This window comes from Triticum urartu, chromosome 5 (assembly GCF_003073215.2).
Source record: "Triticum urartu cultivar G1812 chromosome 5, Tu2.1, whole genome shotgun sequence".
Taxonomy (NCBI): Eukaryota; Viridiplantae; Streptophyta; class Magnoliopsida; order Poales; family Poaceae; genus Triticum; species Triticum urartu.
Window position 1 is genome coordinate 149,124,722 of NC_053026.1, and position 144,179 is coordinate 149,268,900.

Sequence of the window (144,179 nt, forward strand, 5' to 3'; positions counted from 1 at the left end):
ACCGTCCTGCTGGTCTTGGTCTTGTTGCACCGATATGTAAACCTTTGCTTGATGCATCGGCACTCCGCGCCTGCGCTTGCTTCTTTAGGACAAAAGAGGAAACGAGGACACTATGAGCGCTGGCGCCCGTCTGGCCTAGGTCGTCATGGCTTGCGTCACGAGAACCTCGCGAGGTGCCCCTTGCCTTGATCTCTCCGCCCCTTGCGAGCCAGCTTGGTGAGGCCACCCTCGAGGAGGTCTTGCGTCATCCGCCTCGCGAGGGTCTTGAGTGTTTGCTGGTGAAGATGGGTCGTACAGGGCCGCTGGTGGAGCCATGCCGTGGGCCGCAGGCAGGCAAGTTTGGGGACCCCTCTTCCCAGGACGCCAAAAAGGGTGGACGACGTTTGATCTTCTATTTGTGTTTTATCCATAGTCGGATGTTGAACTTATGTACGATGTATTGATGTACTCTTGCGTCATTTGTATGCCTTGTATGTAACCCCATCTATTATGTAATGTTGATGTAATGATATCCATCTTGCAAAAAGCGTGTCAATATGCGGTTCTATCCTTGGTGGGACCTTCGAGTCTCTTTAGGATAGTATCGCATATTGGAGTGACAAGTTGGTATCAGAGCCTCGACCGACCCTAGGAGCCCCCTTGTTTTATTGTATAGTTTGGTCGTTGTTGAGTCTAGAAGAAAACTTTTTCGGAGTCTAGTTATATCGGAGAGTAGGACTTCTCTTTACTACTCAGTCCCCTTTGCCACTCTGGTGAGAAATCTTGTCGTAGGTGTTTTGAACTACTCCTCTTCCCCTTCAAATTTTTATAGGATCTCACAGTTAGTTTTCGTATGTTGCATTGTCAGCTCTTTACATCTGGCGCACTTCTCTTGGAGGCATTCGATCCTCGTCGTCTTTTGTGAGATCAGTCTACAGTTCTTTCTCAACGACGTTGTTCCCCCATGTGAAGTTGTCTTTCTTTTTCCCACCCGCCCATCCTTTTTTCTTCTCAGAGCCGGTGTCCTTAATCGAATATCCATTCTACACATGCAAGTGATTCTTTTTCTCATTCGCCTCTCGCCATTTTATCCTTCCAGAGTGCTCAAGACATCTTAGCAGATTCGTGTTTGCATTCAATAATTTCAAGATTGTCACCTCATTCAAGTCTTTCAGCTGTTCCGGTGCATCATTTCTCATTCAACAATCCTTCCCAACGGTGTTTATTTTCAGTGGGCCATAACCCACAGGTCTTTTGTCAGGATCTTACGTAACTCTTCTAATTTTTCCCGAAGTTGTTCTCAGATTCTTTTCGAAGTTTGACGTAAGTATGAATTCTCATCAGTCAAATGTCGCTTTCAAGCTTGCTTTCAAATTAATTTCATTGTTGGCTCAACCCCTTCTCTTTTCATTCTCCCGGAGTATCTCAACAATTTTGGTGGTGTTTCTCGTTGTCATTTTCAACGGTTGAAGACCGAAGAGGAGTATTTCCTCTAAATCTTGTCCGTTCTCCCAGAGATTTGTGGTGCTGGCTTGAGGTTATCCTCTCAAATTATTTCCCTATCGTGTGATTCCTTTCTTACCCATCCAGAGTACTTCATGAGTAGTTTTTCCGTTTCGTCTATTCGGAGGCCTCCATTTCAGAATATTTCTTTGTTCCAAGTTTTTAGCTTCATTCGTTCCCTTATTTGTACCGGTGGTTCGTCCAAGCATTCTTTTATCAGTTCACGATCACTTCATTTTCTTTCATCTCGATTCACTCAAGTATCTTCGTTTGTTTTCTAATTGTTTCAAGCGATTCATTCTCTTCTCTTCGTTGGTTTTCATTGCCATGGTGGTTCCTTCATGATTCATCATCCTTTTCTATCATATCAATTCATTCGTTCTTTCCAGTCCTACCTGTGGTTCAGGAATACCTTCTCAAGTTTGTGATATATCTCTCTTCAATTATTTTCAAGAAGAATAAGTTGCATGCCAAATCCATTTGTCATCAATTAAATTTGATGAGGATAACCATAACGTAATTCTTATTATCATTTCATCGTGGCCAAGTAATTCCTTGCTTCAGAGATTTTTCATGAGGAATAATTTCTCGGTTCTAAGTTGTTTGTCTTTTTTTCGGAGTTCCAAGTTTTTCTCGCTTATATCGTCGGAAACTCAATCTAAATCATCACAAGGCGTTATCTTATTCTTTTCATCCTTCAATTTTATCTCATCATCCATTTTTATTGGAGTTCTTCACGGTGGTTCACAAGGATTTGATCCATTCTTCTAGTGTTCATCAAGATTCTTGTTGGAAGGGCGCAAGCATATTTTCTTCTTGCGTCTCGAAGTGCAATTAATTCTCCGTATTCTTTTGATGCGGAGTTTTGCATTTCGTCATGCTTCTCGGTTATTCAATCTTTTTCGCTTGTGGTCGGTTGTCACCTCATAATTTTGAGATGTTTTCAATAAGTCCACGACAAGTTCATTCTTTTCGTTGTTGAATTTCCAACAACTTCACTCAATCTTCTTTGTAAAGACTGCTTTCAAACTCATTTGTGATAGAAGATGTCATCTTCTTCTTCGTTCTCGTCATTCAACTCTTTCAATTCTTCTGGTGGCGTTGTGTTGTCCACCTCGTATAGTATCGTTACATCTTGTCATGTTCATGTTCTAATCCATTCCATGTTCAACTGGGATGCTGTCACAATTCTTTTGTTCTTACCCCTTTTCGGTGTTGTTCTAATCGGAGTGGTTTTAGAGTCTATCTTATTCTTTGAGCTTTTGATTCTTGTCAGATTTGTCGTTCCTTTTCTCTACTCGAGTTATCTCGGTCTTGTTGACCTTCTCTTTTGCGTTCTTGCTTCACCGCATCCTCTTTTCTCCTGTCTCGTTCCTAAGATCTCGGGACGAGATATCTTGTTAGTAGAGGAGAGTTGTAACGCCCCGAGTCTGATGTGCCGGGTGTCTTCTAGTTATTCACCGTCGTTGTCATGTCATTTGCTTGTGTGTTGCATCTTTGCCATGTCATCATGTGCATTGCATCATCATGTTTTTTAAAACTTGCATCCGGTCACTTTCTCCATTGCTCGTTTCGGAATCCTACACTCTCACATGCACCCGTTGTACCTCTCAGTTCTCGTTTCGTGAGCGGGAGAAAAACGTTTTCGGAATGGGCCGAGATTTTTCGAGTGGCCTTGGTATATAACCGGTAGACTGCTTGTCAAATTTTGTTCCATTTGGAGGTCGTTTGATGCCCCAACGGTTAACTGGGTAACCATAAAAGCCCTTTCCCTTTGCAGCCAAGCACCCCTTCATAACAGCCTACTAGCCCATCTAAACCCTCTGCATGCTCTCCGTCGTTGAATCACGATCGTGTGGGCGAAAACTGCACATCATTTGTACTCTCCTAGCTCCCACTACCCATACAAACACCTCCCCCTCCATTTTTCGCAGACGAAACCCTAGACCACCACCTCCCTGCGCCGCCAGACACGTCCGCACCGTGCAGGGCATGTTCGCCAGCCACATCACTTTGGCCAATCAGGATCCGCCACGTCAGCACCGCCGTCTCCTCAACCAATCACAGCACGCCTCCCCTCGCCACCGCTGGCCCTACAGGCCCATCCGGGGCCCGCCCGATCCCGCGGGAGCCCGGATCCCCGCCGCCAGTCGCTCTGCGCACCGTCGCATGCTCGCCGCTGATGTTCGCCGGCGCCGCCTCACCGCCGCGACCTCGTCGGAGCGAGGCCCCCCCGCCGAGCCTCGCCGGACCCCCTCGCCTCGTCTCCACCCTGCCGAAAGCATGCCGCCGTCGCCAGACTCCACCCGCAGGCCGGTCCCGTCCTATCCCTTCCCTTTCTCTCCGCTGCTCCCCATCTCCCTCACTCGCTCTCTCTCTCGTAGCAAGCCGTCGCCGCCATGAACGCCGCCTTCAAGCTCGCAGTCCCCATCTTTGGCCGCGTCACCAACCCCTCCTCAGGCCGGATCCGAGATCCCCATCACCAGATCTACCCATCCCCACCGCCTATGGGTCAGCCCCTCCACCAGAGCGCCATTCGGCCACCGGCCGCCGGCGCGTTGACGTTCCGGCCTCGTCATCGTCCGGGCAGAGGACGAGGGCATCCTCCGCACGCTCGTGGGCCGAAGCCCACACCAGAACAGCGTGGCCCAGCAGTGCCCCGGCCCGCTTGCCACTCCTTCCTTCCTGGGCCTTTGCCCCATGGTAAGCCCAGCACAATTCCCTCTCTCCCTAGTCTATCCATCGCCCTGGGTGTAGCTTAATATCTTGTGCTCAATCTGCTTTCCCTAAAAATGGCCAAGTCTGAGGATCATCATATCATGTGTGCATGTTTGAGAGGATGTAACTTTGTGCATGTTTAACCGATTTGAGTGAATGATATGTCAAAATGTTCGTCTCGTGATGCTCTTCGTGATAGTGTCCTTTGCATGCATTTTACGATGCTTTATGCCATGTTAATCCCTGTTGCAAGAGTGCTATATGATGTAAACTGCGGGAACTTGGCATAACTTGCTTATTTGTCTTTTTCGTTGCATTTTGTGTGTGCATCTTTTGTGCATAATGTCTACATGTTATAGGAGCATATTCATTCCATCTATACACTGGTGCAATCCATGTATTTTTATGTGCCTTGTGGTGACAAGCATAAGCTTGTGAAGTGTGCTACTTAATGTTGCTGGTTTCTGAGAGTAATTTTTCAAAGTCTGAAACTGTTACATTGTGATGCTATGTTAAGTTGAAGCTACCATCAATTGCATGCATAATATGGAGATTTTTAGTTCACATGTTTTGATGTCTATGTTATTCTGTATCATGCCATGCCTTTTGATGCCTCATATATGTCCTGTAGCATATGTTTTCATTGCCATGAACATGCCTATATGATGTTCCAGTTTTCTGTTAACTTCATGACGTCATGTTTTGAGCTCGATATTGATTGATCTATGTCTCTTTCAATTCTTCTGGTGGCGTTGTGTTGTCCCACTCGTATAGTATCGTTACATCTTGTCAAGTTCATGTTCTAATCCATTCCATGTTCAACTGGGATGCTGTCACAATTCTTTCGTTCTTACCCCTTTTCGGTGTTGTGCTAATCGGAGTGGTTTTAGAGTCTATCTTATTCTTTGAGCTTTTGATTCTTGTCAGATTTGTCGTTCCTTTTCTCTACTCGAGTTATCTCGGTCTTGTTCACCTTCTCTTTTGCGTTCTTGCTTCACCGCATCCTCTTTTCTCCTGTCTCGTTCCTAAGATCTCGGGACGAGATATCTTGTTAGTAGAGGAGAGTTGTAACGCCCCGAGTCTGATGTGCCAGGTGTCTTCTAGTTATTCACCGTCGTTGTCATGTCATTTGCTTGTGTGTTGCATATTTGCCATGTCATCATGTGCATTGCATCTTCATGTTTTTTAAAACTTGCATCCGGTCACTTTCTCCATTGCTCGTTTCGGAATCCTACACTCTCACATGCACCCGTTGCACCTCTCAGTTCTCGTTTCGTGAGCGGGAGAAAAATGTTTTCGGAATGGGCCGAGATTTTTCGAGTGGCCTTGGTATATAACCGGTAGACTGCTTGTCAAATTTCGTTCCATTTGGAGGTCGTTTGATGCCCCAACGGTTAACTGGGTAACCATAAAAGCCCCTTCCCTTTGCAGCCAAGCACCCCTTCATAACAGCCTACTAGCCCATCTAAACCCTCTGCATGCTCTCCGTCGTTGAATCACGATCGTGTGGGCGAAAACTGCACATCATTTGTACTCTCCTAGCTCCCACTACCTATACAAACACCTCCCCCTCCATTTTTCGCGGACGAAACCCTAGTCCACCACCTCCCTGCGCCGCCAGACACGTCCGCACCGTGCAGGACATGTTCGCCAGCCACATCACTTTGGCCAATCAGGATCCGCCACGTCAGCACCGCCGTCTCCTCAACCAATCACAGCACGCCACCCCCCGCCACCGCTGGCCCTGCAGGCCCATCCGGGGCCCGCCCGATCTCGCGGGAGCCTGGATCCCCGCCGCCAGTCGCTCCGCGCACCGTCGCCTGCTCACCGCCGATGTTCGCCGGCGCCGCCTCACCGCCGCGACCTCGTCGGAGCGAGGCCACCCCGCCGAGCCTCGCCGGACCCCCTCGCCTCGTCTCCACCCTGCCGAAAGCTTGCCGCCGTCGCCGGACTCCACCCGCAGGTCGGTCCCGTCCTATCCCTTCCCTTTCTCTCCGCTGCTCCCCATCTCCCTCACTCGCTCTCTCTCTCGTAGCAAGCCGCCGCCGCCATGAACGCCCCCTTCAAGCTCGCAGTCCCCGTCTTTGGCCGCGTCACCAACCCCTCCTCGGGCCGGATCCAAGATCCCCATCACCAGATCTACCCATCCCCACCGCCTATGGGTCAGCCCCACCACCAGAGCGCCATTCAGCCACCGGCCGCCGGCCCGTTGACGTTCCGGCCTCGTCATCGTCCGGGCAGAGGACGAGGGCATCCTCCTCGTGCTCGTGGGCCGAAGCCCACACCAGAACAGCGTGGCCCAGCAGTGCCCCGGCCCGCTTGCCACTACTTCCTTCCTGGGCCTTTGCCCCATGATAAGCCCAGCACAATTCCCTCTCTCCCCAGTCTATCCATCGCCCTGGTTGTAGCTTAATATCTTGTGCTCAATCTGCTTTCCCTAAAAATGGCCAAGTCTGAGGATCATCATATCATGTGTGCATGTTTGAGAGGATGTAACTTTGTGCATGTTTAACCGATTTGAGTGAATGATATGTCAAAATGTTCGTCTCGTGATGCTCTTCATGATAGTGTCCTTTGCATGCTTTTTACGATGCTTTATGCCATGTTAATCCCTGTTGCAAGAGTGCTATATGATGTAAACTGCTGGAACTTGGCATAACTTGCTTATTTGTCTTTTTCGTTGCATTTTGTGTGTGCATCTTTTGTGCATAATGTCTACATGTTATAGGAGCATATTCATTCCATCTTTACAGTGGTGCAACCCATGTATTTTTATGTGCCTTGTGGTGACAAGCATAAGCTTGTGAAGTGTGCTACTTAATGTTGCTGGTTTCTGAGAGTAATTTTTCAAAGTCTGAAACTGTTACATTGTGATGCTATGTTAAGTTGAAGCTACCATCAATTCCATGCATAATATGGAGATGTTTAGTTCACATGTTTTGATGTCTATGTTATTCTGTATCATGCCATGCCTTTTGATGCCTCATATATGTCCTGTAGCATATGTTTTCATTGCCATGAACATGCCTATATGATGTTCCAGTTTTCTGTTAACTTCATGACGTCATGTTTTGAGCTTGATATTGATTGATCTATGTCTCTTTTGGAGTTGTTCCAGTTACACGATTTGAAGTATGCTATGAGTAATTTGACCACATGCCTAGTTTGATAACTTTGGACTTCATATGACCACTGTTACAAGCTTGAAAACATGCTATGTTGTTGTTGCTGGTTAACACTTGTTGAAACTGCTATAACATTCAATGTTGTCTTGATGGTTCCGAATAGTCTATGAGCCATATGTATATGATTCCTTGAGGTTATTTTCTCCTTTTTATGTGTACTTTCATGCCATGCCCTTGGTTGTCATTATAACTTGCTATAGTTTCACTCTTTCTTGCTCTCAAGTTGCCATCATGATAAATCTGTCATCCTGTTAACAGCATGTTCCATTTTGCAAAGCATGTTTGTGATTGCTCCTTGCTTCATATGAACTTGTGCCCATGGACTAAGTTGAAGTATATCATGTCTACTACATGTACATGCCATTGTTATGTGCCTCCAAAGTCTGAGAATCAGCTTATATCATGTTGCATCTTGTCTTGTTGATTGCCATTGATCTAGGGATCATATGCATATGCTTAGTAATAATACTTTGCCATGTTTAACCTGTACTTTAATGCCATGCTTTTTTTTTTCCATGATATTTCACTATATCATCTTTGTTTCATACCTCCAACATCTCAATATGTTATTCCTGGTCACACGTATACCCTGTTTGTCACAGTCATAATCTGTGTTATTAAGTTGCCTTTTACATTGATCATCTTGGATCAATCTTGATGCATATGAACCTGAACCTTAAAGATGTTTCAAATCATGTTGTCTGTACTTTGAGTGCACATCATCTTTATGCCCATATGATTCCTGTAGAATGTTGTTTCCTTGTTTGCAAACTGCTTACTTGCTGTTTTGGGCAGATTGTGTTTGAAACTTGTTTCGTGTGTATGTGTTGAACCATTGCACCGTTTTGAGCATGCTCTATATGAAACTTGCTTAGTTTTGCATGTAGTTTCATTTTACCTTGTTGCATCCATGTTTTGGAGTGTTTGTGAGGTTGTTTGTATGCATTTCGCATCATTGCCATGTTTAACTTGTTTTGCTCATATCTTCTAGGCCGTAGCTCCGATTTAAACAAACTTTATATGTAACTTGACAAGAAAACTGTGTAGATCATCTTGGTGTATTTTAACTTGATATTTAACAACTACAACAGTGTGTTCTAATCAGATCTGGACCAATTTAGAAATTTGTATATGAGGACTTACCGGAATTGTTGTGTTGTTTCCAGCCTTATTTAAACTTGCTTGAATGTGTTGCTCTCGTATGCATCATATCTTGCCATGAGTAGCATCATGTAGCATTGTCATGCATCATATTTTGTTGAGCATCATGTCTTGTTTATGTGTTGTGTGTTTACCATGTTGTTTTCTTCTTTCTGGTTGTGATGCTTCTTGTTAGTTCCTGTTTTCGTTGCGATTGTGAGGATTCGATCGACTACGCTTGGTTCGTCTATGTGGCTTCGTCTTCTTCATGGACTCGTTCTTCTTCCTAGCGGGATTTCAGGCAAGATGGTCATCACCTTGGATCTCACTACTATCTTTTCTATGCTAGTTGTCTCGATGCTATCGCTATGTCGCCCTACCTACCACTTGTTTATCAAGCCTCCCAAATTGCCACGAAGACCTCTAAACTTTTCACCCTCCCTAGCAAACTGTTGTTTGGCTATGTTACCGCTTTGCGTAGCCCCTCTTATAGCGTTGCTAGTTACAGGTGCAGTTGCCGGTTGTTCCATGTTGGGACATGGATATCACAATATCTCTTATTTAATTAATGCATCTATATACTTGGTAAAAGGTGGAAGGCTCGGCCTTTTACCTAGTGTTTTGTTCCTCTCTTACCGCCCTAGTTTCTGTCATACCGGTGTTATGTTCCTTGATTTTGCGTCCCTAACACGATGAGGGGTATGGGACCCTCTTGACAGTTTGCTTTGAATAAATCTCTTCCAGCAAGGCCCAACATTGGTTTTACCATTTGCCTAACACCACCTAAAACTTGCATAGGGACTTGCCAGCATCCGTGGATTTTTATTAGCCCACCCAGGCCAGTGCTCCTCTGAGTGTTGGACGGAACCGAGTAGACTGCGGGGCCACCTCGGGGAAACATGAGGGTTGGTTTTACTCGTAGGATGTCTCATCCGGTGTGCCCTGAGAACGAGATATGCGCTGTTCCTATCGGGATTTGTCCGCACATTCGGGCGGTCTTGCTGGTTTTGTTTTACCGTTGTCGAAATGTCTTGTGCATTGGGATTCTGGTTCTGATCGGGTGTCCCGCAATGGAGGATTGTCTCCGCAGATCGTGAGCTTGTCATGGGATAAGTTGGGACACCCCTTCAGGGTTTAAACTTTCGAGAGCCGTGCCCGCGGTTATGTGGCAGATGGGAATTTGTTAATTCCAATTGTAGAAGACTTGAAGTAAACTCAATTAAAATACACCAACTGTGTTGCGTAATCGTGATGGTGTCTTTTCGGGGAATTTCGAGAAGAGAACACGGTTGGTTTGTGCTTAAACATAAGTAGTGCAGGACCACTTATTCATCGTTACTAGTTTTGCGACCGTTTGCATAGTTTCTCATCTTACTCTTGTATTCATAAGTTAGCCACCATACATTGCTTGGTCGCTGCAGCAACCTCGCCACTTTACCCCTTCCATACCCTTTAAGCTTTGCTAGTCTTGATACCCATGGTAATGGGATTGCTGAGTCCTTGTGGCTCATAGATTACTACACTAACAATTGCACGTATAGGTAATGCGATGATCATCATGAGAGAGCGATGTTTATTGTTCTTGTTCTGCTTCTTCTTCATTCGAGGGATATGTTCCTCGTCGGCAGCCTGGGCTAGCAGGGTGGATGTCGTTTGAGCTTCTGTTTGTGTTTCATCCATAGTCGGATGTTGATCTTATGTACGAGGTATTGATGTATTCTTGGGGCATTTGTATGCCTTGTATGTATCCCCATCTATTATGTAATGTTGATGTAATGATATCCACCTTGCAAAAAGCATGTCAATATGCGATTCTATCCTTGGTGGGACCTTCGAGTATCCTTAGGATAGTATCGCAATGATTAGTGTCCTAGAGAACCACCTAGTAATCTAGCCATGATTAGTGTTCCCAATGTGACGATTCTGGGCGCCATTCTCGAAAGCATCCCGTGATGCCACTTCGTAGTAGGTATTCTACTCCTGGGTTTTTCAACTCGAGATTCACCTTAATCATTCATGTTGATAGTGTTTGCTAGTTCCTTCAGGTTTTTAGTAACCTTTGCGATAGTCCTCTTGGTTCGTGGTATATCCTTCTTCCAAATACCACGAATTGCTTATGGCAGAAGTTCTTCCTTGAACTGAAATTATCAGAACAAGAGTGCTCTTGATGAGCTATCCATTATGGTCATGACTCTGCCAGTCCGACCTTTCTGCATGGTGATACATCTCCGTTGTATCTACTTTTCCAAACACTTTTGCCCTTGTTTTGGACTCTAACTTGTATGATTTGAATGGAACTAACCCAGACTGACGCTATTTTCAGCAGAATTGCCATGGTGTTGTTTTATGTGCAGAAAACAAAAATTCTCGGAATGACCTAAAACTCCACGGAACATCTTAGAAAAAATAATAAAAAATCCTCGCCAAAGATGAAGACCAGGGGGCCCACACCCTGTCCACAAGGGTGGGGGGCGCCCCCGCTCTAGGGCGTGCCCCCTACCTCGTGGGCCCCCTGGATGCCCTCCGACGCCAACTCCAACTCTATATATTTTCTTTCGGAGAGAAAAAACCAGAGAGAAGAAATCATCACGTTTTACGATACGGAGCCACCTCCAAGCCCTAAAACCTCTCGGGAGGGCCGATCGGGAGTCCGTTCGGGGCTCCGGAGAGGGGGATTCGTCGCCGTCATCATCATCAACCATCCTCCATCACCAATTTCATGATGCTCACTACCGTGCGTGAGTAATTCCATCGTAGGCTTGCTGGCCGGTGATGGGTTGGATGAGATTTATCATGTAATCGTGTTAGTTTTGTTAGGGTTTGATCCCTAGTATCCATTATGTTCTGAGATTGATGTTGATATGACTTTGGTATGCTCAATGCTTGTCACTAGGGCCCGAGTGCCATGATTTCAGATCTGAACCTATTATGTTTTCATGAATATATGTGAGTTCTTGATCCTATCTTGCAAGTCTATAGTCACCTACTATGTGTTGTTATGATCCGGCAACCCCGAAGTGACAATAATCGGGACCACTCTCGGTGATGACCATAGTTTGAGGAGTTCATGTATTCACTATGTGCTAATGCTTTGTTCCGGTTCTCTATTAAAAGGAGGCCTTAATATCCCTTAGTTTCCAATAGGACCCCGCTGCCATGGGAGGGTAGGACAAAAGATGTCATGCAAGTTCTTTTCCATAAGCACGTATGACTATATACGGAACATGCCTACATTACATTGATGAATTGGAGCTAGTTCTGTGTCACCCTATGTTATGACTGTTACATGATGAACCGCATTCGGCATAATTATCCATCACTGATCCGGTGCCTACGAGTTTTCCATATACTGGTTCTCACTTATTTACTTTCCCGCTGCTACTGTTACAATCACTACAAAATACCAAAAACATTACTTTTGATGTCTTTACTTTTGTTTCCGCTACCACCACTATCATATTACTTTGCTACTAAACACTTTGCTGCAGATACTAAGTTTCCAGGTGTGGTTAAATTGACAACTCAGCTGCTAATACTTGAGAATATTCTTTGGCTCCCCTTGTGTCGAATCAATAAATTTGGGTTGAATACTCTACCCTCGAAAGCTGTTGCGATCCCCTATACTTGTGGGTTATCAAGACTAATTTCTGGCGCCGTTGCCGGGGAGCATAGCTCTATTCTTTGAGTCACTTGGGATTTATATTTGCTTATCATTATGAAGAACTTGACATATCCAAAAACCAAGATCTATCCCTCAACTACCAGGGGAGGTAAGGAACTGCCATCTAGCTGTGCACTTGATTCACCTTCTGTTATGAGTAAGCTAGCGACACCTAAACCTGCTTCTACTATTCGTTCTGATATGTCGCATGTTATTGATGATGCCACTTCTGCTATGCATGATACTTATGATGAAACTGCTTCTATGCCTGATACTACTGTGCCCCTTGGTGAATTTCTTGATGAACAAATTGCTAGGGCTAGAGAAAAAGAAATTATTGAATCTGAATACGATGATGAAAGTGATGATAAAAATATGTCTGTTATTCCTGAGGGCTATCTTTTTGATATGGAATCTTCTGCCGCTATTTTAGCTTGCAAAGATAGATATGAGCTCAAGAGGTTATTAGTTAAACGGAACAAAGAATCTCTTAGAGATAAAATGAAACCCGACCCTGCTTTTGCTACTTCACCTATTTGTGTCCCTGATAAGGATTATGAATTCTCTGTTGATCCTGATATAATTACTTTGGTGGAATCTGATCTGTTTTATGGCTATGAATCTGAAACCGTTGTGGCACATCTTACTAAGTTAAATGATATAGCTGCCCTGTTCACTAATGATGAGAGATCGTGTTACCTCTATATACTCAAAATATTTCCGTTCTCATTAAAGGGTGATGCTAAGATATGGTTTAATTCTCTTGATCCTGGTTGTGTGCGTTGTCCCCAGGATATGATTTATTACTTCTCTGCTAAATATTTCCCTGCTCATAAGAAACAAGCTGCTATGAGGGAAATATACAACTTTGTGCAAATTAAAGAAGAGAGTCTCCCACAAGCTTGGGGAAGGCTTGTCAAGTTACTTAATGCTTTGCCTGATCATCCTCTTAACAAACCGAAATACTTGATATCTTTTATAATGGACTAACCGATGCTTCCAGAGATTACCTGGATAGTTGTGCTGGTTCTCTTTTCAGGGAAAGAACACCAGATGAAACCAAAATTCTATTGAATAATATGTTGACAAATGAAAAGAATTGGGCACCTCCGGAGCCAGCTCCTGCTCCAATTACTGAGCCTATTCCTAAACCAACTCCGAAGAAGAGAGGTGTTCTATTTCTCAGTCCCGAAGATATGCAAGAGGCAAAGAATCTATGAAAGAGAAAGAACCTCCTGACCCCGATATCCCGACACAGGTAGTAAAGGTAAATTATCTCTATAGATATGATAAAGTTGAAGTTCCTCCTACTAAAATTGCTAGTCAGTGGTTGGATGAGTTTGATAACTTTATGTTTAAGCAAGACGACTTCAATGCTTATTTTGGTAGATAATTAGAAGAAAATGCTTATATGAATAGATGCTTGGGTGATTATATGGCTAATATTAGAGGTGAACTTAAACTTGTTAGCAAACATGCTTCTATGGTTACCACGCAAGTAGAACAAGTGCTTAAAGCTCAAAAAGAAGTGCTTGATGAAATGAATAGAAAGAAAAATTATTATGCCGTTAGAGTGGCTACTAGAACTGGTAGAATGACTCATGAACCTTTGTATCCTGAAGGCCACCCTAAGAGAATCGAGCAAGATTCTCAGAGAAATAATATTGATGTTCTAGTTCTTCTAAAAAGAAGAAAAAGAAAATTGATAGAACTGTGCAAACTTCTAGTGAACCTATTGCTGAACCACCTGATAATCCAAATGATATATCTATGTCTGATGCTGAAACACAATCTGGTAATGAACATGAACCTAATGAAATATTAATGATGATGTTCATGATGATGCTCAACCTAGTACTGAGAATGATGTAGAAATTGAACCTGCTGTTGATCTTGATAACCCACAATCAAAGAATCAACGTTATGATAAAAGAGTCTTTGTTGCTAGGAAACATGGTAAAGAAAGGGAACCTTGGGTTCAGAAACCCATGCCTTTTCCTCCAAAACCATCCAAGAAAAAGGATGATGAAGATTTTGAGTGCTTTGCTGAAATGATTAGGCCTATCCTTTTGCGTATGTGATTAACTGATGTGCTCAAAACAAATCCTTATGCTAAATATATGACGGATATCATTACTAATAAAAGAAAGATACCGGAATCTAAAATTTCCACCATGCTTGCTAATTATACTTTTAGGGGTGGAATACCCAAGAAACTTGGATACCCCGGAGTACCTACTATACCTTGCTCCATTAAAAGAAATTATATTAAAACTGCTTTATGTGTTCTTAGAGACGGTGTTAGTGTTATGCCTCTCTCTTTCGAAATATCTTTGCAAATGGCTGATAAATCAACTGTTATACCTGTCGGTATTTGTGAGGATGTGCCTGTTGTGGTTGCAAACGTTACTATTTTAACGGACTTTGTTATTCTTGATATTCCCGAGGATGATAGTATGTCTATTATTCTTGGAAGACCTTTTCTTAATACTGCAGGGGCTGTTATTGATTGCAACAAAGGCAATGTCACTTTTCATGTTAATGTTAATGAGCATACGGTACACTTTCCGAGGAAACAACCTCAAGTTCATAGTATCAACTCCATTGGAAAAATTCCATCGATTATAATTGGAGGTTTTGAATTCCCTCTTCCTACTGTCAAAAAGAAATATGATATACTTATTATAGGGGATGTGCATATCCCCGTTGAGGTAACTTAGTGTTATTCGAAATTTCTCCGGTTTCATGATTATCGAAATGAGTTTGTTAACAAGACCTGATCAACCTTGTTAGTGGATTCTTTTTGATGAGCATGAGATGGATGAAACTAGAAGCACAAACTTCTGTACCCTCTCTATATTTTCTGTTAATTAGTAGAAATAAAGTAAAAATAGTATTTTTCTGTCTATTTCCTGACTTACCCGTGCAATATAAAAATATCCCGAAAATAAAAGTCCTCAGAATGACATGCCAAGTTAATATGATTTTTTCGGGAATATTTGAGGATCTACTGTGCAAAAATTACCGCGGGAGGAGCTGCCACCTAGCCACGAGGGTGGTGGGCGCCCCCCCTCTAGGGCGCGCCCCCTGCCTCGTGGGCCCACGGTGGCCCTCCTCCACTTATCCCTACACCCATCCTCTTCTTCTTCCTCGCACAAACACGAAAAACCAACTCAAGCACGGGTTCCAACCCTCCTTGCTGCCATTTTCGATCTCCTTGCTCAAAGCACCTCTCACAAAACTGCTTGGGGAGATTGTTCCTTGGTATGTGACTCCTCCATTGGTCCAATTAGTTTTTGTTCTAGTGCTTTATTCTTTGCAAATTTGTGCTGCATAGGTGACCATGTTCTTGAGCTTGCATGTCAAATTTATATGGTTCTAAGTAGTTCTAATGCTTGATATAGGCTCTAGGCACTTGTAGGAGTAGTTGCTATAAGTTTTATTGAAGTTGGTTCACTTTTGTTTGTAGTTACTAAAAATTTCAGAATTTTTCAGAGAAAACAATATGCTTAGGAAGATGTTCTAAGGTGGTTCCTCTAAGAAGCAAGGACCTAGGATTGCTATGCGCGATGCTAACGAGGATCCACCAAGAGACGCTCTAGTACGACCTTGCGAATGGCCGTTGGAAAATTTTATGGACCATGCGGGAATTAAAAAAGAATTCAAAGCATAATTGCGCAATCCCGGTCTTGAGGATTTTGAGGCTAACAAATGCCCCTAGTATCGTGATCTCACAAGTTCATTTGTGAGGAGGTTTGAGTATTCATCTTCGCGTAATTCTCCTTCAGTCATGTTTGATCTCTATGACAAATCTTATACCATGGACTTAGATGATTTCACTTCTGCTTGCAAACTTCCATCATGGGATAGTGTTAGGGATCCCCCTAAATCTGAATTTAGAAACTTTCTTGCTAGTATAACTATGGGGGAATCTAGAGATATAACGCAGGCTACCATAGGGAGCATTCACTTTCCTGCTATACATTATTTTGCTCTCTTCATCGGTAGATGCATAAATGCTAAGGATGAAGCATGTCACATGTGTGTCCCTGATCTTAGCATTCTTAGGAGTGCTGTGTTAGGAGACCAATCTTATCATATGGGAGCCATTGTAGCTCGTAGGTTGCATCATAATAGACATAATGGAGATTTCTTTCGAGGAATTTATGCAACCCGCTTAGCTCATTTTCTTGAGATAGACATTCGTGAGGGTGATACGGAGTTGCCTCATGCATATTTAGATTATAACTCTATGGCTTCGCACCAGTTTCTCGAGAGGCCTGAATCACCTCTCTTATATCGTTTAATTTTTGATAAACGACGTGTTTTCCGTATTACTCTCCCTGCTCCTGCCTTCTTTGATTCACAGACAAAAAGAAGATATGTTATTACCAGAGAGGAGGCAGAAGAGTACGAGAGGAGAGCGGAGGCAGCTCGACTCCACGCTGCAGCTCAGCAGGCGATAACCGCTGCACATCAGTATGATCCCAACTATTCTCTGTCGCAGTACGACCCCATCTGCACCTATGGGTATCCGCCAGACTATCCCTGGCAATAGACCAACTTAGGCCAAAAGCCTAAGCTTGGGGGAGTATGTATTTCTCAGCGACATTACATTTATGCTCACACACACTCATTACTAGATGTCGGTGCTCATACTCTTTCACTATAATATCCATGCTGGTTTGTTTTCTTTTTCCTGCTTTCTTCTTGTGTGTTTGTTAAACCTTAAGAAAAAACAAAAAAAAATCAGTAGTAGTTTATTTTTCTGCTGTAGTAGTAATAATTAAAAAGAAAACCCAAAAATATTTCCCGTTCTTATTTTGCTTGTTGGGAGCTTTCCCGTGTAAATAGTTTTATCTCTTTTCTTTGGGGGTCAGTAGGAGAACACCACAATTAAATTGTTGAAGTGGCTCTTATATGCATTATTGTTGATTTAACCCAGAGCCCATATTGCCTTGTCTTCTCCTGTTTATGGAGTGCTTGCAGATTCCAGCTTAGTCCAATGCACGTACACCCTTATTATTATTCACACCGTTCGGTCGTGAAAGTGAAAGGCAATTATGATGATATATGATGGACTGACTGAGATGAGAAAAGCTGGTATGAACTTGACCTCTTCTGTTTTTGTAAATATGATGAGTCCCTCGTTCTTGATTCAGCTTATTATGAATAAACATGTTTGCAATGACAATTAGAGATCATAGTTGCTTGTGCCATGCTTGATTAGCTATGAGTTATAATTATTTACCTTGTGTGCCAACATGCTAATGCGATGATTATGATGTGGTATGATGGGGTGGTATCCTCCTTTGAATGATTTAAGTGACTTGACTTGGCACATGTTCACGCGTGTAGTTGAAACAAATCAACATAGCCTTCACGATATTTATGTTCATGGTGGATTATATCCTACTCATGCTTGCATCCAATGTTTATTAATTTTAATGTATGTACATGGCTGTTGTCGCTCTCTAGTTGGTCGCTTCCCAGTCTTTTGCTAGCCTTCACTTGTACTAAGCGGGAATACTGCTTGTGCATCCAATCCCTTAAACCCCAAAGTTATTCCAGATGAGTCCACTATACCTTCCAATATGCGTTATCTACCTGCCGTTCCAAGTAAATTTGTATGTGCCAAACTCTAAACCTTCAAATAAACATTCTGTTTTGTATGCTCGAATAGCTCATGTATCAACCAAGGCTGTCATTATCTTCCGTGTTAGGCAGGATATTCTCAAGAGGAGTGGACTCCGCTCCGCACTCACGAGAAAATGGCTGGTCACCGGGATGCCCACTCCCATTATTTATGCAAACTAAATCAAAATTAATTGCAAACAAAACTCCCCCTGGGACCTGATGTATGTTGGAGACACTCATTGTCGAGCAAGTCATGGATTGGTGCTTGTTGGTGGAGGGGGAGTATAAACTTTACCATTCTGTTTGGGAACCGCCTATAATGTGTTTAGCATGGAAGATATCGCCATCTCTTAGTTGTTATGTTGACAATGAAAGTATACCGCTCAAAATGCAATTTATCTCTATTTCAAAACCGAGCTCTGGCACCTCTACAAATCCTTGCTTCCCTCTGTGAAGGGCCTATCCATTTACTTTTATGTTGAGTCATCACCCTCTTATTAAAAAGCACTAGCTGGAGAGCACAACTGTCATTTGCATTCATCACTATTAATCTATGTTGGGTGTGACTATGATTGGATCTCTTTTACCATGAATTACAATGTCTAGTCAGTCCTTGGTCTTTAAAGGTGCTCTGCCTTTATGTTTTGCGGTCTCAGAAAGGGCTAGCGAGATACCATATTGTTATATCATATTATGATTGTTTTGAGAAAGTGTTGTCATCCGAGATTTATTAGTATGACTTGCTAGTTGATTATGCTATTGATACGAGTAATTATGAGACTTTAGAATTATTGCAAATGTGGTTAGTTATGATATATGCTGAAAACTTGAATGCTGGCTTGACATAGTTACAGCAACAAGAGCAAACAGAGTTTGTAAAAGTTTTTCTTTCTTTCTTTTAGTTTGTCAACTTAATTGCTTGAGGACAAGAAAGGGTTTAAGCTTGGGGGAGTTGATACGTCTCTGTTGTATCTACTTTTCAAACACTTTTGCCCTTGTTTTGGACTCTAACTTGTATGATTTGATTGGAACTAACCCGGACTGATGCTGTTTTCAGCAGAATTGCCATGGTGTTGTTTTATGTGTAGAAAACAAATATTCTCGGAATGACCTAAAACTCCACGGAACATCTTAGAAAAAATAATAAAAAATCCTCGCCCAAGATGAAGACCAGGGGGCCCACACCCTGTCCACGAGGGTGGGCCCCCCCCTTCTAGGGCGCGCCCCCCTACCTTGTGGGACCCCTGGATGCCCTCCGACGCCAACTCCAACTCTATATATTTGCTTTCGGAGAGAAAAAAACCAGAGAGAAGAAATCATCACGTTTTACGATACGGAGCCGCCGCCAAGCCCTAAAACCTCTCGGGAGGGCCGATCTGGAGTCCGTTCGGGGCTCCGGAGAGGGGGATTCGTCGTCGTCGTCGTCATCATCAACCATCCTCCATCACCAATTTCATGATGCTCACTGCCGTGCGTGAGTAATTCCATTGTAGGCTTCCTAGCCGGTGATGGGTTGGATGAGATTTATCATGTAATCGAGTTAGTTTTGTTAGGGCTTGTTCCCTAGTATCCATTATGTTATGAGATTGATGTTGCTATGACTTTGCTATGCTTAATGCTTGTCACTAGGGCCCGAGTGCCATGATTTCAGATCTGAACCTATTATGTTTTCATGAATATATGTGAGTTCTTGATCCTATCTTGCAAGTCTATAGTCACCTACTATGTGTTATGATCCGGCAACCCCAAAGTGACAATAATCGGGACCACTCCCGTTGATGACCATAGTTTGAGGAGTTCATGTATTCACTATGTGCTAATGCTTTGTTCTGGTTCTCTATTAAAAGGAGGCCTTAATATCCCTTAGTTTCCAATAGGACCCCGCTGCCACGGGAGGGTAGGACAAAAGATGTCATGCAAGTTCTTTTCCATAAGCACGTATGACTATATATGGAATACATGCCTACATTACATTGATGAACTGGAGCTAGTTCTGTGTCACCCTATGTTATGACTGTTACATGATGAACCGCATCCGTCATAATTATCCATCACTGATCCGGTGCCTACGAGTTTTCCATATACTGGTTCTCGCTTATTTACTTTCCCGCTGCTACTGTTACAATCACTACGAAATAACAAAAACATTACTTTTGCTGTCTTTACTTTTGTTGCCGCTACCACCACTATCATATTACTTTGCTACTAAACACTTTGCTGTAGATACTAAGTTTCCAGGTGTGGTTGAATTGACAGCTCAGCTGCTAATACTTGAGAATATTCTTTGGCTCCCCTTGTGTCGAATCAATAAATTTGGGTTGAATACTCTACCCTCGAAAGCTGTTGCGATCCCCTATACTTGTGGGTTATCACATGGGTTATCCAGAAGAAATATGTTGAGCTTTGTTGGACATACTAATCTATGCATCCACAACTTAGAGAGTTATAAGTTCTTTTGAGTTGTTTCTCTTCGGTAGTATTCCGACCTTAGTCCATCAGTTGATAGTCAAGAGTATGTGTGCATTCATTCATTGATGCCTGTTATTCTTTTGGTTCGTCAAGCCGTCCTATTTCAGAATGTTTAGGAGAAACAAACTCCAGTACCTTATCCATTTCTAGGATTTGGTCAAATTAATCGTAGTCCTTAGATGAAAATGCCAATCCAGCTTTTGTTCTGTTCTACCTTGGAGTATTACCATCCTTATGTCAAGAATGTCATGGGAATTGCACCTCCTCTTATGAAATCCTGATATAGTAATACTTCTCGCCATCATAGTTCATTCTTTAGTCTCCATGTTATTGTAACTGGAATACCGACAAGTGAATTGTGATGTGTGAAATCAATACTCCTAGAAACTCTGTTGCTTAGTAGTTAATGGACAACACTCTCATTCTTAGCGTGCTGGTTATTTAATCATCATCCTAAGATTGATTGTGCTACCTAGTCCATATTTTTTGGTGCACTCTTCGATCAAAGAGTTAGGATTGTGTCAATCCCTCGCTCCCTTGATCATATCATCTTGCCTGAAAAGTAAGATTGTTCTCGATCTTAGGAGCATATCGATGGTTCCTAATTTTCCGATTATCTTCTCGGAAGTATCGCCAGGTTTTTTTCTGACTGTTATGTTCAGCTCATGATCAAGTTGGTTTCTTGTAACCACCCCTTCTACAAGAATCTGTGTTGGATATCCCTGAGCTAGTTGGTTAAGCTGAACAACAACTTGGAGAGTTGGAAGATAAAAGCTTTGCCTAAGCTAGTTCATTTCAAAGGGATATCTTTTGTGTGTGTGTGTGTTGAAGAAAGATGATATCTTCATTGATTAGTCCTCGTGATCAATTGTTGGATCTATTGTCTTGTCAAAACCTTGATTTGAGTATGGGTTATCATGAAATCAAATCGGAACCGATGTTCGTAATGTTGTCTTACTCGTGGTTGTTCCTCGAGCATGCACCATTATATCTTTTGGTCTGACCAATGATATTGCCTTGTTCACATAATTATGGAATTCCATTTATACGGAAATCCCTATGACATGTTGTTGAGCCCATCAGCAACATTTTATCTCCTCCATGATTCATGTTGAACATTAAGCTAGTGTTGGAAACTTGTGTAAGAATTTTCTTCATGTAACTATCATGAAGGATATGTTGCATGAAAGAAGTGACTTCCTCTAATTCATGTGCATCTGATGCAAGTTGCCGCTGTGAGTTCAAGAAAGTTAATTTTTGCTTCCTTGGAATCATCCCAAATTAGTCACACATGTGCGAAGTGCTCTATAGTTTGATAGGTTGGCCGCCTCCATTCAATATGTGTTTCCTAGCACACCAAGCCACTGATTGATTTGTTCTAGGAGAAAAAGTTCCTTCTTAAGAACAAGACTTATGCAAGGACTTCGTTATCCTCGATGATGGTTCCCCACCTGAACTCGGTAGTGTTTTGTTGTAAGACTTTTACATGGTCATGCTTGTCTTGGACAACGTGTCCACATGTATGTAGCGGAAGTAGCTCATGTTTTGGAGCTTGCTATCATAGCTCATCTCCCGAGAATCTCACAACTTCATCTCGTTGGGTTGTGTTGCAAACTTTCTTTTCCAGACATGTTGTCTGAAATATCCCGTTCCAACCAGATCTGAATCTCAGGCAGATATGATGGTTGGAGCTATTCGAAGATCTATGATGTAGGCCCTGACAAGGTTGGTGTTCTAGCCGACACACCTAGCCAGAAGATCTATCATAGTAGTATCTTGATTGAGCAATTTTACTATCTTCTCCATGATAATCTCGTGCAACTTATTCTAGAAGTTGTTCTTTAGGGATTCTGTTGCTCTTAGTTTCTTCAAATATTCTATAACCATTCAAATAGTGGAATCACTCTCGACTGTTGAACTGTTCCCTAGTTACCAGAATCATTCCTAGCATTTGCATTTTGTTCCCAGCTTGCACCGCCATTGTGCCAATTTCCCATGGGCTGCTCTCTCAGTAATCGATGTTCAGGATCATCTTCAAAAGTGGTCCTACCATGCGTCCCATCCATTTCCGGTGATAAGCAAAAATCATCCATTGCGTTGTCTTCAACAAGGTAGTCCACATCATCAATTCTAGTATGAGTATGCCATTTCTTCAAGCTCCTTCACACAATCGTTTGTGATTGCCTTAGGCTGGTAGAAAGAGTTTCAGTGATCTTTGTATCAAAAGTAATTCTTTTTGCCACTTAAGGGAATAATTCTACGAGGCACCTCTTCCAAGGTGCCCCGTAAGGAATCATGGCAATCACCTCCTCGCTACTTTGAAATATATACACCATCTTATTCAAGTGTGGAGTTGTTGCCTACCAAGTGAACCTTTGTCATCTACTCTTTTCCATCCCTCTGGATGTATGTTTTGTGTCTCAGTTCGACAGATGTTTCAATGTCTCACTCCATGAGTTGATCTTGAGTTACTCGATCTTAAAGAAGACCGATTACCATAGAGTTCCTTTCTGTCATCGTCGTGTTGGATGAAGATCTCGAAAGCAACTCAAACTTAGTTTGAAGCAATGAATCAACATCTTCGAGAAGGGCGGTTGGATCATGAAGTTTGTGATAGTTTGTGTGACGCCCGAATACTTAAGCTACATAGAACCTCTGCTAATGATGCCACGTCACCATGGTTACTGTTGTTAATCTCGCGTTAGTTCAAGACGATTCGAATTAAAATTTGGATTATTAACAAACATTAAAACTTTTCAGACTTCAAAACTAAAATGTTCGGTATGTGGCATAATTACATATACTAAATTTGGTACAACTTTTGAGTTTTTCTAAAACTAAAATATATTGGGAATAATAGAAAATGGTAAAGGAAAAATAAATAAAAGGAAAAAGGCAAAACAAAAAACAAAAAAAAGAGCAAAGCCCCTCCCCCTCACCCTTGGCCGAATGGCCCAACTGGCCATCTAGGCCACCAGGAGGCCCAACCCCATCCCACCTTATCCCCAGTACCCCGAAACCCTAACCCCCTGTGCACCCCCCGCATGATGCCCACCCACTCCCTCGTCCCTCTCACCACCCCGATCTGGATCAAGGCAGAACCCCGACCGCGCCCCGTCGATGTCGCCATTGCCACCCGTAGATCCCACACCCCGCCTCCGAGCTAACCTAACCATGTGAGTAAATCGTCTATTTAAAGAGAAGGGGATCCTCAGATCCAGATCACACCATTCTCCCGTAGCGAGTATCCATCAGAGCGCGCCTGAAAAAAGTCTACCCCATCATGGTCGGCCATCGCAGCTCCTCCTCTCGCTCCCATGGCCCTAAGCCAAGCGATTGGAAGAAGTGTTCCGTCCCCCACGGCCAATTAGTAGAGGTACAGACCGAGGGGTTTCTCCCTCCAGCGTATATGGTCCCCGTTTGAGCCGGACATGCCACCTACAACGACGGGGAGCAAGCGGAGAGCTTTCCAACCCATCCATGGGGGAGCGGTTATGCCTTGTCCCTTACTTATTGAGGGGGCTTGGATTTCCAATCCATCCGTTCCTCCGCGGGCTCCTGGAGTTCTACGGCCTCGAGCTGCATAACTTTACTCCCGCCTCCATATTACACATGGCTGGCTACGTCGCATTTTGCAAGCTGTTTCTGGGCTGCGGAGCTTATTTCGATCTATGGAAAAGCCTATTCTGCCTCGTACCCCGTACACAGAAGGATTCAATATATCAAGTGGACGGAGCCGAAATATGGTGCATGGCCAGGACCGGATACCTGTCCGGTACCTCGAAGAAGACATCTGAAGACTGGCCTTCGGAGTGGTTTTATATGGAGAACGTCCCCCTTCAGGACCCTATTCAGATGGGCCTTCCTGAGTTCAATAACGCCCTTTTGAAGAAATGCCGCAGCTGGCATCCTCGGAGTCCCCAAGAGGAAGATAACAGAGACGTCCTTTACCTAATGGGCAGGATGGAAACGTTGGCCAAATCAGGACTGACAATAATCAGGGTTATGTCAATATGTATAATGCGGGGGTTGCAGCCACTTCAGTATCGGGGGAAACCCATGTGGCACTTCAATGGAGAAGACAATGCCACCCGTTGCGGCCGTAAAGGTCCGGATTCCGCCGCCGCTCTAGCGGAAGTACTGTCCGATTTATACAAAGGAGAGGAAGAGGAGTTCATCCATATTAAGCCACGGGATGGATTCTCCATGTACAACCCCCAAACTAGGTGAGCTTCTACCTTTTACTCCAGATCTTCCCGCATTCTTCATTATAAGTATTTACCTTGCTATTTCATAGCAGGAACTGCGAAAAGCTGTGAGGGAGGTCCATAGCCTGTCTCCACAGCCAGAGGACCCTGACCGGGCCCTTGACCCCAGACACGAAGAAGATCTGGACATATTCGTGGAACTCATCGACATGACGTTCTATCAGTTGAGCTACGACGGTGCCTTGGTGGCAATCATAGCCGATTATCCGGGCTTGCTCCCTGCATCGCATGTACGTAAAACCGGAGTCCCAACTTCTGAGAAGGATCCCTTTTTTGCACTTCATCCATCACACACATATGGTGTCCTACAGGGAAGGCCCTTGGGACGCCACGCCGAACCCGCAGTGACTCACCAGCAAGGAGCACCAAAACCGGATAGGCTTAAAAGGAAGGCGGTCAGGACTGAGACATCATTGCGGAGATATGAAAAAACCCTGCTCCGTGGTTTGTTGTCTTTAAAATATAATAATGTCCATGGTTCTTGGCAGAAAAAATGCTCGTCGGACCGTGCCCGGAGAGCATGTCGGCCATGCCTCCACCAGCCGGACTCTAGAGCCGGACTTAGGGGCAGATTCTGACGTGGGGACAACACCGGATGTTCCTCCTATAGAGGATTCAGATAGGCTGTCCGCTACAAATTCCGAAGTGGAGAGTGCCATGACTCACAGGCGCCGCCGGGCCGTACTCCGCGACCTTGGTTTCTTCGAAGAGGCATTTAATGCCTTCAACTCAGGAGACATGTACATCCGAGCTGCTCAAAATGGTCTTGCCAGAGCCACAACCAGTATGTAAAGGATATACGGGTAAGAAAATCTGATAATTATATATATCAGTAGCCCCTGAGACATGAAACAGTTGACACAACTGATTTAAGGATCATTATATGTGTAGGCTCTTACGGAGAAGAATACCCAATTGTCTCAAGAGCTGGAGGAGTGCAAAGCCCACTTGCGGGCCGCAGTTGCCACAATGAAGGAGTCCGCGAAGGCCCCATATGGTAACACTTGTTTCTATCGAAAAGAAGGATATGTACCGATTAGTATTCGGCGTGTACGCAAATCTAACAATAGATTCTACAGATGACCCCGGAGTGAATCCGGAGGTCGTGCGAGGGGATGAACAACATGCTCAACGACAGCTAGAGGCTGGTGAGCGCGTGCTTACGCAGGTTAGGCAGGAGAAAAATGATCTCCAAGATGCCAATACCCAGCTGGGCGTTGAACTGAAAGACGTTCGGGCCCAGCTAGCTGACTCCGTAAAGGAGAATAAAAGGCTTCGACGCGGCATTTTTAGTAAGTGCTTGAACGAACTTTTATAGAGTTCAGCGAAGAAACCGGCTAACAGAGTTATATCTGTAGTTATGCTGACGGGTCGTCCCGCAGAGGAGATGCCCGGGTATGCGGGTGATCTTCTGCCAGAGCTCTCACAACTGCACGAACAAGTTCGGCAGGTGATGTAGGGCATTGCCCAAGCCTTGTGGCCATCTGCCTCCCTGCCAGGAGGCGTGGGGGAGCTTGTAGAGATGCTCATGGGAGCGCGGCGGCGCTTCCGATTATGGAAGATATCAGCCTGCCGACAAGGTGCAAGGGAAGCCTGGGCCATGGTGAAGACGCGATATACAAAGGCTGACCCAAACCATATGGCCGAGGTCGGACCTGTGGGGTCTGATGGGAAAGAGATCCCCGTCAGTTTGGTGTATGACCAAGTGCAATTAGCCGCAAAGTATTCCCAACAGGATTGTAGGCTAGACAGCCTGTTGGATGGTATAGAAGAAGAATTTAGTCAATGTAAGTGACTGCGTACTTCAAGTGACATATATTTTCCCTAGCCGGATTGTAAATCATTTGTCATGGCGGACCTTTTCGCTTCAACCTCCGGACCCGACAGTCCGGAGTGTATCGGAATACCTGCTCAGTTATGTAAAAACTGGGGTACGCGTGGAAACCAGGCGTAGGGGTCATAAGTGCTTGAACAGACAAGTACCCAACTAGATATGTTATATTACATGGATAGTAAGAAACATCTTCCAGGGAGAATAGTTCCGGTAAGGGTTCCTTTCCCTAGGTACGCATGCATTAATGTGCATGTCTGAACTGCGAGAAGAGACGCGGGATATAAACATTTGGGGGCATGTATTAAAATAAATAAAAGTCATCTTTTGTTCACTGACCGAATATTCCCTTAAGAACGCTAGCTTTCGGCTTCACCCAGTCTGAGGTACACATCCGGCTAACCCGGCAGTAACAATCAAAGAGGTGCTCCCCTTATGCCCTAGCCGAATTAACGGGAACGTAGGGCATAAACACAAGAGCGAGGCAACCCAGCTTGGCCAAAACATAAGTCATATCGATGCATATAATGGCGAAGAAAAGGTACATGTGGAAAAGTAACACATGTGTGGGGGGCATAGAGCCCGGAACATAGTTATATTAAGCTTCTGTATAAGAAGCCCCCAGGTATAATGAGCACGCCTAGCGCTTCAAGATTGAGTAGTCAAGACACATTAGCCTTTTAAGGCCATGAAGAAAAAGGGAAGAAAGAAAGAAAGAAAGAAAAGACAGATATCGGATATATAAAAAATTGACGGAGGTAAGGAAACGAACACATAGTCCGGCACTAGGCGTAGAACCTTCGGAGTTTGGCTGTGTTCCACGGGTTTGGCTCGAGTCGATTGTCCGATGCATCCCGCAGACGGTACGCTCCACCAGTCAGAACTTTGTCAATAACGAAGGGACCTTCCCATTTGGGCTTGAGCTTGTCCTTTTTCTTCTCCGGTAGGCATAGAACGAGTTCGCCAATGTTATAAGTTTTGGCCCGTACTTCTCTACTTTGATACCGCCGAGCCTGTTGCTAATAGAATGGGGAGCGGGCTTTTGCCATGTCACGCTCCTCCTCCAGGGCGTCCAAACTATCCTGCCGATCAAGCTTGGCTTCTTTCTCTTTGTACATGCACACTCAAGGTGAATCATGAATTATGTCGCAGGGCAGTACCGCCTCTGCGCCGTACACCATAAAGAACGGTGTGTATCCGGTAGTGCGATTTGGCGTGGTCGGCAGCCCCCGTAGTACGGAGTCAAGCTCCTCCACCCAGTGCGTATTTTATTCCTTCAAGGATTGCACTAATCTGGGTTTAATGCTGCTCATGATAAGACCATTTGCTCGCTCGACTTGACTGTTAGTTTGCGGGTGATAGACAGAGGCATAATCGAGCTTAATGCCCATTTTGCTGCACCAAGTTTTTACATCGTCGGTTGTAAAGTTCGAGCCGTTATCGGTGATGATGTTGTGGGGGACGCCGTAACGGTGAACGACCCCGGATATGAAGTCTATCACGGGTCCGGACTCGGCCGTTTTAACTGGTTTGGCTTCTGTCCATTTGGTGAATTTATCCACCATGACAGATAGGTATTTTTTCTTATGGCTTCCCCCTTTAAGGGGTCCGACCATGTCAAGCCCCCAGACCGCAAAGGGCCAAGTAATGGGGATTATTTGGAGAGCGGTAGGTGGCATATGGCTTTGGTTTGCAAAAAGCTGGCAAAAAAGACGCAACATTGAACAAGGTCCTGTGTGTCTGCTCGGGCCGTCGGCTAGTAAAAACATGTACGGAAGGCCTTGCTTGAAAGTAGTGTCGTAGTTTTCAGGATGCCATGAAGACTGCGTATGCTATCTTTTGATAATGTGGATACCGTGATTTGCATGGAGTGAGGACAGTGGATACATAGTATACCGGCTTTTGAAGCGGGAACTTATGTCCGTCTGTCTCTCGTTCGACGACGAGCATTGCGCTTACAACTTGGTGTGTTGCCGCTATATATAACAGCATTGGTTCACTGACATTTGGCGCAGCCAAGATTGGGTTGGTGGCCAATACGGCTTTTATTTCTTCCAATCCGGCCATGGCCGCATCGGCTGACTTGAAGTGTTTGGTGCGTCGAAGAAGGCGATAAATAGGTAGTGCCTTTTCTCCCAATCGGGAGATAAAGTGGCTTAAAGTGACCACGCATCTAGTTAACTTTTGGATTTGCTTAAGGTCTGTTGGGATAGCCAACTGTGACACATCTCGGATTTTAGCCAGATTTGCTTCAATTCCTCTATTGGAGACGACGAAGCCCAAGAGCTTTCTGGCAGGCACACCAAAACACATTTTTCCGGATTGATCTTAATGTCATATGTTCGGAGATTGTCGAACGTGAGCCTCAAGTCGTCTATTAAGGATTCGACGTGTCTTGTTTTAATGACCACATCGTCTACGTATGCCTCCACTATTTTTTCTGATTTGTGTTTCCAGGCATGTCTGAATCATGCGTTGATAGATTGCACTGATGTTTTTGAGCCCGAAAGGCATGGTGTTAAATCAGAAGGGGCTGTATGGAGTGATAAATGCCGTTGCGGCTTGATCGGACTCCGCCATCTTAATTTGATAGTATTCGGAGTATGCGTCGAGGAAACACAATGAGTCGTGTCCTGCGGTAGCGTCGATAATTTGATCAATGCGGGGGAGGGGGAAGGTATCCTTGGGGAAAGCCTTGTTAAGGTCCTTGAAATCGACACATAGGCGTCAGGATTTGTCCTTCTTTGGTACCATCACCAGGTTTGCTAGCCAGTCCGGATGTTTTATTTCTCTAATGAATCCAGCCTCGGGTAACTTGGCTAGCTCTTCTCCCATGGCTTGCCCCTTGGGCTCAAAGAAATGCTGAAGAATCTGCTTGACCAGCTTGAACCCCTTTAGAATGTTAAGGCTATGCTCGGCCAGCCTACGTGGGATTCCTGGCATGTCCGAAGGATGCCAGGCGAAGATGTCCCAATTCTCGCGCAAGAACTCCTGCAGTGCAGCGTCTGTTGTGGGGTTCAGCTGTGCCCCGATGGATGCTATTTTTGTAGGGTCCGTTGGGTGGACTTGGAATTTGACTATTTCGTCCGCTGGTTTAAAAGAGGTGGACTTGGGTCTTTTGTCGAGTATCACATCGTCCCTATCCACTATGGAGCGCCGCGCAGTTAGTTCTTCGGCCGCCAGGGCTTCGGATAATGCCTCGAGGGCTAGTGCGGCGGTTTTATTTTTGGTGCGGAGTGCTATGTCCGGATCACTAGCCAGAGTGATTATTCCATTGGGCCCGGGCATTTTGAGCTTCATGTACCCATAATGGGGTATATCTTGGAAGATCGCGAATGCCTCCCACCCTATAAGGGTGTGGTATCCGCTACTAAACGGGGCCACTTGGAATGTGATTTATTCGGACCTATAGTTCTCCGGCGTGCCGAATACCACATCTAGTGTGATTTTTCCCGCACATCGTGCCTCCCGACTAGGGATGATTCCTCTGAAGGTCGTGCTGCTTTGCTCAATGCGGCTCTTGTCTATTTCCATCTTGCTAAGAGTTTCCTCGTAGATGAGGTTTAATCTGTTGCCACCGTCCACAATTGGACTAAGGACCAAAGTGGCTGGTGCTCGGGCTGTTCAGAACTGAGGTTCGTCACTGGCATTGAAGGTTATGGTCGTGTCGTTCCATGGATTTATTGCTGCAATGTGGCAGACTTCGGCAAGGCTGCGGAGCGTTCGCTTGCGCCTATTATTTGAGGCGAAGGTCTCGAAGACTGTCAATACTGTATTGTTATTTTCCACGGGATGGTGCTCTGTTGTATTGTTGATGAGGATATCCTTGCCGCTCTTGGCCACCTGCCGGAGTATCCAACATGCTCTAAGGCTGTGTGTTGGCATGGTATCCGTTGTACTGTGAATTTTGCATCGCCCATTGAGCCATCCCTCAAATACAATTATATGCCCTGTAGTGGGCTTTTGTTTCTTTGTAATTGGATCGGGTGACTTATGAGAGTACACCCTTTTAGTTCGGACGGGGGGTTTACTGAGAGCCGGAGGGTCCCATAATTTTGTTTGGGTTTTCCAGACGCTTTCCATGGCACAGTACTTCCGTACTATGGCCGCTATGTCAGCAAAGTGTGCTATGTCACGGCGACTTATGGCGTTAAGGATTCCCTTGTCCGTGCAATTTTTGCAAAAGAATGAAATTGCGTCTTCCCCGCGACAGTCCTTGACCTTGCTCATTACAAGGAGGAATCTAGCCCAATAGTGATGTATTGTCTCTTGGGGCTCTTGTCTAATGTGGGAAAGATCACTTGAGTCTGGGTGGGTGGGTAGATTTAGGTCCGAACCCTGACCCGATCTGAGTCCCAGGGGTGGAGGAGTTTCCGAGCTTAACAGTTCGGGCTCTGGGATGTTGCCCAATAGTCCTGGCCCGCTGTCTAATTCTTGGTTCTAAGCTTGGGCCATGTCCTCCCGTGGACGGGTATCCGGCTCGGAGAGCTCAGAAATCTGGACATAGTTTGTCCTCAAAATAGAGGAAGAATCGCTACATTGCTCCACCACCGCTATCTGATGGGTGACGGGCGGAGAGTTAATCTCCCTTTGGTCGGGTTTAAGCCCGATCCGATCGTAGTCCATAGCAACTCCCAGGGCGGCGATGCAATCCAAGAGCTCGTTCAAGGAAGAGAGCCCTATTGGATCCATCTGCTCGGCAAATACCGAGCCGACGTGGAGGCTGTTTTTGATGACCAGAGAAGTCATCGTCGGCGCGACGGCCGAACGGGCGGTTATGACAAAGCCGCCTAGTCGGAGGGTTTGGCCTACAGCCAGGCCTCCCCCCGAGGTGATGTTGTCCTTGACAATAATACGAGCCATCCAGCCTTATCGTGACGGCAAAGTGGAACTCTCAATGAAAGCACCAATGTAGGTGTCAAAACCGGCGGAACTCGGGTAGGGGGTCCCGAACTATGCGTCTAAGGCGGATGGTAACAGGAGGTGGGGGACACAATGTTTACCCAGGTTCTGGCCCTCTTGATGGAGGTAATACCCTACTTCCTGCTTGATTGATCTTGATGATATGAGTATTACAAGATTTGATCTACCACGAGATCGTAGAGGCTAAACCCTAGAAGCTAGCCTATGATTATGATTGTTGTTGTCCTACGGACTAAACACTCCGGTTTATATAGGCACCCGAGGGGCTATGGTTACACTGAGTCGGTTACAAAGGGAGGAGATCTACATATCCAAATTGCCAAGCTTGCCTTCCACGCAAAGGAGAGTCCCACCCGGACAAGGGACGAAGCATTCAATCGTGTATCTTCGTAATCCAACAGTCCGGCCGAAGGATATAGTCCGGCTGTCCGAGGACCCCCTAATCCAGGACTCCCTCAAAGAGCTCAATGTATTTCTTGCCAACTGTCCTACTCCATTCGTACCAGTACCGGTGCATAACTCCAAAACTCATTCCTTCTTTTTGTCCTAAAAAAATAAACCAGCCAATTGGATTCCCGCGCAACCCCGGGAATTTGGAGCGACTGGGTACAAATAATTGCGGTTGATTATATCAGCAGTTAGATAATACGTCAACCCCTGCTTCAATTGTCATTTCCTCTTCTCTGCATACCCCGCTTATGTGTCAACCAACTTCATCGTCCCCGGCAGGCCACGCTACACACACTTTGCAGCCATGTCGAGCGACAGTGAGGACGACAATTTGGCCAGCAGTCTGGCGCCGGATGATAGGTCAACACTGGAATCATCGCGCTCGTCTTCCATTAGTTTGGTGTCTAGCCCAGACCTCGATTATATCTGGATCATGGAAGGGACGCTGCCTCCAGCGTCGTTAGACGACAACCAGATGGACGAGGAGCCGTCGGAGGACGGAGAAGAGGACGACGATGATGATGAGGAGGAATGGTCGAACAAATAGGACGACAATGACAGCAACGATGATGTCTATGGCGGTGGTGATGAAAAGCCAACCATCAGTGGCAAGAAGCGTCCTCGCCAAGACGATGTCGCGGGGCCATCCAACAACAATAACAAGACGAACTAAATTAAGCAGACTGTACATATCTCTATTTCCATTTGCTCATATTAATTTGTTATCTCTGTTTATCCTGTCAATCTCATCGTAGACGATTAGTAATACGTATTCGACAGAGATCTTGTACATTATCTCCCATAGTGTTTTGTTGAACTATGTGCCCTGACGAGCACACAATTCACAAAAAAAGACTGTATGGGCTGTCTATAATGATCGCACACAATTCTGATTACCGACATGTTTGTCGGGTATCACACACATCTTGTTACGCCGAATCGTTTGTGTTCACCTCGATCATCGCAAACAGTTCATCGAAGCGAACTGTATGCCGTATATCACACACACTTTGATATGGCCGCCCGTTTCTGTTGTTCTTTCTAATCGCAAACACTTCGTATGGATCAATCGTATGCCCAGCATCACACACACAACTAAAATCTGAACCATGTTTGATGTGCCCGCCATCGCAAATGGTTTGTACCTTTTTAACGGTTATTTTACACTACCATTTGCGATTATTGCATCGCACATTGTTTCGTCGAAGGGTCTCTGATCATAGTGTCGCGTTAGCAGCATCCTGCAGTAGTGGGGGTGGCTGATACTTTTGCATGCTAGATGTGTTATTCTCAAGATGAGGGTTTATTCACTTGTCATTGCACGAGAGTACGGCAAAGGTATTAGGGATGCCCAGTTCCAAAATGAAAATGAATTTACTTTATGTTGTCAAATAATAAATACCTTGGAAAGTGTTGGTATGGACGGCACCCGTAGATTCGGTTAGCCGTAGAATGTGAAAGTATGGTGGAAAAAGGAATAAACTTTATTTTCTGTTTGGAAACCGCCCATGATATATCTAGCATAGAAAGTATTGGGAACTAAGTTGACAGAAAAGGCATGCCACCCAAAATGTTTTATCTCTATCTTTTTCGTTTTGAGCTTTGGCACCTCTACAAATCCTACTTCCCTTTACGAAGGGCCTTTCTATTTACTTTATGAAATTTTTATTTTGAGTCTCCATCTTCTCTTATAAAGCACCAACTAAGGGGCATTATGATCGTACTTCAGCATTGGGTATAGCTAATATGCGAGTGTGTTTCATGAATGGATCAATGATTGAGCATAATGGGCTAGGGATAACTTGCTTTAGTGTTGATATTTTGAAAGACATGGTTGCTTGTTGATATGCTTGAGTATTGAAATCTTCATGTCAAAACTAGACTATTGCTTTGAATCATATAAAAGTCCAAATGTCCATGCTACAAAGAAAAGAATATGTGATGAACATGTTAGGCAGCATTCCACATAAAAAATTCTGTTTTTATCATTTATCTACTCGAGCATGAGTAGGAATTAAGCTTGCGGATGCTGACAAGTCTCCAACGTATCTATAATTTTTGATTGTTCCATGTTGTTACATTATCATTCTTGGATGTTTTACAATCATTTTATAGCAACTTTATATCATTTTTTGGGACTAACCTATTGACGTAGTGCCTAGTGCGAGTTGTTGTTTTTTGCTTGTTTTTTACTTCGCAGAAAATCAATACCAAACGGAGTCCAAATGCAGCGAAACTTTTTGGAGATTTTTTGTGGACCAGAAGACACAAGTTGGGCCAAGGAAGTACCAGAGGGGGGCTCCGAGGGTAGAAAAGCCCACCAGGGCGCGCCTGCGCAAGGAAGTACCAGACGGGTGCTCCGAGGGGAGTACAACCCACCTAGGCGCACATTGGTCGCCTCCCGCACCACCTCTTTGCTCTATAAATACAACAATATTCCATAAACCCTAGGGGAGTCAAATAAACACAATTCAAGCCACCGCAAGTTCCAGAAACCACATATCCAATCTAGACATCATCACGTAGGTGTTCATCATCCTCACTGGTGCCTCTCCGCTGATGTGTGAGTAGTTCATTGTAGACCTACGGGTCCGTAGTTAGTAGCTATATGGCTTCCTCTCTCTCTTTTGATTCTCAATACAATGGTCTCTTGGAGATCTATTTAATGTAACTCTTTTTACGGTGTGTTTCTTGGGATCCGATGAACTTTGAGTTTATGATCAGATCTATTTTATCCATGAAAGTTATTTGAGTTTTGATCTCTTATATGCATGATTGCTTATAGCCTCGTATTTATTCTTTGAATCTTTGGCTTAGTTAGGCCGACTAGATCGATTTTTCTTGCCGTGGGAAGAGGTGCTTTGTGATGGGTTTGATCTTACGGTGCTCAATCCCAGTGACAAAAGGGGAAATGACACGTATGTATCGTCGCTATTAAGGATAACAAGATGGGGTCTATTCCTACATGAATAGATCTTTCTACATCATGTCATCGTTCTTATTGCATTACTCCACTTCTCCATGAACCTAATACACTAGATGCATGCTGGATAGCGGTCGATGTGTGGAGTAATACTAGTAGATGCAGGCAGGAGTCGGTCTACTAATCTTGGACATGATGCCTATATAATGATCATTGCCTGGATATCGTCATTATTATTTGAAGTTCTATGAATTGCCCAACAGTAATTTGTTTACCCACCGTATGCTATCTTTCTCGAGAGAAGCCACTAGTGAAATCTACGCCCCCCCAGGTCTATTCTTTATCATATTTGCCTTCCAGATGTATTTTTATTTGCTTTTATTTTCAGATCTATTAATCGAAAAACCCAAAAATACCTTGCTGCAATTTTTTGTTATTTATTTTATCTCATGTTCGCGTGAGATCTATTTATCCAATCTACTATAATTTTATCTATCTTTTTACCCGGGAGGGATTTACAACCCCTCTTTTACATCGGGTTGCAAGTATTTGTTCTTTGTGTGCAGGTACCGTTTACATAGTGTTACGTGGTTCTTCTACTGGTTCGATAACCTGGGTCTCATCACTGAGGGAAATAAATATCATAGGTGTGTTGCAGCATCCCTTCCTCTTTGGGTAAATACCAACGTAGTTCAACCCGCATCAGAGTACATGGTGGGTTGTCTCATTGAGGTCGTCCTTAAGGACTGAGTTGTGTGTATGTTATCCAAGAACAACTACTACCGCACATTGGGCCCTCAATTATGACCCTGCTCGACTTTATTAATCACCCTGGTCTATGTCCAGGACTTACAACTTGTTTCTGGTGTTTATAAGATGTGTCGGGGGCCATGCTTAGAGCTGACCGGAGGGGTAGGCTTTGATGCGGCAGGCACCGTCGTCGGGTGTACCAAGCATAGTACCATCCGATGAAGTGGACTTGGGAACTCTATACACATCGTTTGAGGTCGTAAGGAAAACTTCGACCGGACAACGCTGGTCGGTTCCGTTGGGGAATGTAGTAATTCAAAAAATTCCTACGATCACACCAGATCTATCTAGGAGAAGCATAACAACGAGATGGGAGAGTGTGTCTAGGTACCCTCGTAGACCAAAAGTGGAAGCATTATGTAACGCAGTTGATGTAGTCGAACGTCTCCACGATCCAACCGATCCAAGTACTAAACGTACGACACCTTCGTGTTCAGTACACATTCAGCATGATGATGTCCCTCGAGCTCTTGATCCAATAGAGGTTCGAGGGAGAGTATCGTCAGCACGACGGTGAGACGATGGTGTTGGTGATGTGATCCGCGCAGGGCTTCGCTTAACCACTACAAGAATATGACCAAGGTGGTAAACTCTGGAGGGGGCACCACACACGGCTAAGGAACAATTGATGTGCGTTTGGGGTGCCCCTGCCCCCGTATATAAAGGATGAGGGGAGGAGGTGGCCGGCCTAGGGGGCGCGCCAAAGGGGGGAGTTCAACAAGGATTACCAATCCTAGTTTGGCTCCCTTTCCATTTTCCGGAAGGGGGGACGAGGGAAGGGAGAGGAAGAGGAGAAGGAAAGGGGGCGCGCCCCCCTCACTAATCCAATTCGTACTCCCTATAGGGAGGGGGCCCAACTACCCCTTGTGGGCTGCCTCCCCTCTCCCCCATGGCCCATGTAGGCCCAATATTGCCCCAGGGGGTTCCGGTAACCCCTTGGTACTCCGGAAAAATACCTAAATCACTCGGAACCATTCCGACGTGCGAATACAACCTTCCAATATATGAATCTTTACCTCTTGACCATTCTGAGACTCCTCATCATGTCTGTGATCTCATTTGGGACTCCTAACAAACTTCGGTAACCAAAACACATAACTCATAATACAAATCATCATCGAACGTTAAGCGTGTGGACCCTACGGGTTCGAGAACTATGTAGACATGACCGAGACATATCTCCGGTCAATATACAATAGCGGAACCTAGATGCTCATATTGGCTCCTACATATTCTATGAAGATCTTTATCGGTCAAACCGCATAACAACATATGTTATTCCCTTTGTCATAGGTATGTTACTTGCCCTAGATTCGATCGTCGGTATCTTCATACCTAGTTCAATCTCATTACCGGCAAGTCTCTTTACTCGTTCCATAATGCATCATCCCACAACTAACTCTTTAGTCACATTTATTGCAAGGCTTATCACACACAGTCAATCCAAGGAATACGTTTTTGTTCTTATGTACATCCCACACAGTAAATCTAAGGAAAATGTTTTCGTCTTATGTACATCCCACACACTCAATCTAGGGAAAACATTTCCGTTTGTATGTACATCCCACACAATTTTATGTGTAGGCTCGTGTGTGAAAGGTGTAACTATCACACACTCTCTGCCTTGGTTAACTGTTTGCTCTTATCAACTACATCACACACGATTTGATGAAGAAAACCGTGTGGCATTGGGCTATCCATCACAAGCGCTTTTACTGCTAGAACCTTTTGCAAAGTTCCATGACACATTTAGCAGGTTTATTATTTATAATTAATATTTACAGTATTACGCAAATTCATATTTCATATCAAACAACCGTTTGCCAATTTCATATCAGGCACATAAATATATTATAACATCACAATACGATTGCTACATGAAAACAACACATTACAACATAAGAACAATATTAGAACAATATATTCATTTCCCTAATCGAGATCATCCAAGGTCATCTTATCTGAAGGAAATATGTCCTACAAGAAATGATAAAGTTCTTATTTTATATTTCCTTATATCATGATAAATGTTTTTTATTCATGCTAGAATTGTGTTAACCGGAAACTTGATACATGTGTGGATACATAGACAAAACACCATGTCCATAGTAAGCCTCTACTAGACTAGCTTGTTAATCAAAGCGGGTTAAGTTTCCTAACCATAGACATGTGTTGTCATTTGATGAACGGGACCAGCTCATTAGGAGAATGATGTGATGGGGAAGACCCATCTGTTAGCTTAGAATAATGATCACTAAAAGTTTATTGCTATTGCCTTCTTCATGTCAAATACTTATTCCTTTGACTATAATATTATGCAACTCTCGGATACCGAAGGAATACCTTGGGTGCTATCAAACATCACAACGTAACTGGATGATTATAAAGATGCTCTACAGGTATCTCCGAAGGTGTTTGTTGGGTTGGCATAGATCGAGATTAGGATTTGTCACTCCAAGTATCGGAGAGGTATCTCTGGGCCCTCTCAGTAATGTACATCATAATAAGCCTTGCAGGCAATGTGACTAATGAGTTAGTTGCGGGATGATGCATTACAGAACAAGTAAAGAGACCTGCCGGTAACAAGATTGAACTAGGTATGGGGATACCGATGATTGAATCTCGAGCAAGTAACATACCGATGACAAAGGGAATAATGTACGTTGTCATTACGGTACGACTGATAAAGATCTTCTTAGAATATGTGGGAACCAATATGAGCGTCCAGGTTCCACTATTGGTTATTGATCGTAGAGGTGTCTCGGTCATGTCTACATATTTTTCGAACCCGTAGGGTCCGCACCCTTAATGTTCAATGATGATTTTTTATTATATGAGTTATGTGATTTGGTGACCGAATGTTGTTTGGAGTCCCGGATGAGATCATGGACATGACGAGGAGTCTCGAAATGGTCGAGAGGTCAATATTCATATACTGGACGATGATATTCGGACACGGGAAGTCTTCCAGGGGTACCGGGTGCAAATTGGGTCACCGGAAGGGGTTCTGGGCATCCCCCCGGCAACTACATGGGCCTTAATGGGCCAAGAGGGGGATAGACCAGCCCAACCCTTCCATATGGGCTGGCCAAATTGGAGTAGAAAAGGGGAAGGATGAAAGGAAAAGGGGAATAGGATTTCCCCGTCCCCCTCTTCCCTTCCTACTCCGAATAGGAATAGGAAAGGGGGCATGCCGAATTGGGAGGACACCAAGTAGGACCCCCCCAAGTAGGATTGGGGTGCCCCCTTGGCTGCCTCTCCTCCCTCCAACCTATATATATGAAGGGGGGTACCCCTAGAACACAAACCAACAATTGTTAGCCATGTGCGGTGCCCCCCTCCACGGTTTACACCTCTGGTCATATCTTCGTAGTGCTTAGGTGAAGCCCTGCGCGGATCACTTCACCATCACTGTCACCACGTCGTCGTGCTGATGGAACTCTCCCTTGAAACTTTGTTGGATCAAGAGCTCCAGGGAGGTCATCCTGCTGAACGTGTGCAGAACTCGGAGGTGTCGTACGTATGGTGCTTGATCGGTCGGAATGAGAAGAGGTTCAACTACATCAACCACGTTGTCAAACGCTTCTGCTTTCGGTATACAAGGGTATGTGGACTCAGTCCCCGCTCTCGTTGCTATGCATCTCATAGATAGATCTTGCATGAGCGTAGGATTGTTTTGAAATTGCATGCTACGTTCCCCAACAGTGGCATCCGAGCCAGGTCTATGCATAGATGATATGCACGAGTAGAACACAAAGAGTTGTGGGCGGTGATTGTCATACTGCTTACCACCAATGTCTTAATTTGATGCGGCGGTATTGTTGGATGAAGCGGCCCGTACCAACCTTACATGACCACGTTCATGAGACTGGTTCCATCAAGAGATATGCAAGTAGTTTTGCATAAAGGTAGCTAGCGGGTGTTTGTTTCTCCAACTTTAGTTGAATTGGATTTGACTGCGGCTGGTCCTTGTCGAAGGTTAAAAGAGCAAATTCTATAAATCGCCATTGTGGTTTTTATGCCTAGGTAAGAACAGTTCTTACTAGAAGCCCGTAGTAGCCACGTAAAACTTGCAACAACAAAGTAGAGGATGTCTAACTTGTTTTTGTAGGGCATCTTGTGATGTGATATGGTCACGACATGATGTGATATACATTATTGTATAAGATGATCATGTTTTGTAAAAGTTATCGGCAACTGCAGGTACCTTATGGTTGTCGCTTTATTGTATGAAATGCAAATGTCATGTAATTTCTTTACTTTATCACTATGCGTTAGCGATAGTTGTAGAAGCAATAGTTGGCGAGACGACCACGACTATACGATGGAGATCAAGGTGTCAAGCCGGTGACCTTGGAGATCATGACGGTGCTTTTGAGATGGAGATCAAAGGCACAAGATGATGATGGCCATAGCATGTCACATATTTTTATTGCATGTGATGTTTATCTTTTATGCATCTTATTTTTCTTAGTTCGACAGTAGCATTGTAAGATTATCCCTCACTAAAATTTCAATGTATAAGTGTTCTCCCTGAGTATGCACCATTGCGACACTTCATCGTGCCGAGGCACCACGTGATGATCGGGTGTGATAAGCTCTATGTTCTGATATAACGAGTGCAAGACAATTTTGCACATGCGGAATACTCGGGTTAAACATGACGATCCTAGCATGTCCAGACATGGTCTCGGAACAATGGAGACCGAAAGGTCGAACATCAATCATATAGTAGATATGATCAACATAGAGATGTTCACCATTGAAAACTACTCCATCTCACATGATGACCGGAAAAGGTTTAGTTCATATGGATCATGTGATCATTTAGATGACTCAAGGGATGTCTATCTAAGTGGGAGTTCTTAAGTAATATGATTAACCGAACTTAATTTATCATGGACTTAGTCCTGATAGTATTTGCATATATATGTTATAGATCAATAGCTCGCGTATAGCTCCCCTGTTTTATTTTGATATGTTCCTAGAGAAAACTAAGTTGAAAGATGACAGTAGCAATGATGCGGACTGGGTCTGTGATCCGCGGATTATCCTTGTTATTGGAAAGAAGAATTATGTCCTTGATGCACGGCTAGGTGACAGACCTATTACAGGAGCAAATGCAGACGTTATGAATGTTTGACAAGCTCAGTATGATGACTACTTGATAGTTTAGTGCACCATGCTTTACGGCTTAGAACCATGACTTCAAAAATGTTTTGAATGCCACGGAGCATATGAGATGTTCCAAGAGTTGAAATTGGTTTTTAGACGCATGCCCATGTCGAGATATTTGAGACCTGTGACAAGTACTTTGCCTACAAGATGGAGGAGAATGGCTCAGCCAGTGAGCATGTACTCAGAATGTCTGGGTAGTACAATCACTTGAATCAAGTGGGAGTTAATCTTCCAGATAAGATAGTGATTGACAGAGTTCTCTAGTCACTATCACCAATCTACTACAACTTCGTGATGAACTATAATACTCAAGGGATGATGAAAACGATTCCCGAGCTCTTCTCGATATTGAAATCAGCGAAGGTAGAAATCAAGAAAAAGCATGAAGTGTTGATGGTTGACAAGACCACTAGTTTCAAGAAAAAGGGCAAAGGAAAAGAAAGGGAACTTCAAGAATAATGATAAGCAAGTTTCCACTCCCGTCAAGAAACCCAAAGCTAGACCTAAGCCTGAAACTGGGTGCTTCTACTGCAAAGGGAATGGTCACTAGAAGCGGAACTACCACAAATACTTGGCGGATAAGATGGATGGCAAAGTGAAAAAATGTATATTTGATATACATGTTATTGATGTGCATTTTACTAGTGTTCATAGTAACCCCAGGGTATTTGATATCGTTTCAATTGCTAAGATTAGTAACTCAAAACAGGAGTTGCAAAATGAACAAAGACTAGTTAAGGGCGAGGTGATGATGTGTGTTGGGAGTGATTCCAAGGTTGATAAGATCAGCATCGTACACTCCCTCTACCTACGGGATTAGTGTTGAACCTAAATAAATGCTATTTAGTGTTTGCGTTGATCATGAATATAATTGGATCATGTTTATTGCAAATACGTTTATTCTTTTAAGCCAGAGAATAATTGTTGTTCTGTTTATATGAATAAAATCTTCTTTGGTCATACACCTAGTGTAAATGGCTTATAGAATCTCGATCGTAGTGATACACATGTTCATAATATTGATGCCAAAAGATGCAAAGTTGATATTGATAGTGCAACATATTTGTGGCACTTCTGTTTAGATCATATTGGTGTAAAGCACATGAAGAAACTCCATGCGGATGGACTTTTGAATCACTTGATTATGAATCATTTGATGCTTGCAAACCATACCTCATGGGTAAGATGACTAAAACTCCGTTCTCCAGAAGTATAGAGTGAGCCACTGACTTATTGGAAATAATACATACAGATGTATGTGGTCTGATGAGTGTTGACGCTCGCGGTGGGTATCGTTATTTTTTGACCTTCACAGATGATTTGAGCAGACATGGGTTTATCTACTTAATGAAACACAAGTCTGAAACATTTGAAAAAGTTCAAAGAATTTCAATGTAATGTGAAGAATCATCGTAACAAGAAAATAAAGTTTCTACGATCTGAATGTGGAGGCGAATATTTGAGTTACGAGTTTGGCCTTCATTTAAAACAATGTGGAATAGTTTCACAACTAAAGCCACCTGGAACACCACAGTGTAATGATGTGTCCGAACGTCATAACCGTTCTTTATTAGATATGGTGCAGTCAATGACGTCTCTTACTGATTTACCACTATCATTTTGGGGTTATGCATTAGAGATAGTTGCATTCATGTTAAATAGGGCACCGTCTAAATCCGTTGAGATGTCACCGTATGAACTATGGTTTGGCACCCAGCGCACCCCGCCGGCCGGTCGCACGCCCCGCGCCGCCTTCGCTGCCCTTCGCCGCTCCGGCGCCGCCACCTCGACGCCGGCCGTCACCAACGGAACTCCGCTCAACTCCGGCGCCGCACCACCGCCACCTCGTCGCCCCTCGCCGCTCGCGCCGACGCCGGTGAGCTTCGGCCGGCGAGCCCCTCCACTCCGGCGCCAAGTTCAACTCCAGCCACTGTGCCTCCGTTCCGGCGAGCTCCCTTCGGCGGTCATCGTTTTCCGTGCGATCCCGATCTGGATCTGGATCTGACTTCGCGGTTGACTTTTCATTCCCAAACCCTAGATTATTTGCATTTTTCCGCATGCCATAACTATCTCATCATAGATCCGATTTGTGCGTGTGGCATATCAAAATGTTCGTCTCAACGAGTACATCATTTCATCTTATTGCATAATTTTCATTTGAGCTCATCTTTATGCCCGAAATGCTTTTGGAAGAGGGCTATGTGATAAACTTGGCAGATCTGTTTCATCAAATAGCTATTTGTCTTTTTTGCCATGATTAATGTGTGCATGATATGCTCCTAAGCTCTTCATGAGTTTTGTTATATGTCATGCCATCTTTACAGAGGTGCTTACCATGTATTTTTGTGATATGTGTGGTGACTAGCACAAGCTTGCAAAGTAGTGCAATCGGTAATGCTGATTTCAGGGACTTAGAATTTCAGTCATTGATCTATTTTTGTCGTTATGCCATATGTTCATGTTGTTTCCTAGTGATCCGTGCCTCTTTTGAGGATGATCAGTAAGGATGATTTGTTGCCATTGTGGTGCTCTATCCATCCATGTATTTGTTTGCATTTATGGAGCACCCTAGCTTGAGTCAATCGAGCTCTACTTTCGCTATTTCGTGAATCCTGGCAGATTGTTGACTTGTTAGCGATTTTGCCGAGGATGTTGCTATTGATCTGCGCATGCTATGTTGTTGTTCTTGCCATGTCTAACTTCTATGCCATGTATTCTTGATGGGTGTATGCTTGGTTTGTCATGCCATGCTCCGTAGTGAGTGCATCGAGCTCGTAAACATGCCTACTTGTTAACAGATTTGCATGCTCCAGTTTTTCACTAAGTCTGTAATCTGATTATGTTTTTGCCATGTTCACATGCTTGCAATTGTATTTTCTGATCCCTCTTGGCTCAAGGTCACTAAGGGACTTTTGTTAAGTGCTTTGAGTAGCTTCATGGCATGCCTTGATTTTCCATGTTAAGTTCCTGTAGCTTGTAGTTTTCATGCTCTAAATATGCTACCTGATGTTAAATTCCAGACTTGTGTTAATTTCACTAAGTCTGAAACCTGTTATCATTTGCTCTTTTTCCATGCTTGTTTGAACCTGTTAATGAGTGAATTAGCCGTAGCACAGTGTTCATCTTTTGTAAAGAATCTTGAGTGGATCACTGCCATGTATTTTGTTGCCATGTTTGAGTGCTGTAGCATATTTATCTTGTTGCATTTAGTTGGCTACTTGCTGTTTATCGCAGACCGGTGCCATATTTGTTTTGCTTGCCATTTCCAAACCGTGCATCCGATTCCGGTGATCTTTATATCGTTTTCAACCGAAATCACCTCACCTTTCCAGTGGCACTCTTGGATTTCCATGTTGAGGCCAGGTTCAATCATTCCTTTGCAAATCTTGCATATGCATCGCATACCGCATCCCACATATCATACCATGTTTGCATCACGTTGTTCGAGCATTGCACGTGGTTGATTGTGTTCCTTTTGCTTGTTTGTATTTTTGGGTAGAGCCGTGAGACGAGTTCGTGAATGAGGAGCCCGTTGAGTTTGCTTACGAGGATCAAGTCAACTCTGACAACTTTGCAGGCAAGATGATCATACCCTCGAAATCACTTCTATCTTTGCTTGCTAGATGCTCGCTCTTTTGCTATGCCTATGCTACGATGCCTACGACTTGCTTATCATGCCTCCCAAATTGCCATATCAAATCTCTAACCCACCATGTCCTAGCAAACCGTTGATTGGCTATGTTACCGCTTTGCTCAGCCCCTCTTATAGCATTACTAGTTGCAGGTGAAGATTGGAGATTGATCCTTGTTGGAACATTGTTTATTGTTGGGATATCACTATATTATCTTGTTATCTTAATGCACCTATATACTTGGTAAAGGGTGGAAGGCTCGGCCTTTTTCCTAGTGTTTTGTTCCACTCTTGCCGCCCTAGTTTCCGTCATATCGGTGTTATGTTCCCGGATTTTGCGTTCCTTACGCGGTTGGGTGATAATGGGAACCCCTTGACAGTTTGCCTTGAATAAAACTCCTCCAGCAATGCCCAACCTTGGTTTTACCATTTTCCACCTAGCCTCTTTTCCCCTTGGGTTTCCGGAGCCCAAGGGTCATCTTTATTTAAACCCCCCTGGGCCAGTGCTCCTTTGAGTGTTGGTCCGACCGAGTAGACTGCGGGGCCACCTCGGGGCAAGTTGAGGGTTGGTTTTACTCATAGGATGTCTCATCTGAGTGTGCCCTGAGAACGAGATATGTGCAGCTCCTATCGGGATTTGTCGACACATTCGGGCGGTGTTCCTGGATTTGTTTTACCATTGTTAAGGATGTCTTGTAAAACTGGGATTCCGAGTCTGATCGGAATGTCTCGAGAGAAGGAATATCCTTCGTTGACCGTGAGAGCTTGTGATGGGCTAAGTTGGGACACCCCTGCAGGGATTTGAACTTTCGAAAGCCGTGCCCGCGGTTATGGGCAGATGGAAATTTGTTAATGTCCGGTTGTAGATAACATGAAACTTAACTTTATTAAAATGAGTCAACCGCATGTGTAACCGTGATGGTCTCTTCTCGGCGGAGTCCGGGAAGTGAACACGGTGTTGGAGTAATGCTTGACTTAGGTTGTTCTAGGATCACTTCTTGATCATAGTTGTTCGACCGTGCTTTTGCCTTCTCTTCTCGCTCTCTTTTGCGAACAGGTTAGCCACCATATATGCTAGTCGAGTGCTGCAGCTCCACATATTACCTTGCCTTACCTATAAGCTTAAATAGTCTTGATCGCGAGGGTGCGAGATTGCTGAGTCCCTGTTACTCATAGATTACTTCCAAAACAGATGCAGGGACCGATGATACCGCTCCAGACGATGCGCTTGAGCTCAAGTGGGAGTTCGATGAAGAATCTCATCGTTATTATGTGTCTTTCCCAGATGATCAGTAGTGGTGCCCAGTTGGGGCGATCGGGGACCGTGTCGCATGCTGGGGTTGATTTTTTATTTTGGTACCGTAGTCAGACCATGAGTGTATTGGATGATTGTAATGTTATTCATGTATTTGTGTGACGTGGCGAGTGTAAGCCAACTATCTAACCTTTCCCCTTTTATATATATTTACATGGGTTGTTGTGAAGATTACCTTACTTGCGACATTGCTTTCAATGCGGTTATGCCTCTAAGTCATGCTTCGACATGTAGGAGATATAGCCGCATCAAGGGCGTTACATTATGCATTAGAGATAGTTGCATTCATGTTAAATAGGGCACCGTCTAAATCCGTTGAGATGACACCGTATGAACTATGGTTTGGCAAGAAACCAAAGATGTTGTTTCTTAAAGTTTGGGGTTGCAATGCTTATGTGAAAAGGTTTCAAACTGATAATCTCAAACCCAAATTGGAGAAGTGTGTATTCATAGGATGCGCAAAAGAAACTGTTGGGTACACCTTCTATCATAGATCCGAAGGAAAGATTTTCATTGCTAAGAATGGATCCTTTCTAGAGAAGGAGTTTCTCTCGAAAGAAGTGAGTGGGAGGAAAGTAGAACTTGATGAGGTAATTGTACCTTCTCTCGAATTGGAAAGTAGCTCATCACAGAAATCAGTTCTAGTGATGCCTACACCAACTAGAGAGGAAGCTAATGATAATGATTTTGAAATTTCAGATCAAGTTACTACCGAACCTCGTAGGTCAACCAGAGCATGTTCCGCACCAGAGTGGTATGGCAATCCTGTTCTGGAAGTCATGTTACTAGACCATGATGAAACTACGAACTATGAGGAAGCGATGGTGAGCCCAGATTCCGATAAATGGCTTGAGGCCATGAAATCTGAGATAGGATCCATGTATGAGAACAAAGTGTGGACTTTGGTGGACTTGCCCGATGATCGGCAAGCCATTGAGAATAAATGGATCTTCAAGAGAAAGATAGACGCTGCTGATAGTGTTACTATCGACAAAGCTCGACTTGTCGCAATAAATGTTTTCGACAAGTTCAAGGTGTTAACTACGATGAGATTTTCTCACTCGTAGCGATGCTTAAGTCTGTCTGAATCATGTTACCAATTGCCGCATTTTATGAAATCTGGCAAATGGATGTCAAAATTGCATTCCTTAATGGATATCTTAAAAAGAGTTGTATATGATGCAACCACAAGGTTTTGTCGATCCTAAAGGTGCTAACAAAGTGTGCAAGCTCCAGCGATCCTAATGGCAGCTGGAACTACGTCGGTATTTCCCCGGAGAGGGAGGGATGATGTAGCACAACGACGGTAGAGTATTTCCCACAGTTGTGAAACCAAGGTATTGAACCAGTAGGAGAACCAAGCAACACAACGTAAACAGCCCTGCACACAAATAACAACACCTCGCAGCCCGATGTGTTAAAGGGGTTGTCAATCCCTTTCGGGTAACATCGCGAGAAACAGCGTGTGACGGGAGATAAAGTTGTAAATATTGATAGATCGAAGGCCAAATAAAATAAAGTGCAGCAAATTATTTTTGTATTTGTGGTTTAATAGATCTGAAAATAAAAGCAAGGAAAAAGTAGATCGCAAAGGCAAATATATGAGAAATAAGACCCGAGGGCCGTAGGTTTCCCTAGTGACTTCTCTCGAGAAAAATAGAAAACAGTGGGTGAAAATATTACTGTTGGGCAATTGATAGAACTTCAAATAATTATGAAGATATCCAGGCAATGATCATTACATAGGCATCACGTCCAAGATTAGTAGAGCGACTCCTACCTACATCTACTACTATTACTCCACACATCGACCGCTATCCACCATGCATCTAGTGTATTAAGTTCATGGAAAAACGGAGTAATGCAATAAGAACGATGACATGATGTAGACAAGATCTGTTTATCTACATGGCAGTAGATATAGATCTCATCTTTTTATCCTTAGTAGCAACGATACATACGTGTCGGTTCCCTTTCTGTCAATGAGATCAAGCACCGTAAGATCAAACCGACTTCTGGGCACCTCTTCCCATTGCAAGATAAATAGATCGAGTTGGCCAGGCAAAACCCAAATATCGGAGAAGAAATACGAGGTTATAAGAGATCATGCATAAAAGAGATCAAAGAAACTCAAATAGTTTCATGGACATAAAAAACATAGATCTGATCATAAACTCAAAGTTCATCGATCCCAACAAACACAACGCAAAAGAGTTATATCATATGGATCTCGAAGAGACCATTATATTGAGAATCAATAGAGAGAGAGAGATGAAGCCATCTAGCTACTAACTACGGACCTGAAGGTCTACAAAGAACTACTCACGCATCATTGGAGAGGCACCAATGGAGGTGGTGAGCCCCATTCGAGATGGTGTCTAGATTTGATCTTGTGGTTCTGGACTCTGCGGCGGCTGGATGAATATTTTGTTGACTCCCCTAGGGTTCTGGAAATATTGGGGTATTTATAGAGTAAAGAGGTGGCCCGTGGGGCACCCGAGGTGGGCACAACCCACCAGGGTGCGCCCTGGTGGGTTGTCCCCTCCTCGGGACTCCCCCTAGGTGCAACTAGAGCCCAACATGTTCCTTCTGGTCCATAAGAAATCTCTGTAAATTTCGTGGCATTTGGACTCCATCTGATATTCATTTTCTGTCATGTAAAAAACATGGAAAAAATAGGAACTGGCACTTCGCACTATGTCAATAGGTTAGTACCAAAAATGATATAAAATGACTATAAAATGATTATAAAACATCCAAGATTGATAGTAAAACAGCATGGAACAATCAAAAATTATAGATACACTGGAGACGTATCAACATCCCTAAGCTTAACTCCTACTCGTCCTCGAGTAGGTAAGTGATAAAAAACAGAATTTTTGATGTGGAGTGATGTTCATCAAGTCATATCATATTCTTTTCTTTATAGCATGGACATTTGGACTTTATGTGATTTAAAGCAATAGTCTAGTTTTGACATAATGATTTAGATACTGATGCATATCAACAAGCAACCATGTCTTTCAAAATATCAACGCTAAAATAAGTTATCCCTAGCCCATCATTGTCAAACATTGATCCATTCATGAAACACACTCGATTATTAACTACACCCAATACTTGAACATGATCATAGTGCCTCCTAGTTGGTGCTTTTTATGAGAGAAGATGGAGACTCAAATTTTAAAAAAATGCATAAAGTCAAAGAAAGTCCCTTCATAGAGGGAAGTAGGGATTTCTAGATGTGCCAGAGCAAAGAGCAAAAGAATTTGAGACAAAAACATTTTGGGAGGTGTATCCATCCCACCAACCAAAATGACTTAGAGTTCTGAACACTTTCCATGCTAGATATGCCATAGGAGGTTCTCAAACAGAAAATAAAGTTTATTCCTTTTTCCACCATAACTTTCACTTTCCATGGCTAGCCGCATCCACGGGTGCCATCCATACCAACACTTTCCAAGGAATTTATTATTTTACAACATAAAGTAAATTCATTTTTGTTTTTGCATTTCGTGTCTGGGCATCCCTAATACCTTTGCCTTACTATCGTGCAATGACAAGTGAATAAACACTCATCTTGAGCATAACATGGAAAATATTAGCCACCCCTCACCACTCCGCGAGTGAAACAAACACACAAAAGAGAAGTTTATTTTGAAAATTAGAGATAGCACATGCAAATTTGCTTAGAACTGCAAAATAATACTGCATATAGGTAGATATAGTGGACTCATGTGGCAAAAATGGTTTAAAGGATTTTGGATGCACAAGTAGAGGTCATACTTAGTGCCAAGTGAAGGCTAGCAAAAGATTCGGAAGCGACCAACCAAGAAACGAATAATCTCATAAGCAAGAATTAAGAATAATTAACACCGAATAATGCACCACAAGTAGGATATAATTTTCACTGCATGATTATTGACTATCGTGCATGAATAGGGAATCACAAACCATAACCACAATATTCCTACTAAAGAATAATTACTCATCAACATAACTCACATATCACATCATCATATCTCAAAACTATTACTAAGAATCAAGTTTATTTTGTCCAATGATTTTCATGAAATTTTCTTTACTTTATCCTTCTTGGATATCTATCACTTTGGGACTAATTTTCATGAGTTGCTTCTCATAAGCTCAAACAAATATAAGTGAAGATCATGAGCATAACAAATTTTCTTTCTCTTAAAATAATTTAAGTGAAGTAGGAGAGAATTTCTTCAAAAATAACAAAGCACACTCTGCTCAAAAAGATATAAGTGATGCACTCGAGCAAGTTCTAGCTCATAAAAGATTTAAGTGAAGCATTGAGAGCAATTCTAACAAGTCATGACATAATTTTGGCTCTCTAAAATAGGTGTGTCCAGCAAGGATTGATGACTTAAAACACAAAATAAAATAAGAGATGACACATATCATACAAGACGCTCCAAGAAAAACATATATCATGTGACAAATAAAAATATATTCTCGAGTAAAATACTAATAGTTGTTGGAAGAAAGCGGGAATGCCACTCGGGGGCATCCACAAGATTAGATGGTTTCTCATTCTTGAATAATAGCTATGGATGTCGGGCATCCCCAAGCTTAGGCTCTTACATCCTTTCTTCATCCATCGTAAGATAACCCAAAACTAGAAAACTTCAATCACACAAAACTCAACAAAGCCTTCGTGAGATCCGCCAGTATAATAATAATAAACCACTACTATAAGTGTTGTATCAAAGCAATTCATATTTTGTTTTTGTATTATATCTACTATATTCAAACTTTTCTATGGCAAAAACTCATCAAATAATCACACAACACAAAGAAAACAAAATCTGTCAAAACAGAACAGTATGTAGCAATCTGACTATTTCGAATACTTCTGTAACTCAAAAAACTCCGAGGAATTAGGACGACCTGAGAAATTTGTATATTGATCAACTGCAAGTAGAATGGGTATTTTATAACTCTCTGGTAGAAAAATGAAAATTAATTTCGTGACGCAAACTTTTCATTTTTTTCGACAAGAGCAAACAACTATCACCCAAGAAGATTCTAAAGGATTTACTTGGCACAGACACTAATTAAAACACAAAAAACACAATCATAACAGTACAATAATTGTCCTAACACTCAAAAACAGGAAGCAAAAAGCAAAAATAAATTTTATTCATTGGGTTGCCTCCCAACAAGCTCTTTTTTATAGCCATTAAGATAGGCTTAAGATATTATTGATGCTCACATGAAAGATGAGAATTGAAACACAAAGAGAGCATCATGAAACACATGACAAATGCAATTAATTCTAACATACTTCCTATGCATAGGAATTTTATAAGCAAACAATTTATCAAGACAAGAAATATCTAACATATGCAAAGAAGAGGAATAAAACATTGACGATCTCAACAAGAAGAGATGTAATTTAGTACCATGAAAATTTCTACAACAATATTTTCTTCTCTCATAATAATTATATGTGGGATCATATTCAAATTCAACAATATAGCTATCACATAACATATTCTCTATATGATGCGCACGCATGCAACGTTGACACTCTTCCAAAATAATGGGATTATCGTCAAATAAAGTCATGACCTCTCCAAGCTAACTTTTATCAAAAATTTCACAAGATTGAACACTCTCCAAATATTATGGATTATTTTTACCTAGATTTGACACTCTTTAGAACCCACTTTTAATATCATTGCAAACATATTCATATCAAGATCATAAGAAACATTATCACTCCAATCATGATCATTGCAATAAGTAGCGGACATGACAAAACAAGCATCCCCAAGCTTTGGGTTTTGCATATTATTAGCACAATTGAAATTAATAGAATTTATAGTAAAATTATTGCAATCATGCTTTTCATTCAAGGAGCTATCATGAATCAATTCATAAATTTCTTCATCACAATTTTCAGATTCATGATTCTCAAGCAAAACTTCATAAAGATAATCTAGTGCACTCAACTCACTAGCAATTGGTTCATCATGATTGGATCTTTTAAAAAGATTAGCAAGTGGATGGGGATCCATATCAATAGATTTTTAGCAAGCAAAGAAGCAAGCATATAGAAGGCACATGGCAACACAAGCAAACAAAAGATCTGATGAGAAAAAAGGCGAACGAAAACGAGGGCGAATAAAATGGCAAATTTTTGTGAAATGAGGGAGAGGAAAACGAGTGGAAAATGGCGAATAATGTAAATTTCAAGGAGATGAAATTTGTGATTAGGAACCTGGTTATGTTGAAGATCCTCCCCGGCAATGGCGCCAGAAATTCTCCTTGATGGCAGATGGAACTACATCGGTATTTCCCCTAAGAGGGAGGGATGATGTAGCACAGCGACGGCAGAGTATTTACCTCACTTATGAAACCAAGCTATCGAACCAGTAGGAGAACCAAGCAACACAATGTAAACAGCCCATGCACACAAATAACAACACCTCGCAACCCGACGTGTTAAAGGGGTTGTCAATCCCTTTTGGGTAACGACGCCTGAAACGCGTGTGACGGGAGATAAAGTTGTAAATATTGATAGATGGAATGCCATATAAGATGAAGTGCAGAAAATTATTTTTGTAATTTTGGTTTAATAGATCTGAAAATAAAAGCAAGGAAAAAGTAGAACGCAAAGGCAAATATATGAGAAATCGGACCCGGGGCCGTAGGTTTCACTAGTGGCTTCTCTCGAGAAAAATAGCAAATGGTGGGTGAAAAAATTATTGTTAGGAAATTGATAGAACTTCAAATAATTATGATGATATACAGGCAATGATCATTACATAGGCATCACATCCAAGATTATAGACCGACTCCTGCATGCATCTACTACTACTACTCCACACATCGACCGCTATCCAGCATGCATCTAATGTATTAAGTTCATGGAAAAACAGAGTAATGCAATAAGAACGATGACATGATGTATACAAGATCCGTTTATCTATATGGCGGTAGATATAGATCTCGTCTATTAAACTTAGTAGCAACGATACATATGTGTCGGTTCCCTTTCTGTCACTAGGATCAAGCACCGTAAGATCGAACCCACTACCGGGCACCTGTTCCCATTGTAAGATAAATAGATTGAGTTGGCCAGACAAAAACGAAATATCGGAGAAGAAATACTTGGCTATAAGAGATCATGCATAAAATAGATCAAAGAAACTCAAATACTTTCATGGATATAAAAACATAGATCTGATCATAAACTCGAAGTTCGTCGATCCCAACAAACACACTGCAAAAGAGTTACATCATATGGATCTCCAAGAGACCATTGTATTGAGGATCAAGAGAGAGAGAGATGAAGCCATGTAGCTACTAACTACGGACCTGATGGTCTACAAAGAACTACTCACGCATCACCGGAGAGGCACCAATGGAAGTGGTGAACCCCTCTGTGATGGTGTTTAGATTGGATCTAGTGTTTCTAGACTCTGCGGCGGCTGGATAAATATTTCGTCGACCCCCCTAGGGTTTTGGGAATATTTGGGTATTTATAGAGCAAAGAGGCGGTCCGGGGGCATCCAAGGTGGGCACAACCCACCAGGGCGTGCTAGGAGGCCTGTGCACACCTTGGTGGGATGTGCCCCCCTCGGGGCACCCCCAGGTGCAACCAGGGCCCATCTGCTTCCTTTTGGCCCATAAAAAAGCATCGTAAAGTTTCGTGCCATTTGGACTCCGTTTGATATTGATTTTTTGTGGTGTAAAAAAGATGGGAAAACAGGAAACTGGCACTGGGCAGTATGTCAATAGGTTAGTACTAAAAATGATATAAAATTACTATAAAATGATTATAAAATATCCAAAATTGATAATAAAACAGCATGGAACAATCAAAATTATAGATACGTTGGAGACATATCAGATCCCTTTATGTATTGGTGCAAGCATCACGGAGTTGGAATATACGCTTTGATGAGGTGATCAAAGCATATGGTTTTATACAGACTTTCAGAGAAGCATGTATTTACAAGAAAGTGAGTGGGAGCTCTGTAGCATTTCTGATATTATATGTGGATGACATATTATTGATCGGGAATGATAGAGAATTTCTGGATAGCATACAAGGATACTTGAATAAGATTTTTTCAATAAAAGAACTAGGTGAAGGTGCTTATGTATTGAGCATCAAGATCTATAGAGATAGATCAAGACGCTTGATAGGACTTTCACAAAGCACATACCTTAACAAGATTTTAAAGGAGTTCAAAATGGACCAGTCAAAGAAAGGGTTCTTACCTGTGTTACAAGGTGTGAAGTTGAGTAAGACTCAAAACCCGACCACGACAGAATATATAGAGAGAGTGAAATTCATTCCCTATGCCTCAGCCATATGTTCTACATGTTGGAGATATGCCCTAGAGGCAATCATGTATGATGATATTTCCTATGTGTTTATGAATAAATATGGTCCTTGGACATTATCAATGATGTGTATCAGCAAGTACATGACATGTTTGTGGGACTATGCATTGTATGATGACTGTCCTAAAAGGTGCCTAGTCGAAACGGCTGTGTGGACGCGGTCGATGGCTTGGTCTCACTATCCATGGAGCATTGGATCATAACCGGATAATATGGACTTGGAAGGATCTGGTTGGATTCGACGTAGTCGGATCCGAGTCGAGATAAGGTCCGAGTCAGATAGACCCAACTATGAGACGCAGCGATATGTCATCTGTGAGTCCCGAGTACAACATATGTTCTATGTCCTAAGACCTAAGCTGACGCACGTACTCGGTATGGTGACAGACTTGCTTTGGGCCGAGCAAACGCTACTCCGTAACTGGGTAGTTATAAAGGTAGGTTTTGGGTTTGTCTAGAACCATGCTACGAGACGTGGTCGAGCAAGATGGGATTTGCCCCTCCGATCAGGAGAGATATACTTTGGGCCCCTCATGTGATCCGACCAGGATAAGCATGGCCATGCGACAAGGATTATGAGATAATCCGGTTTGTGGTCGGCATCACTGGAACGAGAAAGAGGTCGGGGTAGCACAAGGATGACAGACCTGCCTTGAGCCCGACAACATATATCGTGTGGAAAAAGGAACGGAATTATGATCTACAAGTTCGCCTAACCAGCTTCATAGTCTGTTTGGTGTTCGGCATGCCTTTCTAGATGCCGCTACCAACTGTGTAGTTCAGAGGTGATCCGAACTGCGACCAAGCCGGGTTGAACCTAAGGGGTCGCACGCTTAAGGGAAGGAACCTACGAGGTCGGATCCGAGGACACTGGTCGGATGTGATCCGAGCTGTATTCGGATTGTGATTGAGTAGACTTATGGGCTTTAGGGTCCGTGCAAGTCCCAAGTGTTGAGCCGGCGACGGACGCCTATATAAAGTGGAGGTGCCGCACACTCACTTGATTGATCGCTTCGGCGCTGTCACTAGGATTTGCATGTGTTGCGAATATACATCTCCACTCACCGCCGGTTGTGTGATCGGAGCTAGCAGTCCGCCGCACAACGTTCCTCCTGCGCGCACGGATATCGTTAGAGGCAGTGCACTTGCGCCGCTCCACAAACCTGTAGAAGGGAGATCGGACGAGGAGGAGACGATCCAGGTGGATGCGCTTCCCCAACTCTTCTTCCGCTGCACGGCACTGCGCGTCTAGTGGTAACGAACTGTGGTCCGTCTCCCGTAGCATGTTCTTGGTTGTTCTGCGCGTAAGAAAAATTTAATTTGCAGTCGGTGCACCCTACCATAGAACCCAACACTATAGATCATGCTATGTTGTGTGACACTCCGAAATTTTCTTTTGGTTTTTAGCAAAAACCTTGTTGGTTTTTGAAGAGAGGCCATTAAATTTTTTTCTTCAGAAAAACCTCTCTCTTAAAAACTTTCACCTTTGGCAAGGATTTTCATTTACATCCTTTTAAAATTGGGTGTTTGAATTATGGAAAATTTTCTTCTGAATTCTTCTCCTCTCAAATGTATTTTTTTGAATTTGATTATTTTCATTTAAAAGGAAAACCCTAGGAGTTTTTGGGGCTTCTCTCATTATGGAACCACCCATGATTTTATTTTGCCTCATGTGGAGAGACCTCCCAAAACCCCTCCCTCCACTTTTGAACAATCTAAATTCTCTGTCCCATCAAGTCCAAACCATTTTTGAATTTTATTTAATTTATTTTATCTCCCAAAACAATTCTGTCTTTCATTATGAACCTAAGGGATTTACAAAGCAAGTACCAAGATGCATTTGAGTTTTGACCTCAAACCAACTCTCCTGGATAGTCCTTGGTACCCACAACCTAGAACCATCATGATTCACTCCTCTCATTTTCAAATATTTCAAATTACAGCCTCTGCAAGTTTGGACCAGATTTCTTAAATTTGGTGAAATTCATATCTCCTCTTCTCCAAAAATTCCACAAAAATTCAGGCAACCTCTAGTTGCAATGAGAAGCCACTCCACCAAAAACCAGCTCAAGGAAAAATCCCTACATGCCTAGATCATTCTGTCGAACACCTTGCATGCACTGTTTCTGTTCATCTTCAGGTAAGTTCAGAGTTTCAGTGTCGATCTTCGTCAGAAATTCAGTCACATGCTCACTTGCACTTGGCACGTTGCTCACGGCCTAGCTTGCTTGTCCGGAGCCTCACAGGCGCTCTTGGCGCGTTCCTGGCGTCGGTGGCACCCTGGCCCACGGTAGCGGCCGACAGGGAGCAGAACGGCGGCATAACGCCGTTCGGCGCCACCCAAACCCCCTGGTGGCTCCGCGTGGCCATTTCCTCGCCAGCGCATGCATGGAGCACCGTCGCCGTGGCGCAACACGCACAGAGCGCGCTCCCTGCCGCCGACGGGCCCGCGCCGCCCCGTTCCGTCGAGCTCCCCCTAAGCAACCAAATCCCGCTGCGGTTAGCACCTAAATGGAACCAGGGAACATCCACGACGACGCTCAACCTCTGAACCCTCCCGTGCAACCACAACGCTGCCGTAATCACCTCGCCGGAGAACCCCGTTCTCGGCAACCTCCTCGGGTCGGCTATATATAGCATCCCCAAGCTCACTCTCGCCCCCGCACACCTCCACCACCACACTGGACCCCGCCCAGCAACTGGAAGAGCCTCGAGGGGCCCTTCTTCCTCGACTCCGGCCGCCTCGTTCAGCCTCGGCCTCCGTCTTGATTCACTCCGGTGAGACCATCCCCGGTGCCCAAACTTCCTCAGTAACCTCCTCGAGCAACCAGAGAGCTAACCCCCACTTCGATTCGATCCTTGCAGCCCTCCTCGGCGAGCTCCATCAACGCCCGAACCACCGTCCGCCGGAGCAAGGGCCGCTGTCGACGTGGTGCTCTCCGGCGACCACCACCACCACCCACCGACGCGGAAGGACACGGTGAACACGTTGGTAACCTCCGATCCCCCTGCCTCGCCGTGGATCGCCGCCAGCGACCACCGCGGCTCTCAGGCACCGTCGAGCTCTGCCGCCTCTTTTGAAATTTCAAACCTGACGGGCGGCACCCGCCTGTCAGCCTCTCTGATCTTTTAAATGAACCGTTTTCTGAAAACGTCTTCTGCCAAAATGCGTCTCCCCTCTGGGCCGGTGTATTCTCAATCGAAGCGTTTTCTGTTTTTATAAGTTAGCCCCTGGGAACTTTCTGTTTCATTACAGATGAGTCCCTGGACTAAAACCCTTATACTTTTAAACAAAAAAGTATTTTTGATTGATTCTTTTTCTGTCCTCCTTAGAATTTTGTCTAGTTTTTTATCAGATTTATTTGAAAAATATTTGGAATAATATTGTGCACCTCACGGTATTTACGTTAGCGCGTATGTTTCTTTATACCGTAGATACCGAAGGAGGTGACGGGACCGCGAACTTCACCGAGCTAGGCTCCGACTACTCTGAACCAGGAAAGCATGTTTGAAATTTTGATATGATGATTGTTTTGACATGTTTGCATTAAGTAGTTTCATGGCATGTTGATGAGCATACCGACGAATGTCATGCTACATGCAACGTTGAGGCAAGTGAGTTTCGAAAATCCATAAGTGGATGGATGTGAGTATGCATGACCATGTGTTGGCATGAGGATGCGTAAGATGGCACTGTTGTAGCATGCCAGTCTTATGCCAGGCTATATGACTTCAGTGTCAACCCGTATCGGTCCAGTTCCTTCCATTTTTCCTTCCCTGTACTACCACATGTTTTCCGCAAGGAATATGGCTTAGTAAGTTGCAAACCGCTTTCTTGGTACACACCAAAAGGAGAGGCCGTGATGATGGTTCCATGGCCCTGGATTAAAGCTAGTCATCCGGTCAGGGGGCATGGGTGTTTCCGGTTGGGACCGAGAGGGGGGCACCCCTTAGAGCGCGCGTATATAAATTTGATCCCATGCTATTCGAGATTGTGATCTCCCCGTCTCAAAAGTTTTTCTTGGACGATGTCTAGTGTGATTCCTGGCATCGAGAGGTAGGATGGGTGTGTACTGGCTAGCTGTGTTTTCTTCCGACAGACCGTAAACGGAACTAGTCCTTCGTGACTACGGAAATCCGTTGGCTGTGGGAAAAAAATTTCATACAAACTCTGCAGAGTCATATATTCCTTTGAATCATCTATTCCATGTCCAAGTTCGGTATTATCTTATCCTGACAAATGTCAGTTTTGATGACAGAGACTCCGGTGAATCTCATGAATGCTAAGTCCGGTTAAATGTTTAATTCTATGGATGGACTAACCCGTTTATTATCATGAGTTGAATATTTATTATGAGTATTATTTTCCTTGTGAAAAAAAGCCCTTTCTGCGATGTCGCTCAGACGTCCGACTGCGGCAGTACTGTTATTTACTTTCAATATAAGCCCCTTCTGTGATGTCGCCCCGACGTTCGACTGTGGCATTGTTATTATTTACTTTCAGTAAAAGCCCTTTCTGCGATGTCGCTCAGACGTCCAACTGCGGCAGTACTGTTATTTACTTTCAATATAAGCCCTTTCTGTGATGTCGCCCCGACGTCCGACTGTGGCACGCATGTCTTTCATTTTCAGTTTAAGCCCTTTACGTGGTGTCACTTAGACGCCCGACTGTGGCATGATCTTTATTTCTTTGTTCACCCTTCGAGGCGTTGCTTCAGACACCCGATTAGTTTCCTATTATTTTTGTTGGATTTCAGGCGGACTACCGCCGATTTCCTTTTTACTTACCTTGCTTGCTAAATTTTGAATGTGCATTGGTAAATTAATCATGACACATCCATGCATGCATTTGTTATATCTTACGTCCGAACTGTCTTGCGAGTACTTTCAAAGTACTCACCTGGCTTGTTGATTTGGCCAGATGCTGACGAAGGCGGTCTCATGGATGAAGAATTTGATAGCGAGTCCGACGCCTAGAGGAATCCCAGTCAGTCTCGTACGTCCCTGGATTTGGTCACTGTATTATATACGCTTCCACTACCAAATAAATTCATCGAGCCTCACCTCGACGCTCGATGAGATGCCAGTTTTAGAGTCATGTATCACACGCCCCACTGTGATTTTCCACCACCACCCTATCCTCGAGTCAGTAGTATGCCTCCACACCACTGTGTCATATCCGCCATTATGTATAATTATTGTCGTGCTTGTAATAATTTGGTTGAGCAACCGTAGCTCGACCCTGTAATAATTATTGTATCAAGAATTTGTCTACCAGTAAGGAGGATTTTCCTCATACTGGACATCAAAAGATCAGTCTCTGAATAAATATTTTTATTGGAAAACCGGTCGTGACATGTTGTGTACCAGACCTATTGTGTACCTGACCATAAGTTTGGCAAGGGGGTATGATAGTGATCCAGGAGTGGATCACTGGACAGCAGTCAAAGTTATCCTTAGTTACCTAAGAGGACTAAGGAAATATTTCTCGGTTATGGAGGTGATAAAGATAAAGAGTTCGTCGTAAAGAGTTACGTCGATGCAAGTTTTGATACTAATTAAGATGACTCTGAGTCTCGATCTTGATACATATTGGAAGTGTGAGCAATTAGCTAGAGTAGCTCCGTGTAGAGCACTGTAGATATAGAAAGTTTGCAAAATACATACGGATCTGAATATGGAGACCGGTTGACTAAACTTCTCTCACAAGCAAAACATGATCACACCTTAGTACTCTTTGGGTGTTAATCACAAAGCGATGTGAACTAGATTATTGACTCTAGTAAACCCTTTGGGTGTTTGTCACATAGGCAATGTGAATTATGGGTATTAATCACATGCTGATGTGAAAAACTTGTGTTAAATCACATGGCGATGTGAACTAGATTATTGACTCTAGTGCAAGTGGGAGACTGAAGGAAATACGCCCTAGAGGCAATAATAAAGTTGTTATTTTATATTTCCTTATATCATGATAAATGTTTATTATTCATGCTAGAATTGTATTAACCGAAAACGTGATACATGTGTGGATACATAGACAAAACACCATGTCCCTAGTAAGCCTCTACTCGACTAGCTCATTAATCAAAGATGGTTAAGGTTCCTAACCATAGACATGGGTTGTCATTTCATGAACGGGATCACATCATTAGGAGAATGATGTGATGGACAAGACCCATCCGTTAGCCTAGCATATTGATTGTTAAGTTTTATAGCTATTGCTTTCTTCCTGTCAAATACTTATTCCTTCGACTATGAGAGTATGGAACTCCTGTATACTGGAGGAATACCTTGTGTGCTATCAAACATCACAACGTAACTGGGTGATTATAAAGATGCTCAATAGGTATCTCCGAAGGTGTTAGTTGGGTTGGCATAGATCGAGATTAGGATTTGCCACACCGAGTATCAGAGAGGTATCTCTAGGTCCACTCAGTAATGAACATCATAATAAGCCTTGCAAGCAATGTGACTAATGAGTAAGTTGTGGGACGATGCATTACGGAATGAGTAAAGAGACTTGCCAGTAACGAGATTGAACTAGGTAGGCAGATACTGACGATCGAATCTCAGGCAAGTAACATACCAATGACAAAGGGAATAATGTATGTTGTCATTACGGACGACCGATAAAGATCTTCGTAGAATATGTGGGAACCAATATGAGAATCCAGGTTCCACTGTTGGTTATTGACCTTAGAGTTGTCTCGATCATGTCCACATATTTCTCAAACCTGTAGGGTCCGCACGCTTAACGTTCGATGATGATTTTGTATTATATGAGTTATGTGATTTGGTGACCGAATGTTGTTCGGAGTCATGGTGAGGAGTCTCAAAAAGGTCGAGAGGTAAAGATTCATATATTAGACGATGATATTCGGACACCAGAAGTGTTCCAAGGGTACCGAGTGCATATCGGGTCACCGAAATGGGTTCCGGGCATCCCCCCAGCAACTACATGGGCCTTAATGGGCCAAGAGGGGGATAGACCAGCCCCTAAGGGGCTGGTGTGCCCCTCCCATATGGGCTGGCCAAATTTGAGTAGAAAAGGGGAAGGAGGAAAGTGTTGGGGATATAGCTATCCGTTATGACCCGCCCAGGAGGGGTCGGGTCAGTCCCAATGACGGGTCACAAAGGAAGCCCAATAAACATTCAAGGTGATAGTTTATTAAGGCCTATAGAAGGCCTAACCCCAGAGGCGGTTTAAGGCCCAATATTGTAAACCGCCGTATGTAAAGAAAGACTTGTAAGGAAAGGCATGTAAAAGAAGTCACCGAGTCGGACACACTTTATGAGCCGGCCGGGACTCTGTAGGCCGCCAGGCGTCAGCCCATGTATATAAGGGGATGACCCAGTGGCGGCTTAGGGCAAGAAACACAAGATCGAGAACCAAGCCGGCAGATTAGCCTTTAAGTGATCGAAACCCCAGCAATTCCAACACAACTAGACATAGGCTTTTACCTTCATCGTAAGGGCCGTACTAGTATAAAACCTCTCGTGTCCTTTGTCTTGATTAACCCCTTTAAGCTTCCTAGTTGCGATGGCCCTACGACTAAGTCCTTTTTCTAGGACACTGCCATGACAATTCCACGACAGTTGGCGCCCATCGTGGGGCCAGCGCACTGTGGATTTGAGTTCTTGAAGGGCAGCTTCGAAGGGCTCAAGGGATACGTTGTGGGCCGGATGACCAAGAGTCGTCGCGGAAAGCTCTACATCGACAATGAAGGTTGGGGCCCCGAGGCCAGCTCAATTGAGTACGGGTATCGGGTCCCCTTCGGTAGGATTCATGTCTTCATCGGCCGGATCGGCGAATCAGGCCCTGAGCCGGACATCCGCACCAGCATCATCGAGACGGCTCAGCGTGCGAGACCCGCCCAGGCTCGACTGCCGTAAACCATGCTTTTCTGGGTTGCATCCATGGAGGTGAATACTAGGATGGATCAGTGGATGGCGGTGAGACGGCCATCTGTTCGGACGCTATGTCATCAACAGGCGAGACAGACTCGTTGTATGACCTGCAGGAGGGCATGCTTGGGGGCTGTTCCGATGGCAGCAGTATTCCAAAGCACTTTGAGCTGCCAAATCGAGCTAGAGTTTTCATGGCAGGCACGCAACCCGGTCAGAACTCCACGGCTGCGGCAGCGATGACCACCGGGTCAGTAGTGGCCGAGTCAGGAGACCCCGCACACTCCCCGGCTCAGATACAAATGGACCTCACGAATAAGCTGACGACCCTATTGACTGTCATGGTGGAACCGGCGGATAAAGTTCAGCATGATGTGGAGGTGGCACGGGTGCGCGAAGAGATGGCACAGGCCAAGGAAAACTTAGCGGCTGAAGAGGCCAGGATGGCTGCGGAGCGGGCGGCTTTGGACGCTCGTGCTCAGCAGCTTCAAGCAGAAACTTTCCGGCTCTCGGTGGATCTGAACGCGTCAAACGAGGTCATGAGGAGAAGGCACCAGAAAACTCAATCACGTCTACCTCTAACGCTCAATCCTAGGAACCTTTTCCATACACCGGGGGCCGGTCGAAGTAACCTGCCGGAGGCAAATCGATCACGAAACCCGGAGCACCGGTTCAGCTGCGGGCCATGGAACCGCCTCGCATGCATACTGCTCCACCTTATTATGCGCCAACCCCGCCGAGTCACTTCTCCAATCCTTTGGAAAACCTCATTGCTACGTCGGCTCGTTTGGCGGCTCTCCCGATGGAAGGCGACTCTCCGACATCAGTCGAGAGAAGAAGGGTGAAGGAGCTTCTTCAGACAGCTCTGGCATAGCAGGATGCGTACTCTTATAGTCAAGACAGAATCCATTCAACCCCTCGTCCGAGCCGGAGCCCGAGCTATAGCAGGCATATGGACTCAGCTGAGATGTCAAGCAACGCTCAACGCCGCAACCAGCCACGCAGGCATGAGCTGGTGCAGGCGGGAGCCCTTAACTTAGCGGATCAGGAGAGGATTCAACAAGAGGCTGAGCGGGTGATTCAACTGGTAGCTGAGCAGGCAGCTCATCAGACTTTCCCGGCTTATCCATCAACCTCTGTTGAGGCAGGAGTAGCCACAAGGACCGGAGGCATTCCTTGCTTGGTGCCGACTATACGTAATGAACGCTTACCTAAGGACTTCAAGGGACCTCCTAAAGTGCCTAACTACACGGCCGATTTGTAGCCTGGGGCATGGATTGAGAGTTACGAGATGGCAATGGAGCTTTTGGAGATCAGCGATGCAGCGATGGCTAAGTACTTCACCATGATGTTGGATGGAATGACTCGCACTTGGTTAAAAGGGTTACCACCCAATTCCATCCGCTCATGGGCGGAGTTGAAGGCACGATTCATTCAAAACTTCAAGGACACATGTAAGCAACCTATGTCAATCGTGGACCTGACTATCTGTAAGCAAGAGGAAGGGGATTCCACAACCCATTTGGTGCGCCGGGTCAAGGAGATAATACATTCATCTGATAAGATGGATGCTTGATCGGTGGTCATAATGTTGGAGAAAAATTGCCGTTTTGAACCTCTGAAACAGAAGCTGGGGCGACTCAAGCATGACTGCAATGACATGGGCCAGTTGATGGCGGCTCTGGTTAAGTATGCTGATTCTGATAATACCAAGGATCCCTTGTCTGATGAGGAGAAAATAGGGAAGCGAAAGAAGAACGACAACGACAAGGGTCACCAGCATAACCCGACAAATCAAGGAGGTAATAAACATAAGGCTGACGAATTTGTGGCTAACACCAATTCATAGGGTAACAATCAACGGCGCAAGGGTAGGCAACCCCCTCGTTCAGGCGGGTCAGGTCCCACCCTCGAGCAACTATTGAATGAACCTTGCCCAAGACACGGCACCCAAGAGAAGCCAGCAACCCATCTGTGGAAGGACTGTACGATCATGAAGGCATTTAAAAATTCAAACGCATTTGACGGAGGTCACGGGCCTGGCGGCGGTTCAGGCGGAGGCGGCTTTCATGGCCCGGGTGCCGGTTTAGGTGGAAGCGGTTTTCACGGTCAAGGCCATACAGGTAACTAGGGAAGTTACAATCAACAACCCGTCTAAGGCAATCAGCAGCAACAGTCCGGATATCAGAGCAACACAAAACAGTTGAATAGTGGGCCATACCATGTATTTACCACTAGTTTGTGCAAGAGGGACCAAAAGCTTCATAAGAGGGGGGCAGAGAAGATCATCCTCCCGGGGTTGACAACCCGGGTCACTTAGCCTTGGTAGTGGCACCTCAGGTCGGTGGATATAAATTCACTAAAGTGCTTATGGATGCAGGCAGTAGCATCAAAATCCTCTACTATGAGACGTTCCATCGGATGGGGTTGACTGATAAGAGTCTTAAGCAATCCAACACTCTTTTTCACGGTGTTGTACCTGGCAAATCGACATACCCAGTTGGTAAGATTAAGCTGGAAGTAGCCTTTGGGGATGAATATGAATCCAGGGCGGAGAAGTTAACTTTTGAGGTGGTTAAGATCCAAAGCCCATATCAAGCTCTATTTGGACGGTCGGCTTACGCCAAGTTCATGGCTCGGCCGTGTTATGTATATCTGCAGCTCAAGATGTCGGGTTATAAGGGCACGATTACAGTGCATGGATGCCAGAAAATAGCCCTGGAGTGTGAAGAAGGAGATGCTGCGTATCCTGAGTCTGTTTGTGCAACAGAGGAGTTAAAGTTTTATAAAGATAATGTTGACCCGACAAACATGACGTCATTAAAGAAGCCAACAACGGAGCATGAGCCGGTGTTGAAATTCAAATCAGCTGATGACACCAATACGGTTGACTTTGTGCCCAACGACTCATCCAAACAGTTCATCATCAGTGCCAACTTGGATCCAAAATAGGAAAGCGCGCTCATCGAGTTCATCCGTGAGAATCGGGACATCTTTGCATGGAAACCTTCTGATATGCCGGGTGTCGCGAGAGAACTCGCTGAGCACACTCTCAATATTGATCCGAAGTTTAAGCCGGTCAGACAGTTTCTCCGGCGGTTTAACGAGGAAAGGCACAAGGCCATTGGAGAGGAGGTGGCCCGGCTCTTGGCAGCCGGGTTCATTGTGGAAGTTTTTCACCCAGAGTGGGTGGCCAACCCGGTGCTTGTACTCAAGAAGAATGGCACCTGGCGTATGTGTGTGGATTACACTGATTTCAACAAAACCTTGTCCAGCTAACCGTTTTGCCCTCCCTCGTATTGATCAGATCATTGATGCTACGGCGGGTTGCGCGCCTTTGAGTTTTCTCGATGCTTATTCAGGTTATCATGAGATCAAAATGGCAGTTAACGACCAGGAGAAGACATCCTTCATTACTCCATTTGAAGCCTTCTGTTGTGTGTCTATGCCTTTTGGGCTTAAGAGTGCCCAGGCGACTTATCAACGGTGTATGCAAAATTGTCTTCACAATCAGATTGGGCGCTATGTTCATGCTTATGTAGATGATATCGTGGTGAAGTCCAGAAAAGAGGAAACCTTAGTAACAGATCTAAAGGAGACCTTTGATAACCTCCGAGTCTACAAGATGATGCTTAACCTGGCTAAGTGTGTTTTTGGAGTTCCCGTAGGCAAACTCTTGGGTTTTTTGGTGTCTAACAGAGGTATTGAAGCTAACCCAGAGAAAATTAAGGCAATCACCTCCCTGGCTAAACCGGTATGCATCAATGACGTTCAACGGCTGGCGGGTCGTGTCGCTGCTTTGAGCCGGTTCATAATCCAGTTAGGGGAGAAGGCAATACCTTTGTATCAGATGATGAACAAGATGGATGATTTTGTTTGGAGCAATGCTGCAAACTCTGCTTTTGAGGATCTGAAGAAACAACTTGCTGAGTCGCCGGTTATTGCTGCTCCGGTCGAGAAAGAGCCGCTGTCTGTGTCAAAACTGGTGGATCTCGGGTAGGGGTTCTCGAACTGTGCGTCTAGGCCGGATGGTAACAGGAGGCAAGGGACATGAAGTTTTACCCAGGTTCGGGCCCTCTCGATGGAGGTAAAACCCTACATCCTGCTTGATTAATATTAATGATATGGGTAGTACAAGAGTAGATCTACCGCGAGATCAGAGAGGCTAAACCCTAGAAGCTAGCCTATGGTATGATTGTTGATGTGTATGTGCTCCTACGGACTAAAACCCTCTGGTTTATATAGACACCGGATAGGGTTAGGGTTACATAGAGTCGGTTACATTGGTAGGAGATCTAAATATCCGTATCTCCAAGCTTGCCTTCCACACCAAGGAAAGTCCCTTCCGGACACGGGACGAAGTCTTCAATCTTGTATCTTCATAGGCCTGGAGTACGACTGAAGGTATAGTCCGGCCATCCGAACACCCCCTAATCCAGGACTCCCTCAGTAGCCCCCGAACCAGGCTTCAATGACGATGAGTCCGGCGCGCAGATTGTCTTCGGCATTGCAAGGCGGGTTCTCCTCCAAATTCCATGTACCTGTTGAATAAATTCCGGTTTCTTGTAGATGTTGCGCTCCTTGGCTTCTGTGCCCAATAATGTCCGCTCCCCACGTGTCAAACGAATATGAAAGGTCTGAGTGTTTTTACATTCACTCCCCTAGCCGCGTAAACAAGTTGACCTATTTAAGGAGACGAGGATTTAGATCCAAACCACACCTTCCCCCTTCGCGAGTGTTCATCAGAGCGCATTCAACAATGATCCATTCCACCATGGCCAGCCGTCGTGACTCCTCCTCCCGCCCTTCCAGCCCTAAGCCTGGATATTGGGAAAGATGCTCCATCCCGCATAGCGAGTTAGTGACGCTCCAGACCAAGGGATTTCTCCCCCCGGCCTATATGATCTCGGTTCGAGCCGGTCTTGCCATCTATAATGGCGGAGAGCAAGCGGAGAGCGCCCCTAATCCCTCCAAAGGAGAGCAGGTGTGCTTCGTCCCTTATTTAATAAGGGGGCTCGGATTTCCAATCCATCCATTTCTCCGGGGGCTGCTGGAGTTCTACGGCCTCGAGGAACATCATCTCACGCATGCCTCAGTATTGCATACCGCGGGCTTTGTAGCCCTTTGCAAGCTGTTCTTGGGCGTTGAAGCCTATGTAGGACTGTGGAGGGAGCTATTTTTCCTCGTGCCCCATTCCAAGAAGGTGTCTATGTATCAAGTGGGCGGAGCCGAAGTATGGTGCATCACCGGGACCGGCTATCTGTCCGGAACCCCAAAGAAGGCGTCCGAAGACTGGCCCTCGGAATGGTTTTACATAGAAGACGTCCTGCTGCCGCATCCTGTCCGGATCGGCCTCCCTGAATTCAACAATGCTCCCTTAAAGAAGCGCCTAAGCTGGCGCCCACGGAGCCCTCAGAGGGAAAGTGGTAGGGACGTTGTTTACCTGATGGGCCGGATAAGATTGTTAGCTCATTCCGGACTAACTATGATCGGGGTCATGGCCGCATGCATCATGCGAGGGGTGCAGCCGCTACAGTATAGAGGCCACCCCATGTGGGATTTCAACGGGGAGGATGACACCACCTGCTACGGCCGTAAGGGGCCGGATTCAGCTGCGGCTCTAATAAAGACCTTGTCCGCTTTGTACGAGGGAGAAGAGGAGGATTTTCTCTGCGTTGACCCAAAGGGTGGATTTTCCATGTACAATACTCTAAGCGGGGTGAGTGATCACATCTTGCCCATCCGTTTTATATCCCAATTGTTAAATATTTAATCTTAGTGATTTCGACGCAGGAACTGCGCCAGGCTGTTAAAGAAATAAACAGCCCTCCTCCACAACCCGAGGACCCAGGACGGTCCCTCGACCCGGACTCGCAAGAGGATCCGGAGCTTTCGGTGGATCTGATTGATGGAGTGTTCCATCATTTGAGCAGGGACAATGCCCTGGTGGCCATTATGGCTGATTATCCAGGGCTAGTCCCGGACTCCCGGAAATGGGAGGCCGAACCTGCCGCGACAAGCCAACGAGGGGTCGCAGGGCCCCGTGGGCAGAAAAGAGGTGCAGTCCGGACCGGGGCGTCAGCGCAAAGGTATGGCGCACCCCCTTATCCCACGTGTCGTACCTTCAGGGCATATTAACACTTGTGCTCTCTTCAGGACAAAGAGACCTCGCTGAACTATATTCAAAGAGACCGCCAATCGCGCCTCCACTGCCAGGCTCCAAAGCCTGGCCCGGAAGCGGGGCCGAACACAAGGCGCGCACCGGACGCTCCTTCGACGGAGGATGTGGACAGGTTGTCTGCCACCAACTCTGAGGTGGAGAGTGCCATGAACCACAGGCGTCGGCAGACAATTCTTCGCGACGCTTGTTTCTCCCAAGAGGCGTTAGATGCCTTTAAGTTCGGAGATGCATACCTCCTTGCCACTCAAAATGGTCTAACCAGAGCCACGGAGCAATATGTAAAAGACATACGGGTAAGAAAATTTTGGTAATTATATATATACTAGTAGCCCCCGAGACTTGAAACAGTTAAAATAACTGATTTAAGGATCATTTGTTATGTAGGTTCTTATAGAAAAGAATTCCCTACTATCCAAGGAGCTGGAAGAGTGCAAAGCCCAACTTGAGGCTGCACTAGCCGCGGCAGGGGAGCCTAAGGAGGCCCCCTCTTGTAATATACACGTCGAAAGATAAGTATTTTGCGAAGCATGGATTTGGTGCGAATCTGACAAATGAAATTGCAGATGGCGCCGGATTGGATCCGGAAAGGCAACACCTCCTACGCCAGCTAAAGGCTGGTGAGAGGGTGCTGTTAAAGGTGATGGGGGAGAAGAACGATCTCCGAGGTGCCAACACCAAGCTGGGCGTCGAGTTGAAAGATGTTCGTGCCCAGCTGTCAGACTCTGTGAAGGAGAATCAATGGCTTCGGCGCGGCATATTTAGTAAGTGCTTGAATGAACCTTTTGAAAGAAAGCTCGGCGGGGAAGTCGACTAACAGAGCAATGTCTGTAGGTTTGCTGACAGGTCGTCCTGCAGAGGAGATGCCCGGTTCTACTGGTGACCTTCTTCCCGAGCTCTCGCAACTGCTCGATCGAGTTCGGCAGGCGATGCGAGGCGTCGCCCAGGCCCTGTGGCCATCCGTCTCCATGCCCGAAGGTCTTGGAGAGCTTGCGGAGAAGCTAAAAGGAGCACGGCGGCGCTTCCGATTGTGGAAGATATCAGCCTGCCGTCAAGGCGCTAGGGAGGCCTGGGCCATGGTGAAGACACGGTACGTGAAGGCTGACCCCAACCACATGGCTGAGGTCGGTCCTATAGGGCCCGATGGGAAGGAGATCCCTGTAAGCTTAGTATACGGCCAAGTAGAGTTGGCCGCAAAGTATTCCCAGCAGGACTGTAAATTAGACAGCCTATTAGATGGTATTGAAGAGGAATACGATCAGTTAAAATGACTATGTAATTTAGTTGACATTTATAATGCCTTCTAGCCGGATTGTAGATCATTTGTCATGGCCGACCTTTTCACTTCAGCCTCGGGACCTGACGGTCCGGAGTGTGTCCGAATTCCCATGCGGTTATATAGGAACCGGGGAATGCATGGAGACCAGTCGTAGGAGTTATTAGTGCGTGAACAGACAAGTGCCCGACTAGTTATGTTATATTACATGGTTAGTAAGAAACATATTCTAGGGAGAATAGTTCCGTTAGGGGTTCCTTTCCCTAGGAGGCATGCCCTAAGGTGCATGTCCATGCTGCGAAAAGAAACGCATGAAAAACATCTAGGGGCGTATAGATAAAAATAAAAAGATCATCTTTAGTTCACCGACCGAATATTCCCTTAAGAATGCTAGCTTTCGGCTTCACCCAGTCTGAGGTACACGTCCGGCTGACCCGGCAGTAACAATCGTAGAGGTGCTCTCTTTACCACCCAGCCGAACAATCGGGAATGTAGGGGTAAGCACAGGAGCCAGGCAACCCAGCTTGGCCAAAACTTAAGTCATATCGATGCATATAATGGTGAATAAAAGGTACATGCGGAAGTGTGACGCATGTGTTGGGCATGAAGCCCGTATGAATAAGCTTATGTTTAAAGAAGCCGCCAGGTTTAATGAGCGCGGATGGCGCGTCACTTTATGAGCCTTTAAGGGCTATAAGAGAGAGAGAAGAAGAGGAGAAATGCAAGACAGAAAACATATAAAAAATGGACAGAGGAAGGAGATGAACATAGAGTCCGGCGCTAGGCATAGAATATTCGGAGATGGACTGCGTTCCATGGGTTTGGCTCGAGTCGGTTATCCGATGCATCTCGCAGGCGGTATGCTCCACCAGTCAGAACTTGGTCAATTATGAAGGGACCTTCCCACTTGGGCTTGAGTTTGTCCTTTTTCTTGTCCGGTAGTCATAGAACTAATTCACCAACGTTGTAATTTTTGGCCCGTACTTCTCTGCTTTGGTATCTTCGAGCCTGCTGTTGATAGAATGCGGAACGGGCTTTTGCCACGTCATGCTCCTCCTCCAATGCGTCTAAGCTGTCCTGCCGATCGAGCTCGGCTTCTCTTTCTTCATACATGCGCACTCGAGGTGAGTCATGAATTATGTCGCAGGGCAAAACTGCCTCTGCGCCGTACACCATAAAGAATGGTGTGTATCCGGTGGTGCGATTCGGCGTGGTCTGCAGCCCCCAGAGTACGGAGTTGAGCTCCTCTACCCAGTGCGTGTTAGATTCCTTGAGGGACCGCACTAATCTGGGTTTAATGCCGCTCATGATAAGACCATTTGCACGTTCGACCTGGCCGTTAGTTTGTGGGTGATAGACGGAAGCATAGTCGAGCTTGATGCCCATGGTTTTGCACCAGAGTTTTACCTCGTCGGCCGTGAAGTTCGTGTCGTTATCAGTGATGATGCTGTGGGGAACGCCGTAACGGTGTACGACCCCGTATATAAAGTCTATCACCGGTCCGGATTCGGCCGTCTTAACAGGCTTGGCTTCTATCCATTTGGTGAATTTATCCACCATGACCAGTAAGTATTTTTGCTTGTGGGTTCCGCCTTTAAGGGGTCCAACCATGTCAAGCCCCCAGACCGCGAAGGGCCAAGTAATGGGGATAGTTCGGAGGGCGGTGGGTGGCATATGGCTTTGGTTTGCAAAGAGCTGGAAACCAGTGCATCGTTGGACTAAGTCCTGAGCATCTGCCCGAGCCGTCGGCCAATAAAAGCATGTACGGAAGGCCTTGCTTACAAGGGACCGAGCTGCAGTGTGATGACCGCCCAGTCCGGCATGAATTTCAGCCAGGAGGTTCCGCCCCTCCTCTTCAGAGATGCACCTTTGAAGGACTCCGGTAGTGCTTTTCTTATAAATCTCTCCCTCGTGGACTCTATAGGCTTTGGATCGCCGCACTATGCAGCGTGCCTCATTTTGGTCCTCGGGGAGTTCCTGCCTAGTGAGGTAGGCGAGGAATGGTTTTGTCCACGGGGCAATTATGGCCATTATTACGTGGGCTGAAGGTGTTATTTCATTGGCAGAGCCTCCAATTGTGTCAGAATGTTCGGTGTCGGGCAGTGCGGTTGGGTCCGGGGTGTTATTGTTTGGCTCCCCTTCCCATACTACGGATGGCTTGAACAGCCTTTCCAAGAAGATGTTGGGGGGACTACATCGCGTTTTGCGCTGATGCGTGCCAGGACATCTGCCGCCTGATTATTTTCCTGGGCTATATGGTGAAATTCAAGCCCCTCGAACTGAGCTGACATTTTTAGGACGGCGTTGCGATAAGCTGCCATTTTTGGATCCTTGGCATCGAAGTCTCCATTTATTTGGGATATTGCGAGGTTCGAGTCCCCGCACACCTCTAGGCGTTGAATGCCCATGGATACTGCCATCCGGAGACCATGTAAAAGGGCCTCATATTCGGCTGCGTTGTTGGAGTCCGTGTACATAATATGGAGTACGTATTGAACTGTGTCTCCTGTGGGGACGTGAAAATGACGCCAGCCCCCAGTCCGGCCAACATCTTGGAGCCGTCGAAATGCATGATCCAATTTGAATAAGTGTCGTACTCTTTAGGGAGTTCAGCCTCCGTCCATTCTGCGACGAAGTCGGCCAAGACTTGCGACTTGATGGCTCGCCGTGGCTTATAAGTTATATCGAATGGGAGGAGCTCAATGGCCCATTTTGCAATCCGGCCCGTTGCATCACGGTTGTTTATAATATCGTTAAGTGGTACTTCGAGGCTACTGTTATTGAACACTCTTGAAAGTAGTGTCATAGCTTCCGGGATGCCATCAATACCGCGTATGCGATCTTTTGATAATGCGGGTACCGTGATTTGCAAGGAGTGAGGACAGTGGACACATAATAGACCGGCTTTTGAAGGGGGAATCTGTGTCCGTCCGCTACTCGTTCGACGACCAGCACTGCGCTTACAACCTGATGTGTTGCTGCAATGTATAATAGCATTGGTTCGCCAATATTTGGCGCGACCAGGACTGGGTTTGTTGCAAGTATGGCTTTTACCTCCTCGAGTCCGGCCGTGGCTGCATCCGTACATTCAAAGTGTTCGGTGCGCCGAAGGAGGCGGTAAAGGGGTAGGGCCTTTTCTCCCAAGCAGGAGATAAAGAGGCTTAGAGCCGCCACGCATCCGGTTAACTTTTTTATTTGTTTGAGATCCTTTGGGATATCTAGTTGCGACAGAGCTCGGATCTTGGCTAGATTTGCTTTGATTCCTCTACCAGATACAATGAAGCCCAAGAGCTTTCCGGCTGGAACGCCGAAAACGCATTTTTCCGGGTTGAGCTTGATGTCATATTTTCGGAGGTTATCAAATGTAAGCCTCAAGTCATCTACTAGAGATTCGACATGTCTTGATTTGACGACCACATCATCCACATACGCCTCCACTGTTTTGCCGATCTGGTTTGCCAGACATGTCTGGATCATGCGTTGATATGTTGCGCCGGCGTTTTTCAGCCCGAAGGGCATTGTGTTGAAGTAGAATGGGCCGTATGGTGTGATGAATGCTGTTGCGGCTTGGTCTGATTCTGCCATCTTTATTTGATGGTAACCGGAGTATGCGTCGAGGAAACACAACGAATCATGTCCTGCGGTGGCATCGATAATTTGATCGATACGGGGGAGGAGGAAGGGATCCTTTGGGCAAGCCTTGTTAAGGTCTTTAAAATCAACGCACAGGCGCCAGGATTTGTCCTTCTTTGGTACCATCACCAGGTTTGCTAGCCAGTCCGGATGTTTTATATCTCTGATGAATCCGGCCTCCAATAGCTTTGCTAGCTCCTCTCCCATAGCCTGTCTCTTAGGTTTGGAAAAACGCCGAAGAGCCTATTTGACAGGTTTGAATCCTGTTTGGATATTTAAGCTGTGCTCGACCAGCCTGCATGGGATTCCTGGCATGCCTGAAGGATGCCAGGCGAAAATGTCCTAGTTTTCTCGTAGGAACTCTCGCAGTGCGGCGTCTACATCAGGGTTTAACTGCGCCCTGATGGAAGCTGTTTTATTTGGGTCCGTTGGATGGACTTGGAATTTGACTATTTCATCCGCCGGTTTAAAGGAGGTGAACTTGGATCTTTTGTCGAGTACCACATCGTCCCTATTCACCGTAGAGTGCAGCGCAGTCAGTTCCTCAGCCGCTAGGGCTTTGGATAGTGCCTCGAGGGCCAGTGCGGCTGTCTTGTTTTCGGCGCGGAGTGCTATGTCCGGATCACTAGCGAGAGTGATGATCCCGTTTGGCCCGGGCATTTTGAGCTTCATGTACCCGTAATGGGGTATTGCTTGGAAGATTGTAAACGCTTCCCGCCCTAGCAGAGCGTGATAACCGCTGCTCAACGGAGCCACATGGAACGTGATATCTTCGGACCTGTAATTATCCGGCGTGCCGAACACCACATCCAGTGTGATTTTTCCTGTACAGCGCGCTTCCCGACTGGGGATTATTCCTCTAAAGGTTGTGCTGCTTTGCTCGATGCGGTTACAGTCTATTTCCATTTTTTGAAGGGTTTCCTCGTAAATGAGGTTCAATCCGCTGCCGCCGTCCATGAGTACCTTGGTAAGACGAAAGCCGTCCACTATTAGGCTGAGGACCAACGCGGCTGGTGCTCGGGCTGTTCGGAATTTAGGTTCATCACTAGCGTTAAAGGTAATAGCCGTGTCACTCCATGGGTTTATTGTTGCTACTTGGTAGACTTCGGCAAGGCTGCGGAGTGTCCTTTTTCACATATTATTTGATGCGAAAGTCTCAAAGACTGTTAATACCGTATGGGTGTCTCTGGGGTGGCTTTCTGTGGCCTCCGGAATTAGGAGGTTTTCGCCAATTTTGGCCACCTGCCGGAGTATCCAACATGCTCTAAGGCTGTGAGTTGGTGTGGCATCCTCTATACTGTGAATTTTACAGGGTCCGTTAAGCCATCCTTCCAGTACGGTTCCATGCCCTATGGAGGGTTTTTGCTTTTTGGTATTTGACCTGGGTGTCTGGTTATGCTGCACCCTTTTATTTCGGACTGGGTTTGTATTTAGGGCCGGATTGTCCCAAAATTTTATTTTGGTTTTCTAGGCGCTTTCCATCGCACAATACTTTCATACAATGGACGCCAAGTCAGCGAAGCGTGTGATATCACGGCAACTTATGGCGTTGAGTATTCCCTTGTCCGTGCAATTATTGCAGAAAAGATTGCGTCTTCCTCGCGGCAGTCCCTTAGCCTATTCTTAACCAGGAGGAATCTAGCCCAGTAATGATGTACTGTTTCGTCGGGCTCTTACCTGATTTTGGATAGATCGCTTATGTTGGGGTGGGTGGGTGGAGTTAAATCCGAAGCCTCACCCCGTCTGAGGCTCAGAGGCCGAGGAATTTCTGAACTCGAAAATTTGGATCCCTGGCTGTTGTCCAATGAATCCAGCCCGTCGCCTAACTCTAAGTTCAGGTCTTGAGTGATATCCTCCCTCCGCGGGTATCCGGCTTGGAGGGATCGGGAATCCGGACATGGCGAGTCCTTAAGATAGACGAAGGGTCACCGCACTGTCCCTCTACCACGGCAACGCGATGGGTGACTTGGGGAGAGTTAATCTCTCTCAGATCAGTTTTAGGTCCAATCTGGTTGTAATCCGTAGCGACTCCCAGGGCGGCGAAGTGATCCAAGAGCTCGTTTATGGAGGAAAGCTCCATTGGATCTAACTGCTCGGCAAGTTCCGAACTGACATGAAGATTGTTTTTGATGGCTCGAGAGGTCATCGTCGGCGCAGAAGCCGAACAGGCGGTCATAAGAAAACCACCTAGCCGGAGGGTTTGGCCGACAGCCAAAGCTCCCTTAGCAACGGTGCCATCTTTAAAGACGGGGCGAGGCATCCTTCCTAGTGGCGACGACACAGAGGAACTCTCAATGAAAGCACCAATGTCGGTGTCAAAACCGACGGATCTCGTGTAGGGGGTCCCAAACTGTGCGTCTAGGCCGGATGGTAATAGGAGGCGGGGAACACGATGTTTACCCAGGTTTGGGCCCTCTCGATGGAGGTAAAACCCTACTTCCTCCTTGATTGATATTGATGATATGGGTAGTACAAGAGTAGATCTACCGCGAGATCTGAGAGGCTAAACCCTAGAAGCTAGCCTATGGTAAGATTGTTGATGTGTATGTTCTCCTACGGACTAAAACCCTCTGGTTTATATAGACACCGGATAGGGTTAGGGTTACATAGAGTCGGTTACAATGGTAGGAGATCTAAATATCCGTATCGCCAAGCTTGCCTTCCACACCAAGGAAAGTCCCTTCCGGACACGGGACGAAGTCTTCAATCTTGTATCTTCATAGTCCTGGAGTCTGGCTGAAGGTATAGTCCGGCCATCCGGACACCCCCTAATCCAGGACTCCCTCAACCGCTATTGTTATATGTAGCCGCTAACTCCCGAGCTGTTAGTTGGCGATTGTGGTGGAAGGTAAGGAGGCTGGCAAGGAACATCCGGTCCAACGGCCGGTTTACTATGTCAGTGAAGTGTTGATTGAGTCTAAACAAAGATATCCACATTGGCAGAAACTCGTATATGGGGTATTCATGGCGAGCCGGAAGCTCAAGCATTACTTTCAAGGTCACCCAATCACTGTGGTTAGCTCTGCTCCGTTGGGAGACATCATTCAAAATAGAGAAGCCACTGGACGAGTCGCCAAGTGGGCCATTGAGCTTGGGTCTCATGGGTTGAAGTATGTACCACGTATTGCGATCAAATCTCAAGCGCTAGTGGACTTTATTAATGATTGGAAAGAACTGCAGATGCCAGAAGAGAAACCAGATAACATGTATTGGACGATTCACTTTGATGGTCCAAACAATTGGAAGGCTCGGGGGCTGGAGTTGTTTTAACTTCCCCTCAAGGGGACAAGTTTTGTTATGTGTTGTGACTGATGTTTCCCTATACTAACAACACAGCAGAGTATGAAGCCTTGCTCCATGGTCTTCGAATGGCCAAAAAGATGAGCCTGAGCCGGGTCCGGTGTCTTGGCGATTCAGATCTGGTGGCTCAACAGGTGTCAGGCAAGTGGGATTCAAAGGACCCTCTCATGGCGGCTTATCGCCATGAAGTCGATGCTGTTGCAGGACATTTTAAAGGTTATCAGGTGGAACACATTGACCGTAGGAAGAACGAAGCGGCAGATGCTTTAAGCCGGTTGGGGTCTCAGCGTAAGCCGGTGCCACCTAACACCTTTTTGGATGTTTTGCATAACCCATCTGTTAAGTTACCTATAGAGGAAGATTTGGCTATTCCTGACGCGGAGGCACAGTTGGTGGCGGCTCTTCATGTCATTCCAGATTGGACAGTACCGTTCTTGGCTTACATGACCCGAGGCGAGTTACCAGAGGATGAGACCCTGGACCGGCAGATAACCCGGTAGTCCAAGTCAATGACGATTTCTGACGGAGAGTTATACCATCGCAGCATCTCTGGAGCATTTCAGTGGTGTGTTTCTCCTGAAGAAGTCCAAGAGATACTTCATGAAATCCATGAAGGGGATTGTGGTCATCACGCCAGGTCAAAGTCTCTTGTGGCCAAAGCTTTTCGTCATGGTTTTTATTGGTTGACTGCTCAGGAGGTGTGATGGATGCCAAAAATTTGCAAGGCGAGCACATGTACCGGCTCAGGAGTTGCGGATGATTCCAATCACTTAGCCGTTTGCGGTCTGGGGGCTTGACATGGTTGGACCTTTCAAAAGGTTCAATGATAAAAAGACACATCTTTTAGTAGCAGTTGACAAATTCACAAAGTGGGTCGAGGCGGAGCCAATTAGTAAGTGTGACACATCCACAGTGGTTCAATTCATGAAAAAGGCGATCTTTCGCTTTGGTTTTCCACATAGGATTATCATTGACAATGGTACTAATTTCTCCCAAGGGGCTATGGAGGAGTTCTGTCAACGTGAGCATATCCGGCTTGACGTTTCTTCTGTAGCTCACCCTCAATCCAATGGGCAGGCTGAGAGAGCAAATCAGGAAATCTTAAAAGGTCTCAAACCCCGGCTCATGGTTCCCTTACAACGGACGCCAGGTTGTTGGGTAGAGGAGTTACCATCGGTGCTGTGGAGTATTAACACCACCCCTAACAGATCTACGGGTTATACACCCTTCTTCATGGTTTATGGAGTGGAAGCAGTGCTTCCTAGTGACATCCGTCATGACTCGCCTCGTGTGGCGGCTTATGTTGAAGCTAATAACGAACAAGCCAGACATGATGCGCTTGACTTATTAGATGAGGAAAGAGACTTAGCAGCAGCTCGATCAGCAATTTATCAACAGGACCTGCGCCAATCCAGGACTTTTCAAGAAGGTGACCTGGTGCTCCGGCTCATCCAGGATCTGTCAGATGCACACAAGCTATCCCCGCCTTGGGAAGGACCCTTTGTGGTCAGCAAGAACTTAAACAATGGGTCATATTACCTCATTGACGTTCGAGAGCACAAAGACTCACGTAAGTCGGAGGAAGAGACCCGCCGGCCGTGGAATATTGCTCAACTGCGTCCATACTACACCTGAGCCACCGGCTGTCATCATGTACATACTTTGACATTGTATATATCATGATAAGTAATAAAGCAGGACCTCTATCCTTTTCGTTTTCAAAGATTTTAAATCTTTACTCTTTTTTACTATTTAAAATGACTATTAAGGAGCTGATCATATCTAAATCAAGTCTAAACTTTTTGGTCCGGCTTATAATCGTATTCGAATCTAGCTGAAAATCTCTAGGTCACTTGGGGGCTTCCTTATCAAACATAGGTCGTATTCGAACCAAAGAGAACATAGCTGTCGTAACCCTCTTGATCGGCTCAAAGCCAAACTCACTAGGGGGATTCTTAATCGTATCCGAATCATAGCTTAACCCCTCTTGGGTCTGACTTGGATCGTATTCGAATCAGGGTCGTTAAAAACCTCTCCAGGTCATTTGGGGACTTCCTGTTCAAACAGAGGTCGTATTCGAACCAAAGAGAACATAACTGTCGGTACCCTTTTGATCAGTGCAACGCCAAAGCCATTGGGGGCTATTTGGTCGTATTCGGATCTTAGCTTAACCCCTTTGGTCCGGTTTACTGATCGTATTCGAATAAGAAACCCCCAACTTTTCATTACAAGGTTATTTATATTGTTTACCACCTGGTGTTTTATTGGTCTTTTATTGTCTCAATTTTAACCAATCGGCAAGGTCTTTCCACCGGCTTGACTAGTTGACAATAAGCCACCAAGGCATAAGAATCAGCAGGTATTTAGAAGCATTGACTTCTCAAAAAAGGACTGGATCGTCAGCCTCACCACCCGGGTCATATAAACTGGTGGTCCAGAGGTCGAAGATACATGTATGACTGTTGTTTATGAACAGTTTCTTTATGTGTTACTCCAAGGTTATTTCAGACCTGTTTTATCTTTACATTTAGTTCTGCTTATCTACTATGATAAAACTTTTGGTCATGAACCGAGTCTTCTGACCCGTTCGGTGTTAAACCGCCAACCAAGTATTTCCTTTTTGTTGCAGGAACAAAGTGGAAATATTACAAGGATAACCATGACTATGATGCATATATTGAAATAAGGAAGAACAGAGTCACACACGGTGTTTTATGCACGATGGCATAGGCAAAATATGCAGTGTTTCAAAGCTAATTCTATTACAAGGCTTCTTAATGCCCACAAGGATGGTTCTCACTCTTCCCTCGCCGGTTCACCTCCTTCTATCAATTGAAAGATGGGATTGGACCAATCAAAGCCGTTTACAGCAACGAACTGTGATTCATTGTCAATTAATCCAGCCGGATAAACCTCTGGAGCGAAAGTGTGTTGACGAACTGGAGGGATAAGGTCTGTTCCTTTGTAGGAAGGAGTCGCCATCTTCTTATTTTCCAAATCAAAACCCGGCTGGTATTTATTGATATTTGTTTCATCTCCGAGAGTGGTGGCCTGAGGTCGCACCTCCCTCACGCAAGCAACGAAGTCATCCTGTTCAAATAGAGACCCGTCTTCTTTCATCGTGGGGTACCCTCTGGCTACATCTGCCGTATTTAGATCTGGCACCCAAGCCTCAGAGCGGCTCAGGGCATTCAAAGATCCGGCTCTAGCACATGATCGCTTGACTTCTTGGAACCTGGCGGGTAAGATGGAAAACTTTTTCAAGACATCACTGAGCCGGTTGGGTCCTTGATTGGCAGGAGAGATAGCGGCAAGTGCCCGTTGTGCGCCAATGTACAACTGCTCCACTAAGGTATAGACCGCCTTCAGTTTAGTCACGTTGTCTTAGCTCAGATTCTTGCTTCGTGGGTCTGCACATATTTTGTGCACAAAGGGTCAGCTAGAGGCTAATATTCTGGGTCAGCAGAAGGTACAAAAGATCAGTACAGATGACGTACCAAAGATGGCGGAAACCATCTGTGACACCCGGTCTTTTAATACGGTCAGCTCCGTAGTAACCTCTTCAAGAGCTGCATCAGCTTTTTCGGCGCGTTCTGTTAGCAGCGTTTTCTCTTCAGCCTAGGTTTTCTCCTTGGCGGTCAAGCTGGTTCTCAATGTCTCCGTCTCAGTAGACTTAATTGCAGTTTGGAGTCCGCAGACTTGATTTCTGCCTCCCGATCCGCCAGCTGCGTCTTCGCATCAGTTAATTGCAAGCTCAGGTCAGATAAGGCATTCTACAAAACATACACAAGTGTGTCAAGGTTTCCATTAAAATCCATGAGTCAAGATTCAAGTCCCAAGTACTTTACAAAGTAACACCACTTGACACTTGGGGGCTAATGTATGCCAAATCAAATTTTTATGACTCTACTATACTTCTAGTCCCAAGTACTTTACAAAGTAACAACACTTGACACTTGGGGGCTAATGTATGATATTCGGCAAGTATCTTAAAGTAGGCCGGACTACAATATTTTTTGAGTTCGGCACAAGACAGTTATGAAATTCAAAGTACCGACTCATTTATGGTCAAGTGAACCGGCCCTTGGGGACTACCGGTGAAGTTTATTCTATTTTATTGGACTCCAAAAATATCTAAAGGTAAAGCTTTATCCTATATCATAAGTCCACAGATCGTTCAAGGTTTTATCATAATCTGAAGACTTGGGGGCTGACAGAATGTAAGTAAGCTGGAAGAGCATACCTCATACTTCAGCTGTAACTGCTTGACCATTTCGATTTTTGAGTCACGGATGGAGTGCACATGGCTCAGATAACCGGACAATATGTCGTTGGCGTTCAGATGGCGATAATGAGAAGTGTCAAAACACACTTTTCGTCTCTCCAAAGCCTCTTGTTTAGCCGTGTGACGAGCCAACACGGTGGGATTCCCCGGCTCAACAAAGCGGCTTCCAGTGACCAGAACATCCTGGGCAGACAGCGATGGCGGGTTGGCTGAGCTGGATGGTCTGGTAGCAGAAGGATTAACGATGGTAGCGTCAGCTGACGGCTCAGGAGGATCTGATTGAGTATTGATAGCCGGGTCTTCTGGTGCTTCTGTCTGAGGGGGAGAAGGTGGCATGGCCGGTTCAGGTGCAAGAACTGGCGGGTCTTCCGCCGGCCTAGTCACCTTGGCCTTCTTGGACTTGGCTTGGCCACTAAGAAAGATATTATGAAACAGTGAGTATAAAAAGCAGTTTGAAAGACACGGAGGAAAGATGATTTCTTTCTTACCCAGGGGCGGTCTTAAAGGCCGGGAATTGAGTTTGAGATGAGTCGCCAGAAGAGCGGGACACCTCCTGCAAAGGTAAAATAAAGTTAATAATACAAGGGAGAAGATCCATTAATGGAAGGTAAAAAGCGAAGGAATAAACCTCATTCTGGCGCTTTTGAGGAGTTTGTTCAAGAACAACAGGCAGTTCATCGATGTTCCGGGCCTGACGGCGGCTCTCATGTTGCTGCTTTTTCAAAAGAAAATGAGGGTCCAGATAAGCCAAAGGGTGTGAAAACCTTACTTTCCGGGTTACGACTCGAAGTTTCTGTCTTGGCAAATGGGTTGAGTTGGAGGAAATAGTTACCTCTTCTTCCACAGCCTGACTGGCCCCCGTGTCGTCCTGGCAATGATCAGTGTTAATAAGATTGTTAAAAAGCTGGCCAAGGGAGTCAAGGGCTACCTCCATCTCAGAAGTATCATCATCAAGCTTCAATAGATCTTCAGCGGTGCTTTTCTTCTTCTTCTTAGATCTCCGGGTCATCTTCTTGGCGGTTATGGTGGCGGCTCTGGCTTTCTTGGCGGCTTCGTGATAGTACTTGGCTTTCCAGAAATCAGATTTGGCCTATAAACAAACAAGCAAGATGAAAGGTCATGCAAGTATTTAAAACAGCTGAGGAAAATGCAAAGAGGAAGAGAGTAGAGGTTCTTTACCTCTGGCACCGGGTTAAGCTTGCAGAAAGGGTTTAACTCGACTTTACTGTAGTCTTCGTATTTACCGTTCACCAGAAGAGTTGCCATTGAAACAATATCTTCTTCCGTTAATTGAACAGAGTTGTGACGAAGAGAGTCATCAGGGCCTCCACCATATTCGTACATTAGTTTGGATCGGCTTCTTAGAGGGATGACCCGCCACGCAACCCAGCAATGGTTTAATTCAACTCCGGTTAAGTCATTCCCCAATAAAGCGTTAATACTTTTAATCGATGGTATCAGCTTCTTGCGTTCGGCGGCAGTGAGCTTGTCAGGGAGTGCAAATTTGGAGTCAAGATGCTCTGTGCGACAACCCGGCAGTGGATGCTCATTTGCTGGTGAAGTGTCTTGACAATAGAACCAAGTCTGATTCCAGTCCTTGGGATGACTCGGCAAGACGATTAGGGGGAAGACGGCGCCTTGTCGACACTGAATTGAGATACCTCCAAGTTCCAGGCTAAGGCCATTGGTGCACTCATTCTGGCGGTTCAGATAAAAATACTCTCTAAAGAGTTCCATAGTAGGTTCTTCTTGAAGGTACACCTCACAGAGAACTTGGAAGTTGCAGATATTGGACATGGAATTAGGCCCGATGTCTTGAGGGTGGAGTTTGAAAAAATGGAGGACATCTCTGAAGAACTTTGAGCCGGGTGGATAAAAGCCACAGTTCATGTGATCAGAAAAGACGATAACTTCACCATCTTTTGGATTGGTCCGTTCCTCCTCCGGGTCAGGCGCACAGTAGGACATAACATTCTTCCCTGGCAAAAAACCTATGGTAAAGAATTCCTTCATATTGTCCTCAGTGACTGTTGAGGGAACCCAGTTGCAGATAGTTGGTGCTTTGGACGGCATGATGTTCAAAAGACGAACTGAAAAGAAAGCAACATACCGGCTTAATTCAATGACAATGGTGAAAGTAAATGATGATGATACAGGGGAGTAATGGCGGCTTATGTAAGTGCTAATGTCATATAAGGAAAAGTAAGCCGGCACAATAAGCTACCATGACAACAGATATTTGAGAAAGCAAATTCAGCTAAGTGTTGAGATAAACAAGTTTCCAAAATTTCTTGATATTATTCAAAATGGAAAAATTTCTAGACCTAAAAGTTTAGCGCAGATGAGTATGTAAGTCCTAATGAGGCCTTTTTATTGGGAAAAGGGATCTACTAGTGTCAAGAGCAAACACAAAACAACTACTACACAAACATGTATCTCTTTTTGGATCAAGAAGAGGCAGCAGGGAAGAACTACGGAGAAGTTGTGATGAACTACAAAAAACATGCAGAAACCTAGAAAGCCCTAATGTAGATCTAAGGGGAAAGAAGGGAAACACTTACAACCATAGAGCTTCCACAGAAGGTCGCCGCCATTTTTTTGGACTGATTCCGTTCGATGCAGCGGCCGAGCTCGACGGAGGTGTGAGGCTCTCTGGCGGCGGCGGAGCTTGAGCAGCAGCAGAGATTGCGAGAGAAGGAAGACGAAGGAGAGAGAAGAATGAGGAAGACCGGGGCGTGCCTATTTATAAGGGAGTAAGCGAACAGGCGGGCGCAAAAATCGAGGAGACCTGAATAATGATTATCCAACTAAATAGACGCATCGATTCTTGGAAGGCATTAAAGAATAAAGATCCGTTGAGAGCTGTTTCACAATGGTTTTTTGTGTTTTTAGGAAATGACATCATGGCGGGTTATAAAAATTTCTGCGAAGAAAGGAAGATGGATTTTTTCTATGTATTGCAGATTGACAAAGAACAAAGTTCAAAGTCAACCTGGGCCTAATGTTGGGGATATAGCTATCAGTTATGACCCTCCCAGGAGGGGCCAGGTCAGTCCCAATGACGGGTCACAAAGGAAGCCCAATAAACATTCAAGGTGATAGTTTATTAAGGCCTATAGAAGTCCTAAGCCAGAGGCGGCTTAAGGCCCAATATTGTAAACCGCCGTATGTAAAGAAAGACTTGTAAGGAAAGGCATGTAAAAGAAGTCACCGAGCCGGACACGCTTTATGAGCCGGACGGGACTCTGTAGGCCGCCAGGCGTCAGCCCGTGTATATAAGGGGAAGACCCGGTGGCGGCTTAGGGCATGAAACAAGACATCGAGAACCAAGCCGGCGGAGTAGCCTCTTGGTGATCGAAACCCCAGCAATTCCAACACAACTAGACGTAGGCTTTTAGCTTCATCGTAAGGGCCCAAACTAGTATAAAACCTCTCGTGTCCTTTGTCCCGATTAACCCCTTTAAGCTTCCTAGTTGCGATGGCCCTACGACTAAGTCCTTTTTCTAGGACATCTGCCATGACAATTCCACGACTGAAAGGAAAAAGTGAATAGGATTCCCCCTTGCCCCTCTTCCCTTCCTACTCTGAATAGGAATAGGAAAGGGGGAGGCCGAATTGGGAGGACCCCAAGTAGGATTCCTCCTACTTTGGGCGCCCCCTTGGCTGCCTCTCCTCCCCTCCAACCTATATATATGAAGGGGGGCACCCCTAGAACACAAACCAACAATTGTTAGCCGTGTGCGGCGCCCCCCTCCACAGTATACACCTCTGGTCATATCTTCGTAGTGCTTAGGCGAAACCCTTCGCGGATCACTTCACCATCATTGTCACCACACCATCGTTCTGACGGAACTCTCCATCGACACTTTGCTAGATCAAGAGCTCGAGGGACGTCATCGAGCTGAACATGTGCAGAAATCGGAGGTGCCGTACGTTCGGTGCTTGATCGGTCGGAATGAGAAGAAGTTCAACTACATCAACCGTGTTGTCAAACTCTTCCGCTTTTGGTCTACGAGGGTACGTGGACACATTCTCCCTCTCTCGTTGCTATGCATCTCATAGATAGATCTCGCGTGTGCGTTGGAATTGTTTTGAAATTTCATGCTACATTCCCCAACATTATCCACCTCTGCTCTCAGTTCAGTAAGAACCTGTTTTGGACTGGCCAACTGGGAAAGTGCCTCTTCCTTAGCCAACACCATCTAAGCAAAGTCTGATTTAAAAATCTAAGCTAATTCTCCACCTTCCTCTTTTTATCCCACATCTTCAAATATTCTTCAGCGACAACACTTTCTCTAAGCCTACGTCTATTCTCTTCCTCATACATGCTCCAAAGCTTCGCTAGGCACATCTTCAAAGACTGTGGCCACTCTTGATCAACCCACTCCAAGTAAGAACACTTCCATTCATCCTATAATATTTAAAACTAGATCAGTAACAATTGTAGGGGAAATGGGTTTATAGAAACATAGAAAATCACCAATGCTTATTTTGATAAACCGAAGAAACATGTTAATTATGACATATCTTCTCAAAAAGATCAATGTGCAAATGAATTAATTGCTGCTGAGACAACAACCAAATTCTAGAAAATTAGAAGCTATAATTAGCTACAACAATGCTACAATTTCTTACTCATGTACAATAAATAACAAATATAACATTTTATCAGGAAGGTAAATATAACTGCAACAACATAGCGATAGTGTTTGGATGACATCAAATTGATACTAACAGGTGTGTACAGGCACAAATTTAGTAACATAGAACTAATAGCACTAAGGCCTTCCACTATGTATGACAAAACTAGTGTAAAGACAACTATTGCTACATCTCGCACCGGTGCCCTACACTGGCGAGCTGATGCAGCGGAAAAAATCAGGGACCCGGACTCCGGAGCACCTAGTTGCTCCGATGCCAGTTCATTCATGACATAAAGATTCAGTATTTTACTGCCAGGCTGCTCGGATGTGGGGACCAAAGTGGCTGCACAAACTGCTAAAGTGGTGCCAAATAATTTTCTAATGGCACTGCTAATGAGATGGCAAGAACTTAAGATACTAGGTAAAAACTATGACACTATCTTAGGATGCGTTTGGTTGAATGTGTGGTATGAATGGGTTAGGACCGTGACAGTGTCTGAATCACGTCTACCAAATGATTTGTAACAATGAAAGATGGTCTAACCTTCTCTATACATGGAAGAAACTTCCTCCCACTATACACAGATTCAAACGCAACTAGCTTCATGCATGGAGATTAATGGTGACCATGAGCAGATAGATCTTAAGCCACCCCGCTCCATTCGTTGCCACTGATGCTCCTAGGGAGCTACAAGAGGAAGAAATGACTCAAATCGACTGCTGGGTAAAAATCCTTCATTCCAAGTCATAGTCCAAAAGAGAGAAGAGAGGCATACTTGGGTGGTGAAGGAGTCGTCACGGGAGGAGGAACCATCGGAGAGGTCTTTGAAGAAGACCATGGCACCCCTGGCGGTAGGGGGAGGAAGAGGATATAGCTTAGGAAGGAAGGAAGGAGGGAACAGGGGAAATGTGACTTGTGGTCAGGGAGAAAAGGGGGTGGGGTAGGGGGAGGGGGCGGCGGTAGATATTTTGGCGGCATGCCAAAATTTTGGAAATGTGGAGGGAAACTTTGCGCACGGTGTCGCCGGACCATTCACTTTGAATGATTGTGTGCATCGCAAACGATTCTTCTGCTTTACGCGCATGGGATGAGTTTGGTAATTCTAATTTTGGTGGAAATTTCCCCGAGTACGTCATTGCATAATTTAACATCACTTGCTAATTTGGGCACACAAAAGAGCATATAGCAGACAGACCACACTTACTGAATCAAGCAATTTTAGTAATTAAACTGAGCCAGTTGACCTAAACATTGCTCTAACAAAAGACCAGCATTAAAAACAAATCCTAAGTATGCATAATTTTAACAAATCCGCCACCGCACTGGCCTATGCATCACCGACGTGAGATGAGACATCGATGACTTGCCCTAGCGACATGCCGCCATTGGTGGACTCCCCCCCCTCCCCCGCTGAAGTCGACCGCGTTCTCGTCCTTGTCCTCGACGCCGCCCTCAAGGTTGTAGTACTCGTACTAGTGGCTACGCCAGAGCTCGCGTTGGTACGCCACCGCCGACTCCTCGACGGACAGACTCTTCTCTACCTCGACCTCGGCCACACGCAACTCCTCCCCCCGGTGCTCCTCGATCTCCGGTAATCTTTACACATCCCATGTACTGAATAAGAAAGGGATAAAGAGTTGGCTTACAATTGCCACTTCACACAATACATCAATATAACATTACATCATCCAGAATACAATCAAGGTCCGACTACGAAACCAAATAAAGAAAGACAACCCCAAATGCAAAGATCCCCGATCACCCCAACTGGGCTCCTCTACTGATGGTCCGGAAAAGAAACATAGTAACATCCAGAATCCTCGTCGAACTCCCACTTGAGTTCGTTCGCTTCCCCTGCACTGGCATCATCGGCACCAACATCTGGTTTTGGAAGTAATCTGTGAGTCACGGGAACTCAGCAACCTCGTACCCTCACGATCAAGACTATTTCAGCTTAAGGGTAGGGACAAGGTAGTGAGGTGGAGCTGCAGCAAGCACTAGCATATATGGTGGCTAACTTATGAAAATGAGAGCGAGAAGAGAAGCAAAGCTCGGTCGAGAAGCTACTTACGTTCAAGCATAACACGAGACCGTGTTCTCTTCCCGGACTCCGCTGAAAAGAGACCATCACGGGTACACACGCGGTTGATTCATTTTAATTAAGTTAAGTGTCAGGTTTTCTACAACCGGATATTAACAAATTCCCATCTGCCCATAACTGTGGGCACGGCTTTTGAAAGATCAAAACCCTGCAGGGGTGTCCCAACTTAGCCCATCACAAGATCTCACGGTCAACGAAGGATATTCCTTCTCCCAGGACGACCCGATCAGACTCGGAATCCCGGTTACAAGACCAGCAAAGCCGCCCGATGTGCCGACAAATCCCGATAGGAGTCGCACGTATCTCGTTCTCAGGGCACACCGGATGAGCGCTCCGTACAACTAAAACCAAACCTCGAGTTTCCCCGAGGGGGCGCTGCAAAGGACTCTAGTTTGGACCAACACTCAGAGGAGCACTGGCCCGTGGGTTTAAAATAAAGATGACCCTTGAATCCGCGGAACCCAAGGGAAAAAGGCTTAGGTGGAAAATGGTAAAACCAAGGTTGGGCCTTGCTGGAGGAGTTTTATTCAAGGCGAACTGACAAGGGGTTCCCATTATAACCCAACCGCGTATGGAACGCAAAATCAAGGAACATGACACCGGTATGACGGAAACTAGGGCGGCAAGAGTGGAACAAAACACCAGACATAAGGCCAAGCCTTCGACCCTTTACCAATTATATAGGTGCATTAAAGTAAACAATATATAATAATGATATCCCAACAATAATCATGTTCCAACGAGGAACAAACTCCATCTTCACCTGCAACTAGCAACGCTATAAGAGGGGTTGAGCAAAGCGGTAACATAGCCAAACAACGGTTTGCTAGGAAAGGTGGGTTAGAGGCTTGTCATGGCAATATGGGAGGCATGATATAGCAAGTGGTAGGTATCATGGCATAGCAATAGAGAGAACAACTAGCAAGCAAAGATAGATGTGATTTTGAGGGTATGGCCATCTTGCCTGCAAAGTTCTCCGAGTTGACGAAAGCTTGATCCTCGTAAGCGTACTCAACGGGTTCCTCGATCACATAATCATCTCCCGGCTCTACCCAAAGCAAGATCACAAGCAAAAGAAACCAAAATCAACCATGGTGCAATGCGCAAGCAACATGATGCAAAACATGACATGATATGCGGGATGTGATATGCAATGCATATGCGTGCTCCGGAAGGAAAAGATCGAACCATGCCTCAACTTGGCAAACCAAGTGTGCCGCTGGAAAGATGAGTTGATTTCGGTCGAAATCGATATAAAGATAACCGGAATCGGATGCAAAGTTTGCAAATGGCAAGCAAAACAATAATTGCACAATTCAACGATTAACAGCACGATGCCATATAGAATGCAACAAGAAACTAAGCTACTGCACTCCGACATAGGAACAAAGCAAATGGAAGTGATCTACTCAAGATGCTCGACAAAAGATGAACACTGAGCTACGACTAAATCACACAAGAGCAAGTTCAAGCAAGCATGGCAAAAGTGCAAAAGATATCAGCATCACAGACTTCGTGAAAATAACATGCCAGGAATTAACATCAGGAATTAATGTTTAGAGAAAGATAACAACAAGCTACAGGAACATATCATGGCAAAACAAGGCACGGCATGAATCTACTCAAAGCATATAACAAAAGTCCCTTACTTACCATAAGACAAAAAGGATCATAAGATATGATGGCACCCATGTAAACATAGCAAGTTTAGTTAACACATTCAGACATAGCAGAAAACTGGACATGGCAAAAACAAAGTTATGAAGGCGTCTTTGCGAGCTCGATTCACTCACCACAAGGCATTGCATGACAAGATAAGCATAGCAATAGTAAGAAGACATGTTAATGAAGCTAACCATGGCAAGAAAAATCTCATAGAATGCATGGTTCAACTACAACAACCTTGGCAAAATTGATTAACACATAAACAATCTGTCAGGAACATTTTACAGCAAAAGTAGAGCAAGATTGAATCATGCTAGGGTACTCCATAAAAGCAAACAGGGGCATGGATGGATAGAGCATGACCATATGTCCAAATCATCCTTACTTAACATACTCATAAGAAGCATGTATCTCACTGTAGCAACATGAATACATGGCATAAAAATAACAGCAGAGCAATGACTTAGTGAAATTCTAAGTCCCTGAAATCAGAAATATCACGAGAGCTACTTTGCCTTCATGTTCTAGTCACCACAAAGATCACAAAAATAAAAGGCATACACCCCTGTAAATATGGCATGGCATATCCCAAAACACATGTAGACCTCATGCCCATATGCACCACACAACAAATGTGGCAAAAATGACAAAAGCTCATAATCTGCTAAGTAACAGGAGCTAACATTTTATAGCACTCTTGCATCAACTATTTGGGCATCAAGATGGACTCAAACAAGCATACCACAATGGAACAAAATGAAGAGCACATCATGATGAACATTTTGATATATCATGCATGCAAAACGGATCTAAGGATGAGGAGTTATGGCATGTTGAACAGTGCTTGAAAATATAGCAGATGAAAATCAATTAGGCGAAAATCGGGGTCAACCCTAGGGTTCGGATCTGGATCTGGCACGGTCCACGAGGATGACCGGAATGTATCTCGCCGGAGTTTTAGCCGAGGTAGAAAGGGGCTGCGGCCGGAGTGGAAGGAGGCGCCCGAGCTCCCCGGGAAGGAGCCGGGGCACACGGGTATCGCCGGAATGGAGCTGGGGCGCGCGGGCGTCGCCGGAGCTCGGTGAAGTGGTTGGAATCGTCGAGTAGCGGCGGGGGGCACCGGATCTTGGCGCGGGGCGGCGGGCGCGTTCGCCGGCGAGTGGAGGTGGGCGGCGGAGCGGCAAAGGCGCTCGGGAGGCGTGGGTGCCAGGCGACGGCGGGAGGCGACCCGGGCCAGGAGGGCCCCGCCCGAGCCCCGGCGGGCCGACGCGGGTGGCGGTGTGGGGAAGTGGGCACGGGCGTCTTGGCGAATCGGGAGGCTCCACGTGGCGGCGGTGAGGGCGCTGGTCATGTCCGGTGGTGGGGGTTACATTCGGCAACGGAGAGGGGAAGTTGCTAGGGTTTATCTGTGCGAGGATTTCGGAGGGGAGCACCTTTTATAGCTAGGAGGAGGTAGGATTCTCCAAATGAGGTGTAGTTTTCAGCCACACGATCGTGATCGAACGGCCAAGAGGATGGAGTGGGTTTGGATGTTTTTGTGGGCTGACTTGGAGGGGTGTTGGGCTGCAACACACACGAGGCCTTTATGGTTCCCCGGTTAACCGTTGGAGTATCAAACGGACTCCAAATGGCACGAAATTTGACAGTCGGTCTACCGGTGGTGTACCAAGGCCGCTTGGCAAATCTTGGTCCATTTCGAGAAATCTTAACACCCGCACACGAAAAGAGACAAAAGGGGGCGCTAGACGACGTAGGAGTGCTGGATCGCAAAACGGACAACAGGGAAAATGCTCGGATGCATGAGACGAACACGTATGCAAATGCGATGTACATGATGGCATGATATGCAATGCATGATATGGACAAAATGCAAAACGAAGACAAAACCCAACCACAAGGAAATCTCATAACTTAAAGCCGAAAATGGCAGAGTTGGAGTACAAATATGGCAAATTACATCTGGGGTGTTACAACACTCCACCACTATGAAAGGATCTCGTCCCGAGTTCTAGGAATGAAAGAACTGTGGATATTCAGAACGGAGGTGGTCCTCGCGTTCCCAGGTGGCTTCTCGGTCGGAATGATGTGACCACTTCACTTTCAGGAATTTGATAGACTTATTGCGAGTCTTGCTCTCGGTTTCTTCAAAAATAGCAACGAGATGCTCATGATAAGACATGTCTTCTTGGAGATCAATCTCTTCGAAGTTGATGGTGCGATCAGGAGTCTTGAAACACTTGCGAAGCTGTGACACATGAAACACGTCGTGCACATTCGCGAAGTTGGACGAAAGCTCAAGTTTATAGGCGAGGTCGCCTCTTTTGCCAATGATCTTGAAAGGACCCACTTATCTAGGGGCAATCTTCCCTTTGATACCAAAACGACAAGTACCTTTCATTGGAGAGCCGCGGAGGTAGACATGGTCTCCGATCTCGAAAGCCAAGTCACGATGCTTGCTATCATAGTAACTCTTCTAGCGCGACTGTGCGGCTTTGAGATTTTCATGGATGACTTTACACATTTCTTCAGCTTCTGTGATGAAGTCATTGCCAAGAAGTTGGCGTTCACCAGTCTCTGAACAATTAAGAGGAGTATGGCACTTTCTGCCATAGAGAATCTTGAATGGGGCCTTGCCCGAACTCGCTGGGAAGCTGTTGTTGTAGGAGAACTCGGCATATGGAAGACAATCTTCCCACTTCATACCAAAAGAAATGACACAAGCCCTGAGCATATCTTCAAGAATTTGATTAACTCGCTCGACTTGTCCACTAGTTTGAGGAAGGAAGGTTGTGCTAAAGCGAATGTTGGTGCCCATGGCCTTCTGAAAGGAGACCCAAAACTTAGAGGTAAAGATGCTTCCATGATCTGAATATATCAACTGCGGAATTTTGTGCAAGGAGACAATCCTGGAGGTATATAGCTCTGCCAACTGAGCTGCTGTGATAGATTCTTTCATAGGAAGAAAATGAGCCACTTTAGTAAGCTTGTCGATTACAACAGAGATAGCGTCATTTCCGCGCTTGGACTTGGGAATTCCAGTCATGAAATCCATCTCAATATGGTAAAGCTTCCATTCTGGAATGGAAAGAGGTTGGAGGAGACCAGCTGGTCGTTGGTGTTCTGCTTTCACTCTTCTGCAGACATCACATTCACTGACGAACTCAGTAATTTCTCGCTTCATTCGAGTCCACCAATACGACTACTTGAGGTCATGGTACATCTTTGTACTTCCAGGATGAATAGATAGGAGTGAATTGTGAGCCTATTTCATAATGACTTTATGTAGATCACCCTTATGAACCACAATTTGATCCTCGAAGAAAAGAGTATCTTTGTCATCAAGGCGATAGCACTTGTACTTGGGTTGGCTCTTGGTGATCACATTCTTCACCTTCTTCACCATTGCATCAAAAAGTTGTGCCTCATGAATCTGATATTCCAAAGTAGGAGAGACATGGAGGTTGGCAAGAAATCCTTGAGGAACAACTTGGAGATTAAGTTTGCGGAAAGCTTCACAAAGATCCGGTTGGAAGGGCTTGAGAATCAAACTGTTGCAGTAAGCCTTCCTGCTCAAAGCGTCTGCAATGACATTGGCCTTGCCTCGAGTATATTAAATACTCAGATTATACTCTTGAATCATTTCGACCCAACGAGTCTGCCTGAGGTTGAGGTTCGGTTGAGTGAAGATGTACTTGAGGCTCTTATGATCAGTGAAGATGTCCACTTTGCTTCCCAACAAGAGATGTCTCCATGTTAAAAGAGCATGAACAATTGCTGCCAACTTGAGGTCATGAGTGGGGTAGTTCTTTTCGTTGGGCTTCAACTAGCGAGAGGTATAGGCCAAACTTTCTTCTCTTGCATTAACACAGCCCCAAGACCTTGCAGGGAAGCATCACAGAAAACCTCGAATGGCTTGGATTCATCAGGAGGAGTCAGAACTGGAGCTGTGACTAACTTCTCCTTGAGGGTGTTGAAAGCGATGTCACATTCAGGCGTCCAAACATACTTCACATGCTTCTGGAGGATGTTGGAAAGAGGCTTTGCAATCTTAGAGAAATTCTCAATGAATCTTCGACAATAGCTTGCAAGCCCAAGGAAACTGCGGAGCTGCTTGACATTCTGAGGCGGTTCCCAATTCACAATTGGGGACACCTTCTCAGGATTAATAGCTATGCCCTTGGCGGAGATGATATTCCCAAGGTAGAGAACCTCATCGAGCCAAAACTCACACTTTGAAAACTTCGCATAGAATTAATGTTCTCTGAGTTTGTCCAGCACCAATCTCAAGTGCTTGGCATGGTCCTCCTTGTTCTTGGAAAAGACAAAAATATCATCGAGATACACCAAGACGAAATCATTTGTGTAAGGGTTGAAGATGAAGTTCGTCATGCGAGAGAACGTTGGAGGAGCATTGACAAGGCCGAAAGACATGACAGTGTATTCATAAGAACCATAGCTTGTTCTGAATGCTGTCTTGGGGATATCTTGTTCACGAATGAGAATCTGATGGTAACCCATACGGAGGTCAAGCTTGGAGAATACTTGAGCACCCTTATGTTTCTCGAATAGCTCATTGATGTTGGGAAGTGGGTACTTGTTCTTTATGGTCTTCTTGTTCAATGGATGGTAGTCGACACAAAGTCATTCAGTTCCATCCTTCTTCTTGACAAAAAGAACACCACAACCCCATGGAGATGAAATCGGTCGGATCAGACCCATACGCTCTTGGTCATCGAGTTGTTTCTTCAGCTCCTTCAACTCTTCCTGTCCAAGCTTGTAAGGACGTTTGCAAACAAGTTCCGTGCCAGGCTCAAGATCGATGGCGAATTCAACTGGCCGGTGAGTAGGCATTCCTGGAAGCTCTTCTGCAAAGACGTCTTGATATTCACAAACGACTACAATCTCAGAGATGGCATTCAACTCGCCCTTCTCATTAAGAGAAAACAACCGAATGGTATCATCCCGAGCGGAAAAGATGATCACATCCTCAGAAGAGTATGTCAATTGAATCTGCCTGGCAGCACAATCAAGCTGAGCCTTTTGCTTAGAAAGCTAGTCCATGCCGAGAATTAGATCAATATCCGAGTCACCAAGAACAATTGGAGAAGCCAGAAATTTGTAGTCGCCCATCTCGATAGAAACATCCGGGACGCAAATATTAGGTGACATTTGCTTGCCGGGGGACACAATTGATAAAGTTCTAGGAAATTGTTGATAATCACACTCATACTTTGATGCAAAAGGTTTTGAAATGAAACAATGCAATGCACCAGTATCAAAGAGAACTTTGGAAGGAATAGAGTTAACTGGAAGGTTACCCATGATCACTTCTGAAGAGTCCTCTATCTGATCTACGTTCATCATGTTAACCTTGACATGATTGGGTTTATGCTTGACCACTGCATTGCTGGCAGATCTTACGGGAGGAGGAGGCGGAAGACGCCTTTGGTTGTAGCATTTGTTTGCATAGTGCCCTTTCTGGTGACACTTGTTGCAAGTAACCTTTGAGAGCGGGCAGTGATAAGGAGCACTTGATATTGGAGCATGAGACAGAGCTTTGTTCTGATAGCCTGGGTTGGGTGGGTGGGAAGATCCATTGCCACCTTTACTCTTCTGCTGATAAGGCTGACGGAACGGAGGAGGAGGAGGCAACCATAACTTCTGTTGCTTAGCTGCCACTTGAGTTGAAGAAGAAGAAGGAGTTGCATCCCTGACTCTCTTCTTAGAAGCATCTCACTTGAGTTGAGTAGCCTCTTGCTTTAGTGCCATGTTGTAGAACTCATCATACTCGGTCGGCTCAAAAAGCACGAGAGCTAGTTGCAGATCTTCTCTGAGGCCACCTCTGAATTGATAAATCATGCTCTTCTCATCAGGAATGTCTTGTTTGGCGAAGCGAGCGAGCCTCTAAAATAGGATGTTGTATTGGTAAATAGACAAGTTGCCTTGCTTAAGGTTGCGTAACTCCTAGCGCTTACTCTCAGCAACATTTTGAGGAATGTGGTGAGCTTTGAAGTTCCGGCGGAAATCATCCCATGTAATCACACGACCTCCTCTAGAATCTTTGTATTGTTGATACCACTCAGCAGCTTGGTCTTTGAGTTGGAACGAAGCAAACTTGACAAAGTCCTCAGGCCTGACATTGCTACACACAAAATGTTTGCAGATATCCACAAGCCAATCGTCAGCGTACGTGGCCTCGACACGGTTACTGAAGGACTTCGGCTGGTTTGCGAGGAACTAATTAAGGGTAGCAAACTGAGCTTGATTGTTGCCTTGGCCTTGATTTCCTTGGTTGCGCTCTTACAAGAGTTGCAAAAGCATCTGCGCATTGGCGTTGGTGGCGGCCATGATAGCTTGCCATGCCTCCGGAGGTGGAGGTGGTGGCGGGGGTTCCGGATTCTGACGCGTTGGAGGAGCCATCCTTAAGAGGTTGACATCCGTTAGCATCTTGAAAGACATATATTCAAGCTGAATCAATGGATTGAAATTGCAACATTCGAACAAGAATGAACGAATGAATTCCAAAGTAAATCACCACACTTCCATAAATTGAGAAGCCACTTAGATAGAGATATATGAATAAAGCAACAAGGTGCGTATATGAACAAATAATTGGTAAGGATTACCCAATCACAAACCAAATATCTGCATGAAGAAATACTAGAGCTACATGAATTCCCACCTATGAAACTCCTGAACCTTTATGGTTATGCAATCAGGTGTTGGGGATACAGGGGAAGCATAATATCTCACCCAAAACTAGCAAATCCTACATCCAGCTGTATCCATCCTTCAACACATAACCAAGAAACCTTCGGAAATCATTTACCTCAACCTTCTAAAAGCATCCGTTATACGAGTTATGGCAATACTCCCGAACTCCCACCCCAGTACTGGGTGGCGTCGAGGTTATCTCACCAGCAACTGCATAAAGGAGATTTTCGATGTCGGCGAACTCAAGTATTCTAGAACTGCAACGATAAAATTGTGACGACAACACCTTGGAGCTCAACTCCCCAGGACACGGCCACAACCCCTAAATGTCAGGAGGCATAAAGAACAATGTTCTTGTCACAAAACCATCGGATAGATTCCAAGATACCCGCGTGATCCTAAAAAAAATTCATGAAATTTGAGGAGAGAAGAGTCAAAACTCTACGTCAGGAGGCCTCACTAGAGTGACGAAGGGACTGAGGAGTAAAAAGAATCCTACTCTCCGTTATATATAATCCTATAAGACTCAAAACATTTTTTTTCTAGACTCAACAACGTCAGCGATTCGATCAAGCAGGGGGGCTCCTAAGTCGGGGAAGGCTCTGATACCAACTTGTAACACCCATGATGCGGCTATATCTCCCATGTGTCGGAGCATGACTCAGAGGCATAACCGCATAGTAGGCATGTCGCAAGAGGGGTAATCTTTACACATCCCATGTACTGAATAAGAAAGGGATAGAGAGTTGGCTTACAATCGCCACTTCACACAATACATAAATATAACATTACATCATCCAGAATACAATCAAGGTCTGACTACGGAACCAAATAAAGAAAGACAACCCAAAATGCAAAGATCCCTGATCGCCCCAATTGGGCTCCTCTACTGATCGTTCGGAAAAGAAACATAGTAACGTCCAGAATCCTCGTCGAAATCCCACTTGAATTCGGTCGCATCCCCTGCACTGGCATCATCGGCACCTGCATCTGGTTTTGGAAGTAATCTGTGAGTCACGGGGACTCAGCAATCTCGCACCCTCGCGATCAAGACTATTTAAGCTTAAGGGTAGGGACAAGGTAGTGAGGTGGAGCTGTAGCAAGCACTAGCATATATGGTGGATAAGTTACGCAAATGAGAGCAAGAAGAGAAGCAAAGCTCGGTCGAGAAGCTATAAGATCAAGAAGTGATCCTGAAACTACTTACGTTCAAGCATAACACGAGACCGTGTTCTCTTCCCAGACTCCGCCGAAAAGAGACCATCATGGCTACACACGCGGTTGATTCATTTTAATTAAGTTAAGTGTGACGCCCCCGATTCAATCGGACACTAATCATACACACAAACGTGTACGATCAAGATCAGGGACTCACGGGAAGATATCACAACACAACTCTACAAAAAAAATAAGTCATACAAGCATCATATTACAAGCCAGGGGCCTCGAAGGCTCGAATACAAGAGCTCGATCATAGAAAAGTCAGCGGAAGCAACAAAATCTGAGTACAGACATAAGTTAAATAAGAAGGCTAGCACTAACTAGGATACAGATTGAAAGAGGCGCATGCCTCCTGCCTGGGATCCTCCTAAGCTACTCCTGTTCGTTGTCGGCGGCCTGCATGTAGTAGTAGGCACCTCCAGTGTAGTAGGAGTCGTCGTCGACGGTGGCGTCTGGCTCCTGGACTCCATCATCTGGTCGCAGAAATCGGGTATAGGAAGGGGGGAAAAGGGGGAGCAAAGCAACCGTGAGTACTCATCCAAAGTACTCGCAAGCAAGGAGCTACACTACATATGTATGCATTGGTATCAAATGGAAAAGGGGTATTATATGTGGACTGAACTGCAGAATGCCAGAATAAGTGGGGGATAGCTAGTCCTATCGAAGACTACGCTTCTGGCCACCTCCATCTTGCAGCATGTGGAAGAGAGTAGATGGTAAGTTCACCAAGTAACATCACATAGCAATATCCTAACCGATGATCCTCCCCTCGTCGCCCTGTGAGAGAGCGATCACTGGTTGTATCTGGCACTTGGAAGGGTTTATTTTATTAAGTATCCGGTTCTAGTTGTCATAAGGTCAAGGTACAACTCCAAGTCGTCCTGTTACCGAAGATCACGGCTATTCGAATAGATTAACTTCCCTGCAGGGGTGCACCACATTTCCCAACACGCTCGATCCCCTTTGTCCAGACACACTTTCCTAGGTCATGCCCGGCCTCGGAAGATCAACACGTCGCAGCCCTACCTAGGCGCAACAGAGAGGTCAGCACGCTGGTCTAAATCCTATGGCACAGTGGTCTGGGCACATCGCCCATTGCACACCTGCACATTGCGAGGGCGGCCGGAGAGCAGACCTAGCCTCCCTTATACAAGAGCAGGCGTTTCAGTCCAACCCGGCGCGCGCCGCTTAGTCGCTGACGTCACGAAGGCTTCGGCTGATACCACGACATCGAGTGCCCATAACTGTCCCCACGTAGTTGGTTAGTGCGTATAGTCCAGTAGCCAGACTCAGATCAAATACCAAGATCTTGTTAAGCGTGTTATCTTGAAGTCACCACGAACGCCAACCAGGGCCAGGCCCACCTCTCTCCTAGGTGGTCTCAACCTACCCTGTCGCTCCGCCTCAAAGTAACAGTCGGGGCCCATCGGGAACCCAGGCCCACCACTACCTGGGTGGAACCATCTGCCCCTCCAACCCCCAAGATCAGAATCACTTCCGTGTACTCAACAAGCCGACCCGACTTTAGTTCCAACATGTAATATGTATAAAGTATATAGTATATAACCGTGATCAACACCCGACGTGATCATGGCCTGATAGTATAGCATGGCAGGCTGACAAGAATGTAGGGCCACTGATGATAATCTAGCATCTTATACTAAGCATTTAGGATTGCAGGTAAGGTATCAACAGTTGTAGCAACAATGACATGCTATGCATCAGAATAGGATTAACGGAAAGCAGTAATATGCTACACTACTCTAATGCAAGCAGTAGAGAGAAGAGTAGCCGATATCTGGTGATCAAGGGGGGGCTTGCCTGGTTGCTCTGGCAAGAGAGAGGGGTCGTCAACACCGTAGTCGTACTGGGTAGCAACGGCATCGGTCTTGGTGTCTAGCGAGAGAAGAGGGGGAAGAAACAATAAATATTAAGCAAACAGATGCATGACGATGCATGACATGACAAAGCGTGATGCTAGGGGTGCCCTAACGCGGTATGAGGTGGTACTGGTGAAAGTGGGAAACATTCAGGAAAATATCCCCGGTGTTTCGCGTTTTCGGAAAGATGAACCGGAGGGGGAAAGTTGCGTGTTCGCTATGCTAGGGATGTGTGGCTGATGAATGGGCTGCGTATCCGGATTCGTCTCGTCGTTCTGAGCAACTTTCATGTAGAAAGTATTTTCATCTGAGCTACGGTTTTATTTCGTATGATTTTCTAAAGTTTTTAAGTATTTTCCACATTTCTTCTATCTAATTCGTTTAATTACTAAATAGGCGGAATCCTGTTTGTACACCTACTACGGGGCTAGCCATGTGTATGGCAGTGGGGCCAGGGTGGAATTCAACAGTTGACCAGTCAGGGTTGACTAGTCAACAGGGTAAAAGCGGGGCCCATTTGTCATTTTCCCATGTGCAAAAAGAGAATTAACTAAACTAATTTAAAACAGAGGGCCACATGTCATGGGGTACAACTAAACTAAACATAAAATCGTCTAACCAGGTGTTTTTTAATTGGGGATTAGCCCCTAAGCTAGAGAGAGAGATGGTCGGCCCGTACGTGAAGTGGCCTTGGGCCATGGCTGGGGCGGACGCAAGCTCAACTTGGCCACGGCCGAGCGCGGCCAGAGGAGGTGCAGGGCGAGGGCGAGGGTGATGCACCGGCTGGCCGAGGTGGGAGCAGGCGAGGCACATGGCCAGGGCGTCGGCACGGCTGTATGCAGATAGCAGCAGGCAGCAGCGGTCGCAGGGAACGAGCAGCAGCAGCGGCGCTGGAGGCCGCGACGACAGCAGCCGAAGGCATCGGGCAAGTGCAGCAGCGGGGCCGTCGGTGGAGCAACGCGCGGCTGGCGAAGGCGGCTCCAGGGGCAGCCATGGGCGACAGCAGGAGATACACCGCAGCAAATCATCAATAGCAGTTCGTGCGCGTACATGGAGCTCTGGTCGCGGGACGGCGTCAGGTGCAATAGGGCACGCGCGGATGGGGACGGCCTCTACGGTGATGGATTCAAAGGGGAAACAAGGGGGAAACAGAGGGGATGCTCACGCAAGTCCAATGGCGAAGTCGGGGAGCATGGGGGTGGCCGGGCGCGACGAGCTCGACGACAAGATGCGGCGGCGGTGGCGGAGAAGACGACGCGATGGCGAGACAGCAGGGCATCCGAGCTTGAACCAATGCACGTAGTCGGTGGAGTCAGAGGCACTGAAGCTCCAGGGCATGCTCTCAGGTGACGGGGAGGCCGATGGCCGCGAGGAAGACAATGGCCATGGCGGCACATCTCGGTCAACGAACAAAGCGAGAACGAGGCGCGAGGGGAGGGCGAGGGGATTAGGGTTCGTCTAACGCATCAGGGAGTGTTTTATACATCACGATGTTCCACCGGATGATTGACATGGAGACGGCAGCGGCTATGGCAGCGTGGACCTTCGCCACACACAGGTTCTACCTTCTCCTCTGTACATAGATTAAAGAAGCCTCTGGACGGGTCGGGCTGCACTGTAGCATGAGGCCAATAGTGTATAGTAGACTTTCTCTTATTCTTTTTCTGTGAATTTATTTAGCTCCTGTTTTCCAATTAATTTAGATGTCCAATGATTTTTCTTTTAGTTTAAACTTTTCACATAAATACTTAGTAACATACCAGAGCTGCACAAAAAGTTTTAGGACATTTGTAATGGTTTAAAATAATTGTTTATTTTGAAGAGGCCAATTTAAATGTTATTGGTCCACCAAAAAGGTTCTGTGGTTAATTTAAAAATTCCACGGATGTTGGATTCAGTTCGACAATTACTAGGGGATTATTTAGAATATTGTACACATTTTTGTCCTAGTGTGTGGTGAAATAATTTCTGGACTTTATAGTTTAAATTTGAGTTCGAACCAATTTGAGAGTGGAATTATTTTCTAAATGCAACTTAAATATGATGATCATGATGACATGGCACATTAGCATGTGGTCACTGTAGCTAACCTATCCGGGTGTCACAAATCTCCTCCACTACAAGAAATCTCGTCCCGAGATTTAAGAGGGGAGTAAGGGGGAAAGTTCTGGTTACGAAATTCTAACGAATCTTCTCAGTCTTGGCTGCTCTTCTTGAAGAAGTTAATCCCTTTCGTTGATGTCTTTATTTCTCTGCTTCAGGTCATCATGATGAAGTCGGCATCCTTTCTTCGGGAACTCCGTCGTACTTACGAAGAATAAGGGGGTATGCCGGAAGAATGGACCTCCGCAAGGTAGACTATTTGGTAGATATCATCGGGGAAGGTGGCAGGAAGTAACTCTCGCATTGAAACTTAAGAATATCGAGAGCAAAGTAAGGAGGTATAATGGGAAGTTTCAAGCGGGCAGGAAATCGATCGATGCCTGACGCAAGGCGAGAAAGGGGTTCAGGGCAAGGAGAATAAATATTGCGTCTGATACCAGAATATATTACTGGGAAAGTGACCCCGTGAATTACATACAAAGTCAAACGCGAGGGATAACTTCGGAGATAGAGGTGTACAAGAGAGTCAGGTTTCGATCCTAGGACCTGTGCGTTATGGGCCCACCATGTGAGTTAACGGTAGGAAGGGCGGTGAGGTCTTGCATGAACATGTAGGCAAGACATGTCAGCAGATAGCAAGTCAGTCATGTCGGCAACAACATCGGTACCAAGGGCGAGGGACGAAGAGAATCATCTTCCTGCTCATTGAACGAGGCATACTAATAGGCAAAGTTCTCGTCCATCGGTGGTTACCAGAATGTCAACAACAATAGTAACAGGGTCTTACTGACAGAATTGTACACCGAGGTGTTTACTTAAGCAGGAGAAAATTACTGCTTAGATCATATAGATCACAAGAAGGTTCAAACAAACCAATGGAAAGTAAAAAGTGATTATCAGGTTTAAACAGAACAATGGAAAAGAAAATGTGTTTAAACGCATATTTCAAGGGTATATCCTTCCCAAGGACAAGAAGAGTATGATATCCATGACATGATATAATGTAGAAAACTCTTTAGGTAAGGGGAGAGAAATTTCATGACATTACCCATACAATGGTGTTTGGGTAATTGAGCAGGAAACATTTAGCATTGGGCTTCAAATGTTCTTGTTGAAAATCAGAGTACCACAGAAATCTTCGAGAAATCATTGACATGGTCACGGGGTAAAGATCAGACCTTGGATACACAAGGGATCCATTGGGAAAAACTCATAGATTAAGTTTTACAAATTACTCATGGAAGAATGACTAACCTTGGTAGAAAAGGAAACTATAACAATAGGCCCTCCGGGCAGGTGTGTAAGGATGAAATCACCTTATCGGGTTAAAGACCAATATTATAACTCTTGGAAATATGTTCCAACCATCATACCTGACCAAAATTCAGGTCCGATTGGTGTCAGGATACTTCAGATTCAAGATGCCTGAGAAAGAAAAGGTACAACGCAATTGACTAGATGACATTGTAAGATTTTTGGGAAATGAACTATGGAAGCAAGTTCCAAACCATGAGTTCATCATTAACCCAAGGAGAGGATGAGGGGGATGGCCGATGAACTTAGCGACAATGAATCCAGATTTCCAAAGATGGATTCCCACAATTATGCGAACAAGGAGATAGTCTTGAACACACCAAAGTACATAATGAAGTATGTTCGAGGAGAACATCCATGAGTATACATTGAGCGAAACGTGCACCTGGAAGGATGGACTAAGTAGCATGATCAATGTTAGAATGGTGATTCAATAAACAATAGACTAAGAATCAAGCTATCAACCATTAGCTTCAAGCAATAGGGTTGCTAGAAGTTTTGAAATTACACATCATAATTCATTTGTCGGTATTCCGGTTAGAAACAACACTGGGACAAAGAAAAGAACGAAGATGGCGAGAAGTGTTGCTATATCAAGAATTCTTAAGAGGTGGAGCAATCCTCACAACATTCTTGACATCAAAGATGGTAATACTGCACGGTAGAATAGAACATAAGTCGGATAGCAAGGAACTCAAGGTACAATACAAAACAAGAAAAAGTTTTGTGTTGGAGGGAATGCAATAATGTTGTCGATGATAGCCCAAATAATTGAGGGCAAAGGATTATATTTCTCATCAAGAATTCGATAGATATCTTGGAAGACCTCAGAATGTTGATGATGATCACAACACATTTGACGAGAGGTTTCAGGAAGATGTAATCGATCGGCGATGGCATCAAGTCAACGGAATGATGAAGCGAAAAGTTATTTGAACCATGGGTATGACACAAACTTGAAATCAAGCTTGTTGTTCAAGGGCAAATGATATGATGAGGAAGATCGACGTAAGATTAGATCACCGTCAAAATCTTTGCTCCGGGAAGGACCCGGTAGCACAGTTAAAATTTAGCACGATAATGATATAGCCGATCAAGCTAGGAATGACTTGAAGGATTAATAAACTCGTAAGCAACGAAAATTACTTAGATTTATTGAATCAGAGTGCAGAATCGATTCACTTATCGGTGTTCCGGAGTGACTAATAACTTAGAACCCGGAGGAAATCTGAAAATGGTGAAAAACAATACAAGATGAAGACTCATATGAAGCAACATAGCTCTTTGATATTCTCGAGATACCGTAGGGTAATACGCGAAGGAAGATCGAAAATAGGGGTTGCAGATATGTATTGATCTGAAGAAGACAAGTACTTCAACTTGTCTGAGAAATGGAATCAAGGAGAAAATATGGTCGGAACCACGATTGTAAAGGATCAATTCACAGATACCAAATGATATTTTATCAAGGAATAGTTATTACAACAAGAAGCTTCCATGATAGGATCTACCTCGTGTCCATGGGCATGAACACAAAGTTCAAGGTCGACTCCCACTTATCCAACGCATAACCTTTCATTCACTTCTTGTTTTCGACAAAGTTGTAGTGTTGAAATCTTAGCTGACATGACACCAGTAGAGTATGACCTGCAGTAGTTTCCGGGTTCCCAAAGATTAGAAAAGGCATAGGTTCATCCCATCAGTGCATCTTAGGAACGTATACCAAAAACTTCAGGGGTAAATAACTCAAGCTCGGAAGTAGAGCATGGTCGACAAAGCAGAAGATACAGATTGTCTAAGACATTATGTATCATGGGAATAACTCACAAGAATTTTCACTGTGAAGGATACTAATGGATGATAACCCAGCAATGGAACTGGCGGTCCACAATGGAGCTGATGTGAGTATCGGTACTCAATAAGAGGAGGAAAGAATGCAAATGCATCAGATTATAGGACATCTGAATAATTCGATGCTTAGATAACAAAGGATTTATCATTTACAAATCTAGGGATCAGAAGCGAATGGTCTGATTAAGAATGGATAAGTTGAATAGACATTACGGGTACAATCGACATCAATTTGATTGGTCGATAACTACCTCATGTTCAAAATGACCTCTGAGCCGGAAGGATAATTTAGAAGGGTCAATTGATGATTGTGTGCATTCGCACACATGTTTAATCAATAGGATCAAAATGACGGTGTCAAAAGATACAATGAATATTGATAGTCATATGGGAGCATCCATAATGTAAGCATACATGTACTTGCAGAGCAATAGTTTGAAGAGGATCCTCAGAAGGTCGGATAGAATTTCAGAGTATCTTATGAAGCATACAAACAACTGGGATGAATGGATACTCGATAAGTGCGAGGAATTATCCATAGGGGTATTCATGCAATAAGAACCGCAAGGCAGTAAGCTCAAAGGATTTTCGGAACAATGGAGATAATTTTGGGGTATCTTGTAACAACAAGATCGACTGGGAAACATTGTATGAATGGCGAGTATATGTGATTATCCGTAGGGGTTTATCAATGGGAGGGAATTGCAAAAGCGACGGCATAAAGTCTCAAGAGAACATCGGAGAGTATCTTCAGATTCTTCTCGTGCAGCAGGCGATCATATGTAATAAGGGCTCTCCGGGAGAAAGTTGTTACGAGAACCTAATGTTAGAGTTTAGCAAATTCATTTAACTCGAATAGAAGAGAGATCAGAATCCTAGAGTATAAGTCGAGGAATAAAAGATCCTAATAACACCCAATGGTGACATGGGCCCATGGGCCGCACAACCATGTTAGTAAAACAATTTTCATCGACTAGACTCAACTTCGGCCGAGTGTGGAAGGGGGATTCCTAAAGGCAGTCGGCTCTGATACCAACTTGTGACGCCCCCGATTCAATCGTACACTAATCATACACGCAAACGTGTACGATCAAGATCAGGGACTCACGGGAATATATCACAACACAACTCTACAAATAAAATAAGTCATACAAGCATCATATTACAAGCCAGGGGCCTCGAAGGCTCGAATACAAGATCTTGATCATAGAGGAGTCAGCAGAAGCAACAATATCTGAGTATAGACATAAGTTAAACAAGTTTGCCTTAAGAGGGCTAGCACTAACTGGGATACAGATTGAAAGAGGCGCAGGCCTCCTACTTGGGATCCTCCTAAGCTACTCCTGGTCGTCGGCGGCGGCCTGCATGTCGTAGTAGGCACCTCTAGTGTAGTAGGAGTCGTCGTCGACGGTGGCGTATGGCTCCTGGACTCCATCATCTGGTCGCAGCAATCGGGTATAGGAAGGGGGGAAACGGGGAGCAAAGAAACCGTGAGTACTCATCCGAAGTACTCGCAAGCAAAGAGCTACACTACATATGTATGCATTGGTATCAAATGGAAAAGGGGTATCATATGTGGACTGAACTGTAGAATGCCGGAATAAGAGGGGGATAGCTAGTCCTATCAAAGACTACGCTTCTGTCCACCTCCATCTTGCAGCATGTGGAAGAGAGTAGATGGTAAGTTCACCAAGTAACATCGCATAGCAATATCCTAACCGATGATCCTCCCCTCGTCGCCCTGTGAGAGAGCGATCACCGGTTGTATCTAGCACTTGGAAGGGTGTATTTTATTAAGTATCCGGTTCTAGTTGTCATAAGGTCAAGGTACAACGCCAAGTCATCCTTTTATCGAAGATCATGGCTATTCGAATAGATTAACTTCCCTACAGGGGTGCACCTAGGGGTGCACCACATTTCCCAACACGCTCGATCCCCTTTGTCCGGACACACTTTCCTGGGTCATGCCCGGCCTCGGAAGATCAACACGTCACAGCCCTACCTAGGCGCAACAGAGAGGGCAACACGCCGGTCTAAATCCTATGGCGCAGGGGTCTGGGCCCATCGCCCATTGCACACCTGCATGTTGCGAGGGCGGCCGGAGAGCATACCTAGCCTCCCTTATACAAGAGCAGGCATTCCAGTCCAACCCGGCGCGCGCCCATAACTGTCCCCGCGTAGTTGGTTAGTGCGTATAGGCCAGTAGTGAGACTCAGATCAAATACCAAGATCTCGTTAAGCGTGTTATCTTGAAGTCACCGCGAACGCCGACTAGGGCCAGGACCACCTCTCTCCTAGGTGGTCTCAACCTGCCCTGTCGCTCCGCCTCAAAGTAATAGTCGGGGGCCGTCGGGAACCCAGGCCCACCACTACATTTGTGGAACCACCTGCCCCTCCAACCCCCAACATCAGAATGACATGCGGGTACTCAACAAGCCGACCCGACTTTAGTCACAACATGTTATATGTATAAAGCATATAGTATATACCCGTGATCAACACCCGACGTGATCACGGCCCGATAGTATAGCATGGCAGGCTGACAAGAATGTAGGGCCACTGGTGATAATCTAGCATCCTATACTAAGCATTTAGGATTGTAGGTAAGGTATCAATAGTTGTAGCAACAATGACAGGCTATGCATCAGAATAGGATTAACGGAAAGCAGTAACATGCTACACTACTCTAATGCAAGCAGTAGAGAGAAGAGTAGGCGATATCTGGAGATCAAGGGGGGGGGCTTCCCTGGTTGCTCTGGCAAGAGAGAGGGGTCGTCAACACCGTAGTCGTACTGGTAGCAGCGGCGTCGGTCTCGGTGTCTAGCGAGAGAAGAGGGGAAGAAACAATAAATATTATGCAAAGAAATGCATGATGATGCATGACATGACAAAGCGTGATGCTAGGGGTGCCCTAACGCGGTATGAGGTGGTACTGGTGAAAGTGGGAAACATTCAGGAAAATATCCCCGGTGTTTCGCGTTTTCGGAAAGATGAACCGGAGGGGGAAAGTTGCATGTTCGCTATGCTAGGGATGCGTGGCTGACGAACGGGTTGCGTATCCGGATTCGTCTCGTCGTTCTGAGCAACTTTCATGTAGAAAGTATTTTCATCTGAGCTACGGTATATTTCATATGCTTTTCTAAAGTTTTTAAGTATTTTCTACATTTCTTCTATCTAATTCGTTTAATTACTAAATAGGCAGAATCCTGTTTTTACACCTACTACGGGGCTAGCCATGTGTATGACAGTGGGGCCAGGGTGGAAGTCAACAGTTGACCAGTCAGGGTTGACTAGTCAACAAGGTCAAAGAGGGGCCCATTTGTCATTTACATGTGCAAAAAGAGAATTAAGTAAACTAATTTAAAACAGAGGGCCACATGTCATGGGGTACAACTAAACTAAACATAAAATAGTCTAACCATGGGTTTTTTAATTGGGGATTAGCCCCTAAGCTAGAGAGAGAGAGATGGCCGACCCATACGTGAAGTGCCCTTGGGCCATGGCTGGGGAAGACGCAAGCTCAACTTGCCAATGGCCGATTGCGGCCAGAGGAGGTGTAGGGTGAGGGCGAGGGTGATGCACCGGCTGGCCGAGGTGGGATCAGGCGAGGCACATGGCCAGGGCGTCAGTGCGGCTGTACGCAGATAGCAGCAGGCAGCAACGGTCGCAGGGAACAAGCAGCAGCGGTAGTGTTGGAGGCCGCGATAACAGCAGTCGAAGGCAGCAGGCAAGTGCAACAGCGGGGCCGTCGGCGGAGCCACGCGCAGCTGTAGAATGCGGCTCTCGGGGCAGCCATGGGCGATAGAAGGAGCAGCGCCGCAGCAAAGCATCAATAGCAGTTCACGCGCGTACATGGAGCTCTGGTCGCGGGACAGCGTCAGGTGTAGCAGGGCGCGCGCGCGGATGGGGATGACCTCTACGGTGATGGATTCAAAGGGGAAACAAGGGGAAAAGGGAGGGGATGCTCATGCAAGTCCAATCGCGAGGTCGAGGAGCACGGGGGTGGCCGGACGCGACGAGCTCGACGACGAGATGTGGCGGCAGTGGCGGAGAAGATGACGCGATGGCGAGGCAGCAAGGCATCCGAGCTCGAACCGATGGACGTAGTCGGTGGAGTCGGAGGCGCTGAAGCTCCAGGGCATGCTCTCAGGTGATGGGGAGGCCGGTGGCCGCAACGACAACAATGGCTATGGCGGCACATCTCGGTCAACGAACAAAGCGAGAATGAGGCGCGAGGGGGGGGCGAGGGGATTAGGGTTTGTCTAACGCGTCGGGGAGTGTTTTATACATCACGCTGTTCCACCGGATGATTGACACGGCGATGCCAACAGCTACGGCGCCGTGGATCTTCGCCACAAATAGGTTCTACCTTCTCCTCTGTACAGAGATTAAAGAAGGCCTCTGGACGGGTCGGGCTGCACTGTAGCATGAGGCCAATAGTGTATAGTAGACTTTCTCTTATTCTTTTTCTGTGAATTTATTTAGCTCCTGTTTTCCAATTAATTTAGATGTCCAATGACTTTTCTTTTATTTTAAACTTTTCACATAAATACTTAGTAACATACCAATGCTGCACAAAAAGTTTCAGGACATTTGTAATGGTTTAGAATAATTGTTTATTTTGAAGAGGCCAATTTAAATGTTATTGGTCCACTAAAAAGTTTATGTGGTTAATTTAAAAATTCAACGAATGTTGGATTCACTTGGACAATTACTAGGGGATTATTTAGAATATTGTACACATTTTTGTCCTAGTGTGTGGTGAAATAATTTCTGGACTTTATAGTTTAAATTTGTGTTCGAACCAATTTGAGAGTGGAATTATTTTCTAAATGCAACTTAAATATGATGATCATGATGACATGGCACATTAGCATGTGGTCGCTGTAGCTAACCTATCGGGGTGTCACAAATCTCCTCCACTACAAGCAATCTCCTCCCGAGATTTAAGAGGGGAGTAAGGGGGAAAGTTCTGGTGACGAAATTCTAACGAATCTTCTCAGTCTTGGCTGCTCTTCTCGAAGAAGTTAATCCCTTTCGTTGATGTCTTTGTTTCTCTGCTTCATGTCATCATGATGAAGTCGCGGAAGGTGGCAGAAAGTAAATCTCGAATTGAAACTTAAGAATATCGAGAGCAAAGTAAGGAGGTATAATGGGAAGTTTCGAGCGGGCAGGCAATCGATCGATGCCTGATGCAAGGCGAGAAAGGGGTTCAGAGCAACTAGAATAAATATTGCGTCTGATACCAGAATATATTACTAGGAAAGTGACCCCGTGAATTACATACGAAGTCAAACACGAGGGATAACTTTGGAGATAGAGGTGTACAGGAGAGTCAGGTTTCGATCCTGGGACCTGTGGGTTATGGGCCCACCATGTGAGTTAATGGTAGGAAGGGCGGTGACGTCTTGCAGGACCATGTAGGCAAGACATATCAGTGCATAGCAAGTCAGTCATGTCGGCAACAACGTCGGTACCAAGGGCGAGGGATGAAGAGAACCATCTTCCTGCTCGTTGAACGAGGCATACCAATAGGCGAAGTTCTCGTCCATCGGTGGTTACCAGAATGTCAACAACAATAGTAATAGGGTCTTACTGACAGAATTGTACACCGAGGTGTTTACCTAAGCAGGAGAAAATTACTGCTTACATCATATAGATCACAAGAAGGTTTAAACAAACCAATGGAAAGGAAAAAGTGATTATCAGGTTTAAATAGAACAATGGAAAAGAAAATGTGTTTAAACACATATTTCAAGGGTGTATCCTTCCCAAGGACAAGCAGAGTATGATATCCATGACAGGATATAATGTAGAAAACTCTTTAGGTAAGGGGAGAGAAATTTCATGACATTACCCATACAATGGTGTTTGGGTAATTGAGCAGGAAACATTTAGCATTGGGCTTCAAATGTTCTTGTTGAAAATCAGAGTACCACAGACAATCTTCGAGATATCATTGACATGGTAACAGGGTAAAGATCAGACCTTGGATACACAAGGGATCCATCGGGAAAAACTCATAGATTAAGTTTTACAAATTACTATCAAACATGCCCGTGCGTTGCAACAGGAGAAAAAAATCGCATACTTCTTGCAGAATAAGCATGACTCAAGACCCATACACCAGTGCACGTTATCTATTTGATCATAGTATCTCATCTGTGTCGTCGTTTATCCTCCATCCTGCCCTCACCGATGGTCAAGCTATCGACCTAATTGCAATGTGTGCAAATATGGTCAGTCCAAAGGTGATGATCTCGGCCACCGCACTCACATCTCTCACAAAACTACGCCATTGCAAGTGAATGTTTAATAGTTTTTTACCTAATCTCGTCGAGACGGGGCATGAAGGCCACCCTTCCTGAGGTATTGCCTACGCGTAGTCCCTCATACGCCCACTGACTTTAAAAAAATTCAAAATTCATCAACATTCTATTTGAAACACAACCACCTTTTAAATCACATGGAATATCTTAAAGGGCATGGATATTTTTTAATTATGAATATAATTTTAAGAACATGAACACCTTTTAGATTTACATGTTTTTTTAAGAAAATGGTGAATTTGTTTCATATTTTATAAATATTATTTCCATACATGAACAATTTCTGAATAAAGTGACACAAACATTTTAAGATGCATGAACAATTTTAAAAAAAATGAATATGATTTTTCAAAAGTCAAAAGACATTGAAAATGACACAAAAAATAAAACGTGAGAACACTTTTTTAACGTGGTATGCACGCCTCACCAATAACATATGAGAAGGTGCCGGTCTAATCTATATTCATCACCTCTTTCTATTATGGTCGGCTTAATTAATAACCATTTTAATTATGTTCTATTGAATTTGGCCATGGCACCCACCTCGGTTTCTTCCTTTTCTTTGCAAAGACTGCTTAAAATTAGGTAGCCATTTACGATTTAGCGATCCATGGAAGGCACCAAGCTCCTTCCTTTCTTTGGAATAATTAATGCCATATTTTTTCCCACGAAATCTGTTATTGTCACATGCAGCCACGACAATTAATTTTTTTGTTTTTGGTTCCTACTGGGTAAACGGGACCATTATTGTACCATCTATTTTTAATGGCTCGCTTGTTGATTCTTGTAACTCCCAACATATATAAATTAGTGGAATTTTATGTAAAATAGCAATGTGGGACTATTAATCAAACTATGAATCCTATATTTTTACAATAGAAGGAGATAGTTGAGTTGGCAGCTGCTTTTGGCTAAGGACGTCGGGTCAGGAGATCGATCCACCCACGCTGCACAATTTTTATTCTCTTATAGTGCTCGTGGCCCAGTCCAAATTCTAGCCCAAGCGATTTTTACCAGCTTCTAGAGCGTGGTCGCAGCCCGTATAGTTTCGAGCGGAGGCAGGCCTGTTGCGTCTATACGAATCGTCTTTTAGTTATAAACGGATGAAAAATTAGTACCACCTCGGATAGTAGAAAATCTAAAAAGATTAAAATAATAATATGGGTGAACGGATGAAAAAATTAGCGAAACACACCTTGCTTTATTAGTAGGTATAGACTCATGGAAGAATGACAAACCTTGCTAGAAAGGAAACTATAAGAATAGGCCCTTCGAGCATGTGTGTTAGGATGAAATCACCTTATCGGGTTAAAGACCAATGTTATAACTCTTGGAAATATGTTCCAACCATCATACTTGACCGAAATTTAGGTCCGATTTTTGTCAGGATACTTCAGATTCAAGATGCCTGAGAAAGAAAAGGTGCAACGCAATTGATGAGATGACATTGTAAGATTTTCGGGAAATGAACTATGGAAGCAAGTTCCGAATCATGAGTTCATCATTAACCCAAGGAGAGGATGAGGGGGTGGCTGATGAACTCAGTGACAATGAATCGAGATTTCCAAAGATGGATTCCCACAATTATGTGAACAAGGAGATAATCTTGAACACACCAAAGTAGATAACGAAGTATGTTTGAGGAGAACACCCATGAGTATACATTGAGAGAAACATGCAGCTAGAAGGATGGACTAAGTAGCATGATCAATGTTAGAATGGTGATTCAATAAACAATAGACTAAGAATCAAGCTATCAACCATTAGCTATAAGCAATAGGGTTGCTAGAAGTTTTTGAAATTACACATCATAATTCATTTGTCGGTATTCCGGTTAGAAACGACACTGGGACAAAGAAAAGAACGAAGATGGCGAGAAGTGTTGCTATATAACGAATTCTTAAGAGGTGGATCAATCCTCACAACATTCTTGACATCAAAGATGGTAATACTGCATGGTAGAACAGAACATAAGTTGGATAGCAAGGAACTCAAGGTACAATACAAAACAAGAAAAGGTTTTGTGTTGGAGGGAATGCAATAATGTTGTCGATGATAGCCCAAATCATTGAGGGCAAAGGATGATATTTCTCATCAAGAATTCGATAGATATCTTGGAAGACCTCAGAATGTTGATGATGATCACAAGACATTTGTCGAGAGGTTTCAGGAAGATGTAACCGATCGGCGATGGCATCAAGTCGACGGAATGATGAAGCGAAAAGTTATCAGAACCATGGGTATGACACAAACTCGAAATCAAGCTTGTTGTTCAAGGACAAATGATATGACGAGGAAGATCGACATAAGATTAGCTCACCGTCTAAATCTTTGCTCCGGGAAGGACCCGGTAGGAATGACTTGAAGGATTATTAAACTCGTAAGCAACGAAAAATACTTAGAGTTATTGAATCAGAGTGCAGAATCGATTGACTTATCGGTGTTCCCGAGTGACTAATAACTCAGAACCCAAAGGAAATCTGAAAATGGTGAAAAGAAATACAAGATGAAGGCTCAGATGAAGCAACATAGCTCTTTGATATTCTCGAGATACCGTAGGGTAATACTCGAAGGAAGATCGAAAACAGGGGTTGTAGATATGTATTGATCTGCAGAAGACAAGTACTTTAACTTGTCTGAGAAATGGAATCAAGGAGAAAGTATGGTCGGAACCACGATTGTAAAGGATCAATTCACAGATACCAAATGATATTTTATAAGGAATAGTTATTACTACAAGAAGCATCCATGATAGGATCTACCTCATGTCCATTGGCATGAACACAAAGTTGAAGGTCGACTCCCACATATCCAACACATAACCTTTCATTCACTTCTTGTTTTCGACAAAGTTGTAGTGTTGAAATCTTAGCTGACATAACACAAGTAGAGTATGACCCGCAGTAGTTTCCGGGTTCTCAAAGATTAGAAAACGCACAGGTTCATCCCATCAGTGCATCTTAGGAACGTATACCACAAACTTCAGGAGTAAATAACTCAAGCTCGGAAGTAGAGCATTGTGGACAAAGCAGAAGATACAGATTGTCAAAGACATTATGTATCATGGGAATAACTCACAAGAATTTTGACTGTGAAGGATACTAACGGATGATAACTCAGCAATGGGATTGGCGGTCCACTATGGAGCTGATGTGAGTATCGGTAGTCAATAAGAGGAGGAAAGATTGCAAATGCAACACATTATAGGACATCTGAATAATTTGATGCTTAGATAACAAAGGAATTATCATTTACAAATCAAGGGATCAGAAGCCAATGGTCTGATTAGGAATGGATAAGTTGAATAGACATTAGGGATACAATCGACATCAATTTGATTGGTCGATAACTAGCTCATGTTCAAAATGATTGTGTGCATTCGCACACATGTTGAATCAATAGGATCAAAATGACGGTGTCAAAAGATACAATAAATATTGATAGTCATATGGGAGCATCCATAATGTAAGCATACAAGTACTTGCAGACGTGTGACGCCCCCGATTCAATCATACACGCAAACATGTACGATCAAGATCACGGACTCACGGGAAGATATCACAACACAACTCTACAAATAAAATAAGTCATACAAGCATCATATTACAAGCCAGGGGCCTTGAAGGCTCGAATAAAAGAGCTCGATCATAAACGAGTCAGCGGAAGCAACAATATCTGAGTACAGACATAAGTTAAGCATGTTTGCCTTAAGAAGGCTAGCACTAACTGGGATACAGATCGAAAGAGGCGTAGGCCTCCTGCCTGGGATCCTCCTAAGCTACTCCTGGTCGTCGGCGGCGGCCGACACGTAGTAGTAGGCACCTCTAGTGTAGTTGGAGTCGTCATCGACGGTGGCGTATGGCTCCTGGACTCCATCGTCTGGTCGCAGCAATCGGGTATAGGAAGGGGGGAAAAGGGGGAGCAAAGAAACCGTGAGTACTCATCCGAAGTACTTGCAAGCAAGGAGCTACACTACATATGTATGAATTGGTACCAAATGGAAAAGGGGTATCATATGTGGACTGAATTGTAGAATGCCGGAATAAGTGGGGGATAGCTAGTCCTCTCAAAGACTACGCTTCTGGCCACCTCCATCTTGCAGCATGTGGAAGAGAATAGATGGTAAGTTCACCAAGTAACATCGCATAGCAATATCCTAACCGATGATCCTTCCCTCGTCGCCCTGTGAGAGGGCGAACACCGGTTGTATCTGGCACTTGGAAGGGTGTATTTTATTAAGTATCCGGTTCTAGTTGTCATAAGGTCAAGGTACAACTCCAAGTCGTCCTGTTACCGAAGATCACGGCTATTCGAATAGATTAACTTCCCTACAGGGGTGCACCAACACGCTCGATCCCCTTTGTCCGGGCACACTTTCCTGGGTCATGCCCGGCCTCAGAAGATCAACACATCACAGCCCTACCTAGGCGCAACAGAGAGGTTAGCACGCCGGTCTAAATCCTATGGCGCAGGGGTCTGGGCCCATCGCCCATTGCACACCTGCACGTTGCAAGGGAGGCCAGAGAGTAGACCAAGCATCCTTTATACTAGAGCAGGCATTCCAGTCCAACCCGGCGCGCGCCGCTCAGTCGCTGACGTCACGAAGGCTTCGGCTGATACCACGACGTCGAATGCCCATAACTGTCCCCGCGTAGTTGGTTAGTGCGTATAGGCCAGTAGCCAGACTCACATCAAATACCAAGATCTCGTTACGCCTATTATCTTGAAGTCACCGCAAACGCCGACCAGGGCCAGGCCCACCTCTCTCCTAGGTGGTCTCAACCTGCCCCATCAGGAACCCAGGCCCACCACTACCTGGGTGGAACCACCTGCCCCTCCAACCCCCAACATCAGAATCACTTGCGAGTACTGAACAAGCCGACCCGACTTTAGTCACAACATTTAATATGTATAAAGTATATAGTATATACCCGTGATCAACACCCGACGTGATCACGGCCCGATAGTATAGCATGGCAGGCTGACAAGAATGTAGGGCCACTGATGATAATCTAGCATCCTATACTAAGCATTTAGGATTGCAGGTAAGGTATCAATAGTTGTAGCAACAATAACAGGCTATGCATCAGAATAGGATTAACGGAAAGCAGTAACATGCTACACTACTCTAATGCAAGCAGTAGAGAGAAGAGTAGGCGATATCTGGAGATCAAGGGGGGGGGGCTTGCCTGGTTGCTCTGGCAAGAGAGAGGGGTCGTCAACACCGTAGTTGTACTGGGTAGCAGCGGCGTCGGTCTCGGTGTCTAGCGAGAGAAGAGGGGGAAGGAACAATAAATATTAAGCAAACAGATGCATGACGATGCATGACATGACAAAGCGTGATGCTAGGTGTGCCCTAACACAGTATGATGTGGTACCGGTGAAAGTGGGAAACATTCGGGAAAATATCCCCGGTGTTTCGCGTTTTCGGAAAGATGAACCGGAGGGGGAAAGTTGCGTGTTCACTATGCTAGGGATGCGTGGCAGACGAACGGGCTGCGTATCCGGATTCGTCTCGTCGTTCTAAGCAACTTTCATGTAGAAAGTATTTTCATCTGAGCTACGGTATATTTCATATGCTTTTCTAAAGTTTTTAAGTATTTTCTACATTTCTTCTATCTAATTCGTTTAATTACTAAATAGGCAGAATCCTGTTTTTACACCTACTACGGGGCTAGCCGTGTGTATGACAGTGGGGCCAGGGTGGAAGTCAACAGTTGACCTGTCAGGGTTGACTAGTCAACATGGTCAAAGTGGGGCCCATTTGTCATTTGCCCATGTGCAAAAAGAGAATTAACTAAACTAATTTAAAAAAGAGGGCCACATGTCATGGGGTACAACTAAACTAAACATAAAATAGTCTAACCAGGGGTATTTTAATTGGGGATTAGCCCCTAAGCTAGAGAGAGAGAGAGAGAGAGAGAGATGGATGGCCCGTACGTGAAGTGGCCTTGGGCCATGGCTGGGGCGGACGCAAGCTCAACTTGGCCATGGCCGAGCGCGGCCAAAGGAGGTGCAGGGTGAGGGCGAGGGTGATGCACCGGCTGGCCGAGGTGGGAGCAGGCGAGGCACATGGCCAGGGCGTCGGCGCGGCTGTATGCAGATAGCAGCAGGCAGCAGCGGTCGCAGGGAACGAGCAGCAGCGGCGGTGCTGGAGGCCGAGACAACAGCAGCCGAAGGCAGCGGGCAAGTGCAGCAGCGGGGCCGTCGGCGGAGCAACGCGCGGCTGGGAAAGGCGGTTCCCGGGGCAGCCAAGCCATGGGCGGCAGCAGGAGCAGCGCCGCAGCAAAGCATCAACAGCAGTTCGTGCGCGTACCTGGAGCTTTGGGCGTGCGACGGCGTCAGGTGCAGCAGGGTGCGCGCGGATGGGGACGGCCTCTACGGTGATGGATTCAAAGGGGAAACAAGGGGAAAACAGAGGGGATGCTCACGCAAGTCCAACGGCGAGGTCAGGGAGCACGGGGGAGGCCGGATGCGACGAGCTCGACGACGAGATGCGGCGCCGGTGGCGGAGAAGACGACGCGATGGCGAGGCGCTGAAGCTCCAGGGCATGGTCTCAGGTGACGGGGAGGCCGGTGGCCGCGACGACAACAATGGCCATTGCGGCATGTCTCGGTCAACGAACAAAGCGAGAACGAGGCGCGAGGGGAGGGCGAGGGGATTAGGGTTCGTCTAACGCGTCGGGGAGTGTTTTATACATCACGGTGTTCCATCGGATGATCGACAAGGCAACGACAATGGCTACGGCAGCGTGGATCTTCGCCACGCACAGGTTCTACCTTCTCCTCTGTACAGAAATTAAAGAAGGCCTCTGGATGGGTTGGGATGCACTGTAGCATGAGGCCAATAGTGTATAGTAGACTTTCTCTTATTCTTTTTATGTGAATTTATTAAGCTCCTGTTTTGCAATTAATTTAGATGTCCAATGATTTTTCTTTTAGTTTAAACTTTTCACATAAATACTTTGTAACATACCAGAGCTGCACAAAAAGTTTCAGGACATTGTAATGGTTTAAAATAATTGTTTATTTGACGAGGCCAATTTAAATGTTATTGGTCCACTAAAAAGTTTATGTGGTTAATTTAAAAATTCAACGGATGTTGGATTCACTTGGACAATTCCTAGGGGGTTATTTAGAATATTGTACACATTTTTCTCCTAGTGTTAGGTGAATTAATTTTTGGACTTTATAGTTTAAATTTGAGTTTGAACCAATTTGAGAGTGGAATTATTTTCTAAATGCAACTTAAATATGATGATCATGATGACATGGCACATTAGCATGTGGTCACTGTAGCTAACCTATCGGGGTGTCACATTAAGTGTCAGGTTTTCTATAACCAGATATTTACAAATTCCCATCTGCCCATAACCGTGGGCATGATTTTCGAAAGTTCAAAACCCTGCAGGGGTGTCCCAACTTAGCCCATCACAAGCTCTCACGGTCAACGAAGGATATTCTTTCTCCCAGGAGTACCCGATCAGACTCAGAATCCCGGTTACAACACATTTCGACAATGGTAAAACAAGACCAGCAAAGCCGCCCGATGTGCCGACAAATCCCGATAGAAGTCGCACGTATCTCGTTCTCAGGGCACATCGGATGAGCGCTCCGTACAACTAAAACCGAACCTCGAGTTTCCCCGAGGGGGCACTTCAAAGGACTCTAGTTTGGACCAACACTCAGAGGAGCACTGGCCCGGGGGTTTAAAATAAAGATGTCCCTTGAGTCCACGGAACCCAAGGGAAAAAGGCTTAGGTGGCAAATGGTAAAACCAAGGTTGGGCCTTGCTGGAGGAGTTTTATTTAAGGCGAACTGTCAAGGGGTTCCCATTATAACCTAACCGCGTAAGGAACGCAAAATCAAGGAACATAACATCGGTATGACGGAAACTAGGGCGGCAAGAGTGGAACAAAACACCAGGCATAAGGCCGAGCCTTCCACCCTTTACCAAGTGTATAGGTGCATTAAAGTAAACAAGATATAATAATGATATCCCAACAATAATCATGTTCCAACAAGGAACAAACTCCATCTTCACCTGCAACTAGCAACGCTATAAGAGGGGCTGAGCAAAGCGGTAACATAGCCAAACAACGGTTAGCTAGGAATGGTGGGTTAGAGGCTTGTTATGGCAATATGGGAGGCATGACATAGCAAGTGGTAGGTATCATGGCATAGCAATAGAGCGAACAACTAGCAAGCAAAGATAGAAGTGATTTCGAGGGTATGGTCATCTTGCCTGCAAAGTTCTCCGAGTTGACGAAAGCTTGATCCTCGTAAGCATACTCAACGGGTTCCTCGATCACGTAATCATCTCCCGGCTCTACCCAAAGCAAGAGCACAAGAAAAAGAAACCACAATCAACCATGGTGCAATGCGCAAGCAACATGATGCAAAACATGACATGATATGCGGGATGTGATATGCAATGCATATGCGTGCTCCGGAAAGAAAAGATTGAATCATGCCTCAACTTGGCAAACCAAGTGTTTTTCTTGAAAGATGAGTTGATTTCGGTCGAAATCGATATAAAGATCACCGGAATCGGATGCACGGTTTGCAAATGGCAAGCAAAACAATAATGGCACAATTCCGCGATAAACAGCACGATGCCATCTAGAATGCAACAAGAAACTAAGCTACTGCACTACGACATAGCAACAAAGCACATGGCAGTGATCTACTCAAGATGCTCGACAAAATATGAACACTGAGCTACGGCTATATCACACAAGAGAAGGTTCGAACAAGCATGGCCAAAGTGCAAAAGATATCAGCATCACAGACTTAGTGAAAATAACAACATGTCAGGAATTAACATCAGGAAGCAAACTTTAGAGGAAGATAACAACATGCTACAGGAACATATCATGGCAAAACAAGGGATGTCATGAATCTACTTAAATCTTCTGACAAAACTCCCTTACTGACCAGAAGCCAAAAACACATGTAGAGCTGATGCCCATATGCAGCACACAATAAATGTGGCAAAAATGACAAAAGCTCATAATCTGCTAAGTAACAGGAGCTAACATTTTATAGCACTCTTGCATCAATGATTTTGGCATCAAGATTGACTCAAACAAGCAGACCACAATGGAACAAAACAAAGAGCACATCATGATGAACATTTTGATATATCATGCATGCAAAACGGATCTACGGACGATGAGTTATGGAATGCTGAACAGTGCTTGAAAATATAGTAGATGAAAATGACTTAGGCGAAAATCGGGGTCAACCCTAGGGTTCAGATCTGGATCTGGCGTGGTCCACGAGGATGACCGGAATGGATCTCGCCGGACTTGTAGCTGAGGTAGAAAGGGACGGCGGCCGGAGTGGAAGGAGGCGCCGGAGCTCGCGGGGAAGGAGCCGGGGCACGCGGGCGTCGCCGGAGCTCGGTGCGGTGGCCGGAATCAGCGAGCAGTGGCGGGGAGCACCGGAGCTTGGCGCAGGTTGGCGGGCGCAGTCGCCGGCGAGCGGAGGACGGCGGCGGAGTGGCAAAGGCTCTTGGGAGGCGCCGGTGCCAGGCGGCGGCGGGCGGCGACCCGGGCCGGGAGGGCCCTGCCTGGGCCACGGCGGGCCGACGCGGGCGGCGGCGCAGGGAAGTGGGAACGGGCGTCTCAGCGAATCGGGAGGCGCCATGTGACCATGGTGAGGGCGCTGGACACGTCCTGTGGTGGGGGTTTCGTCCGGCGGCGCAGAGGGGAAGTTGCTAGGGTTTATCTGCGCGACAATTTCGGAGGGGAGCACCTTTTTATAGCTAGGAGGAGGTAGGAGTGTCCAAATGAGGTGTAGTTTTCGGCCATGCGATCGTGATCTAATGGCCGAGAGGATGGATTGGGTTTGGATGGGTTTGTGGGCTGACATGGAGGGGTGTTGGGCTGCAACACACACGAGGCCTTTACGATTCCCCGGTTAACTGTTGGAGTATCAAACGGACTCCAAATGGCACGAAATTTGACAGGTAGTCTACCGGTGGTGTACCAAGGCCGCTTGGAAAATCTCGGTCCATTTCGAGAAAGTTTAACACCCGCACACGAAAAGAGACAAAAGGGGGTGCCGGAGGACGTAGGAGTGCCGGATCGCAAAACGGACAACGGGGAAAATGCTCGGATGCATGAGACAAACACGTATGCAAATGCGATGGACATGATGGCATGACTTGGACAAAATGCAAAACAAAGACAAAACCCAACCACGAGGAAATCTCATAACTTAAAGCCGAAAATGGCAGATTTGGAGTACGAATATGGCAAATTACATCCGGTGTGTTACACGATGCGGCGTCACTCTCGGCATAGGCGGCCACGCTCTCGGCACAGGCGGCGGTGCTTGGGGGGGACGCGGCCCTCGTACGGGCCTTCACGAAGTGTTTCCATGGTGTCATCTTTGCAAGAAGGGGTGCGGGAATGCGAATCGGGATTCGTGGATTCAGGGGATGCCAGCACTGGAGCAGACGAGCCGGCGAAGCTTAAGGAGGGAGACTTAAATAGACCCAGATATTTTCATCGGAAACGGTTCCTAGAAAACAATTGTGTGTGACGTTGTAGATATTTTTTATTAGCTGTGAAAGACGAATTTGGAGTAAAGTGGCAACGGATGGTGTTTTGAACTGTGTGAAATTTTGTAGTACTAATACAACTGTCATGTCAATTTTTGGAAAATTTCACAGGTCACTTGAACTTTTAAGGCACTTAAGTGATTTTAAAGCCATTTAATGACTGTAATTGAAATTTGAACTATATGTACATGCAACAACTAGCCATAACGGTTTGAAAAGTGATATTTTGTGTACTTTTGTGCGATGTAATTCCATGTGTAGTAAATTGGAAGGATTTTTCAAACATATTGGTCTAATGGCTATGACACAATTAAGCATGGAGTGCCATGGCATTTAAATTCCAAAAAATTAAAAAAAAATAAAACACATGAAACCTTGGTTGATGTAATGTCATGCCACCAAGATGATGTGGTAAAAAAATTGGCATGCATGACGAAAGTTTGGACACACACCCCACACAAACCGGAGCAACTCACTAGAAGGCTCGTGGTTCCGAGAGGGAACAATGCATGTTTGATGACGAACGGGAGATAGCTTCCTCTTACAGCCTTCAAATTTTTTATACGTGTAACGTGCACTAATAAAATTTTCATGTGAAAATTTGGAAATTTTCAGGGGTCATTTGAACTTTTGAAGACATTTAAGTGATTTTCTGGCCATTTAATGACCATAATTCAAACTTGAACTACATCTACATGCAACGGCTAACCATAATGGTTTGAAGAATCATATTTTTGTACTTGTGTGCGAGTTAATTCCATGTGCAGTAAATTAGAAGAAATTTTTAAACATATTTGTCTCACGACAGGGACACATGCATATGTATAGATGGAGTGCCTTGGCATTTAAATTCCAAAAAAATAAAAAAAAGCATAAACACATGAAACCTTGGTCGATGTAATATCATGCCACCAAGATGATGTGGTTAAAAATTGGGATGTTTGACGAAAGTTTGGACACACACCCCTCATAAACAGGAGCAACTCACTAGAAGGCTCGTGGTCCCGAGAGAGAAGAATGCATGTTTGATGACGAACAGGAGATAGCTTCCTCTTAAGGCCTTCAAATTTTTTTTCTACGTTTAACGTGCACTACTAGAAACGTAATGTGAAAATTTGGAAAATTCTAGGGGTCATTTGACCTTTTAAAGACATTTAAATGATTTTCTAGCCATTTAATGACCGTAATTCAAATTTGAACTACATCCACATGCAACGCCTAACCATAAAGGTTTGAAAAATCATATTTTGTACCTGTGTGCGGGTTAATTCCATGTGTAGTAAATTAGAAGGAATTTTCAAACATATTTGTCTCACGACATGGACACATACATATATATGCATGAAGTGACATGGCATTTTAATTCCAAAAAATTAAAAAATATCAGAAACACATGAAACCTTGCTTGATGTAATGTCATGCCACCAAGATGATGTGGTAAAAAAATTGGCATGTTTGACGAATGTTTGGACACACACCCCTCACAAACCAGAGCAACTCACTAGATGGCTCGTGTTTCCGAGAGGGAAGAATGCATGCTTCATGGCGAACAGGAGATAGCTTCCTATTACGGCCTCCAAAATTTTCCATGTTTAACATGCACTACTACAACTATACTGTGAAAAATTGGAAAATTCTAGCGGTCACTTGACCTTTTAAAGACATTTAAGTTATTTTCTAGCCATTTAATGACCGCACTTGAAATTTGAACTACATCTACATGCAACGGCTAACCATAATGGTTTGAAAAATCATATTTGTGTACTTGTGTATGAGTTAATTTTTCGACAGAAAGACTGTAGGGGAACCCCCTACAGTATAATTGGTGCAACAAACCCAACTAGAAAGTACCATGCCTTGAACCTGGGTGGGTGGGAAGGCATCAGCCCCTTCCCACCACTAGGCTTTGTCGTAGTCTGCTGTCCGAGTTAATTCCATGTGCAGTAAATTAGAAGGAATTTTCAAACATATTGGTCTATCGACATGGACACATGCATATGTATGCATGGAGTGCCTTGCCATTTCAATTCAAAAAATTAAAAAATGATCAGAAAAACATGAAACCTTGCTTGATGTAATGTCATGCCACCAAGATGATGTGGTAAAAAATGAGCATGTTTGACGAAAGTTTGGGCACACACCCCTCACAAATCGGAGCAACTCACTAGACGGCTCATGTTTCCGAGAGGTAACAATGCATGCTTCATGATGAATAGGAGATAGCTTCCTCTTACGGCCTTCAAATTTTCCTACGTTTAGCATGCACTACTATAACTGTACTGTGAAAATTTGGAAAATTCTAGCGGTCACTTGACCTTTTAAAGACATTTAAGTGATTTTCTAGCCATTTAATTACCGTAATTCAAATTTTAACTATATCTACATGCAACGGCTAACCATAACGGTTTGAAAAATCATATTTGTGTAGTTGTGTGCGAGTTAATTCTATGTGTAGTAAAATAGAAGGAATTTTCAAACATATTGGTCTCACGGCATGGGCACATGCATGGAGTGCCATGGCATTTTAATTACAAAAAATTAAAAAATGATTAGAAAAACATGAAACCTTGCTTGATGTAACGTCATGCCACCAAGATGATGTGGTAAAAAAATTTGCATGTTTGACGAAAGTTTGGAGACACCCACCTCAAAAATTGTAGCAACTTACTAGAAGGTTCGTGGTTCCGAGAGGCAACAATGATTGTTTGATGACGAACGGGAGATAGCTTCCTCTTACGGCCTTGAATATTTTTCTACGTTTAACATGCACTAATACAACTGTCATGTGAAAATTTGGAAAATTTCAGGGGTCATTTGACATTTTAAAGACATTTAAGTGATTTTGTAGCCATTTAATGACCGTAATTCAAATTTGAACTACATCTACATGCAATGGCTAATCATAACGGTTTGAAAAATCATATTTTTGTGTACTTGTGTGCGAGTTAAAAAATCATCAGACGATGTAAATATCTGGTGTTCAAAAAATAAAATGTAAAGAGCTGGCAAGACAACCGGCCCCACACGATTGGCACTCTATCTCGCGGCTCGAGTTTTGGTAGGTGAGTGGCAGGGATCATTAATCAGACACCGTTCTATATTAGAAACTATCAGCTATTTTGTTCACACACAGATTTTGCTACGGGAATCATGTGTAATTCAAACTACAGTACTCGTAAATTCTGGCGACCGGCATGTGTACTGTTCCTGTCGATCTAGATTCTGGCCGCCAATAAATACTACCTTGCTCACGTCATCCCGCCTGCATTCTCATCTACATCCTCCCCTCGCTCGCCCTCTCTCTCTCTCAAATCTCCACCATGGCACCGCCGGTCTGCCCACGTGCTGACGAGGAGTCGTCGCCCTGCGAGAATGCTAACTCAAATAGCTGTGACGAGGACCCCTATGCACTGCCGAACGAGGCTGCGCCAGACCCTCCAACTTTGGATTGGTTTTGGGGCCAGTATAATCTTTGTCTGTGGAAGTCGTTGCCGCCGGCTGAGAAATCCAGGCAAGTGGCATTCAAGAAGGACATGCCGGAGGAGGAAGCCAGGTACCAGGCAGCCTGTGAAGCCCGTAATGCCGTATGGAAAAAGGAGGCGGCGAAACTTTGGAGGAGGGCGTGTCGTCGTGCGGAGGAGGTGTACGAAGATGGGTACTTCGTGAGGAAGGTCAAAGGCGCTGGGTGCCTCGTCGCTTGGTGGAGGTGGGCCGATAAGCTCCAACGTGCCACTAACAAGCAGCTCCGGTGGGCACCCAATGAAATGGCAAGATCGTTCGCGCTCGTCCGCCAGCAAGAGGCATATTGGTACATCAAGCGCTGCGAGGCAAAGGAGTCGGAGTACTGCCTCCGCACTACTAGTTACAATGCATAAAATTGAAAATGAACAATATTAAAACTAATAATCCCTCCTGGGGCCAGTATTTCGCTGGCGAGGGGCTGCCGGAATACTGGCCCCAGGAGGGATTATTAGTTTTAATATTGTTCATTTTCAATTTTATGCATTGTAACTAGTAGTTAAGTATCATCACATATATGTGATTATATATATATATATTCTGTGATGAACTAATGAACAATTAATATATATATATATATATATTATGAATTCCATTTTCTATCTATTTTTGTGTACTAATTTGAATCTAGCTATTATCATCCACATATACAGAATGGAAATCATATATGCACACATTGAAACAGAACATATAAGAACGGAAAACATAATACACACATTGAAACAAAGGAATAAACAGAGCAATAATATGATTGCTGTGAATACATAGCTATCCACGTCGAAACGACTCAACAAAATAAAACGCGTCCATGAGACCATGACCAGCAGCCCTTGCCTACGGTAGCTCTTGGCTCTGCCTAAACTCATGCAGGCATTCGTCCAAGCGGTCGACACGCTCGTGGTACATCTGGAGCGCGATCTCGAGCTCCAAGTTGGCTATTTCATCAGAGATCACCAGCTCGAGGATGCGAAGACCATGTTCCTCTACTGCACCAAGGTGGACACCTAGGCCAAGGAGGCGGTCGAGCCTACCGACCAGTGTGTTGGCATCGAGCGGGCCGCGGACAAGGCGAACGGCTCGACCCATGCGAATGGCGCGGCGTGCATCCGGTGCAAGTACGGCACGGCCGACCTCTGGTGCAATTACGACGCAGAGGGCCTCTACCCACTCCTTGCGAGGAATGGGGGTACTGACGGGACATGTACCCAGCTGCGACTCCATGTCGATAGCAGGCAAGCGCCGATGGATCCGCTATTGCTGTACAGCACGCCGTGCCTCTCCCTCTGTGGCGCTCCAACGGTCTCGCCGTGAGGCGAGCTACAGCCTATCGGTGTGGACACACCTAGCTTGCTCTATCGCGTGCCATCGATCATGTTGTGCGGCGAGCTGCAGCCTGTCAGCGCTGCCATGCCTATCTTGATCCGCGATGCTCAAGCACCATGCGCCAAAGGTCTGATCTACCCTGGCGATGACGCGCATCACGGCATCGTCCATCGCGTTGTCGGGGAGTGCCTCGGCCTCGACGGGCCGTTGCGCCTGCTCGTTTTCCTCATCGACGAGGTTGATGGCAGAGGCGGGGCTTTGGTGGGTGGGCATGCTTGGAAAAGGTGGATGTGCTACAGGCTGCATTTTACGCCTCCGTGCGTCGCGCGTCGCCTAGGTTTATGTGCAATATCGCTGGGTGGCAGAAAACAGGTGAGGAAATGGTGGGAAATGGTGGCGTGTTCATAAAATGCCATCAAATTAATGGAAACTTAGCATAGAAGGAACATCGGCCAAGCACAAGGAGTAGATGATGGTCAAATGAACACGGACCACACTAGGGAACTCGTCGGTGATTAATTCATCAATCGCAAATGGTTGAATACTAGCAAGTGTTTGCCCAAAACACACACGGCTTATTCCATCAAAAACAGGTCAGATGAATCAATTGTATGCCACATATCGCACATTGTCAAAAAGTAATGCGGTAGACCTTCTTTAACATGTGTTAAGAAATAAAAAAAATTGAAACAAGGACCTCGAGGTTCTATTAACTTCCCATCCAGTCACCCATCTGATGGCTGCTCTTGCCTAAGCACACTTAACTTGACAGTTCTCTAATGTCTACTACACAACCTTCTTCTTGTAGACGTTGTTGGGCCTCCAAGTGCAGAGGTTTGTAGGACAGTAGCAAATTCCCCTCAAGTGGATGACCTAAGGTTTATCAATCCGTGGGAGGCATAGGATGAAGATGGTCTCTCTCAAGCAACCCTGCAACCAAATAACAAAGAGTCTCTTGTGTCCCCAACACACCTAATACAATGGTAAATTGTATAGGTGCACTAGTTCGGCGAAGAGATGGTGAAACAAGTGGTATATGGATGTAGATAAAGGTATTTGTAATCTGAAATAATAAAAACAGCAAGGTAGCAAGTGATAAAAGTGAGCGTAAACGGTATTGCAGTGCTAGGAAACAAGGCCTAGGGTTCATACTTTCGCTAGTGTAAGTTCCCTCAACAATACTAACATAATTGGATCACATAACTATCCCTCAACATGCAACAAAGAGTCACTCCAAAGTCACTAATAGCGGAGAACAAAACGAAGAGATTATGGTAGGGTACGAAACCACCTCAAAGTTATTCTTTCCAATCAATCCGTTGGGCTATTCCTATAAGTGTCACAAACAGCCCTAGAGTTCGTACTAGAATAACACCTTAAGACACAAATCAACCAAAACCCTAATGTCACCTAGATACTCCAATGTCACCTCAAGTATCCGTGGGTATGATTATACGATATGCATCACACAATCTCAATTCATCTACTCAACCAACACATAGAACCTCAAAGAGTGCCCAAAGTTCTACCGGAGAATCACGACAAAAACGTGTGCCAACCCCTATGCATAGGTTCATGGGCGGAACCCACAAGTTGATCACCAAAACATACATCAAGTGAATCACGTGGTTTCCCATTGTCACCACAGATACGCACGGCAAGACATCATCAAGTGTTCTCAAATCTTTAAAGACTCAATCCGATAAGATTACTTCAAAGGGGAAACTCAATTCATTACAAGAGAGAAGATGGGGAGGAGAAACATAAGATCCAACTATAATAGCAAAGCTCGCGATACATCAAGATCGTATCGTCTCAAGAACACGAGAGAGAGGGAGAGAGATCAAACACATAGCTACTGGTACATAGCCTCAGCCCCGAGGGAGAACTACCCCTTCCTCGTCATGGAGAGCGCCGGGATGATGAAGATGGCCACCGGTGAGGGTTCCCCCCTCCGGCAGGGTCACGGAACAGGGTCTCGATTGGTTTTTGGTGGCTACGGAGGATTCTGGTGGTGGAACTCCCGATCTATATTCTGTTCTGGAAGTTTTAGGGTGCGTGGATATATATGGGTGCAGGGAGGACGTCGGAGGAGCCACGGGGGCCCCACGAGACAGGGGGCGCGCCCTAGGGGGGGCGCCCCGCACCCTCGTGAGCACCTCGTGCCTCCCCTGACGTGGGGTCCAAGTCCATCAGGGGTGTTTCCTTCCAAAAATAACTTCTCCAGTTGATTTCATTCCGTTTGGACTCCTTCTGATATTCCTTTTCTTCGAAACACTGAAATAGGCATAAAACAGCAAATCTGGGCTTGGCCTCCGGTTAATAGGTTAGTCCCAAAAGTAATATAAAAGTGGATAATAACTCCCAATAATGCCCAAAACAGTAGATAATATAGCATGGAGCAATCAAAAATTATAGATACGTTGGAGACGTATCAAGCATCCCCAAGCTTAATTCCTGCTCGTCCTCGAGTAGGTAAATGATAAAAAAGATAATTTTTGATGTGGAATGCTAGTTGGCATAATTTCAATGTAATTCTTCTTAATTGTGGCATGAATATTCAGATCCATAAGATTCAAGACAAAAGTTTTATATTGACATAAAAATAATAATACTTCAAGCATACTAATAAAGCAATCATGTCTTCTCAATATAACATGGCCAAAGAAAGTTATCCCTACAAAATCATATAGTCTGGCTATGCTCCATCTTCACCACACAAAATATTTAAATCATGCACAACCCTGATGACAAGCCAAGCAATTGTTTCATACTTTAGTAATCTCAAACTCATAAGCTTTCACGCAATACATGAGCGCGAGCCATGGATATAGCACTATGGGTGGAATAGCATATAATGAGGGGGGTTATGTGGAGAAGACAAAAAGGAAGAAAGTATCACATCAACGAGGCTAATCAATGGGCTATGGAGATGCCCACCGATTGATGTTAATGCAAGGAGTAGGGATTGCCATGCAACGGATGCACTAGAGCTATAAATGTATGAAAGCTCAACAAAAGAAACTAGTGGGTGTGCATCCAACTTGCTTGCTCATGAAGACCTAGGGCAATTGAGGAGGCCCATTGTTGGCATATACAAGCCAAGTTCTATAGTGAAAAATTCCCACTAGTATATGAAAGTGACAAAACAAGAGATTCTCTATCATAAAGATCATGGTGCTACTTTGAAGCACAAGTGTGGAAAAAGGATAGTAGCATTGTCCCTTTTATTATTATTATTATTTTTTATTTGGCTTTCCCCTTTTTTGGCCTTTCTTTTTTTTATTTGGCCTTCCCCCCCTTTTTTTCTTTTTTTCTTTTTGGGACAATGCTCTATTGAATGATGATCATCACACTTCTATTTATTTACAACTCAATGATTACAACTCGATACTAGAACAAAGTATGACTCTATATGAATGCCTCCAGCGGTGTACCGGGATATGCAATGAATCAAGAGTGACATGTATGAAAGAATTATGAACGGTGGCTTTGCCACAAATACTATGTCAACTACATGATCATGCAAAGCAATATGACAATGACGATGCGTGTCTTAATAAACTGAACGGTGGAAAGTTGCATGGCAATATATCTCGGAATGGCTATGGAAATGCCATAATAGGTAGGTATGGTGGCTGTTTTGAGGAAGATATAAGGAGGTTTATGTGTGACAGAGCGTATCATATCACGGGGTTTGGATGCACCGGCGAAGTTTGCACCAACTCTCAATGTGAGAAAGGGCAATGCACGGTGCCGAAGAGGCTACCAAGGATGGAAGTGTGAGAGTGCATATAATCCATGGACTCAACATTAGTCATAAAGAACTCACATACTTATTGCAAAAATCTACAAGTCATCAAAAACCTCGACACTGCGCATGCTCCTAGGGGGATAGATTGGTAGGAAAAGACCATCGCTCGTCCCCGACCGCCACTCATAAGGAAGACAATCAATAAATAAATCATGCTCCGACTTCATCACATAATGGTTCACCATACGTGCATGCTACGGGAATCACAAACTTCAACACAAGTATTTCTCAAATTCACAACTACTCAACTAGCATGACTCTAATATCACCATCTCCATATCTCAAAACAATTATCAAGTATCAAACTTCTCATATTATTCAACACACTCATAAGAGAATTTTATTATTCTTGAATACCTAGCATATTAGGATTTTAAGCAAATTACCATGATATTTAAGACTCTCAAAATAATATAAGTGAAGCCTGAGAGTTCATCTATTTCTTCAGAATAAAACTACCACCATGCTCTAAAAGATATAAGTGAAGCACTAGAGCAAATGACAAACTACTCCGAGAAATATAAGTGAAGATCAATGAGTAGTCGAATAATTATGCAACTATGTGAAGACTCTATAACATTTAATAATTTAAGATCTTGGTATTTTATTCAAACAGCAAGCAAATCCTAACAAAATAAATTGACGCTCCAAGCAAAACACATATCATGTGGCGAATAAAAATATAGCTCCATGTAAAGTTACCGATGAACGAAGACGAAAGAGGGGATGCCTTCCGGGGCATCCCCAAGCTTACGCTCTTGGCTATCCTTGAATATTACCTTGGGGTGCCTTGGGCATCCCCAAGCTTAGGCTCTTTCCACTCCTTATTCCATAGTCCATCGAATCCTTACCCAAAACTTGAAAGCTTCACAACACAAAACATAACAGAAAACTCGTAAGCTCCGTTAGTATAAGAAAATAAATCACCACTTCAAGGTACTGTAATGAACTCATTATTTATTTATATTGTTGTTAAACCTACTGTATTCTAACTTCTCTATGGTTTATAAACTATTTTACTAGCCATAGATTCATCAAAATAAGTAAACAACACACGAAAAAAAGAATCTGTCAAAAACAGAACAGTCTGTAGTGATCTGGATCAAACGTATACTTATAAAAATCGTAAAATTCTCAAATAAATTGCTGGACCTGAGGAATTTATCTATTAATAATGTTAAATAATAATTAACTCAATAGCACTATCCAATTAAAAATGGCAGCATTTCTCGTGAGCGCTAAAGTTTCTGTTTTTTACAGCATGATCAACAAGACTTTCCCAAAGACTTCCCAAAGGTTCTACTTGGCACAAACATTAATTAAAAGCATAAAACCATATCGAAACAGAGGCTAGATGAATTATTTATTACTAAACAGGAACAAAAATCAAGGAACAAGAATAAAATTGGGTTTCCTCCCAACAAGCGCTATCGTTTAACGCCCCTAGCTAGGCATGATGATTTCAATGATGCTCACATAAAAGATGAGAATTGAAACATAAAGAGAGCATCATGAAGAATATGACTAGCACATTTAAGTCTAACATAATTCTTATGGATAGGGATTTTGTGAGCAAACAACTTATGGGAACAATAATCAACTAGCATAGGAGAGAAAAACAAGCATAACTTCAAAATTTTAAGCACATAGAGAGGAAACTTGATATTATTGCAATTCCTACAAGCACATATTCCTCCCTCATAATAATTTTCAGTAGAATCATGAATGAATTCAACAATATAACCAGCACCTAAAGCATTCTTTTCATGATCTACAAGCATAGAAATTTTATTACTCTCCACATAAGCAAATTTCTTCTCAGTCGGAATAGTGGGAGTATCATAAGAGACTTGAATACTATAAATTGTTTACACATTAAAAGAGTAATGTTCAGAGAAGGGGTAATCATAATCATGACAAGTTTTATAAATATAATCACTACTTTTTATAGAATAAGTATCATCATAATAATCATCATAAGTAGGAGGCATGCTATCATCATTATAAACTTGCATATCAAAACTTGGGAGGCTAAAAATATTATCATTATTAACCATAGCATCCCCAAGCTTGGGACAAACATTAATTTCAGCAAATATATTCTCAAATATGTCATCCTCCTCAAACATAGCTTCCCCAAGCTTGGGCCTTTTCATATCATAAGCATAATCACTCTCATCATTAATAGTATAGATAGCACCAATAGTATAGCAATTATTATATTTTTCCAAGCAAGTGCCAAAAAGATTTTCAAGATCATAAGAAGTATCATTATCTTCCCAATCATAATCATCACAACAAGCAATAGGCATAACGAGATCATCATCAAGTGTATGATCTTCATTTTCATGAGGCATAACAATAATAGGAGCAACTTTATTTGGGAGAGATACCTTTTTACCTCTCTTCCTTTATATTTTCTTCCTCTTCACCACATCATGTGGGGGTTCAATCCTCTTTTGGGAGCTCCTTATTAATGAGATTGGTTGAGTAGAAGGCTCCTCCTCGTTACCTGATTCATCATAAGAAATAATAGGAGGATATTGGGAAGTCTCTTCCCTTTCATCATTATTCTCTTCGTCTTCTATTTGTTTTCTTTTCTTTATGTAATTGGCAATATCAGGATTTTCAATGCAATTCACCGCACAATACATATAAATTTCTTCTAGATCAAAGTCGAGAAGTTTGTAACGGGCAAATTGTGGAAGATAATTAGTTAACCGTTTCATTTCTTCATAACCCATAAGCAAACTAAGTTCATTATAATGTGCAAGGGAAATCAAGTCATCACAATTTTTGGACACAATTAGATCGTGAAACAATTTGCGTCGGATAGCTAAATGACCACTTTCATTGCAAAGTCCACAAGTACAGCCAAGATAATTTAAGTTTTCAGCACATTCATCTAGCTCTTCTTGCAACAATCTGGTTTCTAAGTACTTATGCTTCTTGCAATATCTATCTTCCCTATTTGGTGTGTACTTACAAACCCAATGCACCCCACAAAAAATGACATGTTTATAGGAGACATTTTCATCATAACTAGTGCAATCATCATTAGCATCATGGATATTCAAAGAATTCGTACTAACAACATTGCAATCATGCTCATCATTCAAATATTTAGTGCCAAACATTTAATATAATTCTTCTTCTAGCACTTGAGCACAATTTTCCTTTCCATCATACTCACTAAAGATATTAAAAAGATGAAGCGTATGAGACAAACTCAATTCCATATTTTTGTAATTTTCTTTTATAAACTAAACTAATGATAAAACAAGAAACTAAAAGACTCGATTGCAAGAGCTAAAGATATACCTTCAAGCACTCACCTCCTCGGCAACGGCGCCAGAAAAGAGCTTGATGTCTACTACACAACCTTCTTCTTGTAGACGTTGTTGGGCCTCCAAGTGCAGAGGTTTGTAGGACAGTAGCAAATTTCCCTCAAGTGGATGACCTAAGGTTTATCAATTCGTGGGAGGCGTAGGATGAAGATGGTCTCTCTCAAGCAACCCTGCAACCAAATAACAAAGAGTCTCTTGTGTCCCCAACACACACAATATAATGGTAAATTGTATAGGTGCACTAGTTCGGTGAAGAGATGGTGAAACAAGTGGTATATGGATGGTAGATAAAGGTATTTGTAATCTGAAATAATAAAAACAGCAAGGTAGCAAGTGATAAAAGTGAGCGTAAACGGTATTGCAATGCTAGGAATCAAGGCCTAGGGTTCATTCTTTCCCTAGTGTAAGTTCCCTCAACAATACTAACATAATTGGATCACATAACTATCCCTCAACATGCAACAAAGAGTCACTCCAAAGTCACTAATAGAAGAGAACAAACGAAGAGATTATGGTAGGGTACGAAACCACCTCAAAGTTATTCTTTCCAATCAATCCATTGGGCTATTCCTATAAGTGTCACAAACAGCCCTAGAGTTCGTACTAGAATAACACCTTAAGACACACATCAACCAAAACCCTAATGTCACCTAGATACTCCATTGTTACCTCAAGTATCCGTGGGTATGCTTATACGATATGCATCACACAATCTCAATTCATTTACTCAACCAACACATAGAACCTCAAAGAGTGCCCCAAAGTTCTACCGGAGAATCACGACGAAAACGTGTGCCAACCCCTATGCATAGGTTCATGGGCGGAACCCGCAAGTTGATCACCAAAACATACATCAAGTGAATCACGTGGTATCCCATTGTCACCACAGATACGCACGGCAAGACATACATCAAGTGTACTCAAATCTTTAAAGACTCAATCCGATAAGATTACTTCAAAGGGGAAACTCAATTCATTACAAGAGAGAAGAGGGGGAGGAGAAACATAAGATCCAACTATAATAGAAAAGCTCACGATACATCAAGATCGTATCGTCTCAAGAACACGAGAGAGAGAGAGAGAGATCAAACACATAGCTACTGGTACATACCCTCAGCCCCAAGGGTGAACTACTCCCTCCTCGTCATGGAGAGCGCCGGGATGATGAAGATGGCCACCGATGAGGGTTCCCGCCTCCGGCAGGGTGACGGAACTGGGTCCCGATTGGTTTTTGGTGGCTACGGATGCTTCTGGCGGCGGAACTCCCGATCTATGTTTTGTTCTAGAAGTTTTAGGGTACGTGGATATATATGGGTGCAGGGAGGACATCGGAGGAGCCACGGGGGCCCCACGAGACAGGGGGCCGCGCCCTAGGGGGGACGCGCCCCCCACCCTCGTGAGCACCTCGTGCCTCCCCTGACATGGGTTCCAAGTCCATCAGGTGTGTTTCCTTCGAAAAATAACTTCTCCGTCTGATATTCCTTTTCTTCGAAACACTGAAATAGGCATAAAACAACAAATCTGGGCTGGGCCTCCGGTTAATAGGTTAGTCCCAAAAGTAATATAAAAGTGGATAATAAAGCCCAATAATGCCCAAAACAGTAGATAATATAGCATGGAGCAATCAAAATTTATAGATACGTTGGAGACGTATCATTCTCTTACATGCGCTACTAGTGGAACAGCTAGTCCTTGCTGATATAGGATGCCTCTTCGCATGGTTATGGCGTATCCGGGTGACAGCCCATCCCCCAATGGCCAATAGATGTTGTGTAGATAGAGCATATCACATATGTCTTGTTAGAAGCAATCATCTATGTTATTATTGGTCTTCACACATATTTTTGATTACAGACATGTTTGCCACGTATCACACACATCTTGATATATTGAACCGTTTTTGTTCTCTTGTCTCAACGCAAACAGTTCATCCGACTGAACTCCATGCCGTATATCGCACACACCTTGATCTGGCTGACCGTTTCTTTTGTGTTGCCTAATCACAAATAGACCATCCGCGTGAACCGTATGATGTATATCACACACACCTCCATCTGGCTACCCGTTTCTTTTCTTCCTCCTCATCGCAAACAGTTAATTGAACTGAACCGTATGCCCTGCATCACACACGCAACTAAATTCGGAACCGTGTTTGATGCATCCTCCATCGCAAATGTTTTGCACCTTTTTGACGGGTTTTTTAATTCATCGTTTGCGATTATTGAATCGCACACAGTTTTGTCGAAGGGTCTCTGATCATAGTGTCGCGTTAGCAACATCCTGTAGTAGTGTGGTCCGGAAAAAATCACCAAAAAGTTTCGCTGCGTTTGGACTTCGTTTGGTATTGATTTCTGCGAAGTAAAAAACCAGCAAAAAACAACAACTTGCACTGGGCACTGGGCACTATGTCAATAGGTTAGTCCCTAAAAAAATAAAGTTGTTATAAAATGATTGTAAAACATCCAAGAATGATAATATAACAACATCGAACAATCATGGTGGAGGCACTCCATGGGCGACGTCGCCCGCCGCTGGAGGTGGTCGATGTAGCGAAAGGGATGGTGCATGAGAGCCCCTAGCGGCGCTGACGAGCTCGGCGATGCGGTCGAGCCAGTCATCGTAGAGGTCGTTGACCGGGCGGTAGCGCAGGAGCTCACGTGCCATGAGCAGCGCGGCCTGCGCGTCCGTTAGTGCGCGATGAGCGTGGGACGACAAGCCGGCCGGAGTCAGCGACGGGGTGGCGGTGCGTCCATCCCGCCGCACGGAGGGGTGCAGTGATGTGGCCAGCTGCTCGTTCGCTGCCAGGCCAGTGGCGGCGTTGGTAGCGGGTGATGGAGAACGGCGGGGAGGTCCGTCAACGGGCACTGTCTGAGCGACACGGGCGGCGAGGGAGGCGTGGCACTCATCACGGGCTCGGTGAGCGTCAGACATGGATGCGATGGAGTAGTGGAACGCGGATCAACGGAATAAAAGGCTTGAGCGCACCCCCTACCTGGCGCGCCAAATTTCGGATTACGGGTTCCGGCAAACCCTTGAGGTTCGAACACTGGGGTGCGCACGAAGATATCTCTCCCCCGCGAGACCACTCTCGCAACAATCTCTAAGCCTAGCTCGCCGAACCCGAAGAACAAGGGACACAAGGGTTTATACTGGTTCAGGCCACCATTGTGGTGTAATACCCTACTCCAGTGTGGTGTTGTGGATTTCCTTATAGGCTGAGGATGAACGAGTACAAGGGATGAATAGCCTCCTGAGAAGAGGTGTTCTTGAGCTCGATGAGGTTGTGTGTGAGTGGATGGTCTAGTCGGAGTGGATCCGATCCAAGTTGAGCCGATCGCTGACAATGGTGGTGGCTAGTCCTATTTATAGAGGCCCTAGTCCTCTTCCCAAATATTAGGCAGGAAGGGATCCCACAATGGCGAATTTGAAGGGGGACAACTAGTACAAGCTATCCTGAGAAAAGGTGGTCTTCGCCTGCCAAAGGCTCTAGTGGTGACACCTCCATGGGCTCCGTGGTGACCTCTGTCCTGTCGTTCTGCTGGCCTTGGTCTTGATGCACCAATATGGAAACCTTTGGCTGATGTCTCGGGACTCCTCGCCTGCACTTGCCTCTTTAGCACCAAATGGGAACTGGCACCCTGCGCCCACGGGCGCCCTCCTGGCCTTGGTCATCATGGCTCACATCATGTGAACCTCACGAGGTGCCCCTTGCATAGACATCTCTGCCCCTTGGGAGCTAGCCTAGGGAGGCTACCCCTAAGGAGGTCTTGGGCATCATCCGCCTCGTGAGTCTTGGCCCCTTGCTGATAAAGATGGGTCGTACCAGGCTGCTGGTGGAGCCACGCCCTGGGCCGCAGGCAGGCAAGTCTGGGTACCCCCATTCCCAGGTCGCCGACACCCTATGTTATAACTTTTTCATGAGGAATCACATCTGACATAATTATCCATCATTGATCCATTTCCTACGAGCTTTTCACATATTGATCTTTGCTTACTTACTTTTCTGTTGCCACTGTTATGATTGCTACAAAAACTACTACTGTTACTTTTGCCACCATTACCGTTACTTCCATACTACTTTGCTACTAAATACTTTGCTGCAGATATTAAGTCTTTCAAGTGTGGTTGAATTGAAAACTCAACTACTAATACTTGAGAATATTCTTTGCTCCCCTTGTGTCGAATCAATAAATTTGGGTTGAATACTCTACCCTCGAAAATTGTGGCGATCCCCTATACTTGTGGGTTATCAACACTATTTTTTGGCGCCGTTGCCAGGGAGCATAGCTCTATTCTGTGAGTCAATTGGGATTTATATCTATTGATCACTATGAGGAACTTGAAAGATGAAAGAACCAAGATTTTTCCCTCAACTACGAGGGGAGGTAAGGAAGTGCCATCTAGCTCTACACTTGACTCACCTTCTGTTATGAGTAAATTTGCTACACCTGCACCTATGATTGATTCTGATATGTCGCATGTTATTGATGATGCCACTTCTGCTATGCATGATGCTTATGATGAAACTACTTCTATGCTTGATAATACTGTGCCATTAGGTGAATTTCTTGATGAACAACTTGCTAGGGTTAGAGAAAATGAAATTATTGAAATGGATAATATTGATGAAATTGATGATGAAGATTCTCCCCCTAGATATGAATTGTCTGATGTGCCTAAGGGTTATGTTATGGATGAAGAAACTGCTAGAGACATTTTTGCTTGCAAAGATAGATATGATCTTAAGAAACTTTTAGCTAAGCTGAAAGAAAAGTCTTTGAATGCTAGAATGAAATATAACCTGCTTTTGCTACTTCACCTATGTGTATTTCTGATAAGGATTATGATTTCTCTGTCGATCCTGAGTTGATTACTTTGGTTGAATCTGATCCTTTTTATGGCTATGAATCTGAAACTATTGCTAAACAGAATGATATAGCCCCCCTAGTCACTCATGAGGAAAAAATTCTTTACTACTATATCCTTAAGTTATTTCCATTCTCATTAAAGAGTGATGCTAAAACATGGTTTAATTCTCTTGCTCCTGGTTGTGTGCGTAGTCCCCAGGATATGATTTATTACTTCTCTAATAAATATTTCCCCGCTCATAAGAAAGAAGTTGCCTTAAGGGAAATATATAATATATAATTTTGTGCAAATTGAGGAAGAGTCTATCCCACAAGCTTTGGGGAGGCTTCTCTGATTACTTAATGCTTTGCATAATCATCCTCTCAAGAAAAATGAAATACTTGATATCTTTTATAATGGACTAACCGATGCTTCCAGAGACCACCTGGATAGTTGTGCTGGTTGTGTTTTAGGGAAAGAACTATTGAGCAAGCTAAATTGCTATGGAATAATATATTGAGTAATGATAATGATTGGACACTTCCTAAACCAACTCCTAAGCCAACTCCGAAGAAAAGGGGTATTCTATTTCTCAATCCTGAAGATATGCAAGAGGCAAAGAAATCTATGAAAGAAAAGGGTATTGAAACTGAAGATGTTAAGAATTTGCCACCTATTGAAGAAATACATGGTCTTAATAACCCGACATAGGTAGTAAAGGTAAATTCTCTCTATAGATTTGATGAAGGTGATATTCCTCGTAATAACTCTGCTAGCCAATGCTTGGATGAGTTTGATAATTCTATTGTTAAACAAGAAAACTTCAATGCTTATGTTGGTAGACAATTGAAACGTAATGCTTATATTGTTGAACACTTGAGTGATTATATGTCTAGAGTTAAACGTGTCCTTAAATTTATTAGTAAACATGCTTCTATGATTACCACTCAGGTAGAACAAGTGCTTAAAGCACAAGATGATTTGCTCAATGAATTAAATATTAAGAAAAAGATAATGTTGTTAGAGTTATGACTAGAGGGGGTAGAATGACTCGGTAACCTTTGTATCCTAAGGGCCACCCTAAGAGAGTTGAGGAAGATTCTCAGAGAACTAATGTTGATGCACCTAGTCCTTCTAAGAAGAAGAAAAATAAAAATGATAGGACTCTGCATGCTTCTAGTGAACCTGTTGTTGACACACTTGAGACTCCCAATGATATTTCTATTCCTGATGCTGAAACACAATCTGGTAATGAACATGAACCTAGTGATAATGATGATGTTCATGTTGATGCTCAACCTAGCAATAACAATGATGTAGAGATTGAACCTGCTGTTGATCTTGATAACCCACAATCAAAGAATCAACATTATGATAAGAGAGACTTTGTTGCTAGGAAGCACAGTAAAGAAAGATAACCATGGGTTCAGAAACCCATGCCTTTTCCTCCTAAACCATCCAAGAAAAAGGATGATTAGGATTTTGAGCGCTTTGCTGAAATTATTAGACATATCTTTGTGCATATGCGTTTGACTGATATGCTTAAAATGAATCCTTATGCTAAGTATATGAAAGATATTGTTACAAATAAAAGAAAGATACCGGAAGCTGAAATTTCCACCATGCTTGCCAATTATACTTTTAAAGGTGGAATACCAAAGAAACTAGGAGATCCCGGAGTACCAACTATACCATGCTCTAATAAAAGAAACTATGTTAAAGTTGCTTTATGTGATCTTGGAGCCGGTGTTAGTGTTATGCCTCTCTCTTTATATCGTAGACTTGATTTGAATAAGTTGACACCTACTGAAATATCTTTGCAAATAGCTGATAAATCAAGTGTTATACCTGTCGGTATATGTGAGGATGTGCGTGTTGTGGTTGCAAACGTCACTATTTTAACAGACTTTCTTATTCTTGATATTCCTGAGGACGATAGTATGTCGATTATCCTTGGTAGACCCTTTTTGAATACTCCAGGGCTGTTATTGATTGCAACAAAGGCAATGTCACTTTTCATGTTAATGGTAATGAGCATATGGTACACTTTTCGAGGAAACAACCTCAAGTCCACAGTATAAATTCTATTGGAAAAATTACAACAATTACTATTGGAGGTTTTGAATTCCCTCTTCCTATTGTCAAGAAGAAATATGATATTCTTATTGTTGGGGACATGCATATCCCCATTGAGGTAACCTAGTGTTATTTGAAAATTCTTCGGTTACATGTTATTCGGAAAGAGTTTGTTAACAAGACTTGATCAACCTTGTTAGTGGATTCCTTTTGATGAGCACGAGAAGGATGAAGTTAGAAAGCACAACTCTCTGTACCATCCTTTTACTTCCTGTTATTTAGATTAAATAAAGCAAAAATAGTATTTTCTGTCTGTTTTCTGAATTATCCTTGCACTAAAAATACCCCGAAAATAGAAGTTCTCCAAATGTCCTGAAAATGAAATATGATTTTTTTGTAGAATATTTAAAAATTTCTGGCACTGAGAACACACTAGGGGGCCCACCATTTGCCCACGAGGACACAAGGCGCGCCCCCTACCTCTTGGGCCCCACATGGACCCCCTCCACTTACTCCAGCACCCACTCACTTCGTCTTCCTCCAGAAAAAAATCCTCCCATAGCTCAAACCCGTGTTCTAGCTCATCTTGCTGCCATTTTCGATCTCTTTTCTCAAAGCTCCATTTAAAAAACTGTTTTGTGGGATTGTTCTTCGGTATGTGACTCTCCAATGGTCCAATTAGTTTTTGTTCTATTGATTTATTTATTGCAAAGTTTTGCTGCTAAGGTGACCCTTTTCTTGAGCTTGCATGTCAAATTGATAAGGTCAAAAGTAGTTTTAATACAAAATATAGCCTCTAGGCACCTGTGGGATTAGTTGCTATCAATCTGGTTGAGTTTGATTCACTTTTATTTTGAGTCACTAAAAAAATTTCAGAAATTTTTCAGAGAAAGAAAATGATGAAGAGATTGTTGAGGGGCTCTTCGAGTCGAAGCTCGAAGGATAAGCAGAATGAGGAGAATAAAAAGGCCAAATACAATCTTCCTCGCACTACAGAGGTTCGGCCGTGCGAATGATCTTGTGATGCGTTCTTGAGAGACGCCAGAATTTATGATGACTTTTATTACTTGGCAGAGAATGCAGGCCTCACCGACTTCCTCCACGACCAGCGCGAACAGTATCTCCTACTCACTAATATTTTCGTGCAAATTTTTTATTTCCATGCTAAGAAATCACCACCTTCAGTGGAGTTTCACTTATATGATGAGGTTATGGAGATGTCACTCCATGATTTTTGTCAGGTCTGCAAGATACCCATTGTGGGCAGTATCGAGGAACCACGTCGTAGTGATGTGGATGGATTTATTGATAGAATTGTTGTAGGGGAAACGAGGAAAGTTTCCGATGCAAGAATTACTAGTATACATTTTCCTGTTCTATATTATTTTGCGATATTTGGTAGTAGATGTTGAATTGGTCACGGGAACAGTGGAAATCTTAGTGCTCCTGATCTTGTCATTTTGCGCCATGCTTTGTTTCGTGATACAACTTTCAGCTTAGGTGCTATTGTTGCTAAACGATTAAGTCTGAACCATACAAAGGGCCCAATCTTCGGAGGCATCTTTGCTTCACGCCTTGCTAAACACTTTGAGATACCTATTAGGCATTATGAGAAATAGGAAAGGTTGTTGCCCCCTATTTTTCTAGATTATAAGAGTGTGGTAGCACATGAATTTATTGTTAAAATAAGAAGAAGATGCTTAAGTATAATTTGATATTTGATAAAACTCACTGTGAGACTATTACCTTGCCTGCACCCTCTTTGTTTAACATACTTTCAGGCATGTACCTCATCTTACCCGAGGACATTTATGCATACTAGAGGCTGACACAAGTACCAGAGCCTGAGCCTGAACCTGAGCCTGAGCCACCACTTGACCCTTATCGACAGTCTGTTTATCAGTGGGATCTAGACGGGGAGAAAAAGTCGTCGGAGAGCGAGTTGGCGGTGCTGCGGACGCAGCACACCTATTTCCCCTTGACGGTCGATGCGGTCCACCTCAGGGACTACTTCAAGACCCTGTGGGGGAGGGAGACGACGGGGCACCCTCCTACGCACATCATCCCTGCCGATTTCGCCAAGGCCGGCCCAGATCGGTACCCTTCTTCATCGATTACTTTTCTTGCGGGCTCTGCCCCCTTTCTCTGATTTCTTTGACGACATCATGCACACCTTTGGCTTTCACCTCCTCGACTTTGCGTCGAATGCCGTGGCGTGCATGGTCCTCTTCGCCCATCTCTACGAGGGCTTCGCCGGAGTGCTTCCTAGCACAGCGCTCTTCTGCCACTACTTCTATCCTCGCATCCAGCCAGGAGATACCATTTCTGGGTGCATCACATGGATCCTGAGGACCCAGGAGAAAGGCACGAACCCAGAGGGTGCCCAGAAGGATAGGTGGGACGAGTGGCGGGGCCGGTGGCTCTGGATCAAGGAGGAGGATCCGCAGGCGTTCTTCCAAGTTCGTCAGTGCCCGCCGACCAGCCGCAAGGACTGGAGCGACCTTGATGTCAATGACAAGAAGCTCACGGTCGCCACCACCAGGATCCATCGCCTCACCATGGCCGGGCTCACCCTTGAGATGATCGGGGCTGATTTCATCTGTCGCCGAATCTCTTGACTGCACAACAAGGGGAGGCCGGCCTGGGACTTCAGGAATGCGGCCGATGTCATGAGGCTCCGACCTGGCCTGAAGCATAACTTCATGATGCTGGGGCATGCCCATTTTTGCCAGAGGTTCTTCCAGCTCAATGTGGACAACGACGACATGGCCGAGAGGACCGGCAAGGCCGCGAAGGCCGGCAAGGCCATCAAGGGGCCCCTGTTTGGGTTACCAGCGGGAATGGTCCCGCTGAGCAACAACTCCCGCCAGTTCGCCATAATTAATCGCCATGATGCCGGACTTCAATGCGCACGGCCTCGGCCGAGCCGTCAGTAGAGTAAGTGTAGGAGTTTTTCAACAACTTGTCGGAGGGCTATGTCCACGACGAGCCACTGCTCATCCACGACACCACCATGGAGGAGCTAGACTACATCGCTGCCAGGGCGGCGAAAGTGGCGCTTGGCAAGGAGGCCGGCAGTGCTGACGCCGTGGAGGACGAGGCCGGCGCGGCCACGGAGGAGAGAGAGCTCGCCCAGTGGGCGGAGTCTGCCGGGGAGGCCAGCGGCGCTGGCGCCGCGGCACCCCTTACTGAAGATGCGAGCGACGAGTCGCCCGAAGAGGAAGCCGAGGTGGGTGACCCTCCGTCCGCAGGGAGGAAACGCGTCCTACGGCAGGCCAGCTCCGGTGAGACGGTCCGGTCTGTCGGCATTCTGGGAACGGGGGTCCCCAGACTTGCCTGCCTACGGCCCACGGTGTGGCTTTGCTGGCAGGCCTGTACTGCCCATCTTCATCAACAAGGAATCAAGACCCTCGCGAGGGGCTAATCCTCGCGAGGCGGACGACACAAGACCTCCTTAGGAGCGGCCTCACCAGGCTGGCTCGTGAGGGGCGGAGAGTTCAAGGCCAGGAAAACCTCAGGAGGTTCGCGTGACGTAAGACATGACGATCGAGACCAGGCGGGCGCCAGCGCACGTAGCGTCCTTGTTTCCTCTTTGGTGCTAAGGGGGCAAGCATAGGCGCGGAGTACCGAGGCATCAAGCAAAGGTTGCCATATTGGTGCAACGAGACCAAGACCAGAAGGACGGCAAGGCGGAGGTCACCGTGGAGCCCAAGACGGCGTCACCACCAGAGCCTTTGGGAGGCGAACACTGCTTTTGTCAGGATAGGTTGTACTAGTTGTCCCCCTTCAAATTGGTCGTTCTTGGCTCCCTTCCCGCTAAATATTTGGGGAGAGGACTAGGGCCTCTATAAATAGGATTAACCACCACCATAGAGTGGGAAAGAGAGAGAACAGAACTCGTCTTGAATCCACCCGAAAAACACACAAGTTCACCAAGTACAAGAACACCTCAACCTCAGGAGACTGTTCTTCCCCTTGTACTGTTCATCCTCAGCCCAAGAGGCAATCCAGCACCACCACACTGGAGTAGGGTATTACACCACAAGGGTGGCCCGAACCAGTATAAATCTTGTGTCTTTTGTGTTGCGAGTTCGTCGGGTTAGTTCGGGAGATCTTAGCTAACTTAGGACGCAGATCGATAGGGGGGAGATCTTCGCATGCACCCCAGTGTTCGAACCTTAAGGGTTTTGCCGGAACCTGTGATTCGACATTTGGTGCGCCAGGTAGGGGTGCGCTGAAGCTTCCTTCTTGTCGCTACGCATCACGTCGCTTGA